The sequence below is a fragment of the Taudactylus pleione genome, unplaced genomic scaffold, assembly GCF_031769625.1.
Source record: "Taudactylus pleione unplaced genomic scaffold, aTauple2 ptg000093l, whole genome shotgun sequence".
Classification (NCBI taxonomy): domain Eukaryota; kingdom Metazoa; phylum Chordata; class Amphibia; order Anura; family Myobatrachidae; genus Taudactylus; species Taudactylus pleione.
Window position 1 is genome coordinate 40,851,440 of NW_028284495.1, and position 129,882 is coordinate 40,981,321.

At 43.7% G+C, this 129,882-nt stretch overlaps 1 protein-coding gene across 1 annotated transcript; it reads left to right on the forward strand.

Moving 5' to 3' along the window:
* The first annotated feature begins 39,880 nt into the window (after positions 1-39,880).
* CIDEA (cell death inducing DFFA like effector a) lies at positions 39,881-104,833 on the forward strand. The gene is made up of 5 exons (XM_088469816.1): positions 39,881-40,057; positions 54,694-54,841; positions 82,717-82,863; positions 94,044-94,225; positions 102,796-104,833. The coding sequence occupies exons 1-5, from the start codon at positions 40,005-40,007 to the stop codon at positions 102,923-102,925; spliced, it is 660 nt and encodes a 219-aa protein (XP_088325942.1). The 5' UTR covers positions 39,881-40,004; the 3' UTR covers positions 102,926-104,833.
* The last annotated feature ends 25,049 nt before the right edge of the window (positions 104,834-129,882 follow it).

Here is a 129,882-nt window from a genome sequence, read left to right on the forward strand (position 1 = left end):
GTTGCTCTCACTAACCCCACTCAACAACAAACACAACTCTATCCCACTAACCAAATGCAACCACAGGTCCCAGGATATCCACCCACTTCTTTTCCCCCACAATACCCTTACCCTCCCTATCCTTACCCATATCCACCACCTTTGCCCTCTGCTCAAACTCCACAACAACACATGCTTTCACCTGAATCACGGACATGTTTTAATTGCAAACAAACAGGACACTTAAGTAGAAACTGCACAGTAAAAAGAGTATGGACCGCACACCAAGGGAAACCTGGACATCCCCATAAGGGATATGCACAGAGACCAGCAAATGCTCAGCAAACACCAGCTTCAATTGTAGCCGTAAATGCTTTATTGGAGAATGGTAGCCAACGCTAGGGGTCAGGTCATACCTGTAGTCTACAGATAGTCAGGTTAACGGGAAGTACTAGGGAAGAACCGGTCTTGATGGTTGATGTAGCTGGTACTGAATATCCTTTTCTTGTAGACACAGGGGCGACCAAGTCAGTGATGAAATCTCCCGTTAATTTACAGGTGACCAACGAGACAATACCAACAATGGGTGTGACAGGTAAAGTGGAACGCTATCCTTTAACCAGACCCGCAGAGGTTAGTATTGGGCCATTGCATACCAGACATTCTTTTCTTCTGGCTGCCGCGGCTCCTACTAACCTGCTGGGCAGAGACTTGTTATGTAAAATGGGATGTGTCATATATTGCACCCCTGATGGTGTATATTTAGATATCCCAGAGAGAATGGTATACGAGGTGCGGGATATGTTAGACACCCCTCAAAGGATAATGTACCACTCTACAGTTTTAAAATAAAATCCATCACAAGTAGATGAAATGTTGTCCCAAATTCCAGATTCCCTTTGGACAAAAGATGGACAGGACACTGGATTAATGGCAAACGTAAGCCCGGTAATGGTAAACATAAAAAGCGGTAGGCAAGCTCCAAAAATTCCCCAGTACCCACTAAAACAGGAAGTAGAACTAGGGGTGTTTCCAATAATCGAGCGATTATTGCAACAAGGAATTTTAGTTCGTACAGCTAGTGTAGCCAACAGTCCCATCTTTCCAGTAAAGAAGAGTGGTGGGAGGGGTTATAGGCTGGTGCAAGACCTTAGAGGTGTTAATAAGGTAGTAGAGAGCCAATTCCCTGTAGTGCCAAATCCAGCTGTCATCCTGATGCAGATCCCACCAAATGCAACCCATTTCACTGTCATTGACCTCTGTTCTGCTTTCTTCTCTGTACCTCTCCATCCTGACTGTCAGTACCTATTCGCATTCACATACAGGGGTGTGCAATATACATGGACACGATTGCCCCAAAGTTTCATAGACAGCCCCAGTATTTTCTCCCAGGCATTGCATGACTGTTTACAAGCTTTTCAACCTGCCAATGGATCAGTTCTAATTCAATATGTGGACGACTTATTGCTATGTTCTGACTCATTTATGTCATGTGTGAATGATACTAAACTTTTGTTACTTCATCTCTCGCAAACAGGACACAAAGGGGCTAAGGACAAGTTACAGCCGTGCCAGCCCAGAGTAAAATATTTGGGACATTGCCTAACCCAGGGGTTACGACATCTCACAAATGATAGAATCCAGGCCATACAAAACATGACACTGCCGCAGAATCAACAGCAAATTCGTACCTTCTTGGGAATGTGTGGATATTGTCGAATGTGGATCCCAGGTTTTTCTATTTTGGCCTTGCCTTTACAGGAACTAGTCTCTTCCTCAAAGCCCGATCGTGTCGCACACACTGAGGAATCAGAACAGGCTTTTCTTGATCTTAAGGATAGCCTGACAAAAGCTCCTGCATTGGGAATACCTGATTATGAAAAACCTTTTGATTTATATTGTACAGAAGCCGATGGTTGTGCTGCAGGTGTCCTTACACAAAAACATGGTGATGCCAGTAGGCCCATAGCATACTACAGTGCCCAATTGGACACGGTAGCAAGATCACTCCCCACCTGTTTGAGAAGTGTAGCAGCTACCGCTTTATTGGTGAGTAAAAGTGAGGACGTAGTATTGGGCCATGATATGATTGTCTACACTCCCCATGCTGTATCTACTCTGTTGAACTCAGCTCAAACCAGACATGTCTCCTCAGCTAGGTTCACCAAATGGGAACTAGCCCTAATCGCCCCTGCAAATATTACAGTTAAACGTTGCAGTACGCTGAATCCAGCAACATACCTACCATATGTACAACATGATGTACAAAGGGTGGAAGGAGAGGAGTTGCTGGCGGGAGGTGAGTTCAGCAGACATGATGACACCCACGATTGTATGACATATCTGAATCAGACCTTTACTGCTAGACCTGACATACATGACACACCTTTAGAGAATGTGGATGTGACTTTCTATATGGATGGGAGTTGTCATAGACAAACAGACACAGGTGAATTATGTACAGGTTATGCTGTTGTAAATGACACAGACATCATGGAAGCTAAACCTCTTGGTCCTCCTCACTCAGCCCAGGTGGCAGAGTTAGTAGCACTGACTAGAGCATGTGAACTGGCAGCAGGCAAATCTGCTAACATTTACACTGACTCGAGGTACGCATTCGGGGTGGTACACGATTTTGGGGCTCTATGGCGTCTGAGAAATTTTATGACAGCAGCAGGCACACCAGTTGCACACTCCCGACACATAAAACATCTCTTAGAAGCAATCCAACTGCCCAAAGCAGTGGCAGTAATTAAATGCAAAGCCCACACATGTGAGGATGACCCAGTGTCACTGGGCAACAACAGAGCTGACGAAGCTGCAAAATGGGCAGCGGGGTTAAAAATGCCTTCCCCAATTGAAACAATTATGTCATTCCAAACCATTGATATGCTGAAATTAATTGAGATGCAAAATTTGTGTTCAATTCAGGAAAAATCCATATGGAAGTCCAAGGGGTGTGGGCAAGAGTCCTCCGGGCTCTGGAGGGACGGACATGGTAAGCCAGTAGCCCCCAAGGCATATTACCCCAGCCTGGCTGAAGCAGCACATGGTCTGACTCACCTGGGTAAACAGGGCATGTGCAAGTTGGTGAGGGCATACTGGTGCGCACCAGGGTTTTCTTCACAAGCAGAGAAGATAGCAATGTCCTGTCTGACCTGCTTGAGAAAGAACATAGGGAAAGCGATCCCTACCGAACCGTCCCACATTCCACCAACTGATGGACCTTCCCAGGTGATACAAATTGATTTCATCCAATTACCAGTATATAATTATGTATTAGTGTGCTCAGACGTATTCTCTAACTGAGTTGAGGCTTACCCAGCAGCCACTAATACTGCTGCGTTTACTGCCAAGAAAATAGTTCAGGAATTTGTATGCAGGTACAGTATCCCTAGAATCATCGAAAGTGATAGGGGTACCCATTTCACAGGTGATGTTTTCTAAAATATGTGTAAGCTGATGGGTATTAATAGCCGACTTCACACCCCCTACCGACCGCAAGCCAGTGCCAAGGTAGAGAGGATGAACAGGACTATTAAAAATAAGCTAAGTAAAATCATGGCGGAGACTAGACTAGGATGGCCAGAAGCTTTACCTTTGGTCCTACATAGTATAAGGACCACTCCTAGATTTCCTCTGAATCTGTCCTCATTTGAAATATTGTTTGGTAGACAACCTCATTTGATTATAAGTCCACAGGAAGATCTAAAAGGTAACAACGAGGTAACTGTGAAGTACCTTATATCAATGAGTAAGCAGTTAAAGCAACAGCAGCAGAAACTGAAATTGTTGTCCCATGATATGCCTGAAATGAACTGCCATGATGTTGAACCAGGAGAATATGTAATGATTCGAAATTTCTTACGTTCAGGTTGTTTGACTGATTGGTGGAAAGGTCCGTACCAGGTGCTGCTGACGAGTACTACATCTTTGAAGGTGGCCGAGAGAGATACCTGGGTCCATTCCACTCACTGCAAAAAGGTCAATCAACCGGTGGAGAAACAAGTCGGAGACAAAGCTGATAGTGTGGATCTGTCGCTCGCGAGCTTGTTCCGGGAGGATTGAAAAGGTCGTAGTGAGATACCTGAACTGAGAGAAATTTGCAGGTCTTGTTGTGACAATGAACGGGCATGCTGTGTTCATTTTCATATTCTCTTTCAGAGTGTTCACCATCCTGGTCGGGTCGGGAATATCCAGTTTCTGTGATGGGGGACCAATTGAGGAAACGGGAACTGATGGCAGTGCTGATGGAGTGGAGAGAGGAGGAGTGCAATGCCAATCAGGGGAGTGTCTGACCAATCTTAGTACTGTTATTGTTAAGAGAGCTGTCATTCCGGATACTCGGGGAAGGTGTGGAGGGTTATCGTCTGAAGATTCCTGTATTTGTGAGTTTTGTGGGTCCCTAGTTGATGAAAACTGTATTCAACAGTGCCAACCTAAATATAATCCGTACTGGGGAGGGTATCCTTTAGAGGATTACCACAGCATGGTAGGCAAAGTGTTAAATCAAACCGATTGCTGGGTGTGTTCACATGTGCCACAGGGACAGCATAATGTAGGGTTGGTGCCATTTCCGCTGAATATCACGGAAATGTTAGAATTACAAAAAGTGAAAACAGTGGATGGAAAATTCCTCTCATCCAAACCACCTCATTTCAAACTCTATCAATTTCAAGTAGATAAATCACTTTTGTGTCTAAACATAACCAACCCCAATAAACCCGGAGGTTGGGAAGTGACGGGGAATAATCAGACGATGACCTTCTCACAAAGAGCTGATAATGAGTCCATAAACTATGATCTGTTACGCACAATTAAATCAAGTGGGAAATATTTTAGGTACCGGTATACATTGAGTTCCACCAAAGAAATGATTGGTAAAGTACCAGATGGTTATTGTGCTAAAATAATACAACCAGAAACTTGCATACACCAGATGGAAGAACCTGAGATAGGATTGTTTGCAAGAGAAATGTGTTTAATGATAATGATGCATACCATTCCTTATATTCTCCCTGATAATGTATATTTTATATGTGGAAGAAAAGCGTATAAATGGCTCTCCCCGAGTTCCGAAGGTTTGTGTTATCTGGGAAGAGTAGTCCCAGAAGTTATGACCCTCACACATGTTGAAATGTTGGGAATACATAAAAACATATCGTCACCATATCTTCACACACAATATGAGCACAGAGGCAAGAGAAATATGATAACTGGTGATATGCATAAAGCCGCTCAGTTAATCAGTGAGACAACTGGCTTCCAAGTTTTAGTCGCCCTGGATCCCACCAGAATTGCTAGGGGTACATTAAATTTTAGATATATCCAGGAACTTGCTAAATTAATAGATAATATCACCGAGATGTACGATGACACATTCAGGTACACAGGGAGAGAATTGCAAGCGTACAAGAAAGAACTAGTGCAACACAGGCTAGCGTTGAACTATTTAACTGCTGTTACTGGAGGGTATTGCATAACGTTAGCCACCCAATTTGGAGTAAAGTGTTGCACTTATGTCACCAATGATACCAGCGACCCTAAGGAGGTGATAGACCAGAAGATGGATGAGATTCTGCAGCTAAAGTGGGAATTTCGTATGAACCATAACGCATCAGTGGCTGAAGCAGGGGAAAAGATAGAAGGATGGGTGTCATGGCTGAACCCAGTGAAATGGTTCTCGGGTCTAGGAGAGTGGGTCCAGGAAGTGGTCGCCAGCGTAGGCAAATTCTTGATCCTTATACTGATTGTCATCATAGTAATTGGCATATGCGTCCGGTGTGTTCCTATTGTGTTGAAGTGTGGAAAATGTGAAAACAGAGTGAAATGAAAGGATGAAACTATGATGGTGGTCAAAAATGATAATATGTATACCGAGGTAGATACAGAACTGCACTACAATCCTGAGCTAGGAAGTACCATCATTTAAATGTATAATATTTAGACATGCATAGACGATATTATTGAAATGTTATTTATAAAACACCCAGACAATGTAAAGTCTCAAATTCCCCTTCAAAACTACTGTTATAAGATTGGTGCATTCCCACACCTGTCACATGATCTCCCAAGATCCGCGGTGTGCGTATAATAGTAGTTTTATGCCCCGCCTAGAGACACATTGATGATGGATTAAGAACCACCTTGTGCCATCCCATGATAACACTAAATAATATATATGAATGTAAGCCCAAAATAAATTTTTATAGCAGATTGTGATAGCATGTTGTTTGCTATCAAAGGGTGGACTGTCGAAGTTGAATAATTGAGTGAGACAAGTTCAGTTTAAAATTTAATCGCAGCGACGCCATCTTGCGAATGGCCGCAAGACTCCATTTTGGAAATGAGATCGCAAGACACCATTTTGTGTGGTCAGCATTAATTCAAGTTATAACCCAGGAGCTAAGAACAGATGGCAATGTTTTTGTTAACCTACCAAGGGCAACGGGAAAAACCAGCTTTCTAAGTAGAAGTAAATAAGAAGAGACAATGGGTATTTTTACATACAAATTGGGAATCCCTGGATGCAGATAAAGTATAGTTGTGGCAAATGTAATATAATATCTACACAATTGGATTTGCCTGAATCCTAGACAAGATGGCTCCAAATCCCACAGTTTGAGGTGATAATACATTTGCACTTCACACAAGAGTCTGTGAGAACAAAAGAGGTTTTGTTTTCCTTTGAACACAGCAGGTGGGGGCCTGCTGACAGAGGGCATGTAGAATTACAACCCTCAGCCATCCACACTGCTGGATGTTCACTTCGTGTATGAGAGATTATGCCCTTAAATCTCACCCATTAATAACTAGCGTCCTTATATCAAACCCCGAATACCCACACACTACATATTCGCACATAAGGTTCCATAAGCATCAAAATGTATGATTCAAGTTGGTTAAGTTAGTTTAAATGCTAAGAAATAGAGGTTTTTGATATCTAAGGTATTATACATGATAAGCAAGGTATGTTTGGTCTCGTTCTGATGCGTACGCTTTTTACAGAATCCCGGTGTTATCGGTGGAGAGATCGCATCATGCAAACTCAAGTTACGGATCGCAGAACTTATAAGCAACAAAATGTTTAGTTGATGGAATGTTACAGGAGGCGTTACCAGAAAGACCCCGGCTGTTAGAGGCAGGGAAAGTCTATTTGAAACAACCTGTTAAATGTGTTGTTACATATGCTCCTCCTCTGGGAACCAATGAGATCAGCAGGAAGTTTCCCCTTTGTCCTGTTTCAGTCTGGGGGGGAATAAATACATGTGTCCAAACACTGGTTTGCCAGTTCATGCTGAATTTTGGGTGAACTGAGGATATCTAGTCAGAAGTCTATCTCTGGGTCCAGAGGCGCAGCGTATGTATAACCGAACTTGGTCTGTATTATTTCCTTTTTACACCTAACTTGTGTATGTATAGATTGCGTGTAACTGACTGTACTTTTACCTGAATAATACTTGTACATTGGAACCACAGATTTCCACTCCTGTCTTTATTTGCGGTCATACTGCGTACGCAATTAGCGTTGTGTTTAGAGGTTTATAGGCAGGTGAATCTTAGAGGTTTATAGGAAGGATTATAGTAAAAGGTTTACTGATGATTTAACAGTCATTTTAGGGAATAAAACAAAAACAAACAAAAAAATAAAGTTAAAAGTGTACATTAAAATATTACATGTCTACATTGTGTCAATTAAATTAATTTGTGGAAATAATTACCTAAAAAATCTTGCAACAATTTGATTGCGTATGGCCCCCCACATACTGACCTCCGACCAACCTCGGGGGGGCCGTCCTCAAGCAAGGCATCCTCTGGCTGCATTGGGACACCACTCCTTATGGCGATGTTGTGAAATATCCCACACAGGACCACAATTTTCGAAACCATAGCCGGCAAATACATGAGGTCGCCACCAGAGCGGTGGAGGCATCTGAATCGGCCTTTTAAAAGGCCGATACAGCGCTCCACCACCTGCCTGGTGGCTGTAAGTGCGGAATTATACTGACTTTGTGGCCCTGGTGTGGGAACCAAATAAGGAGTGAGCAGCCAGGGGGTGCAAGGGCAACCACTGTCTCCTGTGAAAATAGAAACAAGAACATCAGGACCATTGTGTACCAAGCTCTGCATTGGTTTCAACAGAAGGTGTCAACTTACCCAGAAGCCACGCATCACCAGCTTGTAGGTTGTTTAATTTGTACCAAATCCCTGATTGCCGGATGACGAAGGGATCATGTGCACTGCCTGGGAATTTGGCATTCAGGGACAGGATCTGGAGGGAGGCATCACATACCACCATTACATTCAACGAATGAAAGTGCTTGCTGTCACAATCCTGGCTAGTTTTTACCTTTTGAGACTAACCTCTGCCAGCTGCTCCATGGATCTGTGTTTGTAATTCTCCTGGGACATCTGAATCATGCTGGCTGTAACATCTCTGTGTGTGCAGACTGCTCTTCCCCCACACTGATTAAACACCTGGACCCTGCTCTGTCTGTGAGCATTGCTAGTCTTGATTGGAGTCGCAGGTGTGGTCCTGATTCTCAAGGGCTGCAGAGGTGATAGATTCCTCTGCATGTTGTGCCTTGCTCCACTCAGAGTGCCACTGCCAGACCACCTGTCTGTATCCACCAATCGCTGCCAGACTCTAGGTATATAGATCCTCCTCTAACAGCACTCAGTGCTTGAACATCTTGTTACATTCCGTGGTGTACAACTTATGCTATAGCTGTACCTCTGAGTACCAGTATGTCCCAGGCTCCTGCTGGTTCCTAGACCAGTGCTATCTGTAAGCCTGCTGTGTTCAGCTATCCCCGCTACCAGCCTCTCACCTACGGCTCCCAGGCCGCTCCAAGTAGCTTCCACGCTACCAGCTTCTCCACACGGCTCCCAGGCTGCACCAAGTAGCTTCCACGCTACCAGCTTCTCCACATGGCTCCCAGGCTGCACCAAGTAGCTTCCACGCTACCAGCTTCTCCACACCGCTCCCAGGCCGCACCAAGTGGCTTCCACGCTACCAGCATCTACCCACGGCTATCTGGCCGCTCCATGTAGCCACCCAGCTACCAGCATCTACCCACGCCTATCCAGCCGCTCCACGTAGCCACCCAGCTACCAGTGTCTACCCACGGCTATCCGACTGCTCCACGTAGCCACCCAGCTACCAGCATCTACCCACGGCTATCCAGCCACTCCACGTAGCCACCCAGCTACCAGCGTCTACCCACGGCTATCCAGCCGCTCCACGTAGCCACCCAGCTACCAGCGTCTACCCATGGCTATCTGGCCACTCCACGTAGCCACCCAGCTACCAGCATCTACCCACGGCTATCCAGCCGCTCCACATAGCCACCCAGCTACCAGTGTCTACCCACGCCTATCCAGCCGCTCCATGTAGCCACCCAGCTATCTGGCCGCTCCACCTAGCCACCCAGCTACCAGCATCTACCCACAGCTATCCAGCTGCTCCACGTAGCCACCCAGCTACCCGCGTCTACCCACGGCTATCCAGCCGCTCCACATAGCTACCCAGCTACCAGCGTCTACCCACGGCTATCCAGCCACTCCACATAGCCACTCAGCTACCAATGTCTACCCACGGCTTCCCAAGCCACAACAAGTAGCTTCCATGCTACCATACATCTGCAAGCCCATCTACTAGTAACCCGACCAGCTCAGTCAGCTTTCCTGCTGGTCCCAGTCCGGTTACTCCAAGTCCTCTCACCTCACGGCTCATTAGCTGCACCAAGTAGCTTCCGTGCTACCATCCACCTGCAAGCTCATCTACTGGTACCCCGACCAGCTCAGTCAGCCTACCTGCCGGTCCCAGTCTGGTCCCTCCAAGTTCCTTCTGGTCTCATTCCAACGTCTCAAGTTTCCAGTTCCAGTCACTCATCACCAAAGGCAGTTCTCACTGCTACCCACTTCTTATATTAAAAGAGCTATTCATGTTACCCATGGTTCCAGTCCAGCCGGCCTCCAGTGTTTCCAGTTCATCACCTGATACATGTAACTCACTAGCACCAACTGTGACAGTATGTTCAAGCCTAATGATGGTGGCGGATCAAGCACCTAATCCTGGATCAAGTGCTTTCCGTAACCTAATCACTCATTTGGATTCACAGGAGGCGGTACAGCATCGAGTACTACAGCTTCTGCAAATTCTGACTAACCGGCTAGATGATACCCAAATCTTACCTGAACCCCTAACTACTTTCCAGCAACTGCTGGAACAGCTACAGGCTCTACTCAGCAAAATCTTTCAGCTCATTCCTGAATTTCTTAGAGCTACCTCTGTCTCAACTAAAAATTCTGTCTTGGAATCTCTAAGAACCAAAGATTCTTCCATGCCAAGTAAAGTGAGACATCAAAGTTACCCACGCTCCAAGCTCTCTGTGGCTGAACGCCAGCGGCGTAAAGATTTCCATCTCTGTCGCTATTGTGGAGCTTCTGACCACTTTATCAAAGGCTGTCCCCTTTGCAATTCCAGCAGTATAGCAATGTGTCAACGTCTCAATGCCTGTTCCGGTCCCAGTCCGGATTCTGGCTGTTCCGGTCCCAGCCTGGATTCTGCCTGCTCTGGTAGGGGACTCCAGTTGGCAACCCCAGGAGGGGTCTCCAGAGTCTCAACCCAAGGAGGGTCCTCAAGTCTAGTAACCCAAGAAGGGGTTTTGAGTCACTCACCCCAGGAGGAAGTCTCTGTCCTCGCATCCCAAAAGGGGGGTTCATGTTCCGTACCCCAAAAGGAAAAGTCGAGTCAGCTTCCCCAGAAGGGGATTTTGGGTCCCATGCTCCAACAGGGAGTGTCAAGTTCTGTACTCCAGGAGGGGACCTTAAGTCTCTCACCCCAAGAGAGGGTTACAAGAATTATGCCCCAGGAGGGGGGTCTCAAGTCTCACACCCCAGGAAGGGGCCTCCAGTCTCGCACACCAGGAAGGGGCCCCAGGTCTCGCACCCCAGGAGGGGGTCTCAGGTCTCATGCCCCATGAGGGGGTCAGGTCTCGCACCCCAGGAGGGGGTCTCAAGTCTCACACCCCAGGAGGGGGTCTCAAGTCTCACGCCCCAGGAGGGGGTCTCAAGTCTTGCACCCCAGCAAGGGGTCCCAAGTCTCGTACTCCAAGAGGGGGTTTCAAGTCTCGCACCCCAGCAAGGGGCCTCAAGTATCGCACCCCAGGAGGTGGTCTCAAGTCTTATGCCCCAGGAGTGGGTTCCAGGTTCCAGTTCCCAGGGAGAAGTGTCTCCTGAAAATATCGTTCCAGAGGATGACAGTTTCTGTACCCTGTTCTCAGCCTCAAATGTTGAAGCTGCTGTCTCTGGCTCCTCAGGACTCCTTCCAGTTCCTTTAGATGGTCCAAGTACCGAACAGCTGTCAACTTCAGTTGTTTTGATTCCTCAACAATCAGAGCATCCTCAAGTCTCTTCCAGCCCTGCACCTGAATGTGCTCCACAATCCTCAAACACACAAACTTCATTGGATACTCCAGGATACATATATTTTGATGGGGACTTATCGCAATACTTTGCATTACTGGAGCAATATGCTGCAATCATGGAAGCAGATCCAACTTGTGGTATCACTCCTACCAACTTTACTAAGTACCTTCTCTCTTCCTTTAGAGGTAAGGCATTGGACTGGGCCAATCCTCTCATTGAGTCTAAAGATCCTGTGCTTCTAAAAATAAAGACTTTCAGTGAAGCTGTTATTAAAGAATTTGGTCTCAAACTTGTCAAACGAAATTCTAGTGAAATTCTCAGTTCTGAAAATCGGTCCAAGCAGACTGTCGGTTATCTAAAGAATCATCCTCTGCTGAGTCCTCCACTTCCCTGAACATGAGATGTGCGCCCACCTCCTTGTCCTCTTCATACTGCGGTAACTCCCAAAACACCATCAAAATTGGTTATATTTCGCTTAGTTCCTCCCAGGAGTCCTATCAATGTTCAAGTCCTACTAAACCTTCGATTTTACCTTTAGATACTGACTCGGAATCTGAACTCGATCCTGCATATGATAATTCTCCATTCCCTGAAAACCGTCTGCCATTTGACCCTGTCCTTTCCAGTCACGTATTTCCACAGGAGTTACCAGAGATCCCATGTCTGTTGGTTGGCACAAAATGATCTCGCAGCAGAAAGAAGAATCGACGAAGGTCTTGAAACATCTCCTTTGAAGATTTTCCACACCTGGTATCCCAATAAATGTAAGAATTAAGAGGATGTCTAAAGAGATGTTTCTAGAGTGATGGTGTCCCTATGTTTGAAGCTCCTGTAATGTCATGTTTGGAAGAAAGTTTTTCAGTTTCCTGGGTGTCTCATTTTTTCATGTTCTCCTATGTATTTATTTGGGTGTTTGGAGTCCACCCTTGAAGAGGGGGGTACTGTCACAATCCTGGCTAGTTTTTACCTTTTGTGACTAACCTCTGCCAGCTGCTCCATGGATCTGGGTTTGTAATTCTCCTGGGACATCTACTCTGGCTGAATCATGCTGGCTGTAAAGGCCCCCATACATCAGAGATTGATTGCAGCAATCGTGCAATTTGCAATCGATTGTGTATAAAAAGCTTTCCCTTTTTAAATCGATTGCTGATTGCAGAGATGCCACAATCGATTGAAAAATGGAAAGATTTTTATACACAATCGATTGCAAAATGCACGATTGCTGCAATCAATCTCTGATGTATGGGGGCCTTAACATCTCTGTGTGTGCAGACTGCTCTTCCCCCACACTGATTAAACACCTGGACCCTGCTCTGTCTGTGAGCATTGCTAGTCTTGATTGGAGTCGCAGGTGTGGTCCTGATTCTCAAGGGCTGCAGAGGTGATTGCTCCCTCTGCATGTTGTGCCTTGCTCCACTCAGAGTGCCACTGCCAGACCACCTGTCTGTATCCACCAATCGCTGCCAGACTCTAGGTATATAGATCCTCCTCTAATAGCACTCAATGCTTGAACATCTTGTTACATTCCGTGGTGTACAACTTATGCTATAGCTGTACCTCTGAGTACCAGTATGTCCCAGGCTCCTGCTGGTTCCTAGACCAGTGCTATCTGTAAGCCTGCTGCGTTCAGCTATCCACGCTACCAGCCTCTCACCTACGGCTCCCAGGCCGCTCCAAGTAGCTTCCATGCTACCAGCTTCTCCACACTGCTCCCAGGCTGCACCAAGTAGCTTCCATGTTACCATCTCTCACCTACGGCTCCCAGGCCACTCCAAGTAGCTTCCACACTACCAGCTTCTCCACATGGCTCCCAGGCCACACCAAGTAGCTTCCACACTACCAGCTTCTCCACACGGCTCCCAGGCTGCACCAAGTAGCTTCCATGCTACCAGTGTCTACCCACAGCTATCCGGCCGCTCCACGTAGCAACCCAGCTACCAGCGTCTACCCACGCCTATCCAGCCGCTCCATGTAGCCACCCAGCTACCAGCGTCTACCCATGGCTATCCGGCCGCTCCACGTAACCACCCAGCTACCAGCATCTACCCACGGCTATCCAGCCACTCCACGTAGCCACCCAGCTACCAGTGTCTACCCACGGCTATCCAGCCACTCCATGTAGCCACCCAGCTACCAGCATCTACCCACGGCTATCCAGCCGCTCCACATAGCCACCCAGCTACCAGCGTCTACCCACGGCTATCCAGCCGCTTCATGTAGCCACCCAGCTACCAGCGTCTACCCACAGCTATCCGGCCGCTCCACGTAGCCACCCAGCTACCAGCATCTACCCACGGCTATCCAGCCACTCCATGTAGCCACCCAGCTACCCGCGTCTACCCACGGCTATCCAGCCACTCCATGTAGCTACCCAGCTACCAGCATCTACCCACAGATATCCGGCTGCTCCACATAGCCACCCAGCTACCAGTACCTACCGATGACTATCCGGCCGCTCCACGTAGCCACCCAGCTACCCGCATCTACCCATGGCTATCCAGCCACTCCACGTAGCTTCCCAGCTACCAGCATCTACCCATGGCTATCCAGCTGCTCCACGTAGCCACCCAGCTACCAACATCTACCCACGCCTTCCCAAGCCACAACAAGTAGCTTCCATGCTACCATACGTCTGCAAGCCCATCTACTAGTAACCTGACCAGCTCAGTCAGCCTTCCTGCTGGTCCCAGTCCGGTTCCTCCAAGTCCACTCACCTCACGGCTCATTAGCTGCACCAAGTAGCTTCCGTGCTACCACCCACCTGCAAGCTCATCTACTGGTACCCCGACCAGCTCAGTCAGCCTACCTGCCGGTCCCAGTCCGATCCCTCCAAGTTCCTTCTGGTCTCATTCCAAAGTCTCAAGTTTCCAGTTCCAGTCACTCATCACCAAAGGCAGTTCTCACTGCTACCCACTTCTTATATTAAAAGAGCTATTCATGTTACCCATGGTTCCAGTCCAGCCGACCTCCAGTGATTCCAGTTCATCACCTGGTACAGGTAACTCACTAGCACCAACTGTGACACTTGCAGTTCCTAAAAATTGCGTCCAGCCTTGCTGGAGGCTGAAGTGGTATGTGAGTGCCATCCACAACCCCTATGATGTGTGGGAAGCCAGCAATTTGGTAAAATTTTTCCTTCACCACATTAAGGGAACCCATATCCAATGGCATTTTAATAAAATGATGGAGGTTTTTAAAGAGTGCATCCATCAATGCCCTCAGGATCCTAGAAAAGGAGGATTGGGAGATTCCAGCAACTATTCCCACGGTGGTTTGAAAGGATCCTGAGGCACAACAATGTAACACCGACATTAATTGCGTAAGAAGTGGTATTGCTGTAGGACTGTCAATTTGCCATTCAAGATCACTCTCTATTAATGAGTGTCTATGATGATTTGTGGAGGCAGACGGTATCGCCTTAACACCTCATCATCTGGCATTCCAAAAAGGGTGACACGTGTTCTATATATCTGGGGCCTTGCACGCCTACGAGGCCTACGCCTGGGACGAAGTTGAGGTTGGTCGGGTTCTGGAGCCATGGCCAATATAATACGACCAACATCAATCTGAAATGTTAAGCCAGGTAGTTATTGTTTTAGACAAATGTGTTAAGAAAAATATACTTATCTTTTCAAAGAAAACCAAAGATTCTTACAGGCCTGGGTCGTGTCATGTGAAAATCCAACTACATTTCAAAAGTAGAAAATATTTTTATGGTTAATTTTATAAACTAGGAATTAAACCAAATATAGTTTTCTAAAATTTAGAGAAGGTACCACACATTAGTTCGCAAAATAGTATGCTACATTTAGAGTTAAGACATGATTTTACACAGAACAAGCACACATTAGTTCGCAAAATAGTACGCTACATTTAGAGTTAAGACATGATTTTACACAGAACAAGCACACATTAGTTCGCAAAATAGTACGCCACATTTAGAGTTAAGACATGGTTTTACACAGAACAAGCACACATTAGTTCGCAAAATAGTACGCTACATTTAGAGTTAAGACATGATTTTACACAGAACAAGCACACATTAGTTCGCAAAATAGTACTCTACATTTAGAGTTAAGACATGATTTTACATAGAACAAGCACACATTAGTTTGCAAAATAGTATGCTACATTTAGAATTAAGACATGATTTTACACAGAACAAGTACACATTAGTTTGCAAAATAGTACGCTACATTTACAGTTAAGACATGATTTTACACAGAACAAGCACACATTACTTAGCGAAACATATGCTAAGACCAACACATCTAATTCGTAAATTAATAAAACCAAAAACACTTACCAAAAACAGCCAAATATCAAAAAGTTATAAAAGGTCACTTGGGTTCCAGCCAAAATAACTTTAATTAAAAAAAAACAATATAAAAATTTTTACAAAATTTATTAATAAATGTTTATGGGATTTATTGAAATACTTACTCAAAAATATAAATATAAATAGCAAATAAAAATACGCAAAACTGCTAACTTAAAAAAAAAAAAAGTAATACAAAAACGCTCCTTCAAAAAAATACAAACAACTCCTTCACGCTCCACTAACCAAACTGCAAACCACTACACCGAAATTCATCCAACAATCCAAAAATGCCACCTCGAATGGAGTCACACCAAGCCATAAATAGGCTTTATTTTCCCGCTCAAATTAAGGACGGACAATAGGAGCGCACAATGAATGATGCGGCCGAATAATGCTGACACATGTATAAAAACGTCACTGAAGGCCCAAATCGGTCTGCTGCATTGAGAAAAGACAATGAGTACAGAGCAGCGAAGTACTAGCCAAGAGGCGCCATGTAAGTATTTTTTATTTAAGGGGGAAATGCTTATGTTTAACATTACATTTTGAAACATTTTACTTTAAATATTTTTAAAACATTTAAAGAAAAGGTGTGGAGGATGCCATGGAAGAGGCTGCTGGGCCTAGTAGGCAAATTAGGGCCAAAAAAAAAAGGCAGCCACAATTCACAAGGAAGGAGATGGAGGTTTTGGTGCAAATGTGCAACGACAACCTGGCACAGGCACCAAGGAATATGGGTGCAACCCAGAGATGGAAACTGTGGGACGACATAGCCAGTGGTGTCAATGGGGTGGGTGAGTTTGAACGTTCAACCCGGGAGGTCAAACGCCGGTACGTAAAAACTACATTTGACTAAAAAGTGTTTACAGGTCCAAATACTGCAGTAATAATGCCAACTTTTAACCAACAGATGGAGCGACTTCAAATATCGGCTTAAACAAAAACTGGCTGATAGGGCTAGGCATGCAGGGGGGACAGGTGGGGGTCCCACCCCTGTGTCACTTGAGCTCATTGATTTGGAGGGGCTGGCACAGGGGTGTGTGCAGGATGAGGAGGTATTGGGCATGTCGAACATGGATACCAACATGCCAGACTTTGCGGCTCCTCATGTTGCCCAGGTAAATGTTGTAATTTTAACAACTCAGAAATGTGTTTTGTAATATATCTAGATTATAATTTTACTCTTTTCTCTTTTTTCTCACAGAGACACAGGCGGATGAGTCTGCTCCAGTGGTGAGCTTTGGCCGCAGAATTTCTTCTGGCTCTGCAGGGGAGGAAGCAGTAGATAGGGCTGGGGACCCTGTGGAAGACAGTCCAGGGCATTCCCCCTCGCAGGCAGTGGCCCTCCTCACTGATCTCAATGTTAAAATGGATTAGCACACCGAGATTCTGCTGAGGATGGACGCCAATCTGCTACGGGTGGTGGATGCCCTGGAGGAAAATTCTGCGGCCAACGTGAGAATTGCAAATGCCCTGGCGGAAAATACTGGGGCCAACGTGAGAATTGCAAATGCCCTGGAGCAGCTCGTTCGCCAGCACATGTTGGAGCCGGCCTCCCTTCCTGCCAGAACATCAGGACCCTCCACCTCTGGCACAACAACAGTCATCCCTCCAAATATGCCTAGCCCTATGCCTAGTCCAGAGGCCACAACTTCTGCCTCTGGCCAGGCCAGCCGAAGGAGCTCCCGGCCCCGTTCCGGCTTCCTCCAACCCTCGGCCAAACGGCCTAAAAGGCGATGACAGCACTGGCTAATTACCCCACAATCCATCTCTGTGTTTGCCCCATATTCCTTCATGACAACAACCTCCTTCTCCTTTCTTGGGAATTGTTTATATTTTTTTTTATTTTTTTGTTCAAATGCCACTTATTTTGTGTGTGTGTGGCCCAAATCATTTTGAATTTTTTTTACCTTAAAATAAATATGCTTATGGAAAAAAACAAAAAACAAAAAACAAAAATGGACACAATCATTTAATAAAATTATGATCAAAATCGGCAAAATTCTATTGTTGATTTATTCCAAAACTCGTTAAAAGGTAATCCCTCAAACAAACTTAGAAACAATACAACGGAAATAGAAACATTTAATTTTTTTTTAAAAAAACAAGGGTTAAAAACAATTTGAGTTTCAATTAACACTTATCAAAAAACAAAAGGACGATTGGTTTCTTGTCCCCAAAAAAATTATGTAAAAAAAAAAACACGTGTACAATATTGTTTCCCTAAAGAAGAAACACTTACAAATATTTTAAAAGCCCCCTCCCCAAAAAAACCCATTTGTTAGCTAATTGATTGCATGACCCAGAAATTAGCAGCTGAGTAGTTCACCTGCGTTCGGTTTTTAGCTACTAAAAAAGGTCTATTTCCTAAACACCTTACAAGCAGTTTTGCAATTAAAAGATGATTGTTTTTGGGGCCTCAATTGATAAATCGCTACACCATCGATGACCCCAGGGAAGTACGAAGAGACCATCGTCATTGCGGTAGACTATACCAGACCACAAGCCGAGCGAGCAGTCTTAATGGAAATTGTATGAGACAGTGACGTATCACTTGTTCCGTTCACATTTGGCGCTCGCATAAGATAATTTATGTACGCCCAAAAAACGCCTCGACACGCCTGCGTTTTTCCATCTCCACCCCCGTCCCCACCCCAAAACGGACAGTTCTGTCAATCACATTTGACATGTCACTTCCTGTTTGCTGTGTCTACGATCGACTGAAAAATGACCGCAATCAGACGTACGCACATGCGCACTGTTACACCGACGCATGCGTGGTTGGACAACATCGACTGACTACGAACGAGCGGCCACTTACGAGCGGCTCTGAATCAGGCCCTGAATCTCTGCTCAAAAGTGGTGGTCTTTTAACCTCCTATTAGGAAGGCAGTCACAGTAAATAAATATAGTGTTTAGAAACCAGTAGAGCTCCTATACCAAAAGATTAGGATTATGGTTAGGGAAGGATCACCATTGGGATATAATATAGCAACAATGTGTTTAGGATGGCATCCAAGTATTCGTTAATCCAAAAATGAAATCCACTGCTGTCACGTAGTGATTTAGTATAGTCTTGTATAGTGTGCACACTTATTAGTTTTGAAGCTGTTCACTACTGGCAGTCCAGTAGGGAGAAATTCCATATTAGTGTTAAGGTAATAGTCTTGAATACAAAGCTTGCCAGAGCCTCAATCAGAGAGAAAGGAACAGAGCAGGTAATCAATGCAGCGTTCCTAGCTGACATCTATCTCCCGCAGCTGATTGCTGAACTTGGTGCCTGTTTCCCGTAGAGATGATTAGACTCAGGGCAGCTCTCCGGAGGGTAGTGGTGTGACTCAGAGCAGCTCTCCAGAGGATAGATGATTCACAGCCTGTCACAGCTCAGCCCTTACACGCTTCTCCTCCAGGTGTAGCGGAGGTTTCGTCAGAGGAAATAGTCACCCAACTCCGAAGGGGTGATTATATAGTGAGTTTGACCAATCGCTTTCACATTCCAATTGTGTTAAATGAATTTAATATTTTAAATCTTCACCTGTGTGTGATATTCCCCAGTATTACAATAGTCCGAGATTTAATCAAACAGCAAAACCATATACATTTAAAATACACACATACAGTATAAAAAACCTTACATTAATAATTGCATTATAAAATTATGATAGCATCATCCAGGAGTGTTCAGAACTGAATTACAAATATTCCCAACTGAGTAGTCTTAATATGTATTGAGCTATAGCTAAGTGGTAGTGCTCCCATCTGGCATACCACATGGCCTGGGTTCTAATCCCATCTGGCCAGCAATTTGATTCCCCAAATCTTTCATTTTTATTTTTATTAATAGGGATAGATGTAATAAATAAAATACTGATATATATTGACATATTTATATAGCTTTTCTCAAAAAGAAAAAAACAATCAATCTATATTTACAGTAAACATACTACTCAAATAGGTCAGGTGTAATGACCCCATTGCATAGGAGTGTTACAATACCTACACAGCCAGAGTTAGTTGATACTTTCTTACAAAGTTACGTCATCTCTCTACAGTAATATATATAGAGGATACTAAACATTGTTTGAATCTCATTCGACAAGTAAAATGGCAGGAAGGTTACCACCTGATCACATGTGATGTGAAATCACTGTATACCAACATTCCACATGAGGGTGGTATCGAAGCTACAAAATATTTTCTATCTAGAGATTCCAGCTTAAGTGAGAGACGACGTGACTTTGTGTTGGAGTCTATGCATTTCATCTTGACACACAATTATTTTCTATTTAAGTCTCAGTTTTATTTACAGTTGCACAGTACCGCCATGGACATCAAGTTTGCCCCTAGCTTTGCGAATCTATACATGGGACGCTTTGAAGATCAGTATATTTGGAATGATCCCTTTGGGACAAACTTGGTGCTATATGGTCGTTACATTGATGATCTGTTTATTGTTTGGAATGGGGATTCACAGTCTATTATTAATAGTGTTGATTTTTTTAACACTAATTTGTTTGGTTTAAAATTCACTAGCACTTATAGTAATGCACATATCAATTTCTTGGATATTGCCCTCTCTATTGAGAATGGACAAAGTGCTACTAGCACATACAAAAAAGAGGTTGATATGTACAATGTTCTGAACTATATGAGTTGTCATCATACCAAATGGAAGAACAATATACCCAAAGGTCAATACAGTATCTTAGGTTGAAAAGAAATTGTTCTGATGATCAATATTTTCAGAAACAGGCAGATATGTTGACATTGTCCTTTTTGGAACAAGATTATCCTATTAATCTTTTGAATGCTTGTAGGGAAGAGGTTAATTCTCTAGATAAAGAAGCTCTATTACGTAAGAATAATAAGATTGACATTACTAGAGATGAATAAGATAATATTGTCTTACCATTTGTAACTAAATACAATATGTGTTCATACGATATTAATAAAATTATTCAAAAAACTTTTCTATGCTAAAGCTGGATAAGATTCTCGTACCATGTTTAGAGAAAAATGCAAGAGTTGTATTTAAAAGATCTAAAAACTTGAAAAATTTATTGGCCCCTAGCCATTTTAAGAATAAAGCAATGATTTATCCTCCGAAAGGTGATAATGTACCGACTATTGGCACTAATTGGCTATCCACTAGACCCAAGGGTTGTTTTAAATATGGGAGGAATAAATGCCTTACTTGTCAATATATAGGCCATAGGATGTCAGATTTTTGTTCGTATACTTTGTCTAAAACCTACAAAATTGAACACTTTATGAATTGTTCATCAGACTATGTTATATATCTTATTTCATGTGTTTGTGGTGTTCAGTAGATAGGACGCACCACACGAAGTCTTAATGTTCGTTTCCTGGAACACAGGAGGAACATCAAGAAAGTGGTCTTGTCACATAGTTTATCCAGCCATGTTTGGAAGGAACATAAGGGAGAAGTTGATGTGCTTACTGTTTTGACTATCAAACATGTTCCAGCTACACAAAGGGGGGTGATAGATTTATACACTTATGCAGACGTGAGGCATACTGGATCTTTGCATTGGGAACTTTATTCCCACAGGGTTTGAATGATTTTATCGAGCTTAATGGTTTTAACTATTGGTGACCTTTTGGATGTGTACCACAAGAATCTCTATTCATTCACTCTGTTACTCTCAATTTGTGAGAGCTACTTACATCATTAAAGAACCACTACCTCGGTTCTATATGTTTTTCATTAGCTTTTAAAGGTTGTGTATTATATATATGTATAGGATGCTTTTCTTTATAATGGCCCCTCTCTGATTTCCGATATTGATTTTGGAGGAGCTGGATGTTTTATTTATATCTATCCATATCTTCAATGTATCCCCTCCCATCGGACTAAATGATTTGTGGAACTTTTCTATTTCGATATAACTCAATATACTCTGGCTGTGTAGGTATTGTAACACTCCAAAGCAATGGAATCGTAACACCTGACCTATTTGAGTAGTATGTTTACTGTACATATAGGTTGAGAGTTTTTTTCTTTTTGAGAAAAGCTATATAAATATGTCAATATATATCAGTATTTTATTTATTACATCTATCCCTATTTATAATAATAAAAATAAAAGATTTTGGGGAATCAAATTACTGGCCAGATGGGATTAGAACCCAGGCCATGTGGTATGCCTGACGGGAGCGCTACCCTCAGCTATAGTTCAATACATATTAAGACTACTCAGTTGGGAATATTTGTAATTCAGTTCTGAACACTCCTGGATAATGCTATCATAATTTTATAATGCAATTATTAATGTAAGGTATTTTATATGTGTGTATTTTAAATGTACATGGTTTTGCTATTTGAGTAAATCTCGGACTATTGTAATACTGGGGAATATCACACACAGGTGAAGATTTAAAATGTTAAATTCACTTAACACAATTGGAATGTGAAAGCGATTGGTCAAACTCACTATATAATCACCCCTTCAGAGTTGGGTGATTATTTCCTCTGACGAAACTTCCGCTACACCTGGAGGAGAAACGCGTAAGAGCTGAGCTGTGACAGGCTGTGAATCATCTATCCTCTGGAGAGCTGCTCTGAGTCACATTTTATGTGACTCTGTCTGGCGCAGAAAGGAAATGTATACAGTGTACACTGTATATTTTAATTAAATAATTAAAGGTTGAACATTTAGGGGTGCGTTCGGTGCCGGATTCCTACCAAAAAGGTAGGAACTGGCCTATAGGCCCCGTGCTTTTTAGGGGCCCTGCGACAATGGATCAAAATAATATTGAATTGATCTTAAACAAAAATTACAATCAAGCTTTCTTAAATTGTCTCCAAATGATAGAAAAAAGAAATCAACTGAAAGAAACGAAAACTTTACATTAAAGATTCTATAGAGAAAATACTGTATAAATGTAATTAACAACTTAAGACCCCTACACACTACATGATTTTGTTAACTATTTGGCTGATTCCGACGCATCGGAACAACAAATCCTTCAAATCGTGGAGTGTGTATGCACTACATGGTGCAGTGTGTGTGCTCCCGTGCCCAGTGGCGTAACTATAAATTTTGATCCCCCATGCCACAAAAGTTTCAGGCGCCCCCTGCCCAACGATCAAACACACCCAAAGACGAGTTTAAGGTGTGTGGTTACATGATACAGCAATGTGCCTTACACATTATGACACACTAAGTAATGCCACTTATAACACAGTGTGCCATACCGGAATGCCCCTTACAACACATTATGCCACACTGGAATGCCCCTTACAACACATTATGCCACACAGCAATGCCCCTTACACATGCCACACAATAATGCAACGTATAACACATAATGACACTAAAACCCTTATAACAAATTTAGGCCATGCTGTAATGCCCCTATTTCACATTATGCCACACTATAATGCCACATACAACACATTATGCCACACAGTAATGCCACATACAACACATTATGCCACACAGTAATGCCCCTTACACATTATGCCACACAGTAATGCCCCTAATAGCACATTGTGCACACAGTAATGTCAAATACACATTATGCCAAACAGGAATGCCCATTACATCCCACCCTGACAGATCTACTTCACCAACTCTCCTCTCTGCTCCTGCCAGTCTGTCACCTCAGCTCAAGACAGGTTGCACAGTTTTTATGTCCGTGTAGAACCAGATTATTGGGAACATAGGGCCTGATTCAGACCCACTCGCGAGCGGCTGTCCGCTCGCAAGTGGGTCGATGTTATGCACTGAGCATGCGCACGACGGAGGGAGCTCCGTCGTGCGCATGTGCCAGACGCGACGAGCGAAGGAAAGTCCTTAGCTCGTTGTGTCCGATCAAAGGGGGCGTGCTGTCAATGTTGATTGACAGCACACCCCCTTTGGTGGGCGTGCCGGGGGCGTGCCTCCCTGAGGGGGCGTTCCCACGGGAACGCCTCCCGTCAGAAGCCGGCCCACTGACATCACTAGTGATGTCAGTGGGAGTGATTTTGGCTCTGATAGAGCCAAAATCACTCCGGAGCTTGCGGTTGAAAACCTCAACCGCAGGCTCCGGCTCGCAATTTCGATGGTCGCGATGGTCTCGACCATCGCGGCCATCAAAAAGCACGCTCGTATAGCCTGTGGGTGGTGACCCACAGCTATACGAGCGTCCAGGAGGACGCTCCATGAAAATGGAGCCCGGCCCTCATTCAGAGCCGTGCGCTCTGCTCAGAGCGTACGGCTCTGAATGAGGGCCATAGTTTATAACCTGTAAACTGTGTGTATCAAGTTAGTGCCCCTTATACAGTGCCCCCTGTAGTTGTGCCCCAAAATGCAATGCCCCCTATACTAGTGCCCCTTATGCAATGCCCCCTGTAATAGTGCCCCTTATGCAATGTCCCCTGTAGTAGTGCCCATTATGCAGGGCCCCCTGTAGTTGTGCCCATTAAAGTAGTGCCCCCTGTAATAGTGCCCCTTATGCAATGCCCCCTGTAGTAGTGCCCTTTATGCAGGGCCCCCTGTAATTGTGCCCATTAAAGTAGTGCCCCCTGTTGTTGTGCCCATATGCTGTGCCCCTTGTAGTTGTGCCCCTTCAAGTAGTGCCCCCTGTAGTTGTGCCCCTTCTAGTAGTGCCCCCTGTAGTTTTGCCCAGTAGTTTCCCCCTGTAGTTGCCCTCAGTAGTGAGCCCCCTGTAGTGAGCCCCCTGTAGTTGCACCCAGTAGTTGCCCCTTGTAGTTGCCCCCAGTAGGGAGCCCCCTGTAGTTACACCTAGTTGATCCTAATAGTGAGCCCCCTGTAGTTGCCCCCAGTAGTGAGCCCCCTGTAGTTGCCCCCAGTAGTTAGCCCCCTGTAGTTGCTCCCCCCCACATGCACACAAGCACACACAAAACCCCCCCCAAAAAAATCACTTACCTTTATTCCCTCTCCAGTGCTGCTGCCGTCCATAACCTGGCGTCCACTCCTCGGCACTATGGGAGTGACGTCATGGCATCACTCCCATAGTGCCCTGCGGGACCCGGAAGACGGAGGGAGCTCCATCCTCCGGCTGCCGCCGGGGGTTTGAATAAGAGCCAGGCGCCCGCTGGTAACACACTCAGCGGGCACTTGTCAGATGGAGGGTGCAGGGGGTGCGACCGCACCCCCTGCACCCTCCGTAGTTACGGGAGCTCTGCCACTGAGTGGCGTAACTACTGCCCCTGTCGCCCCCAAGCTACCCAGCGCCTCCAAGCCACCGCGGGGGCTGCGGGGGCAGTAGTTACGCCACTGCCCGTGCTGTCGTCAGTCGCATCATCTGATCTTTGTACATGCAGTCCAATCAGGTGATGCAACGGACAACCCCATACAGCACTATGTGGCTGGGGCCGGCATACCGGGCAGGCGGGCACCGGATTGTCCAGTGTCTCGTCGGCAGGGGTGTTGTGTGTCTCATTGCTGGGTACACACGTTGTCCAGACCTCTGTGTCATGTGACAATGACACTGCTGTCACCTGATCTGGAAGTTTATCTTACATTGGTCCTCCATAATGCTGTGGCCATAGTAACGTCGCTGTTATGGCAACCTTACGTAGTGTACAGCTCTTTCCTAATGGTAAGTCCAGGGTTATCCAGAGTGCTGGGCTCAATACTCTCACTGAATGAGCACACAGAAGGACTGCGGTGTGTGGTTGAACAGAGAAAATGAACATTTTCCTGTATTCATATTTCTCCTCGATACATATTAACCCTCGAATACATAAGACCACAGCTGATGTTGATTACAGGTACAATCCCAAAAGTTAATCATTGAGGGGCTACAAAATAATGAAAATAATGTCAGTACACTTAGATAATTATGACCAACCTAATCAATTCATCAAGCATACAGTAAGTGTCAATATGCATATGCAGAACAAACATATGGATACTCTGTATGTATACTATAGATGTGCAAATTAGCATATAAACATGTGTACAGATTAAAACAAATAAAAAAATAAAAAAATATAATAAAATACACTGTTAAAATCCTTGTGAAAAAATAAAAAAATATATATCATAAAAACCATTTCAACTCAAAATCAGAGTTCAGTCCTGCCGGCATAAGAATATTAAAAATCATAAATATGTTTCATCTCGCATCTAGCTAACTGACCCACAAGATCACTATGTCTCCAATTACTTTTTACCAATTTTATGCCAGCAAAACATTTGATACCCGATGTAGAGCAACTGTGTACGTTTTTAAAATGTAACAACAATGCATAGCTCTCCATACCCTTTTTAATATTTCTAATATGCTCCCCCAGCCGAACCTTAAGTGGTCTGGAGGTCCTACCAATATAAAACAGGTTACATGTGCATTGGATGGTATAAAGCAGATTCTTAATGTTATAAAATCACTAATCGTACATTTTATTCCATTGATCATTAGATCCACCATTTTATTAAGTCCATTCACATTTTTAACCTCCCGGCAGCATGTGCACATGCCGCAACGATAAAAACCTATGGACTTAATACTACTAAGGGGTTTATTGGAAGATAAGGCACTCTTCGCCAATTTGTTACCTAAATTCGGTGCTTTTCTAGATATGCACTTAGGCTTATCAGGAAATATTTCCCCCAATACTGGGTCTTTTTTAAGGAGTGGCCAGTGTTTGGTCAAGATCTTTTCAATTTCCCTGTACTGTAGGTTATACTCCGTAATAAAAGCCCATTGGTACAAATTGGAACCTTTTCCCTTTTCTTCAGTTCTGGGACCCTTTCTTAGTAGATCCTTTCTATGTATATTATCCACTTCACCCCACGCCTTTTCAACTATGGATTATTCATACCCACTGTCGCGAATAGACGGATTCTGCACACGAACGGGCATAACTGCGCAGGATACGTATTGGGTATAAACATGTAATTGTTATTTCTTTGTGTTTCTTTAAATTGGTATAGGTATGTAATTTACCCTTTTGTTGACTTGCTTGTAATGATACCCATGTGTGAGGGGTGGCAAGCCTGTGATCATAGAGTGGAGAGAGGTTATAGGAAGTTGTGTTCCTGTGCAGCCATAAATGTTCAATGACACTGTTTACATTGTATGTACAACCTATCCATCCTCTGTAGAAGAAATGCTTTTCAAATTGTATAACTGAGAGTTAATGGACTGGCTAGCGTTTACTTATTGCCCTAGGCTCAGGGTACGAGTTGTTAATGTCTGTGGTTTCCTCACTGGAAGCAGGGATCAAAGCCTAGAGCCTGGTTATAACCCCACAGGGGATCAGGCTTACAGACCGAAGAGAGACAGAATGACCTGTGAGGTGTCAAAACTTTCCCCTGGCCATCTGTAAGAAGTGTCCAGTTCTATGGACACAGACCTAATCCCTGAGCTCCAAACAGGATGGAGTGAACAATGATTAATTAAATGAACCAACCCCTGCTCGAGTGACCAAGAAACCCTGTGTCTGAGTCACTTGAGCAATGGAAGGGTTAAACTACCCCAAGAGAGGGGAGTGACCCAGAGATGCCTGGAGAATCAGGCATAAAAACTGTAGCTGGCTTCTGAGTCAGTGTTCTTTCTGAGGGGCTATCGTCAAGGATACAGACTGAATCAGAATTCGTCATTACTAGCTGCCCTGTCCCCCAAATCACATAAGATATTGGTGATTTGTTTATTTTCCTTTATTTTATTTCTGACATTTTAAGTAACTTGGGTGCAAACATTTATTTAATATTACTATAATCTTGTAACTTTTTGTAACTAAGCTTTGAAGTATTCTTGAATTAAAACATTAATTCTAGTTCTGGAACTGTGTTTTTATGACCCAAATGCCTCATGTTTGGCATGTTGCCTCTGTTTAAATATTCATAAGTTGTGTGCACAGGTGAGAGCAGAAGCTTGCCTAACGCTTTAGCGTTAAATTGGTCTTCTGCTGGTGGCAGATACAAGAGTTAATAACCACAAGAGTTGAGATAACTGGTATAAGTCACGGGAGGCGATTCTCAGATTGGCGTATCTGGAGAGATCGGCCGGATGTCCGTGACAATTGGTGGCAGCGGTGGGATAATAAAGTGTTTTATTTTTTTATAAAAACTTAAGTGAAGGAGGAAGTACTCTTAGAGAGTAACCCAAATTCACCAGCTACCAGAACTCAAAGCTTATATTAGTAAAAGGTCACACTGTGAAAGAAATTTCTGTTCCCCTACCCTGTTATTTTTATTTTGGCAAACAATGGCCACAAAGTACAAAAAGCTCAAGAAGAAAGAGCTGGTAGCGTGGTGTGTGCAGAAAGGTCTGGTCTGGAGGGATCATTCTAAGGAGAGATTGAACTGGGATCTAATGGACTATAATACAGAGCATCAGAATGTCAGCAAGTCAGTACTGGAAAGGAGTGCATTGGCGGGGGCTACTGCATTAGCCTTGGATGTACCCTTTACTGGGGTTTTACTTACTATGGGAAGTAATAGTGGAAAGTTGGACTCTGATGTGGACTCTGTTCTTACCCATCCATCCATGGAGCTGGCCAGAGCTGAGTGCCTGGTAGAGAGAGAGAGTTCCATGGCAGAGGGGAGTTCTGCAAGACACCAAGCGGAGGGAAAGAATGCATCGGCTGGAGCTTCTGCAGAAGTCTGGGATGTACCCTGTACTGGATTGTTACTTACTGCTGAAAGTAATAGAGGAACGTTGGATGCAGATGTGGACTCTATTAGCAAACAGGCGAGAGATATGGAGTTTAGCTCAAAGCTGGATTGATATCTAGACTCTGCTCTTAAGTATGTGAAAGAGCTAGATCCGACTATAGTACTGCAGCTTGTGGAGAGGTTCCATACTACAGAGGCTGCAGAGCGTAAAGTTGCCCTGGACCTGGAGGCTGTGGAACGCAAAGCTGCCATGGACCGGGAGACTGCAGAGCACCAGGCCGTCATGGACCGGGAGGCTGCGAAGCATAAAGAGGAGGCTGATCACAGGCTCCAGTTGGAGTTAGCCAAACTCAAGCACCAGTCTGTGACCGGAGACCCAAGTACCAACAGACTCCATCCAGAGCATTTCCCTGTGTGGGAATTTGATGGAGAAAGCCCAACAAACACTAGCTGTAGTTTGGGCAATCAGATAGCCCTGGAAATTGTAACAGATGCTAGACAGAGATCTGACCCCTCTGTTAGTTCCAGGGAGACTGCAGGATGTGTGGAAGCTACGGAGGCTGCAGATAGCAAATCCATTGCAGCACCAGCGGTTCAGCTGGGGTTTTCTTTCCAAGACACCGAGGACTATTTTACCTTGATGAGTACTGGAGGAACTAGCTGATGAATGTCAGCTACAAGGTCTCTCCTGCAGTAACAATACCTGCAGCAAGATGATTAGGCATCTCAGATGGGCACAGGATGAAGAATGCAATGCCTTCAGCCTGTATCGTGGGGTGATTCTGTATCTGGATCGTAAGCTGAGTTCTGCAGAATTGCTAGACCACCTGGAGTATTGTTTTCACCTTGCTTTGGAAGATGCAGAAGATTGGGGAATGCTCAATACCCCATTCTGGCAAGATCAGTGTCGCCGGGTGGATGCTGAAAGGAATCGTCTGCAACAACTTCTTTCTCCAGCTGAAGAAGCAACGACCCAGCCTACAGGGGTGCATCATGAGGAAAAGGTAACCCCACCAGCGCCAGCCACTGTGGAATTTGATACCGAGTTATTGTATCGCGAGGCACAGTGTGCTCTGCTGGGACAGGCTGTTAATGCAAGCAGCCTACTACCTCAGGCTATGCAGAAATGGCAACTGGAGGAACCCACCTGGAAGGAGAAGCGACCTGGAGGAACTGTTCCATTGCCTTCTACTGGAACTGCGACTACTGGTTCAGCATCAGTGAAGTGGGTGGGGGGAAAACTGGTTTGGGCCACGGGCCGCCGGTATTGTGTATGTGATGATCCCGGGCACCTCAGTGCCAGTTGTCCGGTAAAGGAGAAGATGACACCCTCTCCTGCAGGGGCCTCACCAACAAAACCTGTGCATGATGTTTTTGTACACACAAGAGCCCCAGGAGGGTGTCAGCGAGAATCTGCAAGCCGTGGTCGTAGGAAAGCAGGTAACTGTGGGGCTATGCGACACAGGGACAGATTTGACTTTAGTGCATCCCACATTAGTGGACCCAAGAGAACTTCATCCCCGGAAAGACAATTGCTGTATGCGGTGTCGGGGAAATGCACACTAAAGTAGCCATAGCCTGGGTAAACCTGGACTGGGGGGTGGGCAGTGATTTCCAGGAGGTGGGTGTGCTGCCCCATGTACCCACAAATGTGTTATTTGGGACTGACCTAAGTCATTTGAGAACTATCGATGAATGTTATTTACCCAATGCAATGTTGTCACTTTTTGCCAGTACTCTCATGCCTTCCCAAGTGTCAAGTGAGCCTGATAAAATAGCAATGTCTATGTGTAGGAGTGGGACAATGATGCCATGTAATGATGAACATGCTTGTGTTGATTTACAGGTACCCAAGGAAATTTCACTAGATCAGGTTAAGGTTGATGCTGTGGAGAATGATATGTCTGCTGAGGATGGTGCATATTCTAATGGAATAGGGATATGTGGAGATGAGAAGTGGATAGGTGACCCCCACAATTATGTGGACTTAGGCAAGGAACCCGTACAGGGTGGAATGATGAAGAAACCCCTAATGGTGATATGTTTAGGGAAAGTACTGGCACACCTGCTACTGGGTTAGAAGGTAAAACTGTTTTTCCCCAGGTGCGAGAGTATCTGGACTTGGAAGCAGGGCAAAGCATTAGGGAGGAGAGACATGTGCCTACTAATGTTTTGCCGGGGACAGATCTGGGGAAATCATTGAATGCTCAAGATGAATGTCCTTTTACCATGATGTGTGCTAACGCCACTTCTCTGCAGGTACCCATGGATGCCCGTCCAGGCATGGGTAATGATACTACGGGGAATGGTAATGGGTCTATGTTGACAAATGGTCTGGTGAAACCGTTATGCTGTACTGAACTCTCCCCTGAGCTGGCAAATAATTCTGTGAATGCCTGTGGTATAGGTGGCAATGTGTTGGCTGGTAAAAGTGTATCAGAGCCAGGCAGTCAGAGTAGGATCCAGGACTCAGGTGATGTGATGCTGGGGGAGGTGTCAGTGGCCACTGAGGTCACACAGCCTCCCAGGTCTTTGGAGGGAGACCTGTGTAACTTTGCAGATTCCCCCCTGACCCCCCCTCTTGCCATCAACTCACTCACACACAAAAACAAATCTCTGCTATCCTCTTGAGCCCTCTGTGAACAGCTTAGCTGTTCAGATGGATCAAGGGGCTGACCCCCCCATGACTTCCTAAGCATACAAACAGATCAGTCTTTCAGTGCAGCAATTTATGACAAGGTGTGCTGGAAGGAAGATTATTTGTGCCAGGGAAGGGCTGGCGCAAACCCAGCCCAGGGACAGGATAGGATTGGGTGTGAAAGGGAAGTTGCCATATGTCCCACTGTATATGATAAGGCTGAACCTTCTCTCACCCATACTGTATCCATCTCTAGACTCATGAACAGGGATTTCTTAGCAACCACAAGTATTCCAAAATTTGTGGCTGCTGACACACTGCAGGTAGCATCCCTGCCCACCAGAGCGGAGCTCATTAGATGAGTTACCATGGGCAATGAGGAGCCTGGTGTAGTAACTCATGGGCTAGAAACTACTCTTGATAGCATGGAGATTGCTAGTCAAAATGTAGAGACAGAGGAGTCTGGTCCCCAAGGCATGATGTCTAAATCTTTAGTGAACAAGTTATGTTCCCCATATGTTTCTGATGGGACATATAGGATTTCTGGAGTACCAGAAACAGCAGGCTGGCAAATGCTGCCTTGTGCTGAGATGGTTCCTGAGGGCGGAGACTTGTCCAGCCCCCTGGAGCTGCTAGACAAGGACATGCAGGTAATGATAGATGGTAATGCCTTGGCTGACATGGCTAAGAAGGGCCTGTCAGAGTCTCAGCCTGTACTCCTGGAAACCCCATTCCCCGAGCCAGCCACCCAAGAGGATGATAACCACATTTGTAAAAATATGGTGTCTGGGTGTGCTGTCTATCCTGATATAGACCCCGAGAAATGAGACATGGATGATGTTTGCTCTCAGGTGCTATGAACTGTTAGCTCAGCCCATCCAGGCAGTGTACTGACAGACGGGTTACAGCATGGGAGACTGCAGCATGGGGTGCCAACTGCTCCCCTGGTTATCTTTTGTTGACTTGCTTGTAATGATAACCATGTGTGAGGGGTGGCAAGCCTTTGATCATAGAGTGGAGAGAGGTTATAAGAAGTTGTGTTCCTGTGCAGCCATAAATGTCCAATGACGCTGTTTATATTGTATGTACAATCTATCCATCTTCTGTAGAAGAAATGCTTTTCAAATTGTATAACTGAGAGTTAATGGACTGGCTAGCGTTTACTTATTGCCCTAGGCTCAGGGTACGAGTTGTTAATGTCTGTGGTTTCCTCACTGGAAGCAGGGATCAAAGCCTGGAACCTGGTTATAACCCCACAGGGGGTCAGGTTTACAGGCCGAAGAGAGACAGAATGACCTGTGAGGTGTCAAAACTTTCCCCTGGCCATCTATAAGAAGTGTCCAGTTCTATAGACACAGACCTAATCCCTGAGCTCCAAACAGGATGGAGTGAACAATGATTAATTAAATGAACCAACCCCTGCTCGAGTGACCAAGAAACCCTGTGTTTGAGTCACTTGAGCAATAGAAGGGTTAAACTACCCCAAGAGAGGTGAGTGACCCAGAGATGCCTGGAGAATCAGGCATAAAAACTGTAGCTGGCTTCTGAGTCAGTGTTTTTTCTGAGGGGCTATCGTCAAGGATACAAACTGAATCGGAGTTCGTCATTAGCGGCTGCCCTGTCCCCCAAATCACATAAGATACCGGTGATTTGTTTATTTTCCTTTATTTTATTTCTGACATTGTAAGTAACGTGTGTGCAACCTTTTATTTAATATTACTATAATCTTGTAACTTTTTGTAACTAAGCTTTGAAGTATTCTTGAATTAAAACATTAATTCTAGTTCTGGAACTGTGTTTTTATGACCCAAATGCCTCATGTTTGGCATGTTACCTATGTTTAAATATTGAAAAGTTTTGTGTACAGGTGAGAGCAGAAGCTTGCCTTACGCTTTAGCGTTAAATTGGTCTTCTGCTGGTGGCAGGTACCGGAGTTAATAACCACAAGGGCTGAGATAACTGGTATAAATCACGGGCGGCGATTCTCAGATTGGCATATCTGGAGAGATTGGCCGGAGGTCCGTGACACCCACTAGCAATTAAATTTTCTTTCATATCTTCTGCTTGGTCAATGAACGTTTGGTTGTTTGTACAGTTGCATTTTAATTGTTTCAGCTGACTGCCTGGTATCAATCTAAGCTAATTGATATGATGGCAACTGTTCCCCAAAATGTAGGCTTTCAAATCTGTGGGTTTGTAGAAAGTTTTTATATGGAACTGATTTGCATCTTTAAAAATGGTGATTTCCAAAAAAATCCACTGAATTAGCACTTACATTAAAAGTGAATGAAGTGTTTAAAAGGTTCTTATTTAAATAGCTACAAAAATCGTCTAAAAGGGAACGATCTCCCTGCCATAAAAACAAAACATCATCAATATACCTCCACCAGGACACCAGGTTCACTCCAAATGGGTTATGGTCCCAAACATGGTCCAATTCCCACTGTCCCATAAATATATTTGCATAACTTGGAGCAAACCTGATGCCCATAGCAGTGCCAATTTTCTGTATATAAAAGTCATCTTTAAACCTAAAATAATTATTTGATAAAATAAATTGTACCCCTTCCACCAAAAAATTCTGTAGTTTTGTGGATAAATCACTTCTGGATAAAAAAATGCTCACTGCTTTAAGGCCTGCCTGGTGTTCTATGATGGTGTATAATGATTTAACATCAGTAGTTACTAAAAACATGGAGTCGTCCCATTTAAATTAAGGTAAAATGTTTAAAAGATCAGAAGTATCCTTAAGGTGCAATTGTTGGTTAAGACAAGAGGTTTTAGAAAAAAGTCTATAAACTCACTTAAATTAGCAGTTACAGAGTCTATCCCCGAGACAATAGGTCTCCCTGGTGGATTTAAGGGGTCTTTATGCACCTTAGGCAATATATATTACCGGAATCATAGGTTCCAAGTTTGCCAAGAACGTTGTTCCTTTTCATTTAGGACCCCTAATTTTCTATATTTGTCAAAAGGGTTTCTAATCTATTCAAAGTGTCTTTAGTTGGATCAGACCTTAACCGTATGTAGTTTGGTCTTACAATAAATTGAATACTTCTGTTTCATACCATATCTTATTCATCGCCACCACTCTTCCACCTTTGTCTGCAGCTTTTATAATCAGATCTTCATTAGCCTGAAGATCTTTAGGAGCGGATCTCTCTTTAAATGGGAGGTTCTGTTTTCCTTTATATATCCCCAATTTTTTTATGTCCTCCTGCATAAATGCACTAAATGTATCTAAAAAGTTACCCTTAACATAAGACAGGTAAAAAATGGACTTAGGTTTAAATGGTGTATTTGGTACCACCAAATCATTACCCTGGCTATCCTCTGTTTCTTTCATAAGAAAATACTTTCTTAGTGATAGCTTACGCATGAATTTGTGTGTATCCACAAAGAGTGCAAATTTGTTGACATCATGTGAAGGGGCATATTTAAGACCCTTTTCCAATACTGAGGTTTCCTCTCTTGTTAACTCATGTGAACTAATATTAAAGATTTTCACTTTTCTTTCCTCTATATTGTCCTTTTCTTGGGATAGATTACTATCCATTCCTTCTTTAGTAATATCACAACCTGGCTTCTTTTTTTCTTTTTTTGGGCTTTAACATTTTCCATCTGTTAATTCTTCCCCCCCCACCCCATTTTCCTCTTTTTTCTTATTAAGGATCATCTCTGTGGGTATAGCTTGTTCCTCCTCCCTAAAAAAGGAGTGCGATTTTCACGAGTATTTATTAATGGTAGAAATCTATTTTCTGTAGTCAGAAGAATATGAGGTGATAAGTTGTAATCAAATTTAAAAGATGATCCCTTTTTTCTCCATTCCAAATTATATCTTTCATTGTGGCATAATTATTTATATTTTATATTTGTGCCAGCCACCATTTGGATGATTAAGGTTTCTGTTTGTTCCCGGGAATCTATAACCATGAGTTTGTATCCCCGTTTGCCCTTGATTAAATTTGTCTCTAAAGACATTTTTACTTCTATCTTGTGCATAGACGATATTTTTATATATTTTTCTATTCTCCCTCCATTTTCTGGGTTTTTTGGGGGCAAAGTGGGATGTTCTAAGTCGGGGTACATCCTGATTTTTCATGGGCTGGCTAATTTCCAAACCCGATATGTTTGATATTTAATTTATTTTATCAGTTTGCATTTTTACTTAATTTTTATCCCTATTGAATTTTTTTATTTTTCTATCAATCAGAATATGTTCATTTTTCTTAATACTTAGTTCAACCCTCTCCTCTAACTCTTTGAACTCTTCCATATCCATTAAGGGAATAATCAATTCTCTGTAGGATGTGATTTCTTCATCTAACTTAGATAGTTCCTTCTCCTTTCTTCAATAATCAATTTAGTGAAAAGGAGCATTCATTTATGATTTTAGCAGAATCTTGTTTGAATTGCTCAGTTGAGGAGGTGAAAGAGGCTGTCTTATGTATTTGAAGTCCCCTGGGAATGATCTGGTGGGAGACATACCTTTCCAAAGTAACTGTCTCCCACCAAATGTTCCAATTTTCTCCTAATGCTTTCCAAACTTTCATCTATAATTTCAATAGGTTCATTATCTTCCTTAAATACATTGTCCAGGATGGACCTCCTGTGATCCCTGTACTTAAACATGAATAACACAGACTAATGCAGCAATTTTGGAAAAAAACACACAAAAGGGAAAAGATAAAACGATAAATACAAAAACAGTGTGAAAAATTCCTCTGCGCAAAAAGCAGCCTAGGGTGGACGCTCTATGAGAGGTATCCCCAACCTCTAGAAATTGTGTGACAGAAAGAAGACAAGAGCAATCCTCCCTCCGGTGCTATAACTAATATACCAGACCATATGCAAAATAAATCTGATTCCGTTCCTCAAAAAGAAGTCATATGAGTTCATTCATCCCCATGGATTTTTCACATGGTAATTCGTCTTCTTCAATGAAAAAGGTGTATATCTCTCATGAAACCAATGGATCCAATATATAAAAAAGATGAAGAGAGAAAATAGTGTAATACTATTTAATAAGACATGTGTATCAATAAAAAAACAGTGCAAAAAAACATATCAATCCTATCATCAGAATGGAGACAAATTACCGGCAGTGCTTTTAGAACTATAAGTAACATCCAGGTTACAAGTTCCAAATAAGCAAGATGGAATATTGAATCGTGCAGGAGTCCCGGGATCCCCTCCTAGATTCACAACCTGCCAGGCACCGTCTACTTTCTGAACAGTCACTCTGCCACGCCGATGCATTGCTACCCGTACTATGGTCTTTTTCAAGGTTGAATAGGCAAGCGACTTCTCTCACAACTGAACTTCTTAAATACCCCCACCACCAATCCCAAAGTTACATGCACAAATTGTAAATGATCCGCAGCTACCTCTAAGTGTTCATCCAATCACATCACACAATGTTCAAACACGTGATATAAACATCTCTGGTTGCTAGGATACACTTCCAAAAGTAATCGCAATCACTTGTAGTTTACAAGGACAAATGTTCCAATCCTGTGGCTGACGGAAGATAGCAACTATACTTTATTAAAAATACTCATATAACGGTATGCAGTCATATAGAATGTTCACATTCAGAATGTCTACACTGTAATCTAGAATGGTTCAGAATGTCAACAACTTTGTTCATAATGTACATTATAAACATAGCAGTGTTAGGGTTAGAGTTCAGGGCCCTATCCATTAGCAGATTTTTCTGAAAGACAAAAGATTTATCTTTTGAAAATTCCTGGGGCTGCTGTGACAGATATCTGTCATGTACATGACAGATTTTTGCAAACGACGAACAACATTGCATGACTTCATTCTGGGAGTGGATTTTTTTTTATGTTTCTATTAATTTTCATTAAAAAAAATCGTTTGTCGTATGTCGTTTACCGCGACAGATATTTCTAATATCTGTCAGCGATAAACGATAATTAACCAACATGTTGGAGAGACAAAAGACCAAATTTGTCGGTTGCGGGAGTGCGCATTTTTCTCGATAAATTGTTCATCGTTCAAATTTATCTGCTAATGGATAGGCCCTTACGGCTGGTTAGGGCTAGATAGTATGGTCGATATTCTCACTGCATGATGTTATGTTGAACATGTTCACATTATGTTGGTGTTGATAAAGTGAATGTCAAATGTCGACTTTTAAACCCTGTCGATATTCTTAATGTCGACATTCAAAACATGCCAACATTCTTGTGTCAACATTCTGGATGTCAAAATTATTATTGTCTAATTCCTATAGCACATCCCATATAGCATATGTAATCGTGATTAACTGGAAGAATGTCTCAGTTTAAATATATATAGGTAGCTAATGAAACATAGAGTACTTATGTCGTTTTATATATATAACGGTGTCATGTCTTCCATATATAATTTACATTTGACACTTTAAAGCCTCTGTAGATAAAACACTCAGCTAAATAATCTATATACAGTGCATCCGGAAAGTATTCACAACGCTTCACTTTTTCCACATTTTGTTATGTTACAGCCTTATTCCAAAATGGAATAAATTCATTTTTGTCCTCAAAATTCTACACACAATACCCCATAATGACAATGTGTAAAAAATATTTAGCGATTTTTGCAAATTTAATTTAAAAAAAAAAGAAATCATACGTACATAAGTATTCACAGCCTTTGCTCAATACTTTGTTGATGCACCTTTGGCAGCAATTACAGCCTCAAGTCTTTTTGAATATGATGCCACAAGCTTGGCACACCTATCTTTGGGCAGTTTCACCCATTCCTCTCTGCAGCACCTCTCAAGCTCCATCAGGTTGGATGGGAAGCATCGGTGCACAGCCATTTGCAGATCTCTCCAGAGATGATCAATCGAATTCAAGTCTGGGCTCTGTCTGGGCCACTCAAGAACATTCATAGAGTTGTCCTGAAGCCACTCCTTTGATATCTTGGCTGTGTACTTAGGGTCATTGTCCTGCTGAAAGATGAACAGTCACCCCAGTCTGAGGTCAAGAGCGCTCTGGAGCAGGTTTTCATCCAGGAAGTCTCTATACATTGCTGCATTCATCTTTACCTCTATCCTGACTTGTCTCCCAATTCTTGCCGCTGAAAAACATCCCCACAGCATGATGCTGCCACCACCATGCTTCACTGTATTCGCCTGGTAATGAGTGGTGCCTGGTATGCTCCAAACATAACGCCTGGCATTCACACCAAAGAGTTTAAACTCTGTCTCATCAGACCAAAGAGTCCTTCAGGTGCATTTTGGCAAACTCCAGGTGAGCTGCCATATGCTTTTTACTAAGGAGTGGCTTCCATCTGGCCCCTCTAATATACAGGCCTGATTGGTGGATTGCTGCAAAGATGGTTGTCCTTCTGGAAGGTTCTCCTCTCTCCACAGAGGAATGCTGTATCTCTGACAGAGTGACCATCGGGTTCTTGGTCACCTCCCTGACTGGGGCCCTTCTCCTCCGATTGCTCAGTTTAAACGGCCGGCCAACTCTAGGAAGAGTCCGGGTGGTTGGTTCTGAACTTCTTCCATTTACGGATGATGGAGGCCACTGTGCTCATTAAGACCTTCAAAGCAGCAGATATTTTTCTGTACCCTTCCCCAGATTTGTGCCACGAGACAATCCTATCTTGGAGGTCTACAGACAATTCCTTGGACTTCATGCTTGGCTTGTGCTCTGACATGCACTGTCAAGTGTGGGACCTTATATAGACAGGTGTATGCCTTTCAAAATCATGTACAATTAACTGAATTTACCACAGGTGGACTCCAATTAAGCTGTTGGAACATCTCAAGGATGATCAGTGGAAACAGGATACATCTGAGCTCAATTTTGAGCTTCATGGCAAAGGCCGTGAATACTTATGTACATGTGATTTCTTAGTGTTGTTTTTTTTATTACATTTGCAAAAATATCAAAAAAACTTTTTACACATTGTCATTATGGGGTATTGTGTGTAGAATTTTGAGGACAAAAATGAATTTATTCCATTTTGGAATAAGGCTGTAATATAACAAAATGTGGAAAAAGTGAAGCATTGTGAATACTTTCAGGATGCACTGTATATATAAAAAGGCTAACGCTGCTCCTCACCACTATGGAGGGAAAACAGGTGTGTTGCTCGCCGGCAGCCACTAGATTGCGCCTGAAGAAGCAATTCAATTGTTGTTCTGTTTGGGATAGCACAGCCGCCAGCGCTGACATTTCTACTTGCAGCCCTCCAAGCTGATGAGCAGAAATGACCGAAGTGACCCATTTAAGCGCTCAAACAGGACTTTACACGGATTCGACAATGTCCCGTTGTTTGGATAGTCTGCTAACTAGTATAAAACAAGTCCTTCTATAACCCAGGTGCCCATACACGGTGCGATAAAGTAGCCGATCCAACGGATTAGTACGATTTGGCTGCAATATCGTACCATGTATAGGCATGATATCGGCCAGTGCGCGCACCCGTGGGGACGTACATCACACCCCCACAACTTACTGCAGGTTCAGTCGATCTGGGGATGCGATGTGCGATCCCATGCAGCGCTATGCGGGTGGGGGAGCCGGCATATCGGGCATTCGGACACCTGATCGCTCTGTGTGTGGGGACCGCCCGATATGTGTCGCACCGTGTATGGCCAGCTATAAATGCATGCACTGTAAGGTTGCTACACAAGACGAATTGCGCAGGTTCTGTGGCTGATTAAAAGCAAAATTGCAGACATGAAGACAGTCAGCCACAGAATCTGTATAAATCATATGTGTCCCTGATTAAAAGGATATTATAGCAGCCGTAATATACTGGTAACTCAGCTGAGTTGCTGCTCTTGCAGTTGTATGTAAATGTGATGTCAGTGGGAACTGGATGACGAGCACAGTAGTGGGTGACGCGACCATGTCAGTGAATCAGCTGTTATGGGAGGTGGAGTCCTCTGTGTGTAACTGTGATGGGAATGTGGGAGGAAGCTAATATCTCCGTCAGTGCTGGAAGTAGGGGAAAGGTCACTCCTCCTGCCTTCCCTGGGTTCTATTAGCATTTCATTCACACAGACTGAAGGATGCAGAGTGCCATGGAGTATGCCAATGCCTTATCACCCAAGGCACTCATAAGGTGAGATAGATAGGGATTGCGGCTGTAGGAAATGTGCTATGTACTAAGCGGCTGCCTGCTTTGTATGTCAATCATCCATGTTTTCATGTTGGTAGATAGCTACCTGGTCATTATACCTGATTATGGACAGATGAGCTCAGTTTTGCATTTAATTTTACATTTCAGTGTGTATTTATTAGCTAAACGTATGCATGTGCTCAGCTTGGTGAAATAGAATTGCTTGGTAGGCAGATATACAATTGTCTGTGCAGCTGGTATTACTTAACACAGCAATCCCAGTTACAAATGTACAACCAGTGCTGTTATTATTACAAGTGCTCAGCTGTGTTATCTGATGGGTTTGTGTCCTGTGAGCTAGTACTACAAGTTGTTACTTAGTTTACTTTCCATAATGAACTGCAGGTAATCCAAGCACAATCCTCTCATTGGTAAATATTTTCCATATAGTGCTTAATTACACAATACCATGATAGAATAATAGATGGCATTAATAATGGTATAAAATAATATATCTGCAAGGACATCATTGTAATTGAGAGTAAATATCTTCTAAACATATTTGACTTGTGCTCATGTTAATCCAGCACCTACAATTGTTTTGGTTGGAGGTAAAACAGGTGACTAGAAAAGATTATAGGGATGATTTACTTTTGGCAATTTGGCTAATGTGGATTTTCCTCAATCCTCCTGTCCAATATGGTGTATGGAATGTATTGCGCTAAGGGTTAGGACTAGACTATACAGCGCAGATGGACCTGTGACGTCACACCCACGTGACCCGGACTGAAAGGGGGAGGGGCGAGGCGGGGATGGTAACGGGGGACCAAAAGTGTCCTCTCGCGGGCTCACTGCGCTCGCCACGCTTCTGTCACGGTGGCTTACTGCGCTCGCCACAATTATTTATTCCCCCTCTATGCCCTAGCAGGGGTCTTCAAACTTGGCCCTCCAGCTGCTGTGGAACTACACATCCCAGCATGCACTGCCATAGTTTTAGCATGCTGTTATATCAAGAAGGTGGTAGTGCATGCTGGGATGTGTAGTTCCACAGCAGCTGGAGGGCCAAGTTTGAAGACCTATGCCCTAGTGGATGGTAACGCAGGAGCGGTCCAGCCTCCTGCAGCGGTCACGTGGTGGATACGTCACAGAGGTCCTTTCTCCAACTTGGAAATAGCCGCAAACTTGTGCTAAGCTGGCAGTACTACTGACATTTATTTTTTTTTTTAAGAATTTTTTTTCTTGTAAAGAGATTATGTAGTTTTGGTGCAGTGAGTCGGACAATCAAAGTATATGCCAGCCATCTGTTTATTACACTGAACAGTTCTGTAAGTGGCCACCTCCAACCCTCTAGTCTTTATACTTCAATTAAGTTCATAACCCAACTTGTTTTACTTTATCTTAATGTGTCAGTTTTGGAAAGCACAGGTGATGTTAATGATTCTTTCGTGTAACAGGTGGCTGTTGGTGACTAGAGTGCATTGTATTGACCTGAACCTTTAGGTTGCAGCATTATATGCATAAAGCAAAGTCGTTTCCATGTACATAAATATTTTGCTATGGCTTTTTGAAAATATACCACAGGATACACTAAAGGTTCTAACGTTAATTTACATATGAATTTAAATTAATACATTAACAGAAACCAAATGTCACCATCCAGCAGAAATGAAGTCATTCTTAAGAATACTTACAACAACCAAAGAAAGTATAAGTGCACCTGTTACAACAGGGTGCAAGCTATATTGAGAATAAAACTAGAAGCTGTCCGTGGGAAAGGACATGTCTTTGTCCTATACTGGAACTACCACCCTTCTTTCCTGTTAACAGCTCCTAACTACCATGTGACAGGCTGTGTTTGAAAAATGACAGTTAGGATCTGGTTGGTTGGTACTTTATCTCCATTCACTTTATCTCCATCCAAGGTTTAGTAAATAGACCCCATAGTCACCGAGCAGTAAGGGGTTAGTTCAGAGGTTTCCAAACTCTGTCCTCAATGCGCCCTAACGACAGTCCAGGTTTTAAGTATAACCATGCTTGGGCACAGGTGACTTAGGGGGTGATTCAAGGTCTGACCCTATTGCGATCGCAGCTGCTACGATAGCACTATTATGGTAGTGCAGCATGAGACCTCACGCCCCCTGCATGCATTACTGTTACAAGCTGCATTTGTAACACCCGGCGAAAGCAGTTGTTTAAAAGACACCAGGAAATCTCCATCAACTGACGGAGATTCTGGCCTCTCCCCACCCAATCACTGACAGTCTGCTGCCACTCTGCATGCGATCACACAAGACCCGTATTGCACATATGCAGTACGGGTCTTGCGCCGGCGCAGAACAGCACAATCTGAGATGTGCACTAACCATCGGGTTAACGCACATCTCTGAATTAACCCCTGAATTAGTATCTGTCTTTTGTTTAACCATCTGTGCGCAACCATGGATATCCTTAAACCCCGGAGTGTTAGGGTGCCTTGAGGATAGAGTTTGGGAACCTCTGGGTTAGGTGCTTTTTGTGTGAGTATCTATGTATGTATGTATGTATGTATGTATATAATCTTTATGCTCCAAGTGACACTGCAGACTGCTCCTCTGGGAAGCCCAAGTGAAAGTAGAGGAGAGATCACAACTCTCCAGTAAACCAGTTCAGAAAGAGGTCCTCAGATGAGTGGTGCAGGTGACAGGTCTATTCTAAAGAGGATCTGTGACTAGAGGAGGTTTTCATTACCTTCACACAAACAACATCAAAAATGCCCTCTGTTCTCCTGGACCAGGTCTTGCCCAGGGTCATAAATAGGGCTGTGAAAGAGGGGAAGCTGCCCAGGACATAAATCTGAGGGGCTAAGTAGGGAATTCATATTTTAAGTTGGGTACACATATAGTGATGTGTGTACCCAGCGATGTGATGTCTGACGGGCCGACATATGGGGCGCCCGGTACACATTACACGATCAACCGCCCGATAAGTCTGGCATAGGCTCCATTCACCTGCCTGGCGTCAACAGCTGGGTCGTTCCATTGGCCCTAGCCCTACATGCAGGTTGACGGAACAACCCTGATGGACGACTTGCAGGATCGCGCATGGTCGCCCATAGTGGGTACACATTTGCCGATGTGGAAGCTATGTCTGCCCGATCCGCCGAAGCGGGCGACACATCTAATGTGTACCCACCTTTAGGCTCTAAAATCTGTGGGTGGTAATCATTTTGTGCTGTGGCAAGGTGTCCTCTGTGGGTAAGTCACTTCCTGGGATGGGTGACCTGACGTACCGTTTTTTATATTTTATAAAGAAAATGCTTTACATATGTTGTACCCACATCAGTGAGAATATCAGGCTTAAACGTAAAAATCCATAGGCATATCTATAAATAAACATAAGTTGTTATAGTCAGACTAGACGGTATACAATCGGGAAGCTGGCTACCTTAATAGCGGCAGCCGGCTTCCCGACTGTCATATCCCGGCGAGGGTGAAATGCCGGGCGTCTATATCTAGACACCTGTCATTTCCCCAATGCCGGGAGACAGGCGCCCGGCATCCCGATCAAAGGGATGCCGGGCGCCACGAGCGGACAGCCGTGGGAGTGGAGGGTTAGGTATATGGCACCCGGGGGGGACTTAGGGTTAGGCACCCCCCCCCCGGGAGGGTTAGGCTAGGGGGAGGGAGGGTTAGGCACCCCCGGGGGACTTAGGTTTAGGCAGTGATGAAGGGGGGGGGTTAGGGTTAGGCACAGGGGGGGAGGTTTAGGTTAGGCACCCCTAAGGAGGGTTAGGGGGGTTAGGTTAGGTTAGTAGATACTTAACTTAGGACGATCGGGATTTCCAGCACTGTCGGGCTTCCGCTGCCAGGCTCTGCTGGTTTGTCGGGCTGCCGCTGCTGTGATTCGAACTCCCGGCCATGCGGCAGCCGGGATATCATACCGATTCCGACTAGATATTGCGATGAATTGAATAGCTCCTGGACCAACTTCCCGGCGCTATTCACCTCGTGCTTAATTGCCCCCTATTGTCTAAGGCTGTCTGTGGAGTGAAAGTGAATGATTCGAATTTACAGCATATAACACGTCCTCCTTTTTGTTTCACAGTCAGCTTATCCATGGCATCGCAGTTTGTGGGGCAAAATTGTGACCACCCAAGATGTATTTATGAGTATTATAGGTATAGAAAACTGCTATAACAGTAAAGCATAATTTAGAAAGCGAAGACTTCATTTTAAATATCCCTGGACATTGTAAATATGCTGCAAATTTGAATGGGTTTATTATAAGCGGTTTAAAGGCAGCTGTTATAGATAGCATAAGAAGGTCTTATGTAACATTGCACGCTGATTCTTACTTTCACATGATCCATTTATTTTTTTCACTTTTCTGGCAAAACATGAAACTTTTTCTTTGCAAATAGGGTTTAGTTTAGGTGATAGATATTTTCCTCATTTTGGAGCACTGTCTCTCTATTGGTCCAGGGAAGCCTATAAAGTGCTTTGGGTTTTCACACTTGGTGTAATTGCACAGCAGCAATTACACCAAACAGTCATTTTGTCTGGTAGTGTTGAATCTGACACTGAAGTAAAAATGGGTATTATTTGCTACCATGAGGCTGTCCGCCTGCAAACTTGCTTGTAATTATGAGGAATATTATTTAGGGCAGGCCACTTTGGATTGACCCATACGATAAAACTAGCCATATACAGTCAGGTGCATAAATATTGGGACATTGACAGAATTTTCATATTTTGGCCTCTATTGACCACCACAATGGCTTTGAAATGAAACAAACAAGATGTGCTTTAACTGCAGACTTTCAGATTTAATTTGAGGGTAATTACATCCAAATCAGGTGAACAGTGTAGGAATTACAATGGTTCTATATGTGCCTCCCACTTTTTAAGGGGCCAAAAGTAATGGGACTAACTAAACAATCCTAAATCTAACTTTCACTTTTTAATACTTTGTTGCAAATCCTTTGCAGGCAATTACAGCCTGAAGTCTGGAACGCATAGACATCACCAGACGCTGGGTTTCATACCTGGTGATGCTCTGCCAGGCCTCTACTGCAAATGTCTTCAGTTCCTGCTTGTTCTTGGGGCATTTTCCCTTCAGTTTTGTCTTCATCAAGTGAAATGCATGCTCAATCGGATTCAGGTCAGGGGATTTGACCTGGCCATTGCATAACATTCCACTTTTTAGCCTTAAAAAAACTCTTTGGTTGCTTTTGCAGTATGCTTCGGGTCATTGTCCATCTGCACTGTGAAGCGCCATCCAATGAGTTCTGAAGTATTTGACTGAATATGAGCATATTATATTGCCCGAAACACTTCAGAATTCATTCTGCTGCTTTTATCAGCAGTCACATCATCAATAAATACAAGGGAACCAGTTCCATTGGCAGTCATACATGCCCACGCCATGACACTACCACCACCATGCTTCACTGATGAGGTGGTATATTTTGGATCATGAGCAGTTCCTTTCCTTCTCCATTCTCTTTTCTTCCCATCACTCTGGTACAAGTTGATCTTTGTCTCATCTGTCCATAGGATGTTGTTCCAGAACTTTAATGGCTTTTTTAGATGTTGTTTGATAAACTCTAATCTGGTCTTCCTGTTTTTGTGGCTCACCAATGGTTTACATCTTGTGGTGAACCCTCTATATTCACTCTTGTGAAGTCTTCTCTTGATTGTTGACTTTGACACATATATACACCTACCTCCTGGAGAGTGTTCTTGATTTGGCCAACTGTTGTGAAGGGGTTTTTCTTTACCAGGGAAATAATTCTTCTGTCATCCACAGTTGATTTCCGTGGTCTTCCGGGTCTTTTTGGTGTTGCTGAGCTCTCCGATGCGTTCTTTCTTTTTAAAAATGTTCCAAACAGTTGATTTGGCCACACCTAATGTGTTTGCTATCTCTCTGATGGGTTTGTTTTGATTTTTCAGCCTGATGATGGCTTGCTTCACTGATAGTGACAGCTCTTTGGATCTCATATTGAGAGTCAACAGCAACTGATTCCAAATGCAAATGTCACACCTAGAATCAACTCCAGACCTTTTACCTGCTTAATTGATAATGAAATAACGAGGGAATAGCCCACACCTGTCCATGAAATAGCTTTTGAGTTGACAGTCCCATTACTTTTGGCCGCTTAAAAAGTGAGCGGCACATATAGAAACCGTTGTAATTCCTACACCGTTCACCACCTGATTTGGATGTAATTACCCTCAAATTAAATATAAAAGTCTGCAGTTAAAGCACATCTTGTTTGTTTCACTTCAAAGCCATTGTGGTGGTGAATAGAGGCCAAAATATGAAAATTCTGTCAATGCTCCAATATTTATGCACCTGACTGTAAATGGCGAGTTGTGAAGATGTTTTTGGGTCTTCAAGAAGTCCAAGTTTCCCTCCATCCACTGGCAGACAGGATTTTCTGCTCAGACAGGTACAGTAGCTATTTACTAAGCAATACATTTCTTTTTCCTGTTCGTTTGCTTGGCTGAAGGTCCCTAACTTGTGTGCAGGTTGTCTGTATACACACTGCTTGTCGATCAAATAAGTCACCCATAGTTTTATTATTTTACACAACACTCTTAAGCTTTACTAACTAATAAATAAGACACAGACAACTGTATAGAATTGGTAAGAGAGGTCACAGACAAATTTATTATATGAAATTAGAATTGTTAATTAGTCCTGGTGGCGAAAAAGCAGTGCTACCTCGGTCTACAGCTCATAATTAATTGATTGCTTTACTAAAAATGGGGTGGAGTTTTCACCACCCCCTGCGCAAGCTATCCTGGGTAGAGCCACCTCCCCTTAACTAGCATAGTGCTGGCCCCTCTCTAGGATGAAGACCTGGTTCTCCCTTAAGGTAGTAACCGACTTGCCTTTCTCAAAGGGGAAATGCTAGCCAAGCTTTGCTGCGCTAAATTGAGCCGCCGAGGAGCACTGCTTTCCGCCAACAACGTGGACAAGAAGAATGGCCACGTAACGCCACCAAAGAAAAAACCCAGCCCATACTAACTATTCCAATGAGGCTAGGATATCAGCGACAAAAAACCCTAAACCTTCTTCAGTGAGGTGCACTCCATCCAGCCTATATAAATGCACCTCCTCATAATGAAGACGAGGGTGTTTGATAACACGCACGCCTAAGCCAACCACAAACCTAGACACTGCAGGATTCAGCTTCCTTCTTACTCTGTCTAGTGCTGCCCCACCTTGTGTACCTCGCCAGAATCTCCTTGGAATCATCTCAGACCAACAAATTTTAACCAGCGGCCAACGTTCTACTACCAATTTCAAATCTCGCCTAATAGCAATTATCAATTCAACTCCTTTACACGTGCCCAGGTCATTACCACCCAAGTGCATGACCAGACAGGTGTCCCCCACTTGCTCTCTGACAGCCATAGCAGGTCCAAAAGACCGCTCCACCTAAAACCTCTCAACCCTATCCAACGGACTTTAACAGGGGGTAAACTGGCCCCCTGATGCCTACCAGCCCAGTAAACAAAAGAATGCCCAACAATCCACACCCGGCAATCTTTCTTCAAAAAACCTGTGATGGAAAAAACCGTATAACATAACGTTAATAATGTTGAAATAACTGCTGAACAAAAACTTGAAAACGGAACAAAAACAGGGAAGGGTAAACTTGAGTTGTTTAAGCGGCCCAGATGGAGGTGAACTACACCAAACCACTTTCTTTGAGGGCAAAGGTGAAAATAACTCCAATCCCCCCTAGCGGCGGTTAGCATAAGGCACTGGGTTTCCTAAATAACAAACTCGCCAGGGGCGCCACTACTTCTGTAACTTATTACCCCTTATATAACCCTTGTAAGCTGAAGACTTCCATCTACCTAAGTGCTTAATTGCCTCCGTGGAAGAACCTGATGCTGCAGCGCAAGTTGCCGCCCTAATCCTAAATGAATGGGTGCCGTACTCCTCAGTTGGCAAATCCAAAGCTATCAGGAACTTGGATAGGGGGGAAAGATCTTCATGAATAAGGCATTGAGCTCCACCTCTAGGACGCTGTTGATTAAATCTGTTAGCTAGAGTGACCGGGCAGATGCTCAGCTCAGGGTGCGAGGGAACAGAAATCCAACGCCCCCGACCCATCTGATCCGTTTTGGACTTGTGTATTTTTAACAATATGGCACTTTCTTTAACTACAACATTACACAAAAGCAACCCTGAGTTGACTGATGCTTTATTTTTAGCCACTAACTTCCCAACCCGTAATGCACCAAAAAATGCGATCACAAAAGCCAAACTAAACACATTCGCTTCAAATTCACCTTTGGCTACTCCTGAAACTGCCAACACTAAAGCCTTCAACATACCCACATCTGTTGGCCTACGGGAATCGGCCGGAGCCGCCTGCTCCCTCGCCCAGCTTTTCATCGCTTTTAGTAATGATGAAAGACTTCTTAGGATCATTTAAACCGTACATTCGAGAGAAATATGAAATGCCAGCTAAGACACCAGACATCGAAGCTTTTGAACGTCCACTTTCATGCCCCTGCCACACAAATTCAGACGTGCTGACCTGCAGCTCCTTACCCAGCTCAGAGCAAACCATGAATCCTGGCAGCCGGGGCCAATGACCTAAACCTTACCCACTGGAACCGAGACAAGGCATCAGCTATCCCATTCTCCACCCCAGGAACGTGCCTGGCCCTAAAATCAATGTTTCTCAACAGACAAACAAAAACTAAATGCCTAAGCAGCCTGAGCACTTGTGGGCAGACCGACCTCTGGTTGTTAATGGCTTGAACCACCCCTAAGTTATCGCACCAAAACACTATTCTCCGATTGCTAAACTTTGAAGCCCAGAGCTCCACCGCTACCACAATTGGAAATAGCTCCAACAGAAGCAAATTACGAGTCAAACCCTCCCAATGGCACGAATCGGGCCAAGCTTCAGCGCACCATTCCCTGCCAAAAAATGCTCCAAAACCCAATGACCCTGATGCGTCTGTGAACAATTGAAGTTCGTGATTGGCTACAGACGAAGCAAGCCAAATGGGAACCCCATTAAACTCTCGCAGGAATCTTAACCAAACCTTAAAGTCTTCGCTCCAGCCTGCGACAAAAAACCCTACCCATGGGAATGACACGACAAGCAAAATTCAGCAAACCTAAAAGCGACTGCAGTTGCTTCAGAGTTATTTTCTTAACTGATGTAAAATGCAATAACAACTCGCTGATCCTCTGCACCTTATCACAGGGGAGCCTGCATAAGCCCAAATCAGTGTCGATTTCAATACCGAGGTAAGATAAACTAGTAACGGGGCCCTCCGTTTTTTTGTGTGCAATGGGAACCCCCATTGTACCAAAAAGTGTCTTGATCGAAAAAAGCAGGTCACTACAGACTGCGCTATCGGCCGGCCCTACTAAAAGAAAATCGTCAAGATAATGAGCGACGCCTGCATGGCCAGTGCCCGCTTGTAGACACCACTGCAAAAAGGTGCTAAAACACTCAAAAAAGGAACAAGAAATAGAACAGCCCATGGGCAGACACTTGTCTATGTAAATTGAATCTCCAATCCGAAAGCCCATGTACTTAAATGATTCGGGATGCAAAGGGAGCAACCTGAAGGCCGATTCAACATCTATCTTTGCTAACAGAGCCCCTTTACCAAAATCCCGCACAATACCAAGTGCATCATCACATGACTGGTATGTGACACTGCAATCGCTCGGATCTAAAGCGTCATTAACTGACCCTCCTTCCGGGTAATACAAGTGCTGAATTAACCTGAACTTACCTTGCTCCTTTTTTGGGACCACGCCTAACGGGGAAATGCAAAGATTTTCCAGAGGCGGAGAGGTGAAAGGGCCACACATACGCCCCAAACTCAGCTCGACCTCTATTTTCTCCGCGACCACCTCTGGAAAATCCCTAGCTGACTTAAGATTTCTTTTAGCTACAACCATAACTGGACGAACCAACGGTAACCTAAAACCCTCCTTAAAACCTTGTAATAGGAAGGCCGCTTCCTCCTTAAGAGGATAACGCCTCAACCAGCGCTCTAATACTTCCAATCTTATTGGCGACGCAGCTTTATTTAGCACCTGTACGCTGGTCCTTTTTTTCCTGCTTCGGAACCCCCGGAACGATTTCATTCTTTTGCTGTATGACTTCCCCCACATAGCATGCACACGTGCCGGTAGTGGCAACTGGCTCCTCTGCTACACTGGGCATTATTAAACGCGTAGCACTTCCCCTTGCCTCCCGTATTAAATCTGGGGCGGGCCGGAAAGGGATGTTTACGCCCCACCGTAGGCTCGACAGCTGATTGGGCTTGCTGCGTAACTTCCAGCCACACCTCAACATTCTTAAACCCAAAACTAAAAACTTTCTGGCCATCCTGTTTTTTTCCTAAAAAGTTCATCATACTGTCTCCAAACATTATGCCCAGCTGCAACCTGCATACCCTGGACTAAATGCAGGTACTTCAGCACATTTAGACATTCAGCTGGGCGTGTCTCGATATAACAGGCAGCAAACACATACATAACAGTCAGCCAATTCTGATAACTTCTCCTGGCCTCCTCTGCTACTACTCTCCCCTTTTTTGCTGTGTCTAACGCCTTCTTAGCGTCATGAGTAATGGCGAACATGTCGACATAACGACCTTTACGAATTCGCTCTCAGGTCCAAAATCAAACTCCTCTTAATATTGCCGTGTTGGAGCAATGGACCGCATCCCCCGAAGCGTCTGGAACCGAGCTGGCCGCTATACTACCCGCTCTTTTGGGACTCTTGCCTTTACCCTTCAACTGTTGCACAAAATATTTCATGAGCTTGCGTGGCCTCTCCCCAGAACTAGAGGAGTCCGAAGACTCATCAGAATGTGATACAGTGCCTTCAATTGCGCAGCTAACACTCATCTCACCTGATCCAGACACCGACGGGACCTCAGGCGTATCCCTGGAGGAGGAGGCTTGACCCACGATGTGCGGCACGCCCATTGAGCTTACATCAGTGACGACCTCCCTTGAAGTTGACGTGGATGCCAAGGGCTGAACTAATGAAACCTGCGGGCTCGAGACATTCGGATTAGTAATTGGAGCAGAGGGAGGACAAGTAGCAATAGGCGCAGGGGGGGGCACTGCGCAGGGGGAGTTAATGGGGAACTTGTAGGAGGGGAAGGGGGGAGCGCAGAAGAAAGTGGTAGGGGCTGGGCTGGTGTAGGGAAAGATTGACGCTCTACTGTGTTTGATGGCAATGGCGGGGGAGGGGATTGTGGAAGGGGGGGTTGGCACACCAGCTGCTGGTGTACGTGCTGCCCAGGAATGAACTGAACCTCTTGGTGCATGGGTGCAAAATTGCCCGGGGCAGAAAAGAACTGCTGGGGAAAAAACCTAGGCGCTTGTGCGTACGAGTTAGGATAAAATTGCTGGTTTGCAAATGACTGCTGGTATGAACCCTGGCTGAAGTAAGGTGAAAAACCAAATGGAGGGGTGGGGGCGGGGCCAGGCCGATAATGCAAGAACTGCTGCCCCGCGTTTACGTAGGCTGCAGCAGGTGGGGGGGTCGGCCCTGGAGCCAGCAACCTGGGCCAAGAACCATAAGGGGTTGCCCTATCTTGCTGCGCAAATGGCCTAGTGAAATGGATAAAAGGGGGTTGATGCAAAGTATCTGCAGGCATGCTAGCCTGACTCCTATGATAGGCCTGCGCCCTAGGCGCTGAGGCAAACCCCGGTCCTCCTGTCCCTAGGGCAGAGAGGGGGGAGTCAGAGGAGGTGAAAACCTCCTCCTCATCTAAAATGGCCACCAGAGGCATGGGGGCATGGCTAGCGGCTGGGGACGCCCGGCCTGCAATCCCCCTAACCCCTTGGGCCAAAATATTTGGGGGGTCCCTAGAGCGACCGCCGGACCTGGCGCGTTTATAATATCGGGGCTGCCCGCCGCTGTAGTCGGAGCGGCGGGCGGGAGCGAGCTGGGGCCCCGCGCAGTCCAAAATGGCCGCCGGGAAGATGTCACTGTGCGGGGAAGCCGGGTGGGCAGCCCCGCTAACGTCAGGCGGGGGAAACAGCCGGGGGGTGCTGGGTGCACTCCCCGCACCCCTGGCCAACCAAGCCCAGAGGCCGGATGGCGAAGGGGCCGGTGGGAGCGGGGCGGCGGAGGTGCCAGACGCTGTGGCCGCAGCGGCGGGAGGAGAGGGCCCGCGCGCGCTGTGGACACGCGCGCACTCCGGGCAAGAGGAGAAGCCGCGGCGACCGCTAATGGTCTGGCAGCCTCCGCAAGGCGGCTGGGAGGGGGGGCATTTCTGCGGGGACAGGGCATCGTGCTGCAAACGGGGGGGGGGGAGGGGGGTTTGGGATAACAGGAGATAGAGGAAAAGAAATAAACAGGAAAGGAAGAAAAGAGAAATAGGTTGATAGAGAGTAAAGCTGGCCACACACTAGACCAACTTACATCCAACCAGCCAACTTGTTGATTGGTTGGAATGAAAATCTGGTAACGGATGGGAGTAACTGATCAGCAATTTGCTCCTAAATACCAGAAAACAGATGAAAATGGTCATCAGACAAGTTTGTTAAATGTTTGATCTAAACAATTTGTTCAAACAGTTTTTGTCCATTTTCCTGTGTTTGGGAGCAAATTGCTGATGGTCATTTGCTTTCATTCCAACCAATCTACAAGTTGGCTGGTTGGACAGATAATCTTTAGATGTGTGGCCAGCTTAAGGCTATGTGAAAAGGAACACAATGAAAGAAAGAAAAAGATATGAAAAAATGTTTGTGAAAAATGAACTGCACACTATAGCTACTGAGTACTTATCACTCTGGATCTCAAAATGGAAGGAGACAGTTGACTCCTCCAGCCTTAAATGCAAGTGCTAAACCCCACCTCGACGGGGCAGCTAATAGGCTAACCAGATAATGATTGGCAACTGACCTCCACCAATTACAAACTATCAACAAAACCAGCTCTAACTAGTACTGTACTCAATAAAAAACAGTGTGCTTATATCTTCTCAAGCTTAATCAAGCATTCAAATATTTTAATCACATTTACACCAGTGTCATCAGCACAGTAGTTCTACTTGGCAAATTATCATAGACAAAACCTGCCTTACCAGGCAATTATTAAACACATATTGGCATTTTATTAATGAAAAGAAATCTATAAAGCACAGTTTTATTAATGCGTTAATAATACATTCTGATTGTCATTACCCTTTAAGTAAGAAGTAAATAGGTGAAACAAGACATTAGTACAGATTAAAATGTTCTGTCCCAATTGATCATCATAATTTATCATTATCTATGAATGCTACTTCTGATAGTACTCCAATGGAGAAAGTGTCCTTTGTTGGTACTGCACACAAGGTGTACATTGGACAGACCCTCTTATTATTTAACAGTAATATACTTATTGTGCAAGGCAGTATCCAAAATAACTCTCCGATCAGTGCTGTCCTGTAGGACCAGTAAATACACACCAGCATTGATCTTAAGGTAAAATCAGCAGCTATTGCATTCGTCAGTTCACCAGGGAAAAAAAAACAAAACAAAACAACTGCTAATGAAAGTTTTTTGGGAAAAACATTTGTCGACCTGTCATTCAACCTTAATTATTATAAGGGGTCCCATTTTTGCCTAGAAGTGACTCTGGAAGTAATAACTTTTATAACTCTGTTGTAAGACATTAACGCAATTTTCATTCTTCCTGATATAATTCAATCATTTCTGTATATTTTAGTAGTAGGTATTGTAAGTAGGTACTGTCTGATATTTAATTACCATAGTTAATTATTGTGTCCCTGTGAAGTGACTGCTGTAAACAGATTATAGGATAGAAATTAGATCTGGAATGCAGTGTAATTTGGATTACCTTGATCCCAAGGCAATGTCATTAAAATATGACTACTTCTGTTCTGTTTACAAATATAAAAAAAATGTGTAAAACACGTACACACATAGCGAATTAAAAGAACGATAACGATATCGTTATCGTTCAAATCGATCATTTAAATGGTCCCTACCAATTTACCATCGACCAGCGATGCGCAGCCACGTATGGACGATAGCGATATCGTCCATGGGCCGTGCATGCCTGTCAACTTGCTCGATATTGAGCAGGCTACTATAGGGACCCACGATCGTTGATCACGGGTCGCTGTAGTCGTCGGTAAGTAGGTTGTGTGCTGGATGATCGACATTGGTCATCCAGCACACCAGGGAGGTTGCATAATGATCAGCCAGCGATATCGTATCCCTGGCTGATCACTATGTGTGTATGCACCATTACTATACAGAACTATGTACATAAAATACAATTTTTGTTTCTTTTTAGCACTGTTCCGTCACCTGTAGTACGTCTTAGCACCATTCTCTAAGACGTTGTAGTAGCCTGGTACATTACTGTATAGCCCTATTCTCTGTGACATGTAGTACAATGTGTAGAGTGGTATGTCTTAACACTTCTCTGTGACATTTAGTACAACATGTAGCAGCTGTTGGCTTTTTCTGTGCATTTCATTGCAAATTCCTAACGACATATTTGGCGTATAAGTATGTGCAAGCACTTTTGTGCATCCTATACCTTCTCTCAATTGTACTCCTTGTGAAAATCATGCTTACTGTATCTTGTTTTTTTTTTAATATTCGTAACTTCTGTCTCTTACTTCTAGATCCTTTACTACTGTGGGTGCCTCACTGACCAGGAAAGTTCTATTTCCGCCTCTTCCCCCGCCACAACGACCTTTTCGGGTCTCTAACCATGATAGGAGCACACGAAAAGGTGTGGTAGCAGGTACATTAAAGGAACTCATTGAAAAGGTACGTCAGCAGTCTACATTTCTAAGTACTGTTCTATCTATTATAATATTTGATTTTATATAAGAACATGTCAAAAGCAGAATGTCCAATAAAATGTGTAAGGTGGTGGAAAACCCGCCTAGACAGCAGGGCATAATGAAGAAAAAGAAACAAAGGTAGGTATTGCACCTGTTCACCTAGTGCCTAATTTAATGAAATTGTAGCTTTCTAAATGTACACATTGCAGTGAGTAGGGGTTCAATAGCTTTCTCTTCCTTTCGTTTCTGTTCCGATCAATGATAGATTTATACTGGGAGGGCTGCAGTCCTCCCAGTATAAATCCATCTCCCCCGTAGAGTGCAGAGGCTTCACATTGGAAGGGTTTTCTGCTAATCACATGCTGCACCAGCAGTCACAGGCAGGGTGTTTTCTCTCTCTGTGATTGCCTGTCCAGACTGTGAGTAGCACAAAGCGCTTCAAGCTGGGCAGCCCCCCTCCAGTCGATGGGTAGGAGTCGCCACTGGTCCCAATAGAAATTGGTATGAATCCACACTGAATCCCAGTAGATTGTTGCAAGTCCAAGTCACTCTTTTTTACTCTTGCAAGGATATGTTTTGCTTTAGTGTAACTGAAAACTATGATTCAGAGTTGTATGCTGTGTACACAGCAACAGGAGTGCCAAAAGGGTGGGGGGAGCGAGTACTAATTGCCCGGGCCTGGACTTCATGGAGGGGCTCGGCGGGGGCTTCTGTGTGCTGCTGTGTGCGGTGGGACCAAGGAGGCTGCTGAATCGTATGTGTGTGTTTGTGAACAAAAAAGTCTTTAAAATATAAAAACATATTTTGAATTGTTTGATTCCTTAAAGTAGGTCCCTTTTGCTTTGATGATAGCTTTGCACACTCCTGGCATTCTCTCAATCAGCTTCATGAGGTAGTCTCCTGGAATGGTTTTGAATTAACAGGTGTGCCTTGTCAAGAGTCAATCTGTGGAATGACTTGCCTTCTCACTGATGTTTGAGACCATCAGTTGTGTTGTGCAGAGGTAGGGTTAGTACACAATGGACATCACTATTTGACTACTGTTGTAATCCATATTATGGTACCAACCACTCAACTCCGTAAATAGAAACGACAGTCCATCATTACTTTAAGACATGAAGGTCAGTCAATACGGAAAATTTCAAGAACTTTTAATGTATCCTCAAGTGCAGTTGCAAAAACCATCAAACGTTATGATTAAACTGGCTCTCATGAGGACTGCCCCAGGAAAGGAAGACCAAGAGTTATCTCTGCTGCAGAGGTTAAGTTCATTAGAGAAGGAAATGGGAGCGCTGACAGTGGCTGCTAGTTTAAAAAATGTATAATTTTATTGCATATAACACAATTCCAAAAATTATTTAAAACATCAAAAAATGAAGGTACAGATGGATTTAATTAATTGGGCTTTTATTGCCACACTATTAAAGCACGGAGCCGGCTCCACCATAAAATATTAATTAATATCAATATATGAATTCCTCCAAAGACTCATACAAAATTTATTTCTAAAACACACACATTGGAATGGGGCGGAGCGTAAATAAAAGTCATTAGTCACAGCCTGCCAGCATGGATTAATTGCTGTTAGTATTAATATCCACTTATACCCAGTTAGTAAAGGGTTAATGAGTGTGGAGAAAACAGCACAGCTCTTTCAGCGCAGATTAGAATGTTAGTATTGCAGTGTTAATGTTGCAGTGGAAAATAGGTGATTCCTATAGTAAGTACATTACCATCCAACCATTTGGGTAGAAAGAACAGGATGTATTGTGGCAGTTAACCTCTACCCCAGTCCCAGGGGGAGGAAGCTCATGCAATGGTCGCCTGCTCACAGATATAGAAGAATATCAGCCAAAAGTTTTTACCACTTAGTGCACCATGTGGTCCGGAGGTGCTTGTGTCCTCAGGCAGAGGGACCTCTACTCCTGGATCCTGGCACTTGTTACCGCTCATGGTGAACCAGTGGGCTGTATGGGCAGGTTGCTGCATGCTGGCTGGTGACCGCTCCGTCAATTCCAGTGGTGTACTTCCGGTATGCGTACCACCTGCGTTCCACGAGTCAGCTGACGCATTTCTCCGCCCAATAACGCGGCGGTTTCATCAGAGGATGGCTCTAGACTCATTGGTGCTCTGTTATATCCCTCTTAGAATGTCCGGATTGGTTGCTTTTCAATCCCATTTAAAAATTAACTACTGAAATGCCACAGTCTTGTCTAACAACGGGATAAACACTCTGCACATGCATATTATGGTGAAACATACATTTTACAATCTGTATATTTTTACAGATTTGAGTGATAATGTAGATAGTGAGATCATTTAATGATTTTAATAAATTGTTTAATAAACTAGAAACAACATGTATGGCAGAAACCAGGAATTGGTGGGATCAAACCACTTTGCGTAAATACATTGATAATAATGTATATAATTTTAAATACATCGGAGAAAGCCTTATTAAGCAAGGGGTTGAAATACGCCCCAGCTAAAAAAACAAATTTGTTTACTTTGTTGATTTGAACAGATTTTTTAGAAATTTAAGCAGAAAAAGATATTTTGCATTAAAACAGCTTAAATATAGAAATGACGAGTCCTAGGGGTCTACGGATATTTAAATCCGCGTCCTTTAGAGATGATGAAGGGTTTCTAAATAATTGGAACAAAATCCTGGACACATGCTCCTTTCAGTTAATGGAGCTATTGATTGACTATAGGGGGGGGGGTAAAATTAAGGAATTACAAATAGAGATTGAAAGGACACAAGAACAATTAAAACTATTTGACAACACTATGGAGTTTCAAGAAAGAAATGCTAAGGTAAATAAAAAAATTGGAGGATTTTGAAAAATCAATTATCCAAGTAAAGGACAAAAAACTGGAAAGAGACAGAAGTGATTATGAAAGGGGTAGAGTTAGAACCTACAATAGAGGAGGGAGATATCAATCGAGATCAGGTAATCGGAACATTCAATGGAACCCTATCAGAAATCACATGTCGAGGTCTAGAGAAACAGGATCCCCAAGAGATTTTTTCCATAAGAGAGGGAAGAAACCGAGTGTATTATCACCCACCAACATCACACATGGGTTTATACATAAAAATAGATATGAATGTCTTGATAAAGAGGAATATACTCCAAAAATGATAGAAATAGGAGGAGCTAGACCTAAGATAAGAGTACAAACAGATAATGAACCACATACTGATACTCGTAATTTTTATAGGCAGAGGGCACATGGGACAGTTTCAGTTAAACAGAAACGAAATGGGAAACCACAAAAGAACAAGAGATTTAGAGGATGTAGAGGTGGGAGAATTAGGACGAGGAAAAAGTATAAGAAAGTAATAAATGAGAGAAGTATATTCAATTTATCAAATAGAATTTTAAATACATCGGAGAAAGCCTTATTAAGCAAGGGGTTGAAATACGCCCCAGCTAAAAAAACAAATTTGTTTACTTTGTTGATTTGAACAGATTTTTTAGAAATTTAAGCAGAAAAAGATATTTTGCATTAAAACAGCTTAAATATAGAAATGACGAGTCCATTCCAATTATCATCGATGAGGAAGATAAAGATGCCATTGAGACATTAGAGGAGCTGGCCTTAGAGGGTTTTGCTGGAAATATATCTCGAATACCCATTTATGATGTCGAGGGGACTGTCAAAAAATCACGTATGCTAAAGAAAAAGTCAGATTTCTATCCTCTGCAATATAAAGGGCCTTGTGTGGAGGGGCTCTATAGGACCCACTATGGATGATTTTAAAAATTTATGTGAAACCATAGAAAAAGCCCCTCTGAAAGATAATGTTACAGTGGAAGAAAGAAGGGCATTAAAAGTATTGATGTCAGATAAAGAAATAACTATTAAAATGGCAGACAAAGGTGGGGGGGTCGTTGTTCAAAATACGTGTGACTATTTGAAAGAAGCACATATGAAGTTAGGTAATTATATTGTTTTATAGAACCCTTTCATACAATCCCACTCACGAATTTCAGAGTCAACTTAGACTTTTGTTGGATGATGCCTTGGCCGGTGGTGCAATATCCAAGGATACTTGGAATTTCTTATACATTACTCATCCCATTATTCCCATATATTACCATCTCCCGAAAATTCACAAGTCCCTCACTGCACCTCCTGGGTGTCCCATTATTTCGGGTATAGGGTCCCTCATATCTAACCTTTCACAATTTGTAGATGTCCACTTACAAAGTCACGTAGTTACCCTGAGATCATTTATAAAAGATACTACACCATTTTTAAACATGATCCGTAATGTAAACTGGAAAAAAACATATCATTTCCTTGTGATGTAGAATCATTATATTCTAACATTCCACACATGACGGGGGTGGAAAAAATTAGGGAGCATCTAGATAAATATGACAATATAAGCGGTAATAATGTAATTGGAATACTCACGGCGCAAATATTCAAAACAGTGGCAGCTCCAAAACACTATCTTAACTCGCCCAATACAAGAAAATAAACATAAAATACTTCAAATCGATAGTGTCACAGGTGCGCTACTTAAACTTAAGTTGTAAGAAAATAGTCCTTATGTTGCTGATCACTCTCTCCAGTGGTTCCTCTTCAGATATTCAACATATAAAACGACAAAAAAACAAGAAAGAACATATGTGTAGGTTTGTTTTAACCAAATGGTCGTGTAGGTAAAACAATGATATTTTCAAGAGATAAATCCTATTTCTCTTAATCAATCAGATGACGTACCATACTCACTTCTAAGTGGTATGGTTTAAAACATATATAGATTTCTTTATAGTAAAACTAGTGTCAATTTCCTAGATCTGACTATATATCTGAAAGATAAAAAAAATCCATACTAGAGGTTATATTAAACCAACAGTTTCGAACAGTTATATCCCCAATACCAGCAATCACCATCCAAACTGGTTAAAGGGAATCCCTAAGAGCCAGTTTCTACGTCTCAAAAGAAATTGTAGCGAAGAAGAACATTTAAGAACACAGCTAATGACTATGACCAATAGATTTATTAAAAAGGGTTATAAAGTAGAATCTATAAAAGAGGCTGAAAAGGAAGTTATGGATATGATTAGAGATCAAATTATAGGAAAAAATGAAGATTATGGTAGCCAAAAAAAACAACAACATAAAAACATTGAATGGGCATTTACTACGGGTTTTAGTTCAGATTATAGAAATATAGAGAAAATCATTAAAAAACATTGGGGGCTTTTATTAAAGGACCCTATATTAAGAGAAACTATACCACCAAAACCTATATTTATTTATCGAAAGGCACCAAATTTAAAAGACAATCTGGTTAGAAGCGCACTTCCGAATAAAGTGTCAAACCCGATACGCACTAAGGGGTTCCACAGATGTGGTGATTGTGTGGCATGTAGAACCATTCCCTCATCAGAAAGTAAAATTTAAAATTTTACAGTAAAGGGAAAGGAATACAAAATAGAGGGATTTATTACTTGCCACACTACAAATCTAGTATACCTTATTGAGTGCAAATGTGGCCTGTGTTATATAGGATGAACATCTAGAGCAGGGGTTCCCACCCACGGTCCTCAAGGCACACTAACAGTCCAGATTTTAAGGATAGCCATACTTAAGCACAGGTGACTTAATTAGTACCTCAGTTATTTTGATTTAACCATCTGTGCTTAAGCATGGATATCACTAAAACCAGGACTGTTAGTGTGCCTTGAGGACCGAGGTTGGGAATCACTGATCTAGAGCACTAAAAACAAGACTATCAGAACACTTACGCAACATCAAGAAGGGTTTGGAAACACACACTTTATCCAACCATTTTAAAAATACCCATAAATGTTCAAATAAAGATATAGTCAGATTTTTGGGAATACAGATTATAAAGAATAATTGGAAAGATAGAGACTTAGAAGGAAATCTAGCAAGGGCTGAGATGAGGTGGATTTTTAAGCTTGACACATTGATACCTGGTGGACTCAACGCAGATTTTGAGTTGAAGTGGTTTTTACAATGATTTTACAATTTTATTTACATATATTCTAGATTTTTTGAAATTTTTATTTTATATTCATATTTATTGAATGTATCACCATGCTTTATTATGTTCATTATGTTTATTAATCAATAACTTAAGATATCATTAGATATGTATTTCTCCGTCTTGCCCGCATTAGTGTGGGATATTGAGAAGATCTATATTTTGACTTGCTTTCCACCAGTATGGAACGCATGCCGAAAGTGTTGATTTTGGGTTCATGCTGTGCGCTCCAGAGATGGGAGACGCGGGCGGGATTCATCCTTAGTTTTGCGTTCCACATGCGTGGAACGCATACCGGAAGTCTGAGGTTATGACATACCACCGGTTATCGAGTAGGAGACACTTCCGTCTTAATCCTGTGCTCCACGGGTGTGGAACGCATACCGGAAGTTGAAAGCTTTGACGTACTTCCGGTAATCTAGCGGGAGACACCGAGGCCCGTCTGTGCTCTTCCATTGCGCCAGACTACCGTTCCCGGAGGTGGCGTAGGGATATCAGTGGAGGGGCTCTTGTTGTCTTGTTACATCTTAAGGAAGGTATAACATTATATGTATAGTATTTTTGAGACATTTCCCGTCATGATTAGGTTTTATTGGGTATAAAAAGGCATGAGATGCACTACTTAGAAGACCTTGAGAAAGATACTACATCGAAATGCGTTGGTCAGGGGATTCTGTGCATCACCTTTTTGGAGATTACCTGGGTTGTGGACATTACATTCCCATTAAGGTACTGGGTGTGATATTTGGAGACTGATCCGGACTGTCTCTGGATATAGCACATCTGATTAACAACTGTACCTGGATGTTTTTTTGTGAATTCTACTTCTAAAGGATTTCCTTTTTACATTGTGACATTTGATTTCATTAAAATTGATGATTTATTTATTACATACCTTTGGAAATTCTTTTTTGGAATTATCAACAAAAGAAACCTTGATGTGTTTCAACCAAACTTGTTTCAAGTAAGTTTGTGGTACGTTGATCAAAGATACCTTTATAGAATTTACCCCGCTCCGTTTTATGTGAGTAGGGTACGTGGTGGATCAGATGCATGTTACGTTTACTAATATTATTTAAGAAGTCGTGCCTATAAAAGAAATCTATATATGTTTTAAACCATACCACTTAGAAGTGAGTATGGTACGTCATCTGATTGATTAAGAGAAATAGGATTTATCTCTTGAAAATATCATTGTTTTACCTACACGACCATTTGGATAAAACAAACCTACACATATGTTCTTTCTTGTTTTTTTTTCGTTTTATATGTTGAATATCTGAAGAGGAACCACTGGAGAGAGTGATCAGCAACATAAAGATGACAATATGACAGAGAGACTACGTGACTTTGTTGTGGCATCTTTTAATTTTATTTTAGAACACAATTATTTTTTATTTGACACTACCTATTATTTACAGACACGGGGAACTGCCATGGGGACCAGGTTCGCCCCAAGCTATGCCAACCTTTATATGGGCTCACTAGAGGAGGAGCTCATTTGGGACGGGGGCTTTGGGGCGAACTTGGTCCTCTATGGCAGATTTATAGATGATTTATTTTTTATTTGGGATGGGGACCTCATATCTATTCACACTTTTATAAATCAAGTTAATTCTAATTTGTATGGTCTTAAATTCACCAACACTATTAGTCCGACACATATTCAACTTTTGGATATTGCACTATCGGCTATAGGAGGACAGATACACACTGAAACTTTCTTTAAGAAGGTTGACTCTAGTAACTTTTTGGATTATGGCAGTAGTCATCTTAAGGCCTGGCGGAATAATATTCCAAAGAGCCAGTTTTACCACATTAAAAGAAATTGCTCTAGTGAAATCAGCTACTATAAACAAGTAGAAAAGGTATATAAGGCATTTGTGGAACAAGGTTACCCTACTCATATTTTAGAAAAAGTTTTAAGAGAGACTCCAGAAAAGAATAGGGAGGATCTCTTAGTAAGTAAAAAGAAGAATAAATATAGATGGCAAGAGGAATGGGAGGACTGTTGCCCATTTATTACACAGTATAATACTCATGCTAATGCAATAAAAGAAATTATTAAAAAGAATACAGCCATTCTGAAGGTAAATCCAGTTCTAGGTCCGATGGTTAGTAGTGGTGTGAAAATTGTTTATAGAAAATCTGAAAGTTTGAAACAAAAATTGGCTCCTGGTATGTATAGAAAGAATGGAAACTTGGGAAATAAACCTAAAAATAATAAGAAAGATACTAGTCAGGAATTGGGTATTCATCTGAATTGACTACCCGATAAACCAGTAGTTTTTTTTAAATGTAGGAGAGAGAAATGCATGACATGTAAATATGCAGGACACAGAGAGACCGTCTTTCAATCAAAAAGTACTTCAGAATCATTTTATATAGAGTCCTTCCTTAACTGTAATTCAAACTATGTTGTTTACATCATTGAATGTGGTTGTGGTCTCCAGTATGTGGGGCGGACCACACGTACGCTTAATGTTCGATTTTTAGAACATAGGAGAAACATTCTAAAAAAGAACCTAGCGCACAGTTTGTCTAGACATGTTTCGATCTGTGGAAGGAAGGATATTAGCCAAATTAGAGTGAAAGCTATTGAACAAATTAAAAGCACGGATAGAGGGGGCAATAGACTTAATACACTTTGCAAAAGAGAAGTATATTGGATATTCAGACTTAACACTCTGGATCCATATGGCCTCAATGAAACCATTGAATTGAATAATATTTAATATTTGGGCCCTATATTTCAGTAGGTGTTATTGGCTATTTAGATGATTTATGTCGGTAATCTTTGATCCTGAGTTTTTTATTAAGGTTATTGCATAACGGGTATATCATTAATTTCAGGCGACTCTGTTTATTATTTGGTTATTTGATTTCATGTGGGCCTCTTAGTAGCTGACCTTTTGGATTCTATATTTTTGGCTATTGAGGGTTTCTTATTCTCGTTTGGAAAACTTAGCTAGTATATTCCACCACTTGTTATGTATAGATGGTGGTTCATTTTTGTCCATTTTTGCGTCAAAATTGTTAGAGGATCTCTATAGAAGTAACGATTATATTGATTTTCTATGAAGATAGTATAGTTTGTGCCTTCTTAGGGTATCTATATGTATATTAATATTTATTTGAAGGAATTCTCCATTATGGGTTTTGGACCCTAAGAATATGTTTATATACTACTACTATTTTTTACTTCCAATCCACTTCTTATTGTAGAATATTAATATTATAATGTATATCCATGTTGAATAGGATTCATGTTGTCCCTTATTGTCAAGTATTATCTTGATTTTAACAAATTATTATTTTATTATTATTTATATATAGGATTTGTTATAGCCATATAGGTCTAGGACTATTATGTATAGATTACTCAAGCAGGCACCTTAGGGTAGAATATCAGAAAAGAATTAATATGAATAATTCTTGTAAAAATATACAGATTGTAAAATGTATGTTTCACCATAATATGCATGTGCAGAGTGTTTATCCCGTTGTTAGACAACACTGTGGCATTTCAGTAGTTAATTTTTAAATGGGATTGAAAAGCAACCAATCCGGACATTCTAAGAGGGATATAACAGAGCACCAATGAGTCTAGAGCCATCCTCTGATGAAACCGCCGCGTCATTGGGCGGAGAAACTCGTCTAGTGACTCATGGAACGCAGGTGGTACGCATACCGGAAGTCGGAAGTACACCACCGGAAGTGACGGAGCGGACACCAGCCAGCGTGCAGCAGCCTGCCCATACAGCTCACTGGTTCACCGTGAGCGGTAAGAAGTGCCAGGATCCAGGAGTAGAGGTCCCTCTGCCTGAGGACACAAGCACCTCCGGACCACATGGTGCACTAAGTGGTAAAAACTTTTGGCTGATATTCTTCTATATCTGTGAGCAGGCGACCATTGCATGAGCTTCCTCCCCCTGGGACTGGGGTAGAGGTTAACTGCCACAATACATCCTGTTCTTTCTACCCAAATGGTTGGATGGTAATGTACTTACTATAGGAATCACCTATTTTCCACTGCAACATTAACACTGCAATACTAACATTCTAATCTGCGCTGAAAGAGCTGTGCTGTTTTCTCCACACTCATTAACCCTTTACTAACTGGGTATAAGTGGATATTAATACTAACAGCAATTAATCCAAGCTGGCAGGTTGTGACTAATGACTTTTATTTACGCTCCGCCCCATTCCAATGTGTCTGTTTTAGAAAAAAAAAATTTGTATGAGTCTTTGGAGGAATTCATATATTGATATTAATTAATATTTTATGGTGGAGCCGGCTCCGTGCTTTAATAGTGTGGCAATAAAAGCCCAATTAATTAAATCCATCTGTACCTTCATTTTTTGATGTTTTAAATAATTTTTGGAATTGTGTTATATGCAATAAAATTATAAATTTTTTAAACTAGCAGCCACTGTCAGCGCTCCCATTTCCTTTTCTATTTGGTCTTTATTGTAATCAGGTGGATATCCAGATTCACTGTGTGGGGGCAGCAGGAGTGGTATCTTTTTTAGCATAATTGGTGACATATATTGGTAGCGCCCACTTTTATTTCCCTCTTTTTTTCTTAGATATAAGTTCATTAGAGTTACCAGCTTTAGAAACTGCTACTTAACAGCACCTCAGATTAGAGACCACATAAAGGACCTCATTCAGAGGCTGTCGTTAGATGCAAGCGGTCGCTCTGAATGAGGGCGGCCGCTTGCATCTTGTAGTGCTGCCTCTTGGTCGATCGCTAAGCTGTGGGTTACCACTAGGGGTGAGCGGGTTCGGATTTCTGAAATCCGAACCCCCCCGAGCCCCCCCGATCCGAGTCCGATCCGAGTCAGGCTCGACTTTTCCCGCCTGACTCGGATTCTGAAATCGAGGCAAAACGTCATCTTCCCGCCTTCCGAGTCTCGCGGGTTTTGGATCCTATATAAGGTACCCACGTCGGCGCCATTTTCTCACTCGGCTGTGGACAGTGAAGAGGGAGGGTGGGAGTTAGGGCTGTGTAGTGTAGTGTAGTGTAGTGCTGCTGTTGTCCACTACTTCAAAGTCCATAGGGGCTGGCTGTGTTGTGCTGTGCTGCTGTTGTTAATAGGGGCTGTGTCCACTACTTCAAAGTCCATAGGGGCTGGCTGGACTGTGTTGTGCAGTCAGTTCTCCATAGGGGCTGTGTCCACTCCAAAGTCCTGTGCAGTGTCCCAGTCCTAAAGAGGTGCTGTAGTGTTGTCCAGGGGGTGCTCTGTCCATCAGGGGTGCTCCCCCCAAGTGCTAAAAATATAATATATTTTCTGTGTTTGTGAATTGTGTGCGCAGTAGCCGCACGTGCATCAACAAAGTAGTGCCAAGCGTGCGCCTGTGTCATAAGTAAAGGGCCGGCTGGCTTGACCGTTAAAGGGTGCTGTAACCCCCGAAAGTACACTCCAGTCCAAACCAAAAAAAAATTATTTTCTGTGTTTGTGAATTGTGTGCGCAGTAGCCGCACGTGCATCAACAAAGTAGTGCCAAGCGTGCGCCTGTGTCATAAGTAAAGGGCCGGCTGGCTTGAACGTTAAGGGTGCTGTAACCCCCGAAAGTACACTCCAGTCCAAACAAAAAAAAAATTATTTTCTGTGTTTGTGAATTGTGTGCGCAGTAGCCGCACGTGCATCAACAAAGTAGTGCCAAGCGTGCGCCTGTGTCATAAGTAAAGGGCCGGCTGGCTTGACCGTTAAGGGTGCTGTAACCCCCGAAAGTACACTCCAGTCCAAACCAAAAAAAAAATTATTTTCTGTGTTTGTGAATTGTGTGCGCAGTAGCCGCACGTGCATCAACAAAGTAGTGCCAAGCGTGCACCTGTGTCATAAGTAAAGGGCCGGCTGGCTTGACCGTTAAGGGTGCTGTAACCCCCGAAAGTACACTCCAGTCCAAACCAAAAAAAAAAATATTTTCTGTGTTTGTGAATTGTGTGCGCAGTAGCCGCACGTGCATCAACAAAGTAGTGCCAAGCGTGCGCCTGTGTCATAAGTAAAGGGCCGGCTGGCTTGACCGTTAAAGGGTGCTGTAACCCCCGAAAGTACACTCCAGTCCAAACCAAAAAAAAATTATTTTCTGTGTTTGTGAATTGTGTGCGCAGTAGCCGCACGTGCATCAACAAAGTAGTGCCAAGCGTGCGCCTGTGTCATAAGTAAAGGGCCGGCTGGCTTGACCGTTAAGGGTGCTGTAACCCCCGAAAGTACACTCCAGTCCAAACCAAAAAAAAAATTATTTTCTGTGTTTGTGAATTGTGTGCGCAGTAGCCGCACGTGCATCAACAAAGTAGTGCCAAGCGTGCGCCTGTGTCATAAGTAAAGGGCCGGCTGGCTTGACCGTTAAAGGGTGCTGTAACCCCCAAAGTACACTCCAGTCCAAACCAAAAAAAAAATTATTTTCTGTGTTTGTGAATTGTGTGCGCAGTAGCCGCACGTGCATCAACAAAGTAGTGCCAAGCGTGCGCCTGTGTCATAAGTAAAGGGCCGGCTGGCTTGACCGTTAAAGGGTGCTGTAACCCCCGAAAGTACACTCCAGTCCAAACCAAAAAAAAATTATTTTCTGTGTTTGTGAATTGTGTGCGCAGTAGCCGCACGTGCATCAACAAAGTAGTGCCAAGCGTGCGCCTGTGTCATAAGTAAAGGGCCGGCTGGCTTGACCGTTAAGGGTGCTGTAACCCCCGAAAGTACACTCCAGTCCAAACCAAAAAAAAAATTATTTTCTGTGTTTGTGAATTGTGTGCGCAGTAGCCGCACGTGCATCAACAAAGTAGTGCCAAGCGTGCGCCTGTGTCATAAGTAAAGGGCCAGCTGGCTTGACCGTTAAAGGGTGCTGTAACCCCCGAAAGTACACTCCAGTCCAAACCAAAAAAAAATTATTTTCTGTGTTTGTGAATTGTGTGCGCAGTAGCCGCACGTGCATCAACAAAGTAGTGCCAAGCGTGCGCCTGTGTCATAAGTAAAGGGCCGGCTGGCTTGACCGTTAAAGGGTGCTGTAACCCACAAAGTACACTCCAGTCCAAACCCCCAAAAAAATTATTTTCTGTGTTTAGCCGCACGTATATATCAAATCGATATAACATAAATGGAGGACCAAACTTTCTCCGATAAAAATAAAATAGAGAAAGATCAAGAACCACTTCCTCCTAGTGCTGAAGCTGCTGCCACTAGTCATGACATAGACGATAACATGCCATCAACGTCGTCTGCCAAGGCCGATGCCCAATGTCATAGTAGAGGGCACATACAATCCCAAATGGCAAAGTTCAGGAAAATGACCTTGAAAAAGACATTTAAATCAGCTGAAGAGAAACGTAAACTTGCCAATATGCCATTTACGACACGGAGTGGCAAGGAACGGCTAAGGTCGATCCCTAGTATGTTCATGACTAGTGGTTCAGCTTCACATGACGATGGAAGCCCTCCTCCCACTAAAAAAATCAAAAGAGTTAAGCTGGCAAAAGCACAGCGAAGAACTGTGCTTTCTAAGAAGATATCACAAATCCCCAAGGAGAGTCCAAGTGTGGTGGTGGTTGCGATGCCTGACCTTCCCAGCACTGGACGGGAAGAGGTGGCTCTTTCCACCATTTGCACGCCCTCTGCAAGTGCTGAAAGGAGCACCCACAGTCCACTTGCTGATATGCAAATTGAAGATGTCACTGTTGAAGTACAACAGGATGAGGATACTGGTGTAGCTGGCGCTGAGGAGGAAGTTGGCGAGGAGGATTCTGATGGTGATGTGGTTTGTTTAAATCAGGCTCCGGGGGAGACAGTTGTTGTCCGTGGGATGAAAAAGCCCATCACGGTCATGCCTGGGCAGAAGACCAAACATTCCACCTCTTTGGTCTGGCAATATTTCTATCCAAATCCGGACAACAACTGTCTTGCCATATGTACCATATGTAAAGGTGAAATAAGTAGGGGTAGGGACGTCAACCACCTAGGAACATCCTCCCTTATACGGCACCTGCAGCGCGTTCATAAAAAGTTACTGTCAAGTTCAGAAACTTTGGCTAAGACCGTAAGCAGTCCAGGGACACCTAAATCCCGTTGTCCTGTTGTATCCAAGCGCCTGCAAACCACACCGTCAACTCCCTCCTCGTCAATTTCCTCCTTAGTTAGGATCGGAAGTAGTCCTGCAGGCCATGTCACTGGCATGACTGACTCTCCTATCCGGGATTCCTCCGGAGGATCCTGCATTGCTACGCCTACTGCTGCCGCTGCTGCTGTTGCTGCTGCTGGGAGTCGTTCATCATCCCAGAGAGGAAGTAGGAACACCACTACTTTTACTAAACAATTGACCCTCCAACAGTCCTTAGCGAGGAGGATGAAGTACGACAGCAGTCATCCTGAAGCAAAACGTATAACTGAGGCCTTGACTGCTATGTTGGTGTTAGACGTGCGTCCGGTATCCGCCATTAGTGCAGTGGGATTTAGACAATTGATGGAGGTAGTGTGTCCCCGGTTCCAAATCCCGTCTAGATTCCACTTCACTAGGCAGGCGATACCGAGACTGTACAGAAACGTCAGAAAAAGTGTCCTCAGTGTCCTGAAAAATGCCGTTGTACACAATGTCCACTTAACCATGGACATGTGGACAAGTGGAACAGGGCAGACTAAGGACTATATGACTGTGACAGCCCACTGGGTAGATGTATCACCTTACGCAGCAACAGCAGCAGCGTCACCAGTAGCAGCATCTCAGAAATGCCAGCTCGTTACAAGGCAGGCTACGCTGTGTATCACCGGTTTCAGTAAGAGGCACACCGCCGACAACCTCTTAGAGAAACTGAGGGAAATCATCGCCCAGTGGCTTACCCCACTTAGACTCTCCTGGGGATTTGTGATATCTGACAACGCCACCAATATTGTGCGGGCATTACATCTGGGCAAATTCCAGCACGTCCCATGTTTTGCTCACACAATAAACTTGGTGGTGCAGAATTTTCTGAAAAGCGACAGGGGCGTGCAGGAGACGCTTTGGGTGGCCCGAAAAATTTCTGGCCACTTTCGCCATTCAGCGACTGCGTGCCGAAGACTGGAGCGCCAGCAAACACTCTTGAACCTGCCCCGCCATCACCTGAAGCAAGAGGTTGTGACGCGGTGGAACTCAACCCTCTATATGCTTCAGAGGATGGAGGAGCAGCAAAAGGCCATACAAGCCTATACATCCACCTATGACATAGGCAAAGGAGGGGGTATGCACCTGACTCAAGCGCAGTGGAGAATGATTTCCGTGTTGTGCAAGGTTCTCCAGCCCTTCGAACTTGCCACACGTGAAGTCAGTTCAGACACTGCCAGCTTGAGTCAGGTCATTCCCCTCATCAGGCTTTTGCAGAAGCAGCTGGAGAAAGTGAAGGAGGAGCTAAGACGGAGCGATTCCGCTCGGCATGTGGGACTTGTGGATGAAGCCCTTCATTCGCTTTGCCAGGATTCCAGGGTGGTCAATCTGTTGAAATCAGACCACTACGTTTTGGCCACCGTGCTCGATCCTAGGTTTAAAGCCTATGTGGTGTCTCTCTTTCCGGCCGACACAAGCCTGCAGAGGTGCAAAGACCTGCTGGTGAACACACTGTCAGCTGAAGCGGAACGTGACACGTCAACGGCTCCTTCTTCATTTTCTCCTGCAACTGGGGCTGCCAGGAAAAAACTTAGGTATCCTAAGCAACCCGCTGGCGGTGATGCAGGGCAGGCAGGACCAAGTTTGGACATCTGGTCCGGACTGAAGGACCTGGCAACAATTTCTGACATGTCTACTGTCACTGCATATGATACTGTCACCATTGACAGAATGGTGGAGGATTACATCGGTGACAGCATCCAAGTAGGCATGGCAGACAGTCCATACCTGTACTGGCAGGAAAAAGAGGCAATTTGGAGGCCCCTGTACAAACTGGCTCTATTTTACCTGAGTTGCCCCCCCTCCAGTGTGTACTCCGAAAGAGTGTTTAGTGCAGCCGGGAACCTTGTCAGCGAAAGGCGTAGGAGGTTGCTTCCACAGAATGTGGAGAAGATGATGTTCATCAAAATGAATTATCAGCTCTTCCAGGGAGACCAGCCTCCAGAAGGTACAGAGGGACCTGTGGTGGTGGATTCAAGTGGGGACGAGTTAATACTTTGTGAGGATGAGGATGTACACACTGAAGAGGGTGAGGAATCGGTGGATGAGGAGGATGAGGATGACATCTTGCCTCCATAGAGCCAGTTTGTGCAGGGACACATTAATTGCCAGCTTGTTTTGTGGGGGCCCAAACGAACCAATCATTTCAGCCACAGTTGTGTGGCAGACCCTGGCGCTGAAATGATTGGTTTGTTAAAGTGTGCATGTCCTGTTTATACAACATAAGGGTGGGTGGGAGGGCCCAAGGACAATTCCATCTTGCACCTCTTTTTTTTCTTTGCATTATGTACAGTTTGGGGCCTAGTTTTTCAAACTGCCATCCTGTCTGCCACTGCAGTTTCACGCCTAGATGGGTCACGTGTTTGTGCCGCCCACTCGTGTCTCTTAGCATAGTCATCCAGCTACCTCGGTGCAACGTTTTGGACATAAAAACACTATTGTGAGGTGTGAGGTGTTCAGAATAGACTGGAAATGAGTGGAAATTAAGGTTATTGAGGTTAATAATAGCATAGGAGCAGAAAAACCTACAAATTCTGTGATTTTAGCTGTTTTTATGCTTTTTTTTAAAAAAATACAGATCCAAAACACAAAACCCAGAACCCAAAACACGGAAGGGTGGTTTTGGCAAAACCAATCCAGATCCAAAACACGAAGAAAGATCCAGATCCAAAACCAAAACACAAAACACGAAAAGTGGCCGGTGCACACCCCTAGTTACCACCCACAGCTCTAGCGACCGACCAGGGTGATGGTCGCGATGGTCAAGACCATCGCGACCATCTGGGCTTGCGACGAGACCCTAAGGTTGCGTCTCGGCACTCGCAAGCCCCAGGGAGATTCCTGCTGTGATTGAACGCCTTCGTTTGGCCGGCCACGCCCCCTGCCCGCCTCCCAAATGGGGCGAGCTGTCACTCACCCCCTTTGCTGCGAGACCCCTAGCGATGGAGTGCCCGTCGCTAGCCAGGTCTCGCGCATGTCGGAGCCGGCTCCGACGTGCACATGCCCTGTGGGGGAACATCGACCTGGTTGCGAGTTATCAACGCTTGCGACCGGGTCTGAATGACCCCCAAAGTCTTCAGAGTTCAAGTAGCAGATAAATCTCAACATCAACTGTTCAGAGGAGACTGCGTGAATCAGGCCTTCATTGTCATATTGCTGCGAAGAAGCCACTACTGAGGATGAACAACAAGAAGAAGAGAACTGTTTGGACCAAGAAACACAAGGAATGGACATTAGACCAGTGGAAATATGTACTTTGGTCTGATGAATCCAAATAACCGCCGTGTCTTTGTGAGACGCAGAGAAGTTGAGCGGATGGTTTCTGCATGTGTGGTTCCTAATGTGAAGCATGGAGGAGGAGATGTTCTGGTGTGGGGGTGCTTTGCTGATGACACTGTTGGTGATTTATTCAAAATTCAAGGCACACTTAACCAGCATTGCTACCACAGCATTCTGCAGCGCCATGCCATCCCATCTGGTTTGCTGTTACTGGGACCATCATTTGTTTTTCAACAAGACAATGACCCCAAACACACCTCCAGGCTATGTAAGGGCTACTTGACCAAGAAGGAAAGTGATGGAGTGCTGCGTCAGATGACCTGGCCTCCACAATCACCCAGCCTAAATGCAATTGAGCTGGTTTGGGATGAGTTGGACCGCGGAGTGAAGGAAAAGCAGCCAACAAGTGCTCAGCACCTCTGGGAACTCCTTCAAGATTGTTGGAAAACCATTCCAGGAGACCACCTCATGAAGCTGACTGAGAGAATGCTAAGAGTGTGCAAAGCTGTCATCCAAGCAAAAGGGGGCTACTTTGAGGAATCTAAAATATAAAACACATTTTGATTTTGTTTAACACTTTTTTTGTATACAACATAATTCCATATGTGTTCTTTCATAGTTTTGATATCTTCAGTATTAATCTACTATGTTGAAATAATTTAAATAATAAAAACCATTGAATGAGAAGGAGTGTCCAAACTTTTGACTGGCACTGTGTGTGTATATATATATATATATATATATACATATATATATATATATATGTGTCAATGTATATATATATCTATATATATATATAGATATATATAGATAGATAGAGATATATATATATATATATATATATATATATATATATATATATATGTGTGTATGTATATGTGTGTGTATATATATATATATATATATATATATATATATATATATATATAATTTTCTTTCTATTTTTTTTTTTTGTAAAGAGGTGGTTTTGGAAATAGAGGTTTGTTCTTAAGGGAAATATATGAAATATGGTCCCCAATTCCACACTTTTTGTATAGCACTTAGCTAGTTTATGCAAGCCTATATTTCGATACTGCACTGTAGCTGTAAAGGTAGCTATCTGCACTGATATTAGAGGTACCATAGGTTCAAATGTTCATGTCTTCACTAGATGAATAACTCAGTGGTATGACAGATGATTGGCATGTTGATAATAAAATATAACCAGGTCTGATTTTTATCAATATTTACAATTATGAAATTTTCACAGCAAAGTTAAGAGCCATCTTAACCTCCGCCCTCTGACTACTGACATATTGTTATGTTTGCATCACACTTTCATTGCTGGACTGATTTCTACATTATACTCCAAGCTCGCTCTCGCCACGTCAACTACACGGTACCCGCACAAACTGACCTGGGAGTGGCACCTGGGCGAGTTTTTAGACACTGACGACTGGGCCAAGATTCTGTAGAGCGCCACTTCCTGCTTATTTTATGCGAGGATAAAAAAGAATGTATACAAAGGGATCTATTCACTAAGCCTTGGAGAGAGATAAGTCCCAGCCAAACATAGCCTGTAAACTGACAGGAGCGGATTGACTGGGACTTATCTTTCTCCATTTTATCTCTCTCCAAGGCTCTGTGAATAGACCCCAAAATCCTATATAGATGGTACTACGTCCTCACCCGCCTTTAAAAGAAGTTTCCTGCTGCCTCTGACAGATGTTGGCATGACTGCTTGTTAGAAGGAACATTTCACCATATTTGGTGGAGTTGTCCGAAACATACCGGTTTCTGGAAAATATCAGAAACCTGTAACTCACGCTCCCATTAGAACCTACATGGCCATCTCCGCAGCCACCCGAAACAAAAATAACTTTATTAGGCACATTTTCCCAGCGCCCACCTGTCATCATGCGGCTCACTGAAAACAGCTGTCCCCTCCCACTCTTCATTCAATTAGTAGGATGTGGCACGCTCACCACATGGATTTCATAACCAACAAGCATTTTTAAGAACTCCTCCGGTCTGGGGCCCTTGGTTATCCTTTTTTTTTTTTTTTAAACTTAAAGTTTTTATTGTTTCAAAATTATAGGGGTAGGGACTGGGATACAGAAATAAAAAGGGAAGGGATCAAGGAAACAGAAATAAAAAATTAGGTAGAATATTTGCATAGAAACTAACAAATATAACCAGGTACTATCAATACAGTCCGGAACAAGCAACTGTTTTCATCAGTTAACATATAGTCACGTTATTTTGATCTAGTAATCTCAAATTTCAAACAACTAAACTGACTAGATATAGATTACTAGCTATAGTAGTATCATCCAGATGGTCAAAGCCACCGAAGGGATAAGACAGCTCTCCCCGAAACCTCCAATGATCCACTCAAGCTCGGTTATTTATCCAAAATGTAATGTTTTGGGTCACTGGATTTGGGTTTTTGAGTTTACTCCAGCTGTTTCAAACTCAAAATGAGTTTGGACCTTTTGTTCTATATCTTCCAAAGTGGGGATTATAGAAGATCTCCAGTTTTGGGCCAGCATTATTTTAGTGGCTATCAGGATGTGTCCCATTAAATAACGGTCATTAGGGGTCATATCGTCTTTGTACAAATGAAAGATAGCTATAACCGGATGTCGGGGAATAGTGATCTTTACAATTTTTGATATTAAAATAAACACTTCTTTCCATAGCGGGGTGATAAAATGACAAGTCCAAAATATGTGCAGTAAAGAGCCGACATGGCCACAGTTCCACCAACATAAATTGGAGTGAGATGATGAAATAGTGTGCATTAGTTTAGGCGTAAAATATCGTCGATGAAGCAACCGATAGTATTGTTCCATATGCGATATACATTTTGAAACTTTATGACTAGTTTTATAGATTAAACGGCAGTCCTCTTCAGGGAAGACACAAGAGAGATCTGTTTCCCATTTCACAATTGTTACAGGTTTGATGAATTCCGTGGGGGTCGTTAATTGAGAATACCACCATGTAATGGCTCCTTTTGTTATTAACTTTATTTAGTTGATTTGTCAAAAGTTTAGGGATATCTTTGATAATGTATGGGGGTGGGGTTATACTTTGTAACCAGTGTCTTATTTGTAAATATTTATAAAACTCTCTAAAAGAGGTGTGGAATTGTGCATTAATCTGGGAAAATGGTTGAAGAGTGCCAAGTGTGGTTATTTCTTTAAGGGAAAAAATACCCTGGGATTTCCAAGTCTCAAAGCTTAAATTTGGTATTAAAGCGGCCAGTCCCTCCAGTGAAAAACCCGTGGAAGGAAGACCAACTTCTGATGACGCATGAACCATTTCTAACCAGGCTTTCCTGGTTGTGGATATCGTCGTATATTTTTCGATCCATGGGATATTAACGTGAGATGGTAACCAGAGACAATCTGTGAGTGGGAATGGGGTGGCCATATCTCATTTCAACTGGACCCATGGCATCAATTTCTCCTTTGAAAACCAAGAATTTATTTGTGCTAGTAGGGATGCTATTTGGTACTTGCGAAGATCAGGGAGTCCCATGCCTCCCTCCGTCTTAGGTAAGGACAGTATTTTCCTTGCTTGCCTAGGTTTCCTATCCTTCCAGATATAGGAAGTAAAGAGTCTTTGAATTTTAATAAGCACATATTGAGGGAGTAATATGGGCACTGTTCGAAAAAAATATAATAACTTTGGTAATACCACCATTTTTAAGGCCGAAAGTCTGCCCATCCATGATATTTCGGACATCATCCAGTCCTTAAATAATGACAATTGTCGTATCAATGGTAAATAGTTAGCAGCTATTAGACTATTAGTTGTAGCCGTTAAATGAATTCCTAAATATTTAATAGAGTGATCCTGCCATGCATATGCGTAATCCGCTTTTAGGGATGCCAATAAATGTTGTGGGAAATAATCGGGAGAGCCTCCGTTTTAGAACAGTTTAGCTTATAGTAAGAGACCCCAGAGAATTCTCCCAGTAGTCTATGTAGAGCTGCTAAGGAGGTGATCGGGTCAGTTAGTGTCAGCAGAATGTCGTCAGCAAACAGGTTTGTTTTGTACATTTTGCCGAAGAGGATTGGACCTGCTATGTTATGATCTTGTCTGATGGCTTCTGCCAATGGTTCGATCGTCAGAGCAAACACCAGTGGAGACAAGGGACATCCCTGTCTCGTACCATTTGTAATCAAAAATGGAGTGGAGAGTATGCCATTAACGAAGACTCTGGCCGAGGGGGAAGAATATAATGCAAATATTGACGTAAGAAAGCTGCCCTTTATGCCAAATTTAACTAATACTGCTTTTAAATACTGCCAATTTAGTCTGTCAAATGCTTTTTCTGCGTCTAATGATAGTAATAAGAGAGGTTGGTCAAGACAGGAGAAAGATTCAATAATATTGATCACCTTTCTCGTATTATCAGGTCCCTGCCTCCCTGTCACAAATCCTACCTGATCTTGATGTATTAAAGTCGGTAGCAGTGACTTTAGTCTGTTTGCTAAAAGTGTGGCGAATATTTTAATATCTGTATTGAGCAGTGCAATTGGCCTATAATTAGCCATGGAGGACAAATTTTTACCTGGTTTGGGGAATGCTACTATTCTCGCCTCCAGCATTTCTTTCGGAAAAGAGCCCCCTGATGAAACATCATTAAACATATGTGCTAAGATGGGAGACAAAGTTTCTTGAAAGCATTTAAAAAATGTATTTATATAACCGTCTGGTCCCAGAGCCTTATCCAGAGGAAGGGACTTGATAACTGATAAAATTTCTTCCTCGGACCATGGGTCAGCTAGCGCAGTCAGAGCATCAGCGTCCAGGGATGGCAGGTCTACTGTACTAAGAAAATAATCTATCTGGGTTAGTGAGGGCTGGGGCGTCATAGGGTCGTCTTTCAAATTGTAAAGGGAGGAATAGTACTGCGCAAAGGATTCCGCTATAGCATAGGGATCTGTAATTTTGGTACCTTTGATATTGGTAATCAGTCTTATACTTTCTTTGGCTCTTTTCCCCCTTAACTTTCGTGCTAGCATTCGGCCTGCCCTGTCCCCCTGAATATAGAACTTTTGACGTAGCTTAAACATTGTCTGATGGACTTTTTTAAGGGCCAAAGTATTCCATTCCGTTCTGGCAGTAAGTAGTTCCCTATAAATTGCGTCATCCTTCGGATTGTTTGTTTAGCATCTAAATCTGCTATACGACAGTCGATATTTACTTGTTGTAGAATAGATGCCTTATGGATATGAGCCGCTGCCTGAATAACTGAACCCCTAAGCACTGCTTTAAGCGAACACCAAAAGGTAAACGAGAAAGTGTCCTCTGGTTTGTTGGTTTCAAGAAACAGGGACAGGGTATCAGATATTAATTGTTTAGAATCTGTATGGGTCAGAAGATATTCTCCCAAGCGCCAGGGACCCGGGGGAGACCTCAATCTATTGACATCCCAATCTATGGACATTGCCGCATGATCTGACCAGGCAACTGGTAGGATTGAGGATTGTTTAATATACGGTAAAGACCATTTACTTGCCAAGGCCAGATCAATGCAGGAATAGGATTTGTGCACCTGAGAATAGTAGGTGTAGTCCCTCTCGCCGGGATGCCCCACCCTCCATACGTCATACAACTCGTACTCGCTAAGGATACGTCTGAAGCTCTGAGAATGATTTAGAGAAGGTTGCGAATTGTTTTTTGATTTGGATGAGGACTTATCCCACAGCGGATCCGGAGCAATATTAAAATCTCCCAATACTAGTAAAATCCCTTTTTTACATGTTTGGAGTGCCGTACAAAATTTCCTAATAAAGGATATTTGTTTCGTGTTTGGAGCATATATTGATGCAAGGGTCACTGGAACATTAACTAATTTACCTACAAGTATAAGATATCTGCCCTCCTTATCCTTTATTTGTTTATCTAAGATAAAATTACTTGTTTTAGAAAATAGAATTGCCACTCCCGCTTTTTTGCAAGGGCCATTGGAGGTATAGCAAATGGGAAATTTCAAATCAGAAAATTGAGGGGGGGGGCGGATTGTTGGAAATGGGTCTCTTGCAAAGCGATGACTTGAGCCTTACATTTAGCAAAGTATCGCAGTGCAAGTCGTCTTTTACTGGGAGAGTTGAGTCCCTTAACGTTAATAGACATTACCTTAACCATCTGGAAACATTATAACATTGCTTAGTATTAATTGCACTGAACCAGTGTACCAAGATTAAGAACGGCTTGCTGATTATGTGAAGTACCTGAAAACTAAATAATAATAATAAAAAAAAAATAAGAGAACAGATTGATAATAAAAAAAAATTAATAGTTCCATAAAGAAACTATTAGGGACCACCTTCTTAGGTGGTACATTGGGGTGAGTGGCCAATAGAACATTGAACCCCCGTCGCCCGGGGTCAGAACACTTTGTATTAAACTTGAGTACTCTATATAACAAAAATGGAAAACACATACAACGACCTACATCTATCACTTAGACAGAGAACACAGAAAAAGGTCTTAGGCATATACAATAAAGAAAATAAACAAAAGAAAAATGAGCAATAGGCACACACCCAGTGTTCCAAACTGTGAGATAAATGATATATGAATAGGACACTCCATTTTATGGCCTAATCTAAAAAGGCAGCTCTATACTATAATTTATTACCTCTAGGCTAGTCGCCTTAATTATAAAGTGTCATAGAGTAAAACAAAAAAACAAGGAGCATCGTACTATGAATAATCAGATAGATATAGCAACACTAGGTGGGTACACCGCTATAAGAAGGATACAGACATTCTGAAGACAACTAAGACCATTCCCGGTTTATATGCAGGTTGCTTGGTAGCTTCTGTGAAATGTCTTCTAGATTCCAGGACACTAGAAGCTGGACACCGGCCGCTGTATCCGTTACGACTGTGGTAGAGCCATTCCTGTTGATTATCAATTTAGTGGGGAAGCCCCATCTATAATTGATGGAAGCCTTTTGTAAGGCTCTGGTGACAGGTAGAAATTATCTTCTTGATGCTAGCGTTGCAGCAGAGAGGTCACCAAAGATTTGGACTTTTCCCATAGTGGAATCATCTGCTGACCTTGCTGCACGGAGGATTGCCTCTTTAGTGTGAAAGAAATGTACTCGCGTCAGCACATCCCTAGGAGCATCGGTAGGAGCATTACGGGCTTTAGGCAGTCTATGTATACGGTCCAGTAAACAGTCTGATATCTGTGTAGTTGGTAGTAGTTTCGTAAATAGATCCGTCACATGTGCTGACAACTCTGAATTTGGAATTGTCTCCGGAATCCCACGAAGTTTAAGATTATTTCGCCTAGACCTATCTTCCAAGTCTGCGGTCTTAATCCTCAGGGAGGTAACCTCAGACTGCAACTCCTCATGAAGGTTAATCAGTTCATTATGTGATTTAACGACCTCCTCCAGTTTGTTCTCCAGATGGTCTGTGCGGGACCCCAACTTGTCCACCGAGCGTTGACAAGATTGCAAAGCTGATTTAAATTCAGAAGTAATATCGTCCTTAAAGGAAGCCAGGAGCATCCTCATGGAGCCCATTGTGAGTGGTGCATCATCTGCAACTTCCAGTTGTTTTGAGGGAGCTCGTGGGGGGTCGTCAGATGGGGTTCCCAAGGCAGATGGGATTTTACTGCTTTTATCAGATGATGGGCCCGCTTTATCGATTTGTGAGGAGGGCGATGATTTGAAGAATGACACTTGTGGAACCGTCGAAGGCTTTGAGCGTTTAGGTGCCATCTTAAAAGATCCGGTGGTCCACCGATAGGTGTCAGAGTTCAAGTATGGAAGCTTATACTATTACTCAATATATAAACGGGCGACGGAGGGTCCAGTTGGGTTTAGCAGAGATGGGCCAACATTTCGGACTAGTGGTATTTATCACTTGGGAAGCAGTCTATCCGTTTCATAGACGCTGTTCCGGCAGAAATGTGTTATCTTTGACAGTGTGTCAGGGTTCCTGAGCTGGAGTCCCCTCTAACAATGAGGGTCTGAGAGGTGCTGATGGGTCGCAGGTCCGTCTCGCCGCGTCACCACTATGTGTGAAATGAGCGAAGTGGCAGCCTCCTGTGATTTCGCGGATATCTGGCGACTCCCAGGGGGTGAAACTGGTCCCTCTTTATGTCCGGTCAGTACGCTCAGTGCCGGAGGGTGTAATGGGTTCGCGGCTCCGTCCAGCGGCCGCCGCTACAACCCCACTCTGCGACACTTGAAAATTGAGGTCGGGGCCTCTGGATGAGCACTAGGCCTCAGTCGCTTCGGGGCTGCAAGACGTCCCAACAACCCGGGTGGATGTTCAGCGGGCTACCGTGGTACAGGTCTCTCTACCACAGAGCGCTATGTCTAGGGGAGTATAACATGCAGACTCAAACCTGCCGGGGAACCGTTGTGCTGCACGCCGGGTCTCAAGATGGCGGCCTCCCGCGATTCGCGGCTCCAGCCGCGGGCGTCTTCAAGTGTCCTCCATGGGAGTATGTAGACACCAGGGTCCCCAGCCAGTCAGTGAGCTCACGGAGAAGGTAGGGATATGCACGCCAGCCGGCGTCACGCGCTTTAGCGTCGAACCGCGGGTCACCTAAATCCAGGACAGTGCTTCCGGAGGTGATGTAGGCCTCAACGGCTCCGGGGCTGTTAATCACTCCACGAGTTTGGTGGAAGTATCGGGAGGTCAGCGGGTGACGGTATAAGAGGGTAAGACCCTCCAAAAGTCGCTGGAGTCAGCAAAATAGTCTTTTTTTTTTTTTAGTGGAAAGACTAGGGAGCTGCAGGAAGCACGTCCACTCCGTTCAGCAGCCAGGCCACGCCCCCGGTTATCCTTTTTTCATGCTAGTTTCCCCTCCACTTAATTCTCTCCTCCTGCCCCCCCCTTCTCCCTCTCTTTCTTTGACGGCTCTAGCTACACGATCTCCCTTCCCTTCCCTCTCCCCCCTGTCCTATTTACTTTACATATTTCTAAAATGGGTATTACAGTAGCAATGCTGTTACCGGCCATCTAAAGCTGCACTTCAACTGTCTGCTTTATGTACTGTTGACTTATAATTGTGCATTTTCTCCCTGTTACTATGTACTGCATTGACCTTTAATAAATGCACATTTAAAAAAAAAAAAAAAAAAAAACGTTAACCAAGTATGTCATTATCTGGAATGCTGTGCTGTTACTGTATTGGGAAGTGTGCTATTTATGTACTTAAATGTTGCCAGGTGGGTTCTGATGGTGGCCTTAGATTCTGCATCTCATCTCCTAAGACAACTGTGGGGGAGATGCATCAAGCTCTCAAGAATTGACAAGTGGGGAAGTTGCCCATAGCAACCAAGCAGCTTTCAGATAGCATTTATCCAGCTTCATTTTTAAAATAGTAGGGAGAAGTTGAATGGTTGCTATGGGCAACTTTTCACTTGTCCACTTCTCAAGTCTTTAGAAGGCTCGCTACATCTCCCATGTAATTTCACCTGGGTTAGTAGGGCAACAACTCTCCCACATGCCACAGGGGAAATTGTTAGCTGAAGGCTATGTGGACTTCCTTTACTAGTGATATCAGAAAATTGCGGCACTCATCCAGTCTGTTAATATGTTGTTTACACTCGGTCACTGTGCTGCATAAGTCTCAAAAACAATTGTTATAATATGGAAAAACAAAAACAAATCAAGAATTGAATATGTAAAAATAATAATAATAAAAAAAAATTGCAGATAAAAATAGTATTTGATATATTGGAAGCGGATGAAGAAAACCTCCCAGGGGAATACAACTTCCACGTTCCTCACTATCTCCACACAGCACTGTGATGTTGTTCCAAATTATCCTGTGAATTATCCTTATGTTATCCCACAGTCTTTAATTAAAAATGCTTAAAGTCCAGCCTTAATCCTGGGTATATTATAATCCAAAGTCAAACAACCAGTGAATAGTACTGCAGTTCAGTTGGCTTGGGGTATCTTAAATCACACACCGGGTCCACCTTTCGCACCCTCTCCAAAGCACCAGCACCTTTTTTAACAATGGTAGAGACAGTATCACCTTCTAGATAGACATTATGTTTTGCAGAGTGGTGGTTGAATTACTCACCCAAATAGCTCAGTCTCTGCTGGTCTTCTCCTCTGTCCGATTCTGTCGGAGTGGGTGGGGGTAAGTGGCCCTAGCAGTGTGTATGGATTACCTTATGTTAAGAATACTGCTACTAGTGGGTAATCTTAAAATGGATTTATTAAGTAAAATCGTCCTGAACATACAAAATCTGGGAAACAGCCTCCCAGGCTTGTCTGCTAAACAATGTGGTCAGCCATGTTGTGTCAGAATGCCACAACAGCTGGAGTACCACTTTTCACAAAAAGGTCCTCATGTAAATCAATGTCTAATATGTAAAATCCATCTATAGTGCTAAATTTAAGCATCATTTTTATTTTATTTTTATTTCAGGCCATTGAAACACTGTTTATAGCTGCTAGCATGGTGACCTTAGTGCTAGAGGAAGATGGCACTGTTGTTGACACAGAAGAGTTCTTCCAGTCTTTGGAGGACAATACACACTTTGTACTTCTTGAAGGACGGCAGAAATGGACACAAGTATGTTTTATGTTTCCAGGAATAAGAATGTGTAAGAACTCAGAACATATGTAGAGTCAGGGGTGACCTTACACATTGTTCTGCCAATCGCACCCTTTTCATCCCTTGCACAAACGTTTTAGTAGAGTATACTATAATACACATACGGTCAGATTGCCTTCCTGAGATGATGAAGTCTGAGCTAGGACTGAGGTAATCATTATACGCCTTGTTCTCCTTGGTGTAGGAGAGTTTTAAAAACTCATCCACACAAATCTAAAAGTCCATGGACTGTTCAGGGTAGCTTATTATTTTGTTTGCTGCACACAGGCTCTATTACCTCCCATCTGAAACATTTATAGCCCAACCTTGAAAACTTAATTAATGTTTGTTTTTTTTTGTTTGTTTTTTAAGCCACATTGATGTATTAAACTAATATTAGAGTGAGTTTTTTCACAAACTGTTATAGTTTCAATGTGTTTTTTTTTCCCATACATAGAACTATTTAACATTATCAGTAAGCGTGCCCACTCTCAACATTAGGGAACCTCCCAGATCCTCTTTCCTAGTTTCAATCCCCCCCATTAGCCTAGGCTTGTTGCTCTTCTTTTATACGAGCAGTACTGTACATTTGCTTAGTGTTTCATCATCATACAGGCTATTGCAGTTGTCCTAGATGAAACCCCTTGGCATGTTGCTAGTTTCTCCTGTAGAGCCCTGATAACACAGTAGTTGGCAGTAATGATAAAACAGGGAGTGGGCACACTGATGCTGTAAATGGAGAATCCTACCTGGTTTCTGTGTAAACTGAGCAGCAGTGGAGGGAAGAGGAGGGACTTGCATGTAAGTAAAGTCCCCTAATGCAGCTGAATGGATCTGGCCATCCTGGCTTTTTCATTCCTTCCTGAAATCTATAGGAAAGCCCTGTTTCAAGCGTCACCAGTTAAAACCAAAATCTGGAGCCCCCAATTATTGCTCATAAAAGTAACAATTGGCTCTGCAGAAAGGTAGCACAGGAGCTACACCTGTCCTTATATCTCAGCAAGAGCTACTGTACTACATGACCTTTCTCAAAGTCTGTACACTATATGGTCCAACACCTACTGTTAGCATATGAAACAGTAATACAATTTACTACTGTGTAACCTGGCTTCGTGGATTGTAAATGTAAGGTTCATGGAATGTAACAAAGCTCTTTCTATCAAGAACTGCTGTATTACAGTCATGCAAACCCTCATATATGCTAAACAGAAATTGATGCATGTATTACTGTAAAAAAAATAAAAATAAAATCATCAATAGACAGTGTTTTATGTAAATGCTAAATTGTGCCACTAGGTGGCAGGACACCATTTGAGATGCATATCAGTGGTTTCTAAACTTGATTGAATCACGGCACCCTAGTGCATCAGAATTGTTTTCACGGCACTCCTAAGCCAAAAGTTTTGTTATTGAGAGATTCTGAAAAAAATGTAGTGAAGTAGTCCAATGATATAAATTGTCCTTACCTGTCATCCTTAGGTTTGGTTATATAGTGGTGGACAGGTTTGTGCTTCTGTTTGTTCACATATTTACATTACATTGACCATAAAGAATTTGATTTAGTGCTGGACCACCAACCTGAGGCATCCCTGCAAGTGTCCCGAGGCACCCCAGGGTGCCGCGGCGCACAGTTTGGGAACCACTGGAATGTGTATTCTACTTTAACTTTTTAGACGTCTGTCTAGCTAATGTGTGTCTATATAATATAGGGACTCCTTTATCAATTACTATTTGCTATATATTCCCCAAAAACACCTGTTTTTGGTGGATAACCACAAATAATTAGTATCCCCCAGATGTATTATGGAGAGACCACAGCAGATATCTCCGATATTCTGCTGTGGTCCCTCCAGTTCCGACAGAAGCCACAACCCCCAGCTATGGGGGATGTGATGCTGTTGGATTTACCAAGCTAGGCCCCCGCAGCTAACGCCATCTACAGCGTTGGATGTAACTGTCAACATTTTAAAAATAATTAGCAGCTCTTCCAACACACCCATGAGGAACGTTCTGACTGGCGGACTCTGCCATGAGGTCCGACCGGGACCCCAACCATTCCTTTAGACATCTAAGACCAATTGCCACCCCTCTGTGAAGTTTTCAGCAAAATCCATCCAGTGGAAGGCCCAGAACAGGCTCCACGGGTCAAAGTTTTGCCCAGCGTACACCAGCAGGAGGTCCGACTGGGACCCTAACTCACCTTTAAACCTGGCCAGGATCCAACTGGACCACCTTGCGTTGGTTTCATCCTAATTGGTGCAGGGGTATCCGACTGCATAAACAAACAGACCAATGAATTCTATATATAAGATGTTATATACGTTTAAAAATACCTTCTATGTTGTGAAGTCTAGTTACATGCATCCAATATTGAGAGAAAATAAATGTTAATGCTTTTGAGATACAAAGGTAGATTAAAGAACATTACTGGTGTTAAATGTAAAGCGGGAGCTTCCTAAGGTTTAGTCCCTTGGTGAAATCACTGGTAAAATACAAGGAAATAAACATTAACATCTACAGGTATAGGAGAGATGATCACAGAGATGGTGTATAAACTTTATACAGATTCCTGGCAACGAATCCACTAACTTGTCAGTCACAGTTGGTTAAAATGAGATCTGATTGTTGGCTGGACATTTCCTCTCTAGCTCCTAATTGTGGGCGATATATAGTCAGGTGCATAAATATTGGGACATTGACAGAATTTTCATATTTTGGCCTCTCTTCACCACCACAATGGCTTTGAAATGAAACAAACAAGATGTGCTTTAACTGCAGACTTTCAGATTTAATTTGAGGGTAATTTCATCCAAATCAGGTGAACGGTGTAGGAATTACAACGGTTTCTGTATGTTCCTCCCACTTTTTAAGGGGCCAAAAGTAACGGGACAAACTAAACAATCCTAAATCTAACTTTCACTTTTTAATACTTTGTTGCAAATCCTTTGCAGGCAATTACAGCCTGAAGTCTGGAATGCATAGACCTCACCAGATGCTGGGTTTCATCCCTGGTGATGCTCTGCCAGGCCTCTACTGCAAATGTCTTCAGTTCCTGCTTGTTTTTGGGGCATTTTCCCTTCAGTTTTGTCTGCATCATGTGAAATGCATGCTCAATCGTATTCAGGTCAGGGGATTGACTTGGCCATTGCATAACATTCCACTTTTTAGCCTTAAAAAACTCTTTGGTTGCTTTTGCAGTATGCTTTGGGTCATTGTCCATCTGCACTGTGAAGCGCCGTCCAATGAGTTCTGAAGCATTTGACTAAATATGAGCATATAATATTGCCCAAAACACTTCAGAATTCATTCTGCTGCTTTTGTCAGCAGTCACATTATCAATAAATACAAGAGTACCAGTTCCATTGGCAGCCATACATGCCCACGCCATGACACTACCACCACCACCATGCTTCACTGATGAGGTGGTATGTTTTGGATCATGAGCAGTTCCTTTCCTTCTCCATACTCTTCCTTTCCCATCACTCTGGTACAAGTTGATCTTTGTCTCATCTGTCCATAGGATGTTGTTCCAGAACTGTAATAGCTTTTTTAGATGTTGTTAGGCAAACTCTAATCTGGTCTTCCTGTTTTTGTGACTCACCAATGGTTTACATTTTGTGGTGAACCCTCTATATTCACTCTTGTGAAGTATTCTCTTGATTGTTGACTTTGACACATATACACCTACCTCCTGGAGAGTGTTCTTGATTTGGCCAACTGTTGTGAAGGGGTTTTTCTTCACCAGGGAAATAATTCTTCTGTCATCCACCACAGTTGTTTTCCGTAGTCTTCTGGGTCTTGTGGTGTTGCTGAGCTCTCCGGTGCGTTCTTTCTTTTTAAGAATGTTCCAAACTGTTGATTTGGCCACACCTAATGTTTTTGCTATCTCTCTGATGGGTTTGTTTAGATTTTTCAGCCTAATGATGGCTTGCTTCACTGATAGTGACAGCTCTTTGGATCTCATATTGAGAGTCGACAGCAACTGATTCCAAATGCAAATATCATACCTAGAATCAACTCCAGACCTTTTACCTGCTTAACTGATAATGAAATAACGAGGGAATAGCCCACACCTGTCCATGAAATAGCTTTTGAGTTGATAGTCCCATTACTTTTGGCCCCTTAAAAAGTGGGAGGCACATATAGAAACCGTTGTAATTCCTACACCGTTCACCTGATTTGGATGTAATTACCCTCAAATTAAATGTGAAAGTCTGCAGTCTGGACATTAAGTAGATGTTGAAGGGAGTAAATTCCTCCCACCCTCCATATCGTGAAGGGATAAGACACCAGGCCCTTCTGAAACTCCATGTTGCGTAATAAAAAGGGAGGTGGATGGATTTGTGAGCATTTAGGGGAAGCCTTGTGATGTAATTTATGCCACAATTTTCTAGTTGTCATTAGAAGGGGATTGTCACAGACTTCCTGATCATGAATGTGAAAATATATTTAAAGTGATGGTGGGTTAAAAACTGTGGCTACAAGACCAAGACGTATATGCCAACAATCTACTAAAAATCGTAACTTAGTTGCATGGTTATATGTAAGAATATCGGGAAACTTCATCCCACCATTGGATTGAGGCTGACTGTTTTCTAATGGCCGCTACACACTAGACCATATGTCGTCCGATCTGGCCGGCAACATCATTTAGTGTGTACACTCAATGTTGCATGCTGTTCTGAAGGGCGACATAGTCAGCGAAGGCTATGCTGCTGAATGTCGCAATGCCAGGACCCCCACTGGGTCCCGTCACATGCCAGATCGACGGGTACCCATCGTTAAATGTGTACCCAGCTAAAGACTAATACAAGCTTTCCCACCTTGCCAGATGAAAAGACGAAACTGTGCATTGATGGCCTTAATATCTTTCAATAAATGAGTGGAAGAGTAACAAAATGTCCTTGGAATCCCTAATCGGGGGCTGTGTTGCGGGATGAATAACAGCAGTAATATGATTTCTCAGTTTCCATGATTTGTCCGTGTTTGCCAGATGGCAGCATGCCTTGTTGCCCCATCAAATAGTACTTGTGTTTCGTTATTTCTAGGTCATGTTTGGCTTGAGTCAGCAGAAAGTCTTCCAAGAGTTGTTGAGTCTGCTTATAGTGGTCTATATAGGCCGTAGTAGATTCAGAGGTATACTGTATACCTCAAAGACCTGTGACAGAGAGGTATGTAAGGGATTGCAGGTTTCTCTTCCTCCACTAGGGGGCACAGGGATCACTATGGGTATAGCCTGGTGAGGGAGAGTCTGGGCACCAAATAGTTACTGATTTTCTTCCTAGCAGCCCCCTGGCTGCCTCTCCACTATATCCAGTCACCGGCCAGCAGTTTTAATTTGGTGCCGAGCAGGAGCGGGTACCATTTTGTGGGGGCTGCTTTTAAGAGGCCATCTGTTATTTTTATTTTATGTCATCTTATTTATTCTGCAAATATTTTTTTTTTTTTTAGAACATAGAACGGGCAGTGCAGGGTGTCCTATAGGCCGCTGTCACTGCGACTCCAACAGCGCCAGTGGCTTCCACCCCAGGTTTCTGGGAAGGGACAGCACACCACCTCTCCCGGAGCGTGCAGCCGGATGCCGAAGTGGGCAGGTAAGAGCCTCCTCATCTTCATCCTCAGTCACGGACTCTAAATACTTAGAGAATATTCTGTATTTAGAGAAGGTCCTTGTGGTCTGGGGTTGGACGAGACAGTCTTTAGGTAGTGCCCATATACATTGTCTACTTTTTGTACCAGGCTGTCTACCTTCTAGATTAAGGCGTTCCTCCTCTATGCGCTCTGGAGCCTGACGTGGGTGGCCTTAGTCCGCCATACAGCTGGCAGGTCTGTTGACACAGATTGGGGTGGATTTCCACTTGGTGGACCCCAGCGTGGGGTCAGGATGGCCAAGTGGTCTATGGCGCAGTCTCTTTTCTGACACAGGGGTAGTGTTCCTGTCTTGGGACCAGCACAGCTCAGGTTTGAGTCCCATATGGGACTCTTATATGCCTGAGCGGGTTTCCCAAGCATTCCCAGGAGCAGCACTCTGGGAGACTTTGTTCGCTTCCCTCTGACCTCCACGGTTATTGTCCAGGTCCTTGTCTCTGAAGGTGCGAGTTACTTTACCAGTTTCTTACTGGTCAGATGCCGGACTGCTTGTACGAGCCCATCCTCATTGTCTGGGTGCTAGCAGGGTCTCCAGGGTTCTCTGGTTCTCCATGGGGTTGCTCCAGTCCATCATTCCCTCAGACTAGAGGTTTGCAAAGCATCCTTTGACATATAGGAGGCCTATTTACATATTGCCATCCGAATCAGTCACCAGCACTTCCTCGGGTATGCTGTGCAGTACAGTCACTTCCAGTTTCTGGTAAGTCCTCAGCCCCTCATGTTTTCATGAGGATCAGGGCTCAGTCACTGGATATCCATCTGTCTCAATGTAGATCTTTGGTGGTCGCATGGATGGATAATTATTTGGGGGGAGCGTTTTGCTGCATTCCAAGGTTCGGCGGGTATTCCTCCCTGCCATTAGACTAACTGTCTTCCGGTTACCGTTTCCTCTGTTCTGGTATCTCTAAGGAGTGTTCTTACACTCTTGCAGGCAGATTTGTTTCACTCCCTGCCTCTTCACAGGAAAATTCGGGCCCTATGACATAGTTCCAGTCTACTTTTTATGACACACGTTTCGTCCCTTTTTTTGTGGTAGCGAAAGGGGACCCACTTGGCTATGGGTTGCTCCCTTTGGGATCCAGGACAGGGTCCCTTATAACCTCTGATGCACATCTTCACAGGTGGAGGGCAGTAACTTGTCATTAGCCCTTTAGGATCGGTGGACGGCCCAGTTAGAATTTCTTACCGAATTAGAGAACCTCTTGGGGAGTTTAGTTAGAGGCTTCTTCCCAAGATCATTCCAGCTATTTTGGATTATCTTCTCTGCAAATTGGGGCCTTTTGGCTCTCTTCCTGGAGATACAGGTCTCAGGCCTGTCGTTTCTCCTCCAACACGCCTACCAGAGGTTCGGACGTTTTTTTTTTCAGGGTTCCTCTATGTTCTATCACCATTTGTTCTTACCAGGTGGCTCCTTCTAACCTTTTTTGGGTTCTTCGGACTCTTTTTGGGAAGCTCCCTTAAAAGTCCTTGATTCCTTGTTAGTGGAGCACATTGCTCATTCATTGGTATACTGGGACTGTTGTCTTACTACTTGCCATTGCTTGGCATGGTGGGTGTCTGTATGAGCGCCTTGTCTTGTTGCTCCCCCTATCTGATCTTATCCTTAGATCGGGCCGTTCTGTGGTCTCGCTTGGTTCTTACCCACAGTTGTGTCTCTGTTCCTCTCCTACCTGGGGTTGTATTGATGCGCTTTTGCCGGACTCCTCACCAGAGGACACATCTAGGAATGTAGGCTCTCCGGTAATTTTTTCATGGACAGACCTGGAGATCAGTTTCTCTGTGGTCCTGTGTGATTTTCACAGTCGGGACTGGCCAGGACAGATGGTCCTGGTGGCCCTGCTTGCTATCCGCCACATGCTGTGGTGGATCTCCTGCCCCTGCTGTGGTTACTGCTCATTACGCCAGGTCAGTGGAACCTTCGTGGGAGACTAAACTTGCCGTTTCTGCGGTACAACTTGGTACAACTGCCACGTGGTTATCTGCCCCCACACTCTTCATTTCTATGCAATTGTCACCTTTGTGTATTTGGGCGCTGCTTTCAAGCATAGGGGGTTCCCAGTGCAGCCCAGGAGCGTCCCCACCCATAGGGTAACAGCTTTAGGACGTCTCAGAGTGATCCCTGTGCCCCCTAGTAGAGGATTTATGGTCTTACATTGTTAAATCCTATTCTTTGACTCCATGGGGGGCACAGGGCGCCAACCCTGATGCACCTGGCTTGTGGGGATGCTAGTTCTTGGTGCACCTTTCTTTGATGTGTATTCTGAGTATGTGCCTGCCTTACTTCTCATTCCTGTCATTTGCTTGCTAACTTAAACTGCTGGCTGGTGGCTGGGGATGGGGTATAGTGGAGAGGGAGCCAGGGGGCTGCTGAGAAGAAAATCAGTAACTATTTGGTGACCAGACTCTCCCTTCTCAAGCTATATCCAAAGTTATCTCTCTGCTGTAGCAACTACACCATGAAGTCAAAGTAGCCCAGAGAGTCAGAGTTAGGAGCATAGACATTGACCAGAGTATAGCCATAGTGCGCAGTTTCAACATCCTAAGAAAATGAATTTACCATTTTTATCCACTACTTGACTTAGGACAGGAAACTGCAAACTGCGTTTGAACAAAATGGAGACACCCCTAGACTTGGTACGGTACAATGCAGGAATCTAACCACGGAGGTCAGCTCGATCACCCTGCCGTACGCATGTTTTTTGAAGAATGGTTATATCTGGGAGTAGCTTGAGTGAGACTGAACCTTTTTACATTTAATGGGTGAGTTCAAACCCCCAACGTTCCTAGAGGCAAGGCGTAGATGCATAGGTAGTGCATGAAAGGGAAATTATTGGCATGACCATCCTATTTCCCTCGGCAGCTAGTGGCATGGCTATGGAAGTCTGCAATGAAAATAAAGTGAATACAATGCATGAGCTAGGGAGGGGAATGCCTCTGGATTAGCGCCAGGAAAAAAAAACACTGTCAAGATAAAACACAAGACCCAAGAACATGAAATAAATATATACAAATACATATATACGAAATAACGATGCTTTACTTCTAATCTCTAAATTTCCTACCAATGAGAAAAGAGAACTGTCGCCGCTTGGGAAGAACAGCACATGTCCAACTATTAAACTGAAAAAAAGTAATTGTTAAACATATGAAAAGAGGGGTAAAACTTATTGTAATGCAAATACTCATTTAACCTATATGAACAGTAAAGCATAAAATTCATTGTGTTGCAAAAATATAGTGATAGACCCTGCTTCACTGTATCATATGCTGGGTTTGGGGTTATCCTACCAAGGTTTTAGTTCTAATAGATATACTAAACTAATAAATGAGAGTAATTTCAGGGGTGTTGAAGTGATCTGGGCGTGACTGCGAGGCATGAATGTTTTGCCAGGGCGGGGTCCTCGAAATATACTGGGCAGCCATCTTCGAACACACTATGCATTGTTGGGTAGAGAAGAGCTAATCTGTGGTAGGAAATTATAAATCTCAGAAAAGGCTTTGCGCTTTTGGGCTACCAATGTTGAGAAGTCCTGAAAGATTAAAATCTTATGGATGTGAAGCTGAAGGGAAGGGGTTTTATGGAAGGCCACCAAGGTTTGCTCCATACCCCTAAAGCCCCCAATAACAGGGCAATGTCTGTTATTTTTTCTCTGTCGTTCTCTGTCCAGACATTGGGCCCCTCCTCTATGTGATGGGGTGCAAATTGTCGGCTATATCCAAAACCAGGGTCAGATCTACTGTGAGAAGATTAAGTAATTGGAGACCCTTATAGGTTTCCAGAATCCCTTTAAACCTAGAGTTATTCCTGCGATATCTGTTCTCAAGATTGTTGACCTTGTCTACTAGGGATTGGATTGAGGAGGTGGATAACCTGCACTCTGTACAATAAGAAATATTGAGTCAGAGAAAGCTGAAATGACCAGCAATGTATCGCTTGGCTCATATTCAGTGTAGTGTCTAATACAAAACGATTAACTAACAACACAATGGCCCTCATTCAGAGCCGTACGCTCTGAGCAGAGCGCACGCTCTGAATGAGAGCCGGCCTCCATGAAAATGGAGCGCTCGTATAGCTGTGGGAACGCCCCCTTCAGGGAGGCACGCCCCCGGCACGCCTACCAAAGGGGGCGTGCTGTCAATCAACATCGACAGCACGCCCCCTTTGATCAGACACAACGAGCGAAGGACTTTCCTCAATACTGCGGGCGGTGGCTGGGTCATGCATTTATTACCTGCGGACACACATTGGTGGGCAGTGGGGAGCACATATTGGTGGTCAGTGTGGTTGTATTAAACTGTACCAATACTCACCAAAACTTGTCCAAAAAAACACTTCAGTGTGCAGGCTCCCAAAGTGCGACTGTCTTGCTCCATACACGATGCTGCACAAGATGGCGATGGGGCGTGTCCAGGCTTCTGTCAGTCAAATTCCGCATTGTGTGATGAATCGTACGATTCATCGTGAGGAAAAAACCCTCACGATCGGCTTCCATCGTGTTCATGGTTGGCTAATCTGCCCTACAGCACGGCAGATCAGAAGATGCGATATACGACGAGCGGGGACGCGCATCGGCATCGTGCTCTTGAGTATAAACTCACGATTCGTACTTTTTTTTTTACCCGATTCGTCGTCACGATTCGTCGAAATCAACCAAATCGTGTAAAATGTCGCTGTATGTGTGGGCACCTTTAGTGTGAAGATTAGGGTTAGAAAGAAAAAAAAAAGTCAACCATTTGTGTCGACCTTCCATGTCGACCTTTAGTGTGTCGACATTTTGTCCCTGCCGGCCTTTTGTTTGTCTGACATCTGGTGTCTATCTAGACCTTTTAACTGTCTATCTTTTATACCACACCCCTTGATGTCCCGCCAAGTGAGAATTCAAGTTACAACATCCAAACATTATTCCAGAGCACCTACTGAAACATTGTCCAACTGAACTTAAATACTAGTCGTACTTCATTTTCCACAGGGAACTAAAAAAACACTAGATAAAGTTTTAAAATTAGTAATATATTATAATCTGCATCTGTTTAAAAATTAAAACAAATACTAAATTTGTTGCTGTACTTGGTAGGTTTTGTTCCTAATGATAAATGTAAGTCACCCGTTTTGTAAGGGTCGCGCTGCATTCTTGGCAGTGTAGGGCTACAACTTTTTTTTTTTTTTAGCCTGATAATGTCAATTGTGTACAATGTCTGACATTACCCCTAGAGCACACAAATATATTCTGTAATCACTCCTCCATGTAATTCATCTCCCACTACCAGCACCCATAACCCTCCCTTATATTTTATTTATTGTTCACTAGGGTTTCCCTCCCAAATTATTAATTTCCAACCTCCCCCTCAATTCATTTAATTCAACTCCCTCCACTATCTCACCTGGAATTTAGCCTCTCTTCCTGTGTTGGAAATCATATCAACCAGTCAGATGTGCATGTATAACCATTGCATGTAGCTAACCTGCTTTTGATGACTACATAATTATTATTTTTTTTTTTAACTTCTAGGACAAAAAAGCTTCACGTTCAGCCCAGCAAGTGAACAAGAGAGGGATAGCAAACATTACACTGGACTTGTACAAGCTGAACCCCAAGGATTTTATTGGCTGTTTGAACATAAAGGCAACGTTCTATGAAATGTACTCTGTATCCTGTGATTTTCAGTGCTTGGGTGCAAAGAAGGTCCTGTGGTGAGTGCATGCATAATAATTGTGGCTCTCATAGAATTTGAGGAATAGAATGCTGATCTAATTACTAACCAATGTACTAGTACATGCTGTGTGTGAATATAAAGCACCACTAAGCATCTTGTGATAATGTTTGTCTGTATTCCTTTTCGGTACCAGGCTTTTTGAACATTAATTTTTATTGAATGTTTTTTACAAATAAAAAGGAAGGGGTACAGAAAGAAGAAAAGGAAAAAAGAATGGGAAGAAAAAACATGAGGGAATACAGGCAAAAATCATTCAGAAAAGAATAAAACATTGCATTATACAAAAAAAAAAAAAAAATCAAAAACACAAATGACAGAGGATACTCCACAACTGCAATAGACAAACCAAAATACAGAACACATCAAAACCTTGAAGCATCAGTTTCTGTTTATTGGAAGGCATGGACCCACCGTGATAAATTCATGCCAGCTGAACCACTTTATCATTGGTGAGTTAGTAGAAGAAGAATATGGGCAATTTAAAGTTTCCATCAGGAAACTATAATTTATTTTAGACGTTATCAAAGAAAGGGGAGATGTTTATCCTGCTTCCAGAACTGAGCAATGGCTGCCCTGGTAGCAATAAGTACATGACCTATAAAATACCTGTGGTTAACTGGGACATCATCCTGGAATATATGTAAAAGAGCAGTGGAGGGGGACAAAGACAGCCGCAATACAGTAACCTTCAGGACCAAATCCTCTACTTCCAGCCAAAGGGGATTTCTAGCAGGGCAATTCCAGAAAATATGGAAGATATCACCAATTTGACCACATGCACGCCAACATAAACTAGATTGGGAAGGCCAAATTTTGTGTAATCTATCTGGGATCAAATAAATGCGATAGTCATTTCATATACATTTCAATATGTGAAATACATCTAGACATTTTAAATATAGAAAAGAAAAGTTGGGACCATACATGAAGATCTAGACATATTTTTAAATCGTGTTCCCATTTAATAATAGCTGGTAGCTTATCTGGTTCTTCCGCTGTAAGTAGTAGCGAATACCAAAAAGATATACCTCTTTTGCGGGAGATTGAAGATATACGTGAAAAAACATGAGAAGGAATCGTACCAATCGAGCCTACCAAGTGTGGGAAGGATTGAATCCAGTGCCTGACTTGAAGGAATTTATAGAAATCTCTAGAGGGAATGGAGAAGCTAGCTTGTAATTGGTCGACGGAAAGGAGGGTATTATTTATAAAGAGGTCGCGGAGAGTGCGGATACAATTGAGGTGCCAAGAAACTAAATTTAGATTTGGGATTAAATATGATAAGCCCTGAATAGAAATGTGGAGAGATGGCAGGTTAAATTGTAGAAGGGTAGATAGGCCATCCCACACTTTGAGAGAAGCTAATGTCGCCCTGGACATAGATTTTAAAGAGACTCTAGAGCTGGATGGAATCCAGAGTAAGTCACAGAGGGGGAATTTGGCTAGCATATTGCTTTCCAGTCTAACCCAAGGTTTAGTATTAAGAACATTTGACCAATCACAAGCACACGCAGCTTGATAGAGTGCTAGATTGGGGTAAGCCAAGCCCCCTGACGATCTAGATATCATTAAATATTTCTTAGCAATCCTGGCTCTTATTATTCCAGATATATTTATTCAACACTGCATAAAATCTATTTAACCATGAGGGAGGGAGGGTCCTGGGGATTGACCTAAATAAATACATGAGTTTAGGAAGAAGAGTCATCTTGATGGCCGCCATTCTGCCCATCCAGGAGACCTCATGGTTCATCCAATCTTTTGTGAAGGCACTAAATTGGTTCAACAGAGGGCCATTATTATATTCAAGAAGAGTGTCTTCTTTAGCTGACAAAGAGATACCCAGATAACGGAGAGACAGTGATTGCCAGTTATAATTATAACGAGATTTAAGGGAATACAGGAGCTGGGATGGAACATTTATTGCTAATACTTCCATTTTAGATGTATTTAATTTATAATAAGAGGCCGCAGAGTAATCATGAAGCAGCTGTTGTAAATTTGGAAGAGAGGTTTCCGGATGTGTTACAAACAGAAGGACGTCGTCCACAAAAAGGCAATTTCTATGTTGTGACCCATTTATAAGAGGACCATGAAGGAGGGGGGTGTTACGGATATGTTTTGCTAAAGGTTCTATTGCTAAAACAAAAATTAAGGGAGATAAGGGGCAACCCTGTTTAGTACCATTGCTTAAAGGGAACAAAGAAGACAGGAAACCATTGCAACAAACACATGCTCCAGGTGAACTATAAAGTGCAAGAATGGCATCTAAGAACTATCCTGAAAAAACAAATTTGGAAAGTGCAGCCTTAATGAATCCCCAGTGCAACCTATCAAAGGCTTTCTCTGCGTCTAATGAAAGCGCCAGAAGCGGGTCCCTTGGGTACCAGGCTTTTTTAGAAACATAGCCACAGCAAGCCAATTGTTTGGCAATATTATACTGTCTTCAGCTCCATCTATGAAGTTTTGAAACGGACAGGGGTAGAACTTTTACCCATCAGTTCATGGAAGTGCCCACAGTGGTGCAGAATATTTCATGAGAGGCGTGTACAAATCTTATGTTCCTTTATGATGATATATATGTGAGGAGAGGGGCAGAGTCATGATGAAAGCCTGAAGCCACCAACTTTGTGTTGGGAGACCCCAACCCTTCCTCATATAATCTGGTAGAGCGTTTATTTGATGTTAGTGTTTTGTTTGTTTGCTGAGGGGCACTGAGGATAGTTCAGTGAGACGGAGATTCTTTCCTTGTTAACCAGTACTGCACAACTCAAGGGAGCCACTGTCTTTTGTTACATTTTCTGTGGTTTGTGGCTGATAAAAGTGAATAGCCCAACAGTGTCCTAAGTCTATAATTTGTCATGTCTGATACCTAATAATCAGATTGCTGACTGGTAAACCCACTGACCATCAAGCCTGTCCCACAAGTAAAGACTTTAAATAATAATAAAACAGCTGCAGTTTTACATGTATCCCATAACACCTTACTGCACACTGACAACATGACTGCTAAGGTGGGCTTAGTTATCACCATTATCTGTATTGAGAGGCGAGAGAAACCATATGCTCATCGTGCACCTGCAGCAATGCTTGATCGGTGACATTCATTCATTTGTAATGATGTTTTGTAGCATAACATAAATGCAATAACCTTTCTTTTCAGGAGCGCACAAAAACTCTTTAGGTAGAGTTGATGGTAAAGAGCATCAAAATTGACCCAGAAAAATATGGTTGTTATATTATATTTTTACTTTGTCTATACAAAGAGCTCAAGGAGTGGACTTCCCAGTGCACTTGAGATAAAATAGGTGACTGGTCTCTTTAAGGTTATAAAGATGTGTCATCCTACATCTATCCTTAATACGCCACGCAGCGCGACATGCCTGGTGTGAGTGAGATGCTATGTCCCATGCAACTCTGCTAGCGTTGGGTGTCTTTTTTTTGGCACCCATGGATCTTAGTTGCACACAGATATACAAGTGTTGCATATCAAACTAATCAGCACAGTTTCTGGTGTGTCCGAGTCGCATCACATTGCTACCAAGACACATTTTCGTCAAACAAAAGATGCCAAAAAAAAACGCCCGCCGCTATCTGAGTCTCACAGGATCTAGCACGCTGAGAGAGGCTGTTTGGCGTGACTTCAGCAAAGATGTGCGAGGACACATCTGTACTTAAAGGGTAACTCCACTCAATAGCTTTGGGCCAGTTACAATGATTATGGTGAATTAGAATGATTACAATGTATTGGAATTTCTGCTGTTACTTTTTCCTTAATAGGATTTTTACCTGAAATTCCCTGGTTAAAGCTCAACATCACAGTAGAAACAACAGTGTTTCACTCGGGAGTCCCATTTCAAGTATCAAGAGACCTTCCACTACATTGTAGTAGCACCATAGTGATTTTTAATTAGACAATGCTATTGTTCAGTCTACTTACTGTTTAAGTAAGTGAACATTTATATCTAGAATATTGTCTAAGCGAGATGACCGTAAATGACCTGGATCCTTATGGGCTGTCTTTATCCCATCTAGAGGCTTAAGGATTTATTTTTACTTCCATGCAGAAGACCTCAGGGGGGGCTGTACCTGAGCATTGTGCATTTATAGCGCCTGATAAACTTTCCAGAGTTCAAAGTGGCTATTAAATGTATGAAAGATGTGCTGAGTCCCTTCTCCCTGCATAACTGATAAGGTTACATTAATATTTTCTGTTCAATAAACAAACATGGCGCTGCCTTAATAGTGTTGTGAAAATTGCACAAATAGGTTACAGCATATCAGGTATTTTGTACTACACTAATTTATATTGGGAATAACTATTAGTGTTAGTATTCCATTGTTCTTGCACCCCAGATCAACTTAAGTGATGCTCCATGGACTAGGAGTGTGGCACTTGTTTGTTGAAGCTCCATGGTTCCAGCATAACCGTGACATGGAGGAGCAACATCTGCCAGCAGCTTCTCATGTAAGAAACCGCTTGTTATTCCTCATTCATCTCCGCAACTAATGCACTAATTCAGCATTTTGGGTGCCCCTTAACCATTTGTGCCTAATGGCAGCATGGGCCTTCGTGCTTGGATCACAATAGTGAAAGTGGTGGAGTGACTTAGAAGATTCTACAAGGTTTTGGCTTGTGTTGGACACTCTGTAGCACCAGTTCTCTGTATACTGTTTTGTGTCTATTGGACCCCTAAAGTTAGTCAGATGACACATCCTCAAATGTTATTTCTCTTGCACACTGACAAATGATGTCCTAAAATGTGTGACACTGTACAGACAAATGTTTGACAGCAGACCATATGACCAAATACAGCTCACATAGCATTTTCTTGTTGGCTAATTGTCACATGTAGTTAACGAACAGTAAATACATCCAGTATACGCTTTTACCAAGGTGACCTCCCCCTAGCTGCAGCTGTTTTCCCATGAGACCCTCATCCCTCTTACAGCCTTGGATGAAAACTTGCCTTTTTGTGTGTCTGTAAATAATGAATGTATGTGTTCCTTACATCACTGTCAGCCTACATGTCCACTCTTTCACTTACAGCTAACTTTTCACATATTCTAGTGAAGTCTAAGATCATCCCTTACAAATAGGTCTTGATTGATACTGAGGACCAGCTGTTCTGGAAACGCAGCTGCTGTATGTCCAGTTGTGTCCTGGAGGAGGCTGGCCACACCTGCCACCATATCCTGATTTCATTCTCCTTGTCTGGCTCACTCACACAACTGAAATGTGAGCACTAATAAAGCAACACAAAATTCTTCATCTGGTTTTGATGGTCTGATATTTCACTACAATGTACTATTATATCTAGCACATAGTACAGTGCTGTGGACCTGTTCTAGCACCTTTATAAATAATGGTCATAGGGATGCAGGAAGCTGCATGGTAATGCAGGTCTATCTGTTACCATGTTTACTTTGCTGAGTGTCACTGGTACTGTACAGTGTTAGTCAGATGCTGGATTAGCACTGCACCACCAGAAAGCCATGTGCAAATAAACAGCAGGTCTCCCTGTGGGAGGATGTTAGTGAATGGGGGATAAGGGACAACTTCTTTATGGGTTCAGCCTTCATATTTAATGAATGATCAGAAGTATTGCATCTGGTATAATTGATATATTCCTTACTGATTATTTTTACTTATGTACCCAGGGATCTCTCTTGTAGTTTAGTCGTATTGTGGTGAATGAAATGTCTGCAGAAACAAAACCAATGCTCATTATTTTTACATCCGTTTAGACCACAATGTTCTATTTCCGTAAGAAGAGGAGAGACTGCCTGTCATTCTCATATTGTTCAAATTCTATGGTTACTTCTCAAAAGTTTTAATGGAATATGTATTGAGCTGATCATGCAGCTCCAATTAAGACCTTAATGTTACAAAACATCTGTAGCAGTAAGAAAGTTTTTTGTAGCACTCTGCTCGATGATGGTAAAGTAGAATGGAACCATGTATTTATATTCCAGCTTTGGCCACATACCCACCGGCGTTTTCATATTTGTCTTTGCTAGTATTTTACAGATCACTGTGTAGCTTAAAATGCATTGAATTGTAGCAAAAATAAAAAAACCTACAAATAACTCTCTCCTCTGTCACCCAGGTAAACCTTAGATATTTACTGTTTCCATCTCACCACACCAATAACACATTAATCCTTCACCTCTATAGTAGTGCATCACTGCTATAGTAAGACCAGGGGCGTACCTAACCATTGGCCAGGATGGCACTCGCCAGGGGCGCCAGTCAAGCGGGGGGCGGTGCCACCCGCAGCCAGTGGTTAGATATCAGGGCTGCCGTTGTGACTGGTGTGGGGTCTGAGGCCAGGCACCTCAGAGCGGTTGTGGCTCTGATCACCTCAGAGCAACAACCGCATCCAGCAGTTAGCCGTCAGCACTTTAGGTAAGCTGCAATTGTCGGGCTCCCTCCCCTCTAACAATATATATCCGGCTCTGCCTCTGACTTCCTGCCCGGTCCTTGCGCTACAGCCAAGGAAGTAGGGAGGGTGGAGCACCTGGAGCTGATGCTCCTGGCGGTGCTGGACGCTGTCCGGGGCCGGGCAGCCCAGGACCACACACACCGACTTTGGGACAGTTCAACTTTTGGCCATGGCAGCATAATCGACACAGCATGCAGCCACCCTCAGCTGTGTACAGCGGTCTCTTCTGGAATCCCGGCTCCCCGCACTGCAGCATCTTGCTGCTGCCATGCAACTTGGTGGGCTGACACTGAGTCAGAGGAGCCAGCGAGCAGCACTCAGAAGAGAAGACAGAAGACAGCCCAGGAGCACCTCTCCAGCATGGTTAGGAAGCTGCTAAAGTAACTACTAATGGGGGAGGGAAGGTGGGGGCGGGGCATCTGGTGTGGGTTCAATGTGGAGAGGGAAAGGGAGCACAGGATGGGTGTGGGTAAAATCCGGAAACATCACATAATATAGTGTGGGATGTGGAGAGAAAAGTCAGTCCCTTACTTTGCCAGGGGTGCTCGGACCACTAGATACACCCCTGAGTAAGACATTACCCTCCCTCACCTGTGTACTAACACATTCCACTCCTTCACCTCTGTAGTAACACATTATCCTTGCTCACCTCTGTAGTAACACATTTCCCTCCCTCACCCCTGTTGTAACACATTAGATATTCCCCTCCCTCACCTGTGTAGAAATACAATCCCTCTGGCTCCCTCACACCTATAGTAATACAATTACCCTTACGCACACCTGTAGTAACTTATTCCCCTCCCTCACCTCTGGAGTAACACATTACCCCCTCTAACACCTTTAGTAACACATTTCCCTCCCATACCTGTGTAGTAACACATTCCCTTCCCATACCTCTGTAATATCACATTCCCTTCCCTCACCTCTATAGTAACACAATGCACTCCCATCATCTGTGTAGTAACACATTCCCCTCTCACTGCCGTTGTAACACATTCCACCATATAAGTGGAAATTTGTAAAGTACATATTTTTGAGATGCTAAGGTCTATTTATGTACAGGGGAGTAAAAAGTATAGGCTCGCTTCCTGGAAGCCCGGACCCTCCAGATAGTTCCAGGTAGGAAGTGGGGAGGGCATTTTCTGCGTGTGCCAAAGGTGCGCCTGCTCCTGGAAAGGGACGTGGCTGACCCGGGAGGGGGGTGTGACCTTGTGATATGCCCCCAGTTCGGCACACTTGGGGGCATGCCCAGCACTTACAGAGGTGCTGGGCTTCCCCCAAGCTCTCCTCTCATGGTGAATAGATTTATTTAACTCCTTCCCAGAGCTATTCAGCATCACACTGAATTGAATCGCCCACTTTAGAAGGCTTGATGCACCTCCCCCATGGGGTTAGATGCAAATGTTAAATACAGGTTGAGTTTCCCATATCCACATATTCCGAAATACAGATTTTTTGAGTGTGGCTGAGATAGACACCTTTTGCTTTCTGATGTTTCAATGTACATAAACTTGTTAAATGCACACAATTATTACAAATATTGTATAAAATTACCTTCAGGCTGTTTGTATAAGGTGTATATGAAACATATGCTTTCTGTGTTTAAACTTGGGTCCCATTCCCAATATCTTGTTTTAGTATGCATATATTAAATGCGGAAAAATGCAATATGCAAAATACTTCTAGTCCCAAGCATATTGGATATGGGAGACTCAGCCGTACTATATTCTACTTATTTATTTTTTGATTCCTTACGAGATTGTAATTTCTAACTTGAGTAAAAATCACCTTGCACCGAATCTTCTGAAAACAAAATGTATCTAAGTTTGGGCGTATTATCTGTATGTGCTAATGTGCATTCTCTTGTTTTCCTGTTTACCATTTGTTTGCAGTGGAGCTAATAATGGGCCATATGGGAGTAAGGTTTGCAGTTCCAATAGCCTTTAGCACCAATAACTGATCCTCCAAAGTGGCTATTAATGTCCCATCCTTGATTTGAGATTGAACATATAATATAAATGTATTACTCTAAGAAAAATGTTCTTCCTTCATTCCTTTTCCCCAACTAAAATATTAATTTACTTCTCTTTATGAATTCTAGGAGTTTTCTGCGGATCCTGTCGTACCTCACACAAGTGGCTGGGCATTTGCTCCTGTACAGTGGTGCATTTATGATGCAGTGGACAGAGGATACTGATAGAGGAACATTTAGGATGAAGCCGAACCCTTAGAATACAGCATACAGCAGAACTTACTTTGTCAGTTCTGTTATATACAAGCAGAAAATCTTGGGTCTAGCTAGAACTAATGGCAGCAATATATTTTGCAAGCTAAACACTTAGAGGTCAGTCAGCAATTTTTGAATTTGTGGGTGTTTTTCTTTATCATATGCACTTTTGTATGTACTTTTATGTTTTGAATTACATGTTCTGATGTGGCAAAAAAGCATCTGTCCTTATTTGCCTTTTCGGCTCTGTGGTTATTAGTTCTGTAAGAGATTAGAAAATCTAACATTGAATCATTCTGGTACAAATAATGGTTGATTGTTTACATTTTGTTTTGTGCGTTTTAGATATGGTAAATATATTGCTGTCATTGGTTACATTTTAGATGTTTTTATGCCACTTCTTCTCACCTTTTTAGAGGTTCATTATTTAATTACATGTAGCCACAACCCGTTTGTGACTACTACTTAGTGCTACTACATAGTTTGGGAGAGTGCCTAATGTGACCTTGTAATGCAAGGTAAAGATTATTTATTCTAGGTATTAGTTTTATGTTTTTCACATTGGTGCTGCTGTATTATTCGTATAATGAAATATTGTGTATTTTTACTTTACCATGAGCCTGTCACCAGATCAAAAATGGTCTGAAACTGCTGAAAATTCAAAAGGAACTACTATACATTCAGAGCTGCCATTTCATAAATGTGCCTGAATTTTAGACCTATTTGTCTGGATTTTTTAAGCTGCTTCTCATGCTGAGCACTTTGACATATAAAACTCACAATATTCGTATTTACAATAATTGTGTATCTTTACAGTCATGTGGTTTTTCTATAATTTTAAAGGTCAGTCTATATGGATTAACAGTTTTAATTCTTTTCTTTTCTGTATAGGTTAACTTTTTAGATCAGGGGTGGGGAACCTTCTTTCTGCCGAGGGCCATTTTGAGATATATATATATATCATTATTCGAGGGCCTGGTGCATGCCACGCCCCCTCCATGTGACCTCACACAGGGACGGGGCCACAATCGGCAGTGATTACAGTAATGCCTGGAGCATCCTGAGGATGCTCAGGGAGCTGTAAGGGCAGCGGTGTGACCGTCTGAAGCATCCTAAGGCCAGTTTCACACTTGCCGATTTTGTCCGGGCAGCAAAAAGCCGCCCGTTTTCTTTTGCCGGGTGTGAAATATAGCTATGCAGGGAAGCCGGTGGGTCCTTTCACATGGCACGGCACGGTTGCTGTGTAACAGCTGGAAATATCTACTGAAAAGGACAGGTGCCATGCCCGTGCCGTCTCTGCATGCCAGTGGTGTATAGGAAACAATGTTTCCTTACACACACACACACCGGCCGGCTTGTGCAGCCGCTGCTACTGCTACAAATGCCCAGTAGATTCATGAAAAAAAAACAACAACATTAAATCCGGATCAAAGCTGCTGCTTGTGAAAGGCACTGAGTGCCTGAAAAAAAAACGTCCGGCTTCTGCCTGTTTCTTGGCCGGCCAAAACCAGCAGGTGTGAAACTGGCCTAAGGATGCTCCAGACGACACTGCTGCATAGATTCTGGCTGCATAGTGACATGCTAGGCACCCTGCTAGCCAGATGAGGCTAGCAGAAAAAAGCTCAGAGGGCCAGACCAAATGATTCTGCGGGCCTTATATGGCCCCAGGCCTGAGGTTCCCCATCCCGGTTTTAGATCTTTGTTAACTGTAGACAAGTCATTATTAGGATGTCTGCCATCAGTAATTAAGTTTATATAACTCTAAACTTGCCATTCTTAGAGGGCCTTCTTAATTGCAGTCTCTATGTACTTTTCAGTTTGAAACACCCTGCACCAGTCAATGTCTGTGATTTGAAATGTGCTTTTCATCTCCAAATGGTATTAAAAATTAGACAATACTTTTACATTTCAACAGGCTTTTTTTTTTTCTTTAACATACTTTTATGTTAATAAAATATTTTTTATTGTTCTTCATGATTGATTATGTATATGTTGAATCTCTTTGGTACATTTTAATCTTTTTTATTCATTTCTAATATTAATTGGGTGTCTTTCCTAATGTGTGAGGCAGTGTATACATGGGGAGACAGTCATCTGACGTAATAGCAGAACAACCATATATGTAGCCAGTCTGGTGAAATTTAGGCTGGCCCCACAGAGGCAGATTCTTCCACTTGATGTGAGTAACATGCTCCATGTCTAACGTGGTCTGTGGCCTCTTAAGCAAATCAAAGGGATAACTTCTGACATTACTGTTGTGGTGCCTGTTAGTTATAGACTGACTTGACATACTGACCAATGGTGACCATCAGTGCTAGATTAAGATCCACATGGGCCTGGAGCTGACATTGATGAAGGGCCTACTTTGTGCTGCCATAGGGGGTGTGACCAGCACAGTGTGGGAGGGTTAGTGAGGTGGGGGTTGTGTGTGTGTGTGTGTGTGTGTGTGTGTGTGTGTGTGTGTGTGTGTGTGTGTGTGTATATATATGTATATGTATATATAATGTGTGTGTGTGTGTGTATACATACATACATACATACATACAGTGCATCCGGAAAGTATTCACAGCACTAAACTTTATCCACATTTTGTTATGTTACAGCCTTATTCCAAAATAGAATAAATTCATTTTTGTCCTCAAAATTCTACACACAATACCCCATAATGAAAACATGTACAAAGTTTTTTTGAGATTTTTGCAAATTTAATAAAAAAAAGAAAAAAAAAAGAAATCACATGTACATAAGTATTCACAGGCTTTGCTCAATACTTTGTTGATGCACCTTTGGCAGCAATTACAGCCTCAAGTCTTTTTGAATATGATGCCACAAGCTTGGCACACCTATCTTTGGGCAGTTTCGCCCATTCCTCTTTGCAGCACCTCTCAAGCTCCATCAGGTTGGATGGGAAGCGTCTGTACTCAGCTATTTTCAGATCTCACCAGAGATGTTAAATCGGATTCAAGTCTGGGCTCTGGCTGGGCTACTCAAGGACATTCACAGAGTTGTCCTGAAGCCAGTCCTTTGATAGCTTGGCTGTGTGCTTAGGGTTGTTGTCCTGCTGAAAGATGAACCGTCGCCCCAGTCTGAGGTCAAGAGCGCTCTGGAGCAGGTTTCATCCAGGATGTCTCTGTACATTGCTGCATTCATCTTTCCCTCTATCCTGACTAGTCTCTCAGTTCCTGCTGCTGAAAAACATCTCCACAGCATGATGCTGCCACCACCATGCTTCACTGTAGGGATGGTATTGGACTGGTGATGAGCTGTGCCTGGTTTCCTCCAAACATAACGCCTGGCATTCACGCCAAAGAGTTCAATCTTTATCTCATTAGACCAGAGAATTTTGCTTCTCATGGTCTGAGTGTCCTTCAGGTGCATTTTGGCAAATTCCAGGCGGGCTGCCATGTGCTTTTTACTAAGTAGTGGCTTCCGTCTGGCCACTCTACCATACAGGCCTGATTGGTGGATTGCTGCAGAGATGGTTGTTCTTCTGGAAGGTTCTCCTCTCTCCACAGAGGAATGCTGTAGCTCTGACAGAGTGACCATCGGGTTCTTGGTCACCTCCCTGGCTAGGGTCCTTCTCCCCCGATCTTTCAGTTTAGATAGCCGGCCAACTCTAGGAAGAGTCCTGGTGGTTTCGGAACTTCTTCCATTTACGGATGATGGAGGCCACTGTGCTCATTGGGACTCAAAGCAGCAGATCTTTTTCTGTACCCTTCCCCAGATATGTGCCTCGAGACAATCCTGTCTCGGAGGTCCTTGGTCCTTGGACAATTCCTTGGACTTCATGCTTGGTTTGTGCTCTGACATGCACTGTCAAGTGTGGGGCCTTTATATAGACAGGTGTATGGCTTTCAAAATCATGTCCAAACAATTGCATTTACCACAGGTGGACTCCAATTAAGCTGTAGGAACATCTCAAGGATGATCAGTGGAAACAGGATGCACCTGAACTAAATTTTGAGCTTCATGGCAAAGGCTGTGAATACTTATGTACATGTGATTTCTAAAGGTGGGTACACACCTGACAGATATATCTGCAGATGATGGTCGTTCATACACCTTGAATGGCCATCATCTGCTTGTGCCCTTAGGTCCCGGCGGGTCGGGAGTGTGTCCCGCCTCCGTGTGTGCGTGTGCAGACCGCCCGTACACACTTCCTGATGGACAGATATGTTTTCAGACTTATCTGTCCATCGGCTGTGCAGAAAAGACAATACGATATGTTGGTGAACAGTGACGATCACCGACATATCACGGGTACACACAAATTTGCAAAAATCTAAAACAAACTTTGTAGATGTGATCAGTATGGGGTATTGTGTGTAGAATTTTGAGGACAAAAATTAATTTATTCCATTTTGGAATAAAGCTGTAACATAACAAAATATGGAAAAAGTGAAGCGCTGTGAATACTTTCCGGATGATGTGTGTGTATGTATATATGTGTACACACACATCATTAGGTTCAAGGCAGCACTCTCAGAAAACATTTGTGGCAATGGTGCAAGATCCATAAAAAATCTATATAAACTCACCCATTAAAGTATTTTAGACAGTTAAGGATCAGCACTCTTTAATAAAAACAAAAATATCACATTTATTGAGTGAAAAAACACCACCATCAGAACAAAAACTTCGATGTTTAGTAACCATCAAATTTCGATGTCCATCCCTACACTGAACCTGCAGACGGACTCCACCCAACAATCCACTGTGAAGTGCTCCCTCTCCAGCGTGGTGATCTTGTTCAGCCACACGCCCTCGCTGAACAGGAGGCACCCCCCCACATGAAAGTCAGCACTGTTCTTGGACAGGGGCACCACGGCGAGGAAGACCAGGAAATACAATGTGCATTGTGAAAAGAGGACATTGGGTCTCATTCAGACCCGGTCGCAAGCGCTGAGCACTCACAACCGGGGTCGATGTTAAGGCCCTGCACACGCAAGCCCCGGAGCGAGAGAGAAACTCTCTCGCTTCGGAGCTCACTACAAAAGGGCCAGCTGTCAATGTTGATTGACAGCTCGGCCCGTTTTGTGGGCGGGGTGGTGGCCCGCCGTTTTGTGGGCGGCCACACTGACATCAGCAGTGATGTCAGTGGGGAGCTTCCTGCTCGATCAGAGCAGGAAGCTCCCTGGGGCTTGCGGCTGCCGAGACCCAACCTTAGGGTCTCGTCGCAAGCCGCGATGGTCTTGATCATCGCGACCATCAACTTGGTCGGTCGTTAAAGCTGTGGGTGGTAACCCACAGCTTAGCTAGCGACCAGGAGGCGCCTTCTCCGCAGCATGATATCACATGGTGCGGAGGAGGCGTCGAGCAACTACGTGCATCGCAGGGAGGGCTTACAGACCTTCCCACTATGCTGCCAGTATTATGCATGGTGGTACTTGAGCTGCCAGTGGGCTGGCAGGCAGGGGGTGGTTGTGGTTTCAGTGGGCGGGTCTTGAGTGGCTACTGGCAGCCAGGCTGTAACAGGAAAATATTTTTTCCTGTCTCCAGAAGCACTGCAGATCGTGTGGACCCATTTTATTTGGGGCTCCTGGAGCTGCAGCTCCACCTGCCCATTGTTATTCCAGCCCTGGTGCACATCTTCCTACGGTATGTAACCTCATGAGCAGTAGTGATCTAGTCCATTTGTATTGGATCAATATCTGGCATATGTTTCTTTGTTTACACCTTGGAGATGAATGGGATAGCTCTGGTCTATTTGTGGCATATTGAGATTAGTGCATCCACATTTTTCCTCAATGGCTTTGCTTCTGTTAGATCAACTGCTTTGTAGATAATTACACAGAGGTGCGCTTGGTGTTATTAATGGTAAAGCACAATGGGCCTTATTCAGATTTGTACACTATTGCTTGTGCAGCTGTAATCCCATACGCAGCTGCTGTGCGAAAATATGCAAATGTTGCAGCCGCTGGGATGTGTATTGAGAACACATCTTTGCATACAAAGTCACAGCATCTGCCGCAGACCAATCAATGTTAACGGTCCTGAGTAACTCTATGGTTGCACAGAAAGGCTACGGGAACTGAGACGTTGAGGCCATGTTTACTGTGCACGGAATTGCAGGCGTAGAATGTGATGACACTGCCCTGATACAGGTGCAATGCGCCTGCATTTACAGCTGACACACTCCGTTACCACCCCCAAATGCTCACTGATTGTCAATCACACTGCAAATAGTCACTGCGAGTGATTACGGTAATGTACCTTGACAAATGTGCAGTGTGACTAAGACGCATATGCAGATGGCCGATTAATCGCTCAATTGAAAAAAAAATTAAAAATCATCGACATAATGTACAACTCTGAATCGGGTCCCATGTTATACAATACAACATTATTATATCAAGTTTAGTGTCTGTCCATCTATAAAAGTGATTAAGAACAACCTAAATTCATGTTTTGCACACAGACCTTTTATATTCGCTAGTATTTATTAAGAAACTGAGAGCTGCAGCTGCTGCTATAAAGTGAAAACTACACATGAAGGGGTCAGTCATATCCAGTATCCTTGACATGCCTAGTCACTAAGGGGTCTATTCATCAAACTAAAAATTATGCAGTGTTCATTAGGTTTAGAACTCTCATAAGTTCTACCTAATTAACAGCAATTCCTCATTGTTCCTGTACAAAAGTATCTCCAACAAAATACAAATTTCTGCGGAGACAGTGTTTTGGATGAGAAATACTTACCCACCGCAGGCCCCCTCTTTCCCGGGCACCCTGCACCGCTGACTGCTCCCTATCCCCCGGCCTCCCGCACAGCTCACTGCTGATATCTCTCCCTCAGACCCCCCCCACTGGCTCCCACACAGCTGACTGCTGATCCCCCCCCCCCCCACACACACAGCAGACTGCCGCTCCCCCACCCACACCCGGCTCCTGCACAGCAGACTGTTGACTCCTGTCTCCCGCACAGCTGACTGCCATTCTTGTGAACACTGTCGGGGGCTATACGCCATCTGGGAATGGCGTACAGCAACACCATCTAGTTCCGAAAATACATAATTTGATGAATAGCCTAATTTCTACATCCCCATACAAAAGTATGAGGAATGTGGAAATTAACGGAGACTGACTTAACCAAGAGATATTAGTCATATTTCCTGCGTTAAGTCTTTTGATGAATACTAGTGATACATAAATATGGAAAAAATTAGCTTCAAACGAAAATTTTGGATTGATGAATAGGCCCCTAAATCTTGCAAAAATGTTTCAATGGCTTTTACAAGGCAATGACTTTTTTTTTGTGTAGAGTGTGCAATGTAATCCAAATCCTCTAATGTGACTGGTACAGTGTTTGCCAAATGAACCATAAAAAATGATTATTCATGGGTCTGGACGCAGTCCACTTTGATGTCTTGCATACGTGTGATTCTCAATTAAATCCCTGGGTACAGTGCTAGGCAGTGTCCTGTGCATAAATAGTTTATAAAACATGGCCATGTCTATATACTGTAGCATTATTATTATTATTATTATTATTAGGGGTGCCATGGAGATGAATAGAAGGTGATTATTCTGTAGATGCAGCCCATGCTGCACAGTCCAGTTGGGCTACTGAGTATTAGTATATTCGGAACAATAATTGCAGAATGATTTTTACTACTACAATCAATACCCTTCAATCACCCATAACCCCCCAATTATCATGAACAGGAATACATGCTAAATAGTTATAACCAGGGCCGTAACTAGGGTAGTGCGACCTGTGCCGTGGCACAGGGCACCGCAGGGCAGGGGGCGCTGTTTGGGTCTGTCAATTTTCTGTTTATTATCATTCTCACTTGTAACATCCTCCTATTATATCCCCAGCATCTCCTGACATCCACTATCTCTTCCCTGGCCCTTCTCCATGAGGCCATTCCCCTCTTTGATTGAGTTAAGTCCCTATTTGAAAAATTGGTGGGATGATCTTTCTGGCACAGGGTACCAAAAAGTCTAGTTACGGCTCTGGTTATAACTATATATAATTTATATAAAAAAAATTTTTGCACAAAATCATCTGCAGCTCCTTCTCTAAAGCTGCGTATCCACTTGCCGATTAAAATGAGCGATTTAACGATATCATTATCATTCAATCGCTCATTAATCGTGCATGAATCAGGCATGAAAATGTCAAACGACCAGCGATGCGCGCTCCCTCTGGTTGTTTGCGACATCAATCACCAGCTGAACATGCTGGTCATAGCTTTCATGGTTTGTCTCTAGTACTGTGACTGAGCGATTCATGGGCAGGTCCTGCTGCTTAGTCTGAGCCTCATGGGACAGTGGTCTGTTTGGGTGATACAAATTGTAAAATTCAGTCTTTCTGTGCTTGGGCCAAGCAGCCAGATCACAATGCCAGCACGTTCATGTGTACACATACAGCAACTGGCAGGAATGCAGTGTTCTGGTTTTTTTTTTAATGAAATGTCTTTATTGGATTTTGTCATATATATAAAAGAAGGGATACAGAAATGATGCGACTAGGAGAAAATTTCTATCGTGATACTATACATATAACCGATGTAACAATTAAGACACAGAGCAGCATGCAAATATACAAATTAGAGGGCAACAACATGTAAGCATACCTTGATATTAAGATTGGTAAATGAAAGTGCAAGAGAATGAAAAAAGAGAAGAGAGGGTAGGTGATGAGGGCACACAGGAAGAGATAAGCAAGGGGAGACTGAGTTTAACTCTCTGCCCCACCAAGCATACGTCTGTATTGGTATGATGTTTATCTCTAAATAATTTACCACAATAGCCATCAGCATCAGTGTAACTCCTTTCTGTTGGTCAGATCATGCTTTAGGGGCCTATTCATCATAACCCAGGAGGTAATTAGGTTTAGAACTCGCATGGAGTTCTACCTAATTACCAGAGGAATTTATCATTCCTCCTCCCTATATCTATCTATTCTGAAAAGCTGTCATTTTTGCGATGACGGCTTTTCAGGAAATAGATAGTTATCCCTGTCTACACTAACTTACTGCAGCTGGAAACAGTGCTGCGCATGCGCTGTTACATCTGTAAAACCAGCGCATGCACAGCACTGCCTACAGATACGGTAAGTTTTTCCCCCCCACCGTTCAGCAATTACCTGCTTGCGCAGCAGCCTCCGGTTCCGTCAGCTATGGGGTCATGTGGTCTCCCAGCAGGGCACAGTACTGTTTAGATAAAAGAAAAATATTTTTTTCTAAACTTTGTGTTCTGCTGGTAGAACACATGACCGCATAGCAGACGGAGCCAGAGGACGTACCAGAGCGCCGGAGGAAGACGCCGGGGGACCTGTCCAGCTGTAAGCAGGTAAGTGTTACCTGCTATTCACCACCTCACAGTGGCGAATAGTAACTACATCAAATTCCGAAACTACATAATGCTAAAATCACGTTAATTAAGGAAAATGTCCTTAAAAACGTTATTTTAGTGTTGATGAATAGGCCCCTTAGTCTTTATGTGTCTTGACCTATTTATCTCCCTTCCTAGACAACGCAGCTGGAGTTTGGATGATTATTTTTTTATTAGATCAGTATACCCTCATACATATCAAATCTGACAAATTAATACTTTGGACACAATACATTGGATAATGGTGCCCCGGGAATTGTGTGGGAGGACCATAAAGCCGCCATAGGGGTAAATTTATAGTGCAGCCAAAGAAAAAAAAAATAAAACTGGCTGCTCAAAAAGTATCATAAATTGCTACTCTCCTAACACAACATATTATTATTATTATTATTCTCCTTTATTTATATGGCACCACAAGGGTTCCGCAGCGCCTTACAAAGTACACAAACAAATGAGCGCACAAGAAATAGTTATTAAAAGTACAAACAATACAGGACAAATAACATGATTTATAAACATTCAGCATAACACTCAAATAAGCAGCATGGTGTTAGCAACCAAGTGTTAGGTGCTGTTGTAAACTAAAATAGAAGGGAAGGAGAAGCACATGAGGTAAGAGGGCCCTGCTCGTGAGAGCTTACATTCTAAAGGGGAGGGGGCAGACAGGGTGACACAGATGGGCTGGATTGTAAGGAAGGAACATGGAGTAGTGGGTCAGGATGAGCGCTGAAAAGCTTTGAGGAAGAAAGGGGTCTTGAGAGTCCATTTGAAGATTAGGAGCCAAGAAGCAAAGTTATCAGGGAATTTTGACCCAAATACAGGGGGACGACGAAAGGCAGCTACTCGAGGAAGTTGGAAGAAGCAACTGATATGAGCATTGAATGGAAATAATTAAATGGAGAGTTTAGAAGGTAAGAGTAGGTGGGAGTGACCAAACGATAGAAGCACCTCAACACTGTGGCAACCTCCAGTCCAGATAAATTCTCTGCTGTCTTGTCGGGCTGCTAACAATTGGAAGAAACTGCAGCCGTGGTTTTGTGATGAAGCCAACAAAGCTGACCACATCCTCGCAAGCAAATTAAGGCTAGAGGAAGGCCTGCAATCTGATGGAGAAAATTAAAAGACATGGTAGCAACCACATCTTATGTGCATGTTGAACTTGTAGTCACTGAATACTCAGAGCCGGCCCTAGGCATAGGCACTCTAAGCCAATGCCTAGGGCATCTGGAATGCCTAGGGGCATTCCATGGCTCTACAGCTCTCACCCCCTCATGGCCACAATCGGAGCTCAGCTCCGATCGGGCAGTGCAGCAGTCAGCCAGTCATGTGACTGTGGTGAGACCCCGGTCAGAATTAGCTCATTCTGGCTACAGGAGACCCATTGCACTGCAGAGAGTGTCCGAAGCCCCGCCTACTGAGTCAGGCCTGTTAAAACTCTGCCTCCTGGAATGTCTGATTACCACTTAGCACCTCCCCTAATTCACGCTTAGCTCCACCTCCAAATTGCGTTAAGCTCCGCCCCCAAACCTGTATTCCCGGGTTGCCTGAATCTCCATCCAATGCCCATTCACCTGGGCCCGTCACCTCAGTTACCCCTCCATCAACACTACAACAGCCGGGCACTACTCTTCATAATCAGAGGTGGGTGTCATGTCTCTCTATAAAGTAATCAAATTAGTGTTTGTATGAATGCAAATACATGCATCACATAGTAAGGAGTGTTACAGCTCCTGGGCCAGGCGACAGGGAGGTACAAGGGGTACACCTGTCCCGGGCCCCAAGGTTGATAGGGGCCCCATGGTTCTGAGGGGCATCTAGTTGGGCCGCGGCACCTAAATGCAATTTACCTACTGACCGCACCGGCCATTCATCCGGTGCTGTGCAGAGAAATGCAGTCGGTCAGTGTAACACCCTGCCGCCCGCAGTGGCCCACTCCTCCTCAGCTAACCCTGTCACCTGATGCGCCATATCAGGGGCGTCATTACTTGCGACGGTGCACAGTCTTATCTGACGGTGCGTGATCTCTTCTGTCTCCCTGCCTTCTGCCACCATGCAGCCGTGGCCATCTAGGGAGAGATAAAGGAGCAAGAGCAAGCTTGCCTGGCGATCCGATACCTTCCTGACCCCTCAATAGAAAGTGCACTCACAAGTTCAAGTTGTGCAAAGTTTTTCTCAAGACAACCAGCAATTACAACTTGGTACAGGGTCATTTTAGTTTCTGTACCGTATAATTACTGGTTGTCTTGATAAAAGTCCTATGGGAAAGAAATGCATGTGATGTGAGTTTATCATAAAGAAACTTTTGCACAACTTGAACTGGTGAGTGACCTCTCTATTGACTGTATTTGTTTTGGATCAATGAATTTGGAAATTCCTGTGTGGTATACCCACTCAGCTGGCTACCATTGGATGGGAGTGCAGAGGACATGGGACTATATACACATTCCGACATCTTTGATGGTTTCAAGTTTAGACCATGGGGTACACACTGGACGATGTGTACCGGGACGATATGCCGGCCCATCGGACTGATATACATCTCAATGATGTAATGAATGATGGAACAATCACTCGTTCCATCCTTCATTAACATGAATGGGGCTGCATGCAATTTCGTCAGGTTTGATGTGCAGCACATACTGTGTATATATATATATATATATATATATATACACACACACCACACACTGTACTTGCAATCCCCCTTCTCCCCCAGCCAGAGAGCATATATGTCTTACCCTTTTGCTCCAGGGCCAGGCCGGTGATGTTGTAGCTCCTCTTCTTCATTAGCGCGCAGTGACAATGACGTTACGCGCGCCGGATAAGGAGCCCGCCGCCTGCCATGAACGGGTGGCTTGTCCGGCGTCCGCTCCTTCTGCCGATGTACAATAAAGTTACATCGCCAGAAGGAGCGGACAGCAGGCACCTCATTCGCAGCGGGCGGTGGGCTCCTTTCTCAGGCATCTCAGCACTGTATCACCATCCTAAAGCAACGGTGTCCATTCCTTATTTCTAAAGGTACCCGACAAGGGTGCCCTCTCTCCCTGTTAATATTTGCTCTTTTGATAGAACCACTTGCTAGTTGTTTGTTGGGAAGTCTGAATACAACATTCCACCTCTTCTTCCAACTGTTTAATTGAGATACATGATTACATCCATCATTTTGGGTATAAGATTAAAGCTTTAGATTTTTATATCCCAGCCAGGTGACATGAAATCCTCATCGGGAGAAAGTTCACCCTTTCAATGGTACCAAGCTCAAACATCTGGCATATCACCAAACACTACAACCAGTTATTATCCTTATATCCCCTCTCAGACTGCCCGTTATAATGGGCAGTCCCATTGAAGGCAAAATGAGCATTTTGCATTCAATATTATTGAAACCAGTGGCAGAACTAGAGAGTGGTGGGCCCAGGTGCAAGAATATGCTATGGCTCCCCCTATGCAGTGCCCCATATACAGTGCCCCTAGAAGTAGTCCCCCCTATGCATTGCCTCCAGTAGTAGCCTCCCTATTCAGTGCCTCAGTAGCGACCACCCCCTCTATACAGAGCTCCCCAGTGGCGAACCCCCATACAGTGTCCCCAGTATCACCCCCCATGCAGTGTCAGTGCCCCTTACACACACACACACACACACACACACACACACACACACACACACACAAAAACCAAAACACAACTTACCTGAATCCCCGCACCTGCTGCGACTGCTGCAGTCCGCTCCTCCCGGCCCGTTCTGCACTATGGGAGAGACGTCATGACGTCTCTCCCATCACGCGCTGTGGGGGGAGCCAGAAGGCGGAGCTCATGAGTGAGCTCCAGCCGGCTCCATCCGTGAACTCAGCAGCCAATGAGACTGCCTGACTCTCATTGGCTGCTATAACAAACACACCGCCGCCACTGGTGTTTGTTACTGCGTTCTGCACCACTTAAATACTGTAGGGCCCGGGGGACACTGGCGGCGGGTGCATCAGATATGGGCCCCTGCACCACAGCTGGCCCCTGCACCACAGCTGGCTGCACTGCCGCTAATTCTGCCACTGATTGAAACTAACTTTTATGATTTTATATGTGTATATATATGTATAAAAATCACATGAAAGTTAGTATTTGTCACAGATCTTATGTGTCTGTCTGGATGCTTGATGGCTGTATGAATATAAGTACAGGCTCCTTCTAAACACAGAGGACACGTTGGGAAAGACACACATTTTCCAAATCTGTAAAACCATACAATAGCTGATGGGGATACAGTATAACATTTGTTGGACAGACTTGTTTGGCACAATTAATAAAAAAATATACAAACTGAAACTCCCAACTATCCACGGATTAAATTATCTGTATAGACACGTGAGATTTTTGACACAGATCCTTTAAATCCAACTAATTGTAGTCCTTTAGTTTTGGCATATTCACATATGGGATGTACAAATGCTTGGAAGGTATGTCATATACTGAACAGTCACTTCAGCTGTTTACATGGGATCAGTATAACATTCTGACACAGAGCTCTAAATCACGCAGTTCTTTTGTTGCATTACAGGGCTATATATAAAAATAGGTTGCAGCTAGCAGGCCAAGAGCTGTTGCTTTCTCTACAGTGTTTGTACTAAGACCAGATGGAGCTGTGAGGAATGATATTCCTTCCAGGGAGGTAATCTGAGAGGGCCAGTTGCCACCATGTGTAGTGTGGGGGCTGAGGATGTGCTGAGTTGGGGAATCTCTATAATCAAGATATTTTTCTGCCCTATATAATGTCTCTAGCTCTGCACCTTTGGGACTGTTGCTTTAGAAAAGTAACTATTGCCATTGTGAAGGGTTTATAGCAAGGGACAAGTGGAAGGAAAAATGTCCTTTATGTTTTTCATTTATATTTGTAGAGCACTGAATATGTAGGGATGATAGACGTGAAATTTTAGCTTTGGGAACATTCATAGATTTACCATTATATAGCCGCTGAGCATTATGTTCCCTTGTTCACATTCCTAATAATAAGTATTATAAATTACTGCTGAAACAAGCTAAATGTTCTGTGATGCAACAATCCCAACAAGTAATGTCCTAGAAATTGTCCAGTAACAACCTGGTCGTCTTCTTTACATTTTTTCTTTAAAAAAAAAAAAAGAGTCCAGCCTTTTCTTATAGCTATCAACGTGTACCACAAGTGCGTCCCTGATAGATGATTCCATCACTTCATTGATCTTACATTTCTACATAATGCCCGGCTTCTTTCTTTTATATTTTGGAGAGAATTAAATTCTCATTGCTGTGCTGCCGCTGCTGTTCTCATCCTCTAGAATTACGATACAGCCAGAGCTGTAACTAGACTTTTTGGTACCCTAGGCCAGAAAGAGCACTGTCTCCCCTCCCCCCTATTTTTCAAATAGGGATATAAGACACAAGCCCGAAAAAGGGGTGTTGTCTCATGGGTAAGGGCCCTGACAAAGTTGTCCCGTATGATGATGAAGGGGTACCAATCTTGTTGGAAGGCCCGATCCTGGGGTCGGAGCACCCTGTGCTGGCTCTTTACAGTGCGCCCTAACATCGCGCACGACTGAAAATAGGGGCGTGGTCTAATTACCATAGGCCATGCCCCTACGTGATGTTATTTGGAGGCGTACCCACATGGCATGCCTCCAAGTAATTTTAGGCTGAGGAAGCCTCACTAGCTGGGCTTCCCCAGCCCTCTCCAGTCACTGAATGGATGCCGTGCGCATGCACGCAGCATACATTCAGACTCCGGGGTCCAGCCCCATGGCACAGCTGCGGCGGTGGGTGTCCCCAACATCGCAATTTGACCATCTGCGGGCCGCTGAAATCGGGATGTTGGTGAGGGGTGCGCCCTCTATTGGTGGCTCCCCTATTCGACTGCACTGGTCAAACACCCCTAGAGCCGGCCCTGCCTGTTGTACCACTGTTATCCAAGTGTCACTGCCAAATACAGTGTGAATCCAGTGGCTGCAGTGATGATACACAATAATAATGCAGTATAACTCACCAGCTCTAGAGGTAGGAGAATGCTGGTGATGCAGCATCTGCAGCAGGATTTGTCCATCAGAACAGCCGTGCACAAGCCTGGAGCCAGCAGTGTAGATCATCAACTGAAGGAATAGAAAGAGCGCTGCTTGTATTGTATATACACCAAATATCAGCGGTGGAGATATCCGTGTATGTACCCTGAACTCATCGGCAAGGGTACTTGAGGTGTGCTGGCAATACTTGAGTCGGGAATCGGTGGCTGTGTCCAGGGCTGCCATCAGAAATTGTGGGGCAGATAGCTGTGTGTGTTAAATAAAAGAGGATGTGACTGAAGGTGCATGGGGAGGTGGCAAGATGGAGGGAGAGTCGGCCAGGGAGGAGATAGGGGCAGCCAGGAGATGCCGGGGATAAAAGAAGAGGAAGCTACAAGTGAGAATGATTATTCACAAAAAACTGACAGGCCCGAACAACACCCCCTGCCCTGTGCTGTGGCACATGTCGCACCACCCTAGTTACGGCTCTGTCTGTGAGGTGCTAGCGACAGCACTTTGTGGACATCGCCTGCAATTGAATTCCTCCCATATTTGTTGCCTAATACCATAAATATGTTTATCTTCTTAATAATAATGTCATTTGTGCATGACTGTATAATGGCCTGTCATGTGGTGAAGCAATGATAAAACATTTTCCTTCTTAATATTGTAAAAAAAAAAAATCTATTTTAGCTGATCCTATCTGATTTTCTTTTTTACACCTTACAAAGTGTATTTTTCCTGGTCCGTTTCAAATACAGGATATTGTCATGAAGCACGTTCATAAAGATACTACCCTGTAAACTAGCAGTTTTATTGTTCCACTTGCAGTGCCTACCCATCACTGCTAAGTGATTATTCATTTTATTTTATGACAAGTAGACAGCACCCGGCCGCTCCTGATCGCTCCTCTGTGCACGGTCTGATGTTCCCAGCAAAGTCTCCAGGGTAAGTTTCAGATACAGAAGTGGAAATGCTGAGTAGGTGGATTACAGAGGCAGTGGTGTGCCCCATGCTCAGAACAGCTCACCCCCCAACCAGCATATGGAGAAGCAGCAGCTGCAGCCCTGGGGACTCATGTCCGGAGATAGGGAAGGACGGTGCACACGAGTCAGCGTTGGGTGGATGCAGCCCCAGTAGCAGTCCGTAAACAAGAGGCTGATGGGGGGCACAGATCCTGCACAGCCGGTGCCGGCAAACTAACAGGCAGCAGTGACACAATAACAGCGCTGAGCTCTGGGTGGACCCTCCTCCGCCTCCTCGGGCACAGAGCATCGGAACCAGACAGCGCAGATGTGCTGCACAAACTTCTCCCAGCACACCATAAAGCTGGCACCGTACGTGGTGCTCGGTGTGACAGGAAGCGGGTTCTGAGCCTCAGCAGAGACTATCAGCTGGAAGTGGCTGTGCAGGATCCTCCGCTCGTGGGACACAAACGTCTCTTGTGCCACTCTCGTCTCTCCACAACAGGTTACATTAACATGTGGTTTCACACTCCTCCAGCTAAACAAAGTCCGCACCGGCCATTCTAGGCAAAGCGAGTTATAGCCAATCACTGCGCCATCCGTCCCAACGTGGTGACATGATCGTCACCCTCGGGGAAGCCGTCCAACTGGGCTGCTCGTGCTACAGTCAGCTAATGAAGAGGTAAGATTGGAGGGGTCAGTTAGCAACAGAGAGGGGAGCGTGGAAGAGAGAGCGCAATAGCTGCCTGGCTGCTATCACTCCAATGAAACATGGAGCCAAGAGGCTCCACCCCCCCAGATTACATTAGGAACTGCTACTCGAAGAAGCCCAGTAAGTTAATACTGTAATGGCTTCCTGATGAGGAGAAATGATGTGTGTGTAGCCTGTTACAGCAACCTGCCCGTACACTTTCCCCTGAGTGAGTAGAAAATGTGTGTACGATTGTGTGTGATGTGTGTACACACATTTTCTACTCACAGCATCCTGCTAGTACACTTTCACCAACATTTTGTGTGTCTTAGTCGCTGATTTACCCAATTTGAAGCAGAACTTAATGTTGTGTCGTTGCTCCATTGCTGTTCGACATACACTGCACGGGACACTCTGCTGAAATGAATGCAACGGCAGTGCGGTGGCGGCCTCAGGCAAACCCCAACTGGAGGCAGGTTCAGACATGTCCATGCATGTCAGCGCACATGAGCGACCTTGTTGCAAGCGTTGCATACAGATATATCAGACCATTCACCGAACTTTTTAGACAGACCTCGTATACGTATGTGTATATATATATATATATATATATATATTGTGATATAATCTGGGTTAGGGGTCCCTCTCTCCTGGGGTAGACTGATGCCTCCTTACACACAGCAGCCAGGAAACAACAGTAGTCGTGGGTTTTCGTGCAAGCTGGTCGGCACCAGTTTTATTATGTGACACCAATAATCAAGCAAACAAAACATGAAAATAAACCCTAGCCCGTCTGGGCTCTAACTAGACAGGTAACTCCCTCTCTACATGTGGCAGGGCCTACTGCCTTACCACAAACATAGTACATACCAATGTCACAGTGTCTCAGAACAAAGCCTCAATGTCTGTTCTCCCCAGGGTGTGTGAGACACTGCATCAAAACTCTACACAGCTCTTATGAGCCACTTCCAGGTGTAATCATTAATTAGCCTGGTCTCAGGCTGAAAAGCCCAACACCTGAAGCGGCCCTGTGGGTGGAGCCCTCACTTCTCTCTCACACCCACACCCCCAGGACCCATTATCCGGCTTTTACCAAAAGCCGACACTCAAATCTGCTTGGTAAAACAGACTTTGCCTGGGGGTTTAAAATACATATGATAGGAATCTGGGACACACATACATGCCATTACTAACTTCTCCAGTGCTCCTATCACATCCCCCTCCTTTGTTTCGACCTATGGGCGGAACAACTGCAGCCCCCAAACAATGGACAGGTGATAAAGCATCAGTATTGGCCAGCTGGCTTCCTGGCCTGTGTTCTACTGTGAACTTGAAATTTTGTATTGCCAAGAATCCCCTTGTTATTTAGCTGTGGCTTTATTAAACCTCTGCCAATGGTGTAACCAAGATACTTTACTTCTTCCACCCCTAGGCAACATTTCTCTGGGTTGGCAGTAAATCCTTCCCTATGGATGGAGTCCAACACTGCCTGTACTATGGGCAAATGAGACTGCCAATCAGGACTATGAATGACTACATCACCTAGACAAGCAGCAGCATACCGTCTATGGGGTCTTAGAATTCTGTCCATCATCCTCTGGAAGGTAGCTGGTGCCCCACGTAACCCAAAGGGCAACATCTTGTATTGGAACAACCCTTCTGGTGTCGAAAAACCTGTTTTTTCTTTGGAACTTTCAGTTAACGGTACTTGCCAATACTCTTTGGTTAAGTCTAGAGTGGTTAAATATCTGGCTGTCCCTAGCCACTCAATTAGTTCATCCACCCTTGGCATTGGGTAGGCATTGAACTTTGACACTGTTAAATTTTCGGAAATCGTTGCCGAAGCGTACACTCCCATCAGACTTTGGAATAAGCACAACGGGACTTGACCACTCACTATGTGATTTTTCAATTACACCCAGTTCCAAAAGTTTTTAAATTTCTTTAGACACTGATTCTTTTTGGGCTTCTGGTAACTTATCTGGTAACTTACTTTAGGTTAATCTTAACCCCTAGGTCAGTGATTATGTCATGTTTAATGACTGTGGTTTTGCCCGGTACATCTGAGAACAAAACCCTATTTCTGATAAGAAATTCCTTAACTTCCTGCTGTTGAACGGTCGACAGGGCTACTCTATCCTTCCAAGGTTTGATAGGATTTACATGGTACAACTGTTCTGGCTTTCTTTTCCTAGGCTCAATGACAGTTTTATAGAGACTGACCCTCCCCTGTCTCCTTGGCAATGTCAGATAATCCCCTTGGATGTCTCTCATACAAAAAATCCTGGCGTACTGCCATGTGAGGACATGACAATGGACTATCAGGGTCTATGGATTTTCCACCAATCACTTTTACATTTTCCCTGGCTTTTACCAGAGTAGGGTCATTTAACTGCTCCACTGCATAGATCTCTTTTCTGTCCTCAAGATCAGACAGACGATCAACTGGTTTAACCACACTTCCCACCTCAATATTCTATGGTTCACCAGTCACGCTAGAACAAGGGAACTTCTCAAACTCAGAAGAAACTTCCCCTGCTACTGCATCAGCAACATTCTCAAATGGGTCAGGGTTATTTACTTCGGTAATAAATTGGCTTTCCACAACTTCCAGAAGTGAGCAAAGTCTCTCCCCAACATTATATCATACTTCAAGCCATGCACCAAACCCACAGAGACTATGGCGGAACCACACTGTGTTTCTACGTTCACTTCCGCAGTAATATAATACAGAGTATCCCCATGTATGCAGGTCACACCGACAGCTTTTCCCTTGCGTTTTAAGGGGTTCACCAGTTCAGCTCTCATAAGTGTAACCATGCTGCCAGAATCTAACAGAGCCGCTACTTGATTGCCTTCTACAGTAACCTTACACATTTGCTTATGTGTCTCAGCCTGTCGGTCAGCAGTACAGGCAGGCTGTGCAAAGAAAGACATTCTGCGACGGACATAAGCAGTATCACATTGCATAGGTTCAGAGGTGAATGGACAATTAGCAGCAATATGGCCCAATTCACTACATCATAATCATTGTATCATATTATTATCAAGTCTCTTATGGGTTAAGAATCTTCCTGGCCTGGCTGGCCTATCCCCAGGTTCCAAACCCACAGTCTTAAGTTTATTCCACCGCCCAGCACCCTTCTCCCTTGGACCAGTCTTACCAGTAGTCACGGAAGATCACTGTTGAGGAATTGGGGCCCGGTGGGTAACACTCAACAGTTCCTCAGCCGCCACATACCTCTCCACCAGTTCGACTAACTGGTCTGCGGACTTAGGGTCTGCATGGCTCACCCACTTGCGCAGAGATGCAGGTAGCAATCGCAGATACTGGTCCATCATGACTCCATGATCTGCGGTCCTGTCAGCGTCTCAGGCTGTAGCTATTTTGTGGTTAGATGGACAAGGTCATGCATCTGTGAGCATTGAGGCTTTTCCATTTGGAACTCCCAGCGGTAGACTCGTTAGGCCCAAACAAATGAGGTGACTCCCAAGTGAGTTAGGATCTCTCGTTTTAGCTTTGCATAGTCTTTGGCATCAGCCAAGCACAAGTAATAGTAGGCCTTTTGTGGTTCTCCAGACAGGAAGGGTGCCACAAGACTTGCCCACTGTTCCTTGGGCCAACTCTCCCTTTCTGCGGTTCTCTCAAAGGCCATAAGATACGCTTCCACATCATCACTCTCAGTCATCTTTTGCAGAAAGTGACTGGCCCGTATGGAGCGAGTGTCGTTTGGAAGTGCAGTGGAAGCATCTCCAGACCGGACTACTAGCTGTTGTACCACGTCTTTTAAGACCTGGCGGGTTTCTCTATGGCGACTTGCTGAGTCCTGTTTGTTTCCTGCTGAGCTTGTATAGCTTCTTGCAGAGTTTTTTTTAGATTGGAGCAAGGCCTTAACAATGTCCTCCATGTTGTCTTTAGGTGTAGGATTGAAGAAAAACCTGGCTTCTCTAAGCATCTATCAACGCCACCTTCATGGACTTCACAGAACAGGAGTTGATATCCAACACAACAAATTGGTGTCTGTTACATTAAAATTTAAATGTAGAACTTTTCCTCTTGCTGCAATTTTCAATGTGCAATGCCCGCATTCTCCACCAATTGTGATATGATCGGGGTTAGGGATCCCTCTCCTGGGGTAGACGGATGCCTCCTTACACACAGCAGCCAGGAAACAACAGTAGTCGTGGGTTTTTGTGCAAGCTGGTCTGCACCAGTTTTATTGTGTGACACCAATAATCAAACAAACAAAACATAAAAATAAACCCTAGCCCATCTGGGCTCTAACTAGACAGGTAACTCCCTCTCTACATGTGGCAGAGCCTACTGCCTTACCACAAACATAGTACATACCAATGTCACAGTGTCTCAGAACAAAGTCTCTCCCCACAGAGAGACTTTGTAGAGTTTTGATGCAGTGTCTCACACGTTCTCCCCAGGGCGTGTGAGACACTGCATCAAAACTCTACACAGCTCTTATGAGCCACTTCCAGGTGTAATCATTAATTAGCCTGGTCTCAGGCTGAAAAGCCCAACACCTGAAGCGGCCCTGTGGGTGGAGCCCTCCCTTCTCTCTCACACCCACACCCCCAGGACCCATTATCCGGCTTTTACCAAAAGCCGACACTCAAATCTGCTTGGTAAAACAGACTTTGCCTGGGGGTTTAAAATACATATGATAGGAATCTGGGACACACATACATGCCATTACTAACTTCTCCAGTGCTCCTATCACATCCCCCTCCTTTGTTTCGACCTATGGGTGGAACAACTGCAGCCCCCAAACAATGGACAGGTGATAAAGCATCAGTATTGGCCAGCTGGCTTCCTGGCCTGTGTTCTACTGTGAACTTGAAATGTTGTATTGCCAAGAATCCCCTTGTTATTTAGCTGTGGCTTTATTAAACCTCTGCCAATGGTGTAACCAAGATACTTTACTTCTTCCACCCCTAGGCAACATTTCTCTGGGTTGGCAGTAAATCCTTCCCTATGGATGGAGTCCAACACTGCCTGTACTATGGGCAAATGAGACTGCCAATCAGGACTATGAATGACTACATCACCTAGACAAGCAGCAGCATACCGTCTATGGGGTCTTAGAATTCTGTCCATCATCCTCTGGAAGGTAGCTGGTGCCCCACGTAACCCAAAGGGCAACATCTTGTATTGGAACAACCCTTCTGGTGTCGAAAAACCTGTTTTTTCTTTGGAACTTTCAGTTAACGGTACTTGCCAATACTCTTTGGTTAAGTCTAGAGTGGTTAAATATCTGGCTGTCCCTAGCCACTCAATTAGTTCATCCACCCTTGGCATTGGGTAGGCATTGAACTTTGACACTGTTAAATTTTCGGAAATCATTGCCGAAGCGTACACTCCCATCAGACTTTGGAATAAGCACAACGGGATTTGACCACTCACTATGTGATTTTTCAATTACACCCAGTTCCAAAAGTTTTTAAATTTCTTTAGACACTGATTCTTTTTGGGCTTCTGGTAACTTATCTGGTAACTTACTTTAGGTTAATCTTAACCCCTAGGTCAGTGATTATGTCATGTTTAATGACTGTGGTTTTGCCCGGTACATCTGAGAACAAAACCCTATTTCTGATAAGAAATTCCTTAACTTCCTGCTGTTGAACGGTCGACAGGGCTACTCTATCCTTCCAAGGTTTGATAGGATTTACATGGTACAACTGTTCTGGCTTTCTTTTCCTAGGCTCAATGACAGTTTTATAGAGACTGCCCCTTCCCTGTCTCCTTGGCAATGTCAGATAATCCCCTTGGATGTCTCTCATACAAAAAATCCTGGCGTACTGCCATGTGAGGACATGACAATGGACTATCAGGGTCTATGGATTTTCCACCAATCACTTTTACATTTTCCCTGGCTTTTACCAGAGTAGGGTCATTTAACTGCTCCACTGCATAGATCTCTTTTCTGTCCTCAAGATCAGACAGACGATCAACTGGTTTAACCACACTTCCCACCTCAATATTCTATGGTTCACCAGTCACGCTAGAACAAGGGAACTTCTCAAACTCAGAAGAAACTTCCCCTGCTACTGCATCAGCAACATTCTCAAATGGGTCAGGGTTATTTACTTCGGTAATAAATTGGCTTTCCACAACTTCCAGAAGTGAGCAAAGTCTCTCCCCAACATTATATCATACTTCAAGCCATGCACCAAACCCACAGAGACTATGGCGGAACCACACTGTGTTTCTACGTTCACTTCCGCAGTAATATAATACAGAGTATCCCCATGTATGCAGGTCACACCGACAGCTTTTCCCTTGCGTTTTAAGGGGTTCACCAGTTCAGCTCTCATAAGTGTAACCATGCTGCCAGAATCTAACAGAGCCGCTACTTGATTGCCTTCTACAGTAACCTTACACATTTGCTTATGTGTCTCAGCCTGTCGGTCAGCAGTACAGGCAGGCTGTGCAAAGAAAGACATTCTGCGACGGACATAAGCAGTATCACATTGCATAGGTTCAGAGGTGAGTGGACAATTAGCAGCAATATGGCCCAATTCACTACATCATAATCATTGTATCATATTATTATCAAGTCTCTTATGGGTTAAGAATCTTCCTGGCCTGGCTGGCCTATCCCCAGGTTCCAAACCCACAGTCTTAAGTTTATTCCACCGCCCAGCACCCTTCTCCCTTGGAACAGTCTTACCAGTAGTCACGGAAGATCGCTGTTGAGGAATTGGGGCCCGGTGGGTAACACTCAACAGTTCCTCAGCCGCCACATACCTCTCCACCAGTTCGACTAACTGGTCTGCGGACTTAGGGTCTGCATGGCTCACCCACTTGCGCAGAGATGCAGGTAGCAATCGCAGATACTGGTCCATCATGACTCCATGATCTGCGGTCCTGTCAGCGTCTCAGGCTGTAGCTATTTTGTGGTTAGATGGACAAGGTCATGCATCTGTGAGCATTGAGGCTTTTCCATTTGGAACTCCCAGCGGTAGACTCGTTAGGCCCAAACAAATGAGGTGACTCCCAAGTGAGTTAGGATCTCTCATTTTAGCTTTGCATAGTCTTTGGCATCAGCCAAGCACAAGTAATAGTAGGCCTTTTGTGGTTCTCCAGACAGGAAGGGTGCCACAAGACTTGCCCACTGTTCCTTGGGCCAACTCTCCCTTTCTGCGGTTCTCTCAAAGGCCATAAGATACGCTTCCACATCATCACTCTCAGTCATCTTTTGCAGAAAGTGACTGGCCCGTATGGAGCGAGTGTCGTTTGGAAGTGCAGTGGAAGCATCTCCAGACCGGACTACTAGCTGTTGTACCACGTCTTTTAAGACCTGGCGGGTTTCTCTATGGCGACTTGCTGAGTCCTGTTTGTTTCCTGCTGAGCTTTGATAGCTTCTTGCAGAGTTTTTTTTAGATTGGAGCAAGGCCTTAACAATGTCCTCCATGTTGTCTTTAGGTGTAGGATTGAAGAAAAACCTGGCTTCTCTAAGCATCTATCAATGCCACCTTCATGGACTTCACAGAACAGGAGTTGATATCCAACACAACAAATTGGTGTCTGTTACATTAAAATTTAAATGTAGAACTTTTCCTCTTGCTGCAATTTTCAATGTGCAATGCCCGCATTCTCCACCAATTGTGATATGATCGGGGTTAGGGATCCCTCTCCTGGGGTAGACGGATGCCTCCTTACACACAGCAGCCAGGAAACAACAGTAGTCGTGGGTTTTTGTGCAAGCTGGTCGGCACCAGTTTTATTGTGTGACACCAATAATCAAACAAACAAAACATAAAAATAAACCCTAGCCCATCTGGGCTCTAACTAGACAGGTAACTCCCTCTCTACATGTGGCAGAGCCTACTGCCTTACCACAAACATAGTACATACCAATGTCACAGTGTCTCAGAACAAAGTCTCAATGTCTGTTCTCCCCAGGGCGTGTGAGACACTGCATCAAAACTCTACACAGCTCTTATGAGCCACTTCCAGGTGTAATCATTAATTAGCCTGGTCTCAGGCTGAAAAGCCCAACACCTGAAGCGGCCCTGTGGGTGGAGCCCTCCCTTCTCTCTCACACCCACACCCCCAGGACCCATTATCACATCCCCCTCCTTTGTTTCGACCTATGGGCGGAACAACTGCAGCCCCCAAACAATGGACAGGTGATAAAGCATCAGTATTGGCCAGCTGGCTTCCTGGTCTGTGTTCTACTGTGAACTTGAAATTTTGTATTGCCAAGAATCCCCTTGTTATTTAGCTGTGGCTTTATTAAACCTCTGCCAATGGTGTAACCAAGATACTTTACTTCTTCCACCCCTAGGCAACATTTCTCTGGGTTGGCAGTAAATCCGTCCCTATGGATGGAGTCCAACACTGCCTGTACTATGGGCAAATGAGACTGCCAATCAGGACTATGAATGACTACATCACCTAGACAAGCAGCAGCATACCGTCTATGGGGTCTTAGAATTCTGTCCATAATCCTTTGGAAGGTAGCTGGTGCCCCACGTAACCCAAAGGGCAACATCTTGTATTGGAACAACCCTTCTGGTGTCGAAAAAGCTGTTAAGCTGACACTCAAATCTGCTTGGTAAAACAGACTTTTCCTGGGAGGTTAAAATACATATGACAGGAATCTGGGACATCTATTTATTTACATTCTTATTCATAACATTCACTTATTGTTTTTTTGGTGCAGAACCTCATTTCCCATTTTCGCTTTTACCATTTTTCTAGGAATCTGGGACACACATACATGTCATCCCTAACTTCTCCAGTGCTCCTATCACAATATATATATATATATATATATATAGATAGATAGATAGATAGATAGATAGATAGATGAATAGATACAAACAACTATAAAGTAAAAGTCCTGCTCCACTCGGGTGGAAGTTGGTGATCATGGAAGTTGGTTGTGCCCTTTTCCCCGCAGCACTTTCACGGCCAAGTGAATATTTTCTCATAAACATTGTGAGATCTCCACCAAAAAGAAGTGGAAGCTGCATATATGTGGAGTGTGTCTGTGTGTGTATATGTGTGGTATGTGTGTATAGCCAAGTAACATGATATTGAGATGATTCCTAGCATATATTACCAGTAGGATCTTAAGGAACATTTCAGTGAAAACCCGATCAAAATATGTTCAGTAGTTCTTGAGTTTATCTGGAACATACATACATGCATACAAATGAATGAATATATATATATTGTAAGCAACCACCTTTCCTAATGACCACAATTGATTCAAGTTATGCAAAGTTTCCATCTATAATAAGAGATCAGTCATCATTAGTATGAGTTGGTTATATAACTTGCCCTCTCTACACTTACAATATGAAACTTCAGTATCACGACAGATCACACTGCATACTGCATCATTTTACACTAAACCAGAGGTTCCCAAACACGACCTCAAGGCTCCTAAACAGTACAGGTTTTACAGATTTCCATGTTTAAGCACAGGTGGCTTAATTAGTACCTCAGTCAATTTTATTTAACCAACTGTTCTCAACCATGGATATCTCTAAAACCTGAACTGTTGGGGAGCCTTGAGGACCGCGTTTGGAAACTTCTGCACTAAGGGCCTGATTCAGAGCCACTCGCAAAAAGCGAGCGCTAGCTCTGAATCAGGGCGGCCGCTTTGTTTTAAAAAACCCGGCCTCCTGGCCGCTCGCTAAGCTGTGGGTGACCACCCACAGCTTTAGCGAGCGGCCAGGTGATGGTCACGATGGTCGGGTCTCGTCTGCCGCAAGCCCCAGTGAGCTTCCGGCTCTAATAGAGCCGGAAACTCACTTCTGACATCACTCATGATGTCAGTAGGGCCGCCCACAAACGGCAGGCGTTCCTTCAGGAACGCCTCCGTTTGTCCAGCCACCCCCCCACCCCGCCTACAAAAACGGGGCGAGCTGTCGATCAACATCGACAGCCGCCCCATTTGTAGCGAGCCCCAGAGCGAG

Bases quoted from the DNA above. Each gene is read 5' to 3' on its own strand.
- CIDEA (XM_088469816.1), top strand. From the start codon at position 40,005: ATGCAGAGTGCCATGGAGTATGCCAATGCCTTATCACCCAAGGCACTC. The intron at 82,864-94,043 runs GTATGTTTTATG...TTTAACTTCTAG, and splicing joins GACGGCAGAAATGGACACAA to GACAAAAAAGCTTCACGTTC. The intron at 94,226-102,795 runs GTGAGTGCATGC...TATGAATTCTAG, and splicing joins GGTGCAAAGAAGGTCCTGTG to GAGTTTTCTGCGGATCCTGT.